At 43.1% G+C, this 144,179-nt stretch overlaps 5 protein-coding genes and 1 pseudogene across 16 annotated transcripts; 3 read left to right on the top strand and 3 right to left on the bottom strand.

The window, feature by feature from the left end:
- Nucleotides 1-9,885: 9,885 nt before the first annotated feature.
- LOC117549890 (synapse differentiation-inducing gene protein 1-like) lies at nucleotides 9,886-18,446 on the bottom strand. 2 transcript variants are annotated; one of them, XM_034222006.1, is made up of 4 exons: nucleotides 17,824-18,446; nucleotides 15,483-15,974; nucleotides 11,335-11,472; nucleotides 9,886-10,675 (listed from the first exon to the last, which is right to left on the bottom strand). In XM_034222006.1, the coding sequence occupies exons 2-4, from the start codon at nucleotides 15,906-15,908 to the stop codon at nucleotides 10,517-10,519; spliced, it is 723 nt and encodes a 240-aa protein (XP_034077897.1). In that variant the 5' UTR covers nucleotides 15,909-15,974; nucleotides 17,824-18,446; the 3' UTR covers nucleotides 9,886-10,516. The 2 variants fall into 2 exon arrangements, with proteins under 2 accessions (XP_034077897.1, XP_034077898.1); XM_034222007.1 differs by having other exon boundaries at nucleotides 9,886-10,671.
- A 34,044-nt stretch (nucleotides 18,447-52,490) lies between these two features.
- Nucleotides 52,491-68,836, bottom strand: LOC117550131 (RAS guanyl-releasing protein 1-like). Of its 2 annotated transcripts, none has more exons than XM_034222464.1 (17): nucleotides 68,516-68,836; nucleotides 67,776-67,951; nucleotides 63,748-63,853; nucleotides 61,830-61,892; nucleotides 61,610-61,741; nucleotides 60,793-60,943; nucleotides 60,458-60,631; nucleotides 59,537-59,653; nucleotides 59,173-59,448; nucleotides 58,730-58,810; nucleotides 58,003-58,107; nucleotides 57,710-57,819; nucleotides 57,127-57,271; nucleotides 56,945-56,981; nucleotides 56,410-56,541; nucleotides 53,824-54,149; nucleotides 52,491-53,744 (listed from the first exon to the last, which is right to left on the bottom strand). In XM_034222464.1, exons 1-17 carry the CDS (start codon nucleotides 68,650-68,652, stop codon nucleotides 53,610-53,612), a joined length of 2,403 nt encoding a protein of 800 aa, XP_034078355.1. In that variant the 5' UTR covers nucleotides 68,653-68,836; the 3' UTR covers nucleotides 52,491-53,609. The 2 variants fall into 2 exon arrangements, with proteins under 2 accessions (XP_034078355.1, XP_034078354.1); XM_034222463.1 differs by having other exon boundaries at nucleotides 60,793-60,946; nucleotides 68,516-68,652.
- Nucleotides 68,837-71,870: 3,034 nt separating this feature from the next.
- On the top strand, nucleotides 71,871-80,915 carry exd1 (exonuclease 3'-5' domain containing 1). Of its 2 annotated transcripts, XM_034221985.1 has the most exons (12): nucleotides 71,871-72,307; nucleotides 72,455-72,520; nucleotides 73,191-73,224; nucleotides 75,851-75,927; nucleotides 76,026-76,096; nucleotides 76,247-76,333; nucleotides 76,461-76,565; nucleotides 76,650-76,730; nucleotides 76,821-76,964; nucleotides 78,825-79,016; nucleotides 79,851-80,030; nucleotides 80,196-80,915. In XM_034221985.1, exons 1-12 carry the CDS (start codon nucleotides 72,178-72,180, stop codon nucleotides 80,544-80,546), a joined length of 1,518 nt encoding a protein of 505 aa, XP_034077876.1. In that variant the 5' UTR covers nucleotides 71,871-72,177; the 3' UTR covers nucleotides 80,547-80,915. The 2 variants fall into 2 exon arrangements, with proteins under 2 accessions (XP_034077876.1, XP_034077875.1); XM_034221984.1 differs by having other exon boundaries at nucleotides 71,872-72,307; nucleotides 79,851-80,915.
- A 1,021-nt stretch (nucleotides 80,916-81,936) lies between these two features.
- On the top strand, nucleotides 81,937-117,558 carry LOC117550191 (delta-like protein 4). Of its 9 annotated transcripts, XM_034222550.1 has the most exons (15): nucleotides 81,937-82,110; nucleotides 82,355-82,437; nucleotides 83,519-83,587; nucleotides 105,220-105,365; nucleotides 105,500-105,577; nucleotides 110,737-110,988; nucleotides 111,500-111,557; nucleotides 112,036-112,299; nucleotides 113,093-113,153; nucleotides 113,569-113,699; nucleotides 113,801-113,970; nucleotides 114,234-114,453; nucleotides 115,097-115,841; nucleotides 115,960-116,063; nucleotides 116,191-117,558. In XM_034222550.1, the coding sequence occupies exons 2-14, from the start codon at nucleotides 82,383-82,385 to the stop codon at nucleotides 116,060-116,062; spliced, it is 2,352 nt and encodes a 783-aa protein (XP_034078441.1). In that variant the 5' UTR covers nucleotides 81,937-82,110; nucleotides 82,355-82,382; the 3' UTR covers nucleotide 116,063; nucleotides 116,191-117,558. The 9 variants fall into 9 exon arrangements, with proteins under 9 accessions (XP_034078441.1, XP_034078442.1, XP_034078440.1 ...); XM_034222551.1 differs by lacking the exon at nucleotides 83,519-83,587 and having other exon boundaries at nucleotides 81,958-82,110; XM_034222549.1 differs by lacking the exon at nucleotides 82,355-82,437 and having other exon boundaries at nucleotides 81,962-82,110.
- A 1,128-nt stretch (nucleotides 117,559-118,686) lies between these two features.
- Nucleotides 118,687-121,821, top strand: LOC117550125 (annotated as a pseudogene).
- A 12,584-nt stretch (nucleotides 121,822-134,405) lies between these two features.
- LOC117549856 lies at nucleotides 134,406-137,688 on the bottom strand. Its single transcript, XM_034221954.1, has 3 exons — nucleotides 137,359-137,688; nucleotides 134,524-135,589; nucleotides 134,406-134,414 (listed from the first exon to the last, which is right to left on the bottom strand). The coding sequence occupies exons 2-3, from the start codon at nucleotides 135,571-135,573 to the stop codon at nucleotides 134,406-134,408; spliced, it is 1,059 nt and encodes a 352-aa protein (XP_034077845.1). The 5' UTR covers nucleotides 135,574-135,589; nucleotides 137,359-137,688.
- Between the last annotated feature and the right edge of the window lie 6,491 nt (nucleotides 137,689-144,179).

Here is a 144,179-nt window from a genome sequence, read left to right as displayed (position 1 = left end):
CAAGCCAGAGACACACTGCGTGGAGCTGGAAGACGGTACCCGGTGCAACGGCGTCGCTCAACGCAAGGGAGAAGCAGAGGTTTGCCTGGTCGACAGCGGAGGACGGCGACATACCACTACGCTGAGAAAGGCGTTGTTTATACCGTCATATCCCCAGGACATCTTCTCAGTGAAGGCAGCGACCGCCAGCGGAGCCACGGTCGTCTTCAAGCAGGGAAAAGACGCTTTGATACACAAAGACGGTACCAGGTTTGACATTCATGTGTACAACAGGTTGTATTATTTGCACACTGAAGGTGAGAATAGTGACAAATGCAATGCTTGCCATGATGTACAGACGTGGCATGAAATACTAGGCCACTGTAATTATGACGATGTGCTACAAATGCAAAATGTGGTTGAAGGTATGCAGATCAAGGGCAAAACAGATAGACCCGACCAAGAATGTGAGGTGTGTATTCAGGGGAAATTTGCACAAACCAGAAATAGAAACCCTGATAGTAGAGCTAAGGCTCCATTACAAATGGTACACACGGACCTAGCCGGTCCAGTAGCTACAGAGTCAAGAGATGGTTACAAATATGTACAGTCATTCACTGATGACTACTCGGGTGCAATATTTGTATATTTTCTAAAAACTAAAAGTGACACGGTACAGGCAACGGAACAATTCCTAGCAGATACAACCCCATACGGGAAAGTGAAGTGTATAAGGTCAGACAACGGCACAGAGTTCACATGCAGGGATTTCCAAACGTTGTTAAGGAAAAATAGGATAAGACATGAGACGTCAGCCCCGTACTCACCCCACCAGAACGGTACAGCTGAGAGAAGCTGGCGTACTCTTTTTGAGATGGGTAGGTGTATGCTGACTGAAAGTCAGCTACCAAAACAGTTATGGAACTACGCAGTCCAAACAGCAGCCATAGTACGTAACAGATGTTTTAACAGGCGTACAGGACAAACCCCTTACCAGATGCTGACAGATAAAAAGCCTAACGTCTCTACAATGCAGAAGTTTGGGTCTGTATGTTACACATACAAACAGGACAAAGGAAAACTTGATTCCAGGTGTGATCAGGGGCGTTTTGTGGGTTATGACAAGAACAGTCCCGCGTATTTGGTCTATCACCCAGATACTGAGAAAGTACAAAAGCACAGACTAGTCAAGTTTGTAAACAAGGTAACTGTGGAGAAACAGACACAGACATTTGGGTCAGACCCAAATGATGACAAATACAGTGTGAGGCAGCCTAGGGCTAGCAGGGTCACACAGGAGATACATGAGAGCGCAGAGAATGCTAAAGAGACTAGTGCACAAAGTGACAGTCCAGTAACTATGTCTGACGACAGTAGCCAAACACAACCAAGTGGGACAGATGATGAATCTGAGGGTGGGAGATACCCGACTAGAGACAGAAGGAAACCAAGTCACTTAAAGGACTTTGTAACTGGTGATAGTGATGGGATTCATACTACCGTAGACTACTGCTACAGAGCAGTATGTGGCATTCCACAGACATTTAAGCAGGCTATGACGTCAACTGACTCAAGAGAGTGGGTCAAAGCCATGGATGACGAAATCCAATCATTAAACGACAACAACACATTTACCCTGACAAATCTGCCAAAAGGCAAAAAGACAGTGGGGGGCAAATGGGTTTACTCTATCAAAAGTGATATTGAGGGAATGGACAAGTACAAAGCAAGGTTTGTGGCCAAAGGCTATAGCCAGAGGATGGGGATTGATTATGGAGAGACTTTTTCCCCAACGGCCAGCTTGACGAGTGTAAGAGTGTTGTTACAGAAAGCAGCACAGGAGGACTTGCTACTGCATCAGATGGATGTAAAAACAGCGTACTTACACGCTCCTATAGATTATGAAATCTATATCGAACAACCAGAGGGTTATAAAGAAAGAGGGGAAGGTCTAGTGTGTAAGCTAGAAAAATCTCTCTATGGTCTAAAACAATCCGGTAGAAATTGGAACAGGATTTTGCACGATTGTTTAACTGAAGACGATTTTGCACAGAACCCAGCAGACCACTGTGTCTATGCCAAAGAGACCGAAGGTGGAAAGGTGATAATAATCATCTGGGTCGATGATCTGATCATTGCAGCTAGCAATGACAAAATAATGAAGGAAGTGAAAGAGATGCTCTCTGCCAAATTTAAGATGAAAGATTTAGGCAGCCTAAAACATTTTCTGGGTATCGATTTCAAACAGTCGGACGGATGTGTAAAGATGTCACAGGAAAAATATGTTAACAAGATACTGGAGAGGTTTAAGATGCAAAACTGTAAACCCAGAGAAACACCCTGTGATCAAAAACGTAACTATACAGAAAATGCAGTGAAAATGGATGATGTCAGGATGTACAGAGAGGCGGTAGGCAGCCTTATATACCTGACCACATGTACAAGGCCAGATTTAAGTTTTGTTGTGAGCAAACTATCACAATATGTTGCTGAGCCTACAGAGGAACAGTGGGTAACTGTGAAACATGTGTTAAGATACCTTAGAGGCACTATAGAGCAAGAGTTGTGTTTCAGAAGAAACGATAGTGAGAAGCTAGGCTTACTAGCCTACAGTGATGCCGACTGGGCAGCTGATGTCACCGACAGGCGCAGTACCACAGGATACTGTGTAAGCCTCAGTAAGAACAGCTCTTTAGTCTCATGGAAGAGTAAGAAGCAGCCTACAGTGGCACTTTCCACCTGTGAGGCGGAATACATGGCTCTAGCCTCAACTATACAAGAGTGTATATATCTAGACCAGTTACTGGAGGGTATCGATGATTACAAATATACACAAACAGTAGTGTATGAGGACAACCAGGGAACAATTGCCCTAGCCAAAAATCCTGTAAGCAGACAGAGGTGTAAGCACGTGGACATAAAGTACCACTTCATAAGATCAACTGTAAAGGATGGGAAACTAACTTTGGTGTACTGCCCTACTGAAGAGATGGTGGCAGACATAATGACAACCTGTAACTAAGCTGAAACTGAAGTTTGCAGGAATCGTTTTTGGAGTTTAAAATGTGTGAGGAGGTCCACATTTTCATTTTGTTTACATTTTTGGAGTACAGCAACCTGAGAACAAGTGGGGGTGTTGAGGGAAATCTTTACATATGTCCTCAGTTATTGTATGTAATACTGTTATTGTACCACTGTGAGGCACTGTAGTATTACGTGCTACGTAATGACCAGTCTTGCGTCATGTAAATGAGGGTGTGTTCACCTGATGCACGTGTACACTGTCTATGTTTGTTCTCTTCTAAGTTAGCTCGGCTGAGCGAAGGAATCACCTGTGAAGCAGAGGAATAAATCATGCTCAAGGGCTAAACAGTTCATCGTCTCCGTCTCCAATATTTCTCTCCGAGTGCAGCGTAAGAAGAAGCTGCCATCCTAAACCTCAACATAAACTTTTTGTGCATAGAATAACATATAGTTGGAATGCTGTATCAGCATTCCCACTATATTACTCCTGCTGCCTTATCTGTGTCTGCCATGGGTGAAAGAGAATAGTAGTAGCCTATCTGCAATTGTGTAGTTTTCCTGCTTCATGCACTCTAAACTGTAACCTATATTTACATACCCTCAATACATTATGCACACATACATTTGCACTTTTTTTATAGCATTTATCTTAATTGTTTTCAGAAAAATGTGAGCAAACAATGTTTCATCCGCCTGCGTGTATTGCACCATTCTTTCCACATGGGGGCACTCTTCCTCTTCATTCAAACCTCTGTGGATGGTTGGACAGACGAATTAAATTACAACTTTGAGAATATGAGAATCCTGGAGCTGAGAAATCATGTCCATCTTGACATTAATTCATATCTGTCAAGCTGGGGGTAAATGGGGTTATATCATGAGCGTTAAGCAGACATGATCTGATATCTTCATCAATAAACTCATCTCATGGCAGTCCACTGGTACTCTATGTTGGGACTGTCTGCTGAGGGTTAAATGAAAAGGGATTGATACTGTAGCTGAAGGATGTCTCCAGGCTGGGGGCTGATTTCATCTCCAAGGGTTTGACCACACAGAACCAACCTGCTGTCCTTTACCCTTTATGTAGGAATCATTATCTTCTCTTAAACTGGCTGAAAACATTGTAGAGTTTGAGTAGCGTACTGGTGTTTTATTTGTAAAATGACGATGCTAATTTAGCCCCAGAAGCCTTTTGATTAGGCAGCTGATTGAAGTCTGCTTTTGATTTTTGTGGTTTATCGAGTGCTTTCATTATGAAGGATTAAAGACAACAGCGGGAGAAAAAACAAAGGAATTAGGCTACATAATGGCATTTTATTTCACCTTCTGCCATTTCCTTTTGTTATGACAGCTGACAGTGAAAAATAACCATCACTGTTCTTGGTATTGGATATCAAACTGTTCAAGTTAAAAATAAAACAAACGTTATTGATTTTTTTGCCATTTCCCAGAGTGAAAGCTGATTGTGCATCATGATCCAAGGGTTAGAGGCAGCGATTACAATTTGATGGTGGGAGTTCTGTGTCCCTGGATAACCTCCTCCGTCTCATCTCAGCTTTATAGACTAAGCCTCCACTGTGTTGCTGCTGCCTCGTCTAGTAATGTATATTGGTTATCTCTCGAAGTTGGACTTGACTGCTTGTCCCAAAAGATTTATGATGTGTGGAACAACCCCAGCGGCCGTCCACTGCAGCTGCCGCCCAGAATCCACTACACAGTGGTTGTTGCTGCAGATCATCTGCCAACTCCATTTACTTGTGGACGTAAACTATATTAGTGTGTTTACTTTTATGTAATCTCACCTAGCTGTTCTTTCTCCCTGCTTCATGTCTCAGGAACTGACATCAGCTCTCCTTGGAAGTGTCAGCGACTCGCGTTGCAATTAAAAACACAGCACATCTCACAGTCTTATCTGAGAGCAGCATTTTATGCTTATGCTGGCACAAGACAGCAGCTTCGAGGAACTCTCAGACAGAAAAGAAGCCCAGTCTATACTTATCAAGAGAAGAGAAACATGAACAGCCAGACAGTGCTCCCTTGTTGCTCAAGAGTGATAAGCGAAGCCAGAATATGAGGCTGTGTGTGAGGGCCTTATCAGTCTAGAGTCCTGGCAAATGCTGGCGCCACATGAGGCATGTGGCTGTGCGACAAAGGTGTGAGGGCAGATAAGAGTATATGTTTGAAATGCTTTGAAGATTAAATGCTTAACTCTTAGATTAAAGTGAGGTGGAAAAGAGAAGGAGAGGAAGATGGGTTTACAGAAATGGATGCTGACATCAGAGATGCATTAAGGACATCTTCGTACCTTTTATGCACATTCAAAGTGCGATTGAAAAACCTGTTGAGATCATGATTTGTCCAGCTAAAGCCACGCATTGATTAAAAAAGACTTAAGCAGAATGTTTTTGCTTAAATGTGTCACTATCAAGTAAATGTTGATTTGAGTTATTTGGGAATCTTATGGTTGTTTCTTGCTTTGACAGTGATGTTAGCTAGCGGTAGCCATGTTGCTTCACTATAATGATGCTGGGAGCAGCCTAGTTTTGCGTTATATTTTGATGCAGGTTTGCATTGTAATATGTGACTCAGTGATGTTGAGAAACATGACATATATCCCTTCCAGTTTCACATCAGTCACAAATGTGGTTCTCCTGGGGAATCAAGGGTATCAAGACGCTGACATCCACTGCCAGACGTTGGTGTTTGACTCTCTGAGAATGAGACTAAACTGGCCTAAATATATATTTAGGTAATCGATCTCAGGTCTGGAAATGTCAAATAAATGGAGTAAAAAGTACATTATTCACCTCTGAAAGTGAATTAGTAGTTACAATTAGCATTCAATGGAAGTATCAGTATACATAAACATATATATCACTTAAGCTAAAAAGACATAGGCCTACTAACAACTTGTAAAGTCCATCCTTTTTCTGTACATGCGAGAGGAGGGTCACCAGGTCATTAATTTAAGCTTGTCTAAGGTAAAAATCCACCCACTGGCTGCAGTAAAAAAGCATCTCGGTTTGGCTCTGGATGTGAACCAGTGTCTGAAACTCCTGTGAAATGCTGAGCTAGTACTTTTATATGCTAATTGCTTTGCATATCTGCGTGTAAACTGTTGAAACCTCAGTGGGCGCCAGGCTTGATTTTAGTTTCTTCTATTGCCAGAGAAGTTATTGGTGCTGCTGTTGACCCAGAAAGTGTCGCTCAAATAATCAAAAATACATGAAATGTCTCTGCCGGCATGAAAAATGATATCCAAACTTCAAACAACATACAAGTGTCTCTAATCTACCAAATGAACTATGTTGTTCTGATTTAATGTATTATACAATACAGAGCCTTAGCAACATAAATACTATTTCCTCAACAGCTTGGAAATCCAGGACACAGTTTCCATTCTCCTCATTCATATCCTCCCATTGTGGTTTTGGTTGGTGAGTTGAAAATGTGTTTTCAAGTTTTCCAGAAGATTTTTTATATTATTTTACTGAGGTAATTCTTTGATGGCTTTTACAAATAGATTTTCTATCAAATATCAATCAAATGAAATAACACCATGTCTTAATTCAAAGCTTTTTTGTTTAATAAATCCTCTTTTGGAGAGGCATGGCACAAACTGAAGATATTGTTTGCACGTCCGTCGGTTGTCCACAGGCAGAGAGTAGTGTTGACAGGTATTTCATCAAAGCAACGATAAGAAACTGAAAATGGCTTTCAGTCGCATGAACAGTCAGAGCATCATGCTCCTTATTAATGTAGCACTCGGCTCTAATGTCTTTTTGTCTTTCCACTTTCAGCTTCTTTCCATTTTGTTTATCCCATTCATCATTGTTTTTCCTCTGAAATGCTTCTCACTTCTGTTGTCTGTGAAGGACCACCCATTTGTATTCTTTGTCATTTGCTGTGACAGTTTTAGGGTATAACCTCAACACAAATAGACTTTAGTTAATTGTAGTCACAAGGGTTATGTTTAGAATCGACTTGAGTTGCCCATAAACAAACATACTCAAATGTTTGCGGAAGTTTCTATACAACCTGATGCTGCCTTTTGGAAAGTTTGTATTCATGTGTGGGTGGATGACTAATACAATCAGGTTGCTTCTGTTGGTCTGAGCTAGCCATGGATGCTGTGAGTGAGTGAGCGAGCAGCGTGGGTGAAGCTCCCTATCTATTGAGGGAGAGAAAACACATGCAGCGCTGCACTCGCTCACAGAATGAGCCCACTTCAACAGCCCATACAGCTGCCATTGATGAGAGCGGCACTTTCGCCCCTGTCTCCCCCATCGAGCCACATTTCATGCATTAGTGACTTGCTTGAAGAGAAGCTGCAAAAGTGGAAGCAGACAAATATAACAGAGGTCAGGCTGTGCAAGCTTTCCTGTAAAACGTGCTTATCTTGCCATCTGCTCCATGTATCCTGGTGCAGTAAATGATTTGGGGTGTGTATGTGTGTATATAGGTGTAGTAAATATTTTCTCATCTGCAGCTCGAGTCTGCACGTTAAACCTGAAGGGCATGGAGTGGTTTAGGAAGCTATAGCTCTGCAGGAATGTGTTTACATTTCAACCATTTATTCCCGAACTGGCTATTTAAACTATGTATGCATTTTCCTTGAGCTCATTCTGTTCATCCTGATGGTGGAGGATAAGCTGAACATTTATGTGCCACCCTTGCACAAAGTGTTGTCTCACTAGTGATGCCTCACAGAAAAGAAAATAGCACACACATTTGACATTTCAAGTAAAAAACTCGAGTTTTAGCTCTGATTTCAGTGATTTAAAATTATTTTGGGTGTAGACGAAAGGCTAAAAATACTTAGAAAAATGTGTCTTTTCTGGAAGGAGAATAGTATGGAGATTCCCCATGGTGGCTGGTTGTTGCTGGCTGGCACATGGATGATCTCACACTGTTGTGTCCCATATAACTCAAACATGTCTTTCCTAGAAAAAGTGTTCCACTTCCCCACAGCGGTTCAGCATGCGGAAGTCAGCAATGGTTTTCAAGACCTCCCCAACATCCCGTTGTTTAGAACAGTTTGGGAGACAATGATGGATGCCATGTCAGCAGTAAGGCTCCCCATGGTCCACGTGCACAAGATTACCTAAACAGGGAACTCATTCACTCTGTTGAGCTTCAGGCAATCTGTGACAGCACTGGCACATTTCTCCACATATTTGAGGGTTACCCCGCTTCAGTCCACAACCCCAGGGTGCTCAGAAATAGTCCATTTTTTGTCAGGCGTCGTAACCCACCAGCTGGTTCGTTTATCTCTGCAGATGGAGGATACCCATCTCTGAGCGCACCAATTAACCTCATTACCCCATACTGGGAACCCGAGAGGAGAAGATAAAGAAGCGCTTCAACGCTCATCAGAGGCGGCCTTTGGCAGGATGAAGGCATGTTGGCGAGGGACCTTCTTCAAAGCCCTGGAAGTGGATCACACCTTTGCCCCTGGGATCACTGCAGTGTGTGCAATGCTCCGTAATATTTGCATCACTGCGGGGGACATCTTGGTGTCAGCTAAGGAAGAAGATCCAGTGCTACCACCACCACCTGTGCAAAGGTATGCAGGTGGAGGTCAGCATCACAAGGACTGACTGGCGGTCCTGAAGTGTCCACCAGGATTATTTTATTTGAGTCAACGTGACTTGTTCTCTGCATTATTGTTTGCACATGCAGTAAATAAATCAAGACATTTAATTTGTTGGGCTGTTTAAGAAACAGTATATGAATCTGAAAGACAAAGGGGCTTCAAACTAGTCAAACTATTACTAATAATAAAATGTCCTAATTAAATTATTTAGTGAGAATAACCTGATGGCTATGTATTTTATTTATGGCCTGCATTATTCCTTTCTATGTAAAAATATGTGTGCTCATTATATTTGGCTGGTATATTTCATTTTCAGATGCACTTGGTGTTCAGTTGCGATCACTTACACTCAACATGTACTGTATGTCATTGTGTTGAGAAAATGTAAATCTGCATTACAGTGGAAAAACAATTTGTTGCAAGTACGAAACAAATCTCCTGTGTGGACATCTTGTGGGAAGATGGGGTTTGTGCAGTGGAGTGAGTGTAAAGACACTTTGTGTGGACAAAAGTATTGTTGAAGAAATGCGCTAATACTATTTGTTTCACTCTGCCACTGAAGGGCTCTGTATTGGACTTTGTTTAATGAACACAAAAGTTGTATTTCATCTTAAGCTTGTCAAAATGCAGAGGTATCGTTTAATTTTGCTCATAAAGCAGCATCATATTCCTTAGTCAACATGCCCCCTTCCCCTCTTTTGGCCTTTTTAATGCGTAGCTGAGAGCCGGAGAAGGACATGGACTCTTCTCCTCATGGGCTGTGCCTCAGAGGGACATTTAAGAGGGGCCAAGATATGAGGCTACAGCAGTAGTCTGTCCATCGTGTGTCAGCACAGCTTTAAGCAGCAGGGGTAGGAGGTTCAATTAGGCCCCTATTGCCTTTTGCATGACTTTAAATGCCAAGTAGCTGCTGTTTCCATACTACAGTCCCTGCCTGTGCATTTGGGGAATGTTTTACTTCATTTTACAACAATATTTAGTGTAAAAAAAGGCAAACAAAACCATTTAGCAAATTATGGTATAACTTGGTGTTTTGAAAATTCGAAACCATGATCTCAATGTTTTACAACTCAAAAGCTGGTCCGTGGGCAGTGCACGAGTAGAGATTAGCATCACACCAATTTGTAAACATATTTTGCATTTTTAATTTTTAGTTGAGTAATCTTTCCACATACCCCCTGGCATCGCATACCCCCTGAAGTGAAATCTCCCCTGATTGGTAATCGCTGCTCTAACACTCTCTTCTCGTAGAGACAATAAATAAGTGCCTGAGAGACAAGGCAGAGTATTTTTCATTATTCATGCCAAATTTATTTATTGAATTTTACAGCACACAATAAACACAAAACATCCTCTCGACAACTGCTCAGAAACTTTGTGTACATTTGTATTCTTTCTATTAGCAGTCTGCGTCTTTGTTTACCGCCTGGATCCATTGACTGTGTAATCCTTGAACAAACAACCACATTAAAGCCCACTGGCTGACTGTTTTCCCAATAAATTAATTTACGGTAGACAATACACAACCTGCAATAGTACTGGCAGAGAAGACATCTACTATAAAGGCAAAAATAAAACTGCTGTAAATGACTAATGTGGTAAAAGGTAAGTAGCTCTTTACTGATATGAGCTCAGATTTTTTCTGACGTATTAGTACAGCTCAGTCTTTATGGAAGTAGTCATCCTGCTCCGCTTTTCTTCTTGTGGTGGTACATCCCAGGAGTAAAGATTTTTGTTTTAATGAATATGCTGTCCAAATCTTATTCCATCCACACATCTTGTTATCTTATTTTCCGTCTTTTTTGTTAAAGTCTCTTCTCTCAGGCACGCGCCATCAGGAGGTGTCCAACCTCGCCATTTCCCTTCCTCCCATCTTGCCTCCTTTTCCTCTCTTTCTCCCTGTAAGCAAACCCAGTGCTATACGTGTCCAGGCTTTGACAGGTAGGCTATGAGGGCCACAACCACCCCCACATACATCCCTGTTCCAATGGTGATGGAAAGAGCAGCCAGGAATAGGGCTCTCCTGGAGCCCATCCCGGCTCTGGAGAAGTCTCCCTTAGCGATAGCCTTGCCTGTCTGACAAAACAAAGCAGAGAGTGAAATGAGCCGGTGTGTTACTCATCAGCACAGAATGTATGAGTAGGTGTTATAACCACACTTAAAAGAGAGAAAACAAGAAATTATCTCGGGAATCCATTAGTAACCATGGCAATTAGGGTTATTATCCCTCTGACGGTGACAAATGTGTTATTTGGGTGTTTTGGTTAATGATGACGTTTTTTTTTCCCTTTTTATTTATTCTTCTGACACATTCTTTTTTTCTACAGTATAATTGCCTCTGAAAATAATTGTTTCGGATGTTGCAAAACCATTAAGATAATGCTGTGCTTTGCTTGAGGTCAGAAGATGCGATTGTAATCTTTTCGGAGCAGAAAGATGCTGACGATAGACTATAGGCTATGGCTGCAACAATTTAAAATAATGTAATGGCAGTGCACTGCTCACACAGAACATACACCTCAATGTTAATGGTTTAAATGTGAATACAGAGGTATGACAAGTGGTCTGAACCTGCTGAATTTACATATTCAATCATTTGAAACAACTGCAGGGAGGGTCACAGGATGGAAAATGGGCTGCCGTATGCACTTGTCTGAGTGCTTGTGCTCGCTGACCTTAAACAGGATGCAGTGTAATGGGAGTTAATGACAGGCTTGAGGTCTCTGGGCCTTTACCTTGTGAGAGTAGTAAAAGGCAACGATGCCCAAGGGCCAGAAGCAGCAGAGCATGGAGAAGATGGCGAGGCCCAGGTAATCGCGGGGGGGCAGCACCATGAAGTTGTCCTCGCTCTCACTGTCACTGGAGCTTTCACTCTGAAAGAGGTTGATGAAGAATCATTAGCTGTCAGAAAACGAGAGGATGTTGCACTTTTTAGACATGTCTGCTTGAATTACGAAGGACAATCTTTGAGACAGACATTGAAAAACCAGAAGGTGAGTGCAGTGATCTTGAGGCTGACACCTGGATAATAGAGGGGCACGGTTGACATGTGTAGATATCAGGTGTATTTTCGACATCTTCAAAGTGGTTTAGCTTGACAACTTGTGCCCCCCCCCCCCCTCCCTCTAGGAAACCCTTGTTTTACCACCATCCAGGACAGGATGTGCTCAGCCGTCCAGAAAGGATTTGGTGCCTCTGTCAACACTCATGAGCGGCCTGACAGATGGCACAGGATTAATGGATTGTTCCATCATTGCGAGGTGACGGGGGAAACAGCAAGAAGACAGTGTCATGTATGTACTAAATTGCTTCTACAGGATGAGAGACCTCCACCATCTCTCCTCAATACACCTGGCATCTTACAATACAGCAGATGTTCAAATGACTCCCAATACTGGGCCTCCATAATCTGGCCCCGAAAGAGTGGGTTAATGCATGATAGATCTGAACGCCACTCAGACTGCATTGGTACAACGCCTGCAGCAAGGATGGCAATGTGACTGCATGGGTGACCTTTTAAGAGGACGCTGCCATACTTCTCTTGGCTGTCCCGGCGACATAGTGGATGTTTGTCTAAATAAATAGCCCCCATAAGGAGCAGGTTTCATTTGTTAGTCTTGCTGCCTGCAGGGATTAATCCAAATGGGGAAAAGGAAGGCACAAAACAAAAATCAATATGTAAGGCAGGAACTGAACCAGCCATTTTAGAGGTAATTAAAGAAGAGGTGTGCAAAGCAGAAAAGAACCATACTGAGGACCGCTCTTTATTGTTTAACAAGTTGAGCACAATTTATTTTCTTAGCTTTTAATCTGATCTAGATGCACCAAACCACTTAATGTAATGTAATTATTGTGTGCTATTTTTGGAGTTATCTGTCTAGAAACCTTATTTAGATGTTAGAGTGGAGGATAGCAGTGCTGTGCTATCCAAATAGCTACCTTTGCCAAGAGAAGATTATGAAGCTCTCTGTTATCTGCTTTATGAACGCTCTCCACCTGGACAGCCGGGTGTGATCCATCAAAACAGCAGCTGGTCATAACCATATAATCTGACATCACATGATTAAACCCGTGGGTACAAAAAGCAGTAATCTCCTTTTATCTTTGTAGCAAGACCCGATAAGAGTTGTGAGTGACTGGTGCATTCAGGACCACTGACAGTCTGCCTGACACTGAGTCCAACTGGCTGGGGATACACTCCTGCTCTCCTGCCAGTAAGTGATGGGGCTCCGCGGAGACCCAGTGCCTTAACAACCCTGTCACAGCACTCTGAGGCCTCGTTTGAGTCTGCAGGGGACATTCGGCTCCACAGCAGGGCACACAGGCCTCCTACACCCTGTTAGTTATGGAAATCACACACACGCGCTCTTGTTACTTTGTTACCTGCAATTTATTTTTGCTGTGTCACACAGATGTCAAACATCTGCTGACAAGCTAGCTATTGTAATGTTATACAGGGTGTTTTTTCTGTGTGTTTCTGAGTCCTAACAAGGGATGAGGCACCATGGGAATGTACACGAACATTAAGAGTTACAGTAAGAGACAGCCCGCAAAAAAAAACAGTATTATGATGGAACAGCCGTAGACCATATCCTCGAATATTAGCAATTTAGAATGAAGCAGGGGTGGGGCCAAGTGGTTGTTTTGCAAGTCAAGTAAGTCTCAAGTTGTTGCACACTAGTCCTTCTTCTTCCCCATGCACATTTGAACATCAGAGTAATAATATATTACGTTTAATCGGATGAGTGGATCTGGGAAATAAAGTTTGAATAGATGGGAATAAAGTAGTTACATTGGTTGTTCAGAAAATGTAGGGAAAGACTTTTCAACCATTGGGCTTGGGGGAAGGTATAAAGCATTTTCAACTCAAAAAGCTGAAGCCAAAGTAAACACAAGTCATTGGCCCAAACAGAGGGGTAAAGAACCTCAACTGTCTTCATAATGAAAATATTGAAATATATATCAATATATTTTTGTCATAAAAAATACAATATATGTAGCCCATATGACGACATTTGACTGGCCTATGTAGACTATTGGTAGGCGCTGCTTTTTACTGAGATTTCCTAAAAGTCTCATATGCAGGCTACTGCTACAAACAATTGTTATGTTAAGCATTGTAGCCCGTCACAACATTACCAGGCTACTGTTTTAAAATTGAAGAATACAATCATGAATTGGAGGACTGGCATGAGAACATTGCATTAACAGGACGCTACATTTCAAAATCAGGTTATGGGGGATGCATGTGGGAACAGTTGTTACAGCAAGTTGAGATTCAACTGGCAGGAAGCTGTGTATTCCTGTTTCCACAATAACATGGAACGGACTATATTCAGCTGTAGCCACTGCTAGCCATTTTTGCTAACAGCTACAGCGTTTGTCATAAACGTCTTTGTTCTAAATGAACTGAAGTTTATGTTGTTGTTGTTGGCTAAACATTAAGTACCTGCATTTCAATTGTGTAGCATATTAGTCTGTTAGTATTGAATCAAATGTGTATGTTAAAGTAGTCGTTTTATCGTTTATTCTTTAACACATGATGCAAACATGTGTATGATTCTCATGTGGTTGTTAAACATATTTTAGTTTTTTTTATCAATTATGAAAATGTGTATGTAAGTGCCCTCCAAAGAAATACAGTCTGCCCAGTGTTATCTATCAATTTAATCCATTTCTGGCCATTGAAGTTAATGTCAAGTTGATTATTTATTTTATTTGTTCAAGTCAGTGCTAGTGCTTGAATGTATTACTGGAGTTTAAGTCGTGACTTGACCGGCTATGCTCTGTTCCTTTCTATAAAAAAGTTTCCATTTCTATAAAAGTCCTCTGAATATTTTGTTTGATGCATCAACACAAATCTGGCACTGTTTGTGTGATTTCCATGAGTCACGAAACTCACGAAGATTAGACAGATGAACACACACATACAGTCGTGCAGAAAAGGAAAATAAAGAAACGCAGCTGCTGAGCAAGAAGTCTCATAGAAAGTCTTGAGAAATTCTATTTTTATCTGAGCACTGTTCATCAGATTAATTTGCCCTTTGAATTGACTTGGAATAACTTTAGCTCCAGGCTCACCTGTTCCAAAAGCCATGCATCAGTCGTAATAGCCTCACAGCATGGCCTTACTTATAGCAATAATGGCAGTCTCTGCCATGTCTCTATCTATCTGCCAGGCTTCCGAGTGACAAGCGCTGGCGCGATCATCACCCCAGTTAGGGTGCTATACGTCTTCCTCTGCCAGCTCGGAGCCTTGGGTACTTTACAAGCGTCCCAGCGTCCCTGGATGAAATTCGATTTTTACCACCTCTGAAAATACTTTGCTCTTTTGCAGTCTCACTTTTCTTTGGAGAGAGTAGTTATAGTCCTAAAAGAACAAACACTTAGATAATCTCAGATGTGTCATTTTTTTAAAGAATGTAATTATAACAAAAAGAGCGAACAATTACCCTGCATTAGATTCTAAAGACTCCAGTAAATTGACAATTTAGAGATGAGAAATGAGCGTGAAACACACTGGCAGTCCATTAGAATGGAAAATGAAATAATAGGAATCACTACACACGCCATGACTCACTTTCTACTGAAAGATGTCCCTGACAGTTAGGAATATGTGTTGAAACAGACACATTGTAATAGTTCGAGCTGCTAAATGGCCCTTACTTGCATCAATTTGCTCTTTGAGCAGCGTAGTCATAGTCATTATTCCCATAGAGTTTGTAGCAGGAGTAAGAACACTTTTATAATCATGTATCAGGCTACAAATGAATTGTATACTGCTTGTACAGACTCAGTATATCAGACACCAACATCCATCATTACATATATTACCACTGAAGCTGCAAAGCAACATGCATTTTTCTTTAGTGTGACCTCTGACCTCATACTCAGGACCCTGCTCCTCCTCCACATCGTACGACACCGTCTGTATCTTAGCATCCTTCTCTCCTTGTGTGCTATCCAGGGGGTTCTCTATGGCAACCCCATCCAACCCAGTGTCCTTACTCTCTGTGAACGTGGTCTCAAAGCTCTCACTCTTGGAGTCCTTGCTGTGGAGACTCACGTCGTCCTTGTACAGGATGAAGTTGGGCCTGTAAAAGGCCTCCACAGCCAGATGCAGAGATGTGGCATCCAGGAACTGTTGAGTCTTATGCTTGCCATTAGTCCCAGTGTAGTAGTAGCCAATGAGGCTGTCCTGGTAGGGCTGGCCCGGGTAGTCACACTGGTAGCCCTGGTAATCGTTGTGCACTGCTTGTCTGCTCGTTTTGTCTAGCAGGGGGTTCTGGAGCTCGCTGAGGCTCTCCATGTTGGCAGGTTCAAACGTCTAATAGATCACAGAGTGAAGTCCAAAAAAGATGTGCCAGTCTGGTAGCTGAAAACAAGAACAGTTACAATTAAATGTGATTGATATTAACTTTAAAATCAAAAACGATTATGGCATATTCTTGGGGAAATGCAGTTTCATCCTACAGCTTTCTGGTCAGACTTAATTTGATGGTTTCCAGTAATGTAATAATCTAGGACATGAATTCAGGACACAAAGTATTTTATATGGCTTGGCAATCAGCATTCTTCTCACAAACTCTTCACCAGTCTGGGCCATAAAATCACCATCTGCTGTACGTTCAACTGTTGCATATCACACCCTCGGATCCAGACAAACATGTAGAGGGAATATATCTTCCACATGTCACGGCTGCTTATATTATAAAATCTGAAAAAAAGCGATGCAGTTCCTGCTGTATTTTGCACTGCATACTGATCACTTTGACTGTCTGCTAACTGGCCTCTCAGAGTCCTGCTGTATGTTTTCAAATGATTTGGAGAAGATTAAAAAAATTAGTGCTTTATGTTACAAAAAGCGCCCAGTAACAATGTCAGGAGAGGCCATCACTAAGGCAACACGTCTGCCAGTGAAGGGCTGTGAAATCTGAGCATGTCCAGATTTAGAAAAGCCAAATAACACTACTTTGGTTTTAAATTCCAGCACCAATGGCCAGTCCCTTTTGGCGAACAAAGAACTCATCCATCAAATTCATGTGTGACGATGAAACAAGATAAAAGCCACAGAGGCAACTGCATCATGTTTTGGTATTTGTAGAAAGTAGCAAATCAGGTCAGAGTCATTAAAAGCTTTTTGTTGTTGAAAGTGCTGTCGTGAAAAATCAGCTACAGAGTGGGTTACAAGAAGACATTGAGAGTTTTTTGGACATTTACAAAAAAAGGAGATATGATTGAGGGCTTGATTTATGAGCTTCGGGAGGCGATTGAGTCACACAGACCTGGACACAAACAAACTAGGCTGGGCAAAATAACACACAAAAATGAAATGCCATCTGTAATGCAAAAACCTTAAAAATAGCCTCAAGAATTACATCAGTGCCTCTGACACTCTCACAAGAAACCTACAAAATAGGAATAAGCTGATGTTTATTGCAGAGGAGACATGCAAATCTGCAGCAGACCTTTAGCCTTGTGGCCCCTGAGAACAGAAACTCATGCAGTCACAGTCAGAGCTGTTGGGTGCGCAGAAGCGTCAATAATGTGGGCTAGTGGCTGAATCTGAGCCCACACAGTGCACACACACCAAAGACTCGGCTCAGTATCTCCACCACTGTGTCCTGCGGTCTCCATTCGCCCATGCTGCCGAGCCACTCTCCAGATAACAGTGAATTCCATTACACACTACATTAGACAACAAAAACCACATCCAACAAATAATTAATCTCACACCATGAAGATTTGCACTTAGCACATGTGAGTGTGTGCTTAGAATCAATTATTAACAGCACATACATCTTCTCCTATCATTGTCTTTTTTTTAAACTATAATTTATTCACATATGTCACTGCCTCTCACATACATACAACACACACACACACACACACACGCACACACACACACACACACACACACACACACACACACACACACACACACACACACACACACACACACACACACACACACACACACACACACACACACACACAATTTTCTTATATTGATGACATTGCATCTTGTTGTTTTTTTACCTCTCATTTAAAAGGCAAATACTTCATATACAATTGTTGTATCTGATCATGAAGGAAATCTTCATATCTTTACTGGGTTGCTCTCTTTTCTTATATAAAGATCTCATAACTACCCTGGAATTATGGGCAAAGAATATATATTTTGGACAGTAGTGGCTATAAATACCCCCGAAAAATCATCTTACCTGTAGTGGAAAATCGTCCCGCAGCTTTGCTCAGCATCGTTCCTCGGCGCAACTGATTCGATGGAGACGGACGGACGCACCTTTCCACTTCACATCATCAGTTTTGGAAAAACTGCCATCGCAGCGCAACATCCGTTTACAGGCAACTTATTCCGTGTGTGTAAAACCGGACTTTGCTCGCTTAGCTCTGCCTGCCATGGCACCGCGGCTGCGTCTGACAGGTAGATTTTACGCACAGCAGGCGATCACACTGAGCTCATGCTCTCCAGTACAACTCTGGCTGAGGCTGAGCCGACTCCAGCCAGCTGATTGGCTGCACGAAGCGCGAGATAAACTCTTAACACCGACCACGGATTTGACATATCCAAACACTTCGTGCCTTGCCTGGGCGTCTTCATCCAGCTCAGTGTCTAATGTGCTGGCTGCGGTTTATCGCCCACCCAGAGGAGCTATTTTGGCTGATTGCATTGAAGCAGTGTTGATAGCCCCTGAAATATATTTGAGATCACACGAGACGTTGCATTCTCACAAGATTAGTTTCCTGGTGGAATAGCATTGTTTTGTATTACTTTCACAACTTAATGAGCTGTTTAAGTGTTAGCAGTACAGTAGTGATCCTACTGTGAAACGTAATAATTACAAAACCCAATGACTGTCTGCACACATTTATTTTCCCACCATGTGACTCAAGGGGGGCTCCATATTGCTCCCTACTGAGAACGCCCACTAAATGCTGAAAACACACAACAGGAAATCTTCACAGGACAGTTTTTTTAAAGCTCTTCTAATGCGACATGCATTTTAGGATTCCCCTTCAAATAATATCAACAAATATGACGACAGACAAATTAGAAAATGAATCTCCTTGACCATGGTCCCTGTCGTGTGCTTGGCTTTAAATGGGTTCCAAATATAGAAGCCACTAATAAATTCATTGCACATTTATATTTGATTAATATTTTAGACGAATCCCATGCATTTATCATGAGCCTGCCAATTTGGTGGTGCCTTAGCTCCTCTCTTCTAAGCTGCTTAATGATTCCATGTCTCCATTTATCATTGTAAACACTGTTTACATAACATTAATATGGATGTATTTCACATGTGAGCAAATGGCTGACATGATGGATTTAACACTGCAAAACTAAGCCTAATTTGTTTTGATCCCACTGGAATAATAATGTCATAACAGTATTTATGGGCTCTGTGGTTTAGACTCATATAAAAACACACTAAAACTTATCAGAGGCTGTAAGTCTTTGGCCAAAACTAAAAGATTGATATATGGCCACTGAACACTGGACACATATCTTATTCAGAAGGAGCACTCTGTTCCACAGGCTCATAAAAATGTCTGGAGTTAATAATGTGCAAGCCCAGGCTCTGTCACTTTCACTGGGAGATGCATTAAGGCGCTGATGAACACGTTATGGAGGAAACATGGAGCCGCATTTATAAGGGCACACATGAGATGGTCCCTCCAAGAGTCACCTTGTGTTCACATGCACGAGGCGACATGGCATAACATTCCGTCCGTCCTGTTGATGGATACCTCTCCCTCAGGAGACAAGTATATTAGAAGAGGGGCTGAGGAGGGGGCCAGAATCTGTCAACGTTTATCCATTACTCTTTGGTCTTACAGAGTGTAAGACCAAAGAGTAATGGATAAACGTCTCTGTGAGCCTTCCAACGGTATTCAGAGCAACGTCTTTGAATGAGGATATTTGTCAAAATAGCAAAGGAACATCTGCAATACATTCAAACTTAAAATGTCGGACCGTGAAGGTAAACCCAGTCAAGCTCAGTGGTGCCACATTAAGCATCATTTGTGAAAAGTAAAGATTTCTTCTTGGTCCAGACTTGTGTAGATTCACAGTGAATATTTATGGTCCACACTGTGTCTCTTTCTTCTGCTCCATTTTCCACTCTATATTTAGGCACGGTGTCACTACATAGCAGATGCACAATTTGTCAAGCCTTTTCCCCACGGAGCCTTGTAATTTTTTTAAACAAAAAAGATCATCAAAGCTGATTGTGATGGACAAAGAACAAAACAAAAGTGGAATATGTTTTTACAGTTATTACCACTGATTGACTCTCCTCTGTTTGGTATTGAAGCCAACTCTTGACACCATGAACTTTCCTCAGGCCCATTAACCGGCTTTAATCATTTGAACACTTTTGGGAATTAATCACCCTAATCCGATTGGCAGAGAAGGTATCAAACCTCTTAATTTGATCTGGCCTTGGCGGCTTTTGCAAAGAAAGGGGAGATTTAAGCAGCTTTTCCCACATGTCCGTGCTGTGCATTATTTCCTCTTTGATTAAACACTTTAACGAGGCGTATGCCAACAGAGGACCTCTGACCACTGGAACAGCCCATGGGACTGATGAAACAGGAGCAAAAATACACTTTTTAATCACTGTGGATGCTTGGAAGTACACATTTGCAGCATCATTTTTGATACATGTGTGGGTTTACAGCAAAGGAGTCAATCAAGTCTTGTTTTTTCTGCTGCTGGTGTTCATTGCCGGCAGCAGGTGTTGCATCTATTTGGCCAAAGAGGTCAGTTTGCAGAAAACAGTGGGACTTTAATCCCTGCGGCGCCAGGTTCAGGTGCAAGAGCAGGAGGAGGCTCAGCATAATGGGATAGGTTTTTGGCAGTAATAGAAACCAAAGCTCCTTCAGACCTGAAGGCATGCTGCCTGCCTCCAACTGAAAACTCACAGTAGGAAAGAAGGCCACAGCTACATTTGCCTCATATTCACTGATGAGCTGGCTAGCAAGCGGATGACTCAGTCATGTCCTGTGCAGAGTATGTCAATTACAGTTGGTGATCAAGTAGATGTAGGTGGGAAAATAAATGACAGATCAAGCTGAATGGATTCAGGCAGTGGATTTCTTTTGGGAAAGGAGTGAATGGGCTTAAGACCCGACCAAAACAACTAAAGCTCTTTCATAAAGCTCCTTTGTGAGCTTGACTTTAGTTATTTGCTAAGGTTTGATAGTGAGTCGGTATGCACAGCATTAAAGGAAATTGATTTATTGCCCTTTTTCATCCAGGGAAAATGAGTTTGACTCCTACAGTAGGCTGTCATAATGAAAAACATAATAGTCGGTGAATGCCAACATTATGAGAAGCAATTCCATTAGTGTTAGAAAGTTGCACAGTGCACTCTTCAAGGTTCTTCCACAATTGTCCAATCAGAATATTAACAGCACAAGTCTGGAAGTGGGCCCATGCACGTCTGTGTGCCGGGTTGCTGGGGGATGGATGTGCGGGGGAGTCCCGAGGGAGCAGCAGAGGCTTTTTGACTTTGCAATTATCTAACACACAAATGCAATATGTATCGAATTAGCTGGAAGCGCTCCATCAGGAGGGGAGAGGTCGGAGTTTGTCATCTACAGTTCTAGACACCACTTTGAAGCTCTACCCTAAACACATATCTGTTTAGCAGTGCAAAGCAAATGTAATGTGTGCATCTTGGGACACCATCCAGGCTGGAGCCTCAGTAGTTAACGTCAGTCATAATTAGGCTTCCTCCCACAGAAGGAAAGGGAATGAGGACAGTGGGGAGCTTCTCATCTGCATAGATCGTTCCACTCTGGAGAAACACTGTGTGCAGATTAATGGCATCCTCCACGGCGAGATTTGAAAACTTCCATTAATGGAACAGCAATGATAATTTATTTGGACAGCCGAGCGGCTTCTGTGTGAATAATGAAGTGGACCCGGGATCATTAACATGATGGATTCCCTCTAATGTAGGGATGCTGAGCGAGAAGTCCTAGCTGTAAAAACATAATATTAAACATAAAATACTAGCTGTGGACGTTGTTTTTGTTATTTATTTGATACTGTGTCCCTCCTTAAGGGGATTGAGGATTTTTTTAAAGAAATAATACAGAGTACTACCATTTGAAACGATAATAGTGCTAATGAGTTAATCCTGTGGACAATGTATGCAGGTATACCAGGTGATGAGTCAGCCATGACTGCTGCTGAGCTACTTTCAGGGATAGGGTTTTATTCAGTCTTTCCCATCAGTCAAAAAAATAAAGGAATTAACAATTAAGTGTGCCCGACCCTGCCAGAGCCACAGTCCCTGATGTGTCTGCCTGCATATGTTGGAGCTCTCTGCTTTAACAATATCTACTAAACCATCAGAGCATCTATTAACCAGCAGGATTTTGCGTTGTGCCTTCAATATGCTCGTGAGCAAAACAGACAAAGGCAGATTTCTCCTTCCCTCTGTAGATTTGGGAATGCTGTGGAAGGGTTATTAATAGGTAATCCTATATGAGCGGCAGCAGGTTAAGCAAAGGTGCTCGCTATGGGGCGGGGTGACTCATGGCCCCGTCTCTCTGCATCATGTCAGTTAACTGGAGAGTGCACCTGTCACCGGTACCCCCCACCACCGCCTCCAAAACACATTTAGTGACCCCACATGGATGCTTGTGTCGCTGTGTGTTTGCAGCATGTCTGAAATAGGGTTGGGTAGTAATGAATTATATGTAATTAGGATTATGTGATTGGAATAAGAGAAATAACTGTCAGCCACATTAACATTTAACTAAATGGAAAGGACGTGATTTCTACATTGTCAAGATTTACTTTATTACATTTTGATTTTTTGATTTATTTAACATGGAAGATGAAACTTTGGATTTAGTGCTCCTCTTGTAAGAGCCAAGTCCTCCTAGCAGCAAAAATAATCTTACACAAAAGAACAGCATCCCTCAATATTTAAAATGTGTTTTTTTAAGGGTCCAAAAGGTATCCAGATAAGATTAAATGTTTTTGTAATCAATGGATAACAAATGCTTAACTGCTTATCCAAATCTGACTTAACTCTGTGTGTAAAAAGGTAAATACGCATTTTAATAGTCTATGAGTCCAGAGCAGTTTATCTCAGTTTTGCTTGCTAAGCTCTCAAGCCCTATTGCAGTGCTGCCTCAGAGAATGTGGTTTATTTGTACAAAAAAAGTCCAATACCTTTGTGCATCTAGCTGCTGTGGCATTAAGTCCAGTACAAAAGTTCTTTATCAGTTTTTGTTGAGCACAACATAATTTCATGCGTTGATGATAAACAAAAATGCTGATGTGAAGATTGGAGTAGATAGATAATCCTCTGCAGAGTAATATATTTGCAAACCACATTCTGCCGAAACAAAAAACTGTAAAACTAATTATTTTATTTCATGAAGCTTGCATTATGTATGCGCTGTAAAACTCCTGTTCTGCTTCCCCATCTGATTTGAATCAATAGCCACACGTTCCCTAATGTTCCTCCTTTAATGTCCTTCTCTGAGCTGTAATTTCAGGTTGCTTTATTATCTGAGGTTTGGCATACTCCCGTGTTGGCCCTTATTTAAAAAGCTATTTTCAGTGCACACTGTCACAGTCAGGGTGATGCTGTGCCTAATAAACAATAAAGGACACCCTGGGATTCCTGCGGAGGACTACTTGTTTGTGTGCGTAATCCTTCGTCTCATTTTCTAAAGCCTCTAATAGACCCAGAGAGAGATGCAAAATGTTCCACAGTGAAGGGCCAATCCAGATATAATTACAACACGATCTATGATGCTCTGCCCCTCGATCGTTTTCTGTGTCAATGGCTGCTCACAACTGCTCCACGGGATATGTGTTGACTTGGACAGCCTTTTAAAGAGAATCAATAATCGCATGTTGTAACCCCTGGGAGACGAGTAATCTTAATCGGGATCTAAGATGAAGAAAGATTTCTGTAACTGCTCATCCGTTCGAGCACTCTGGTCCAAGGCTCTTAAAATGACCAGTCTGCTCTGCTTTATTAGTTTGGTCATCTATCCTGGGTGATCCTCCTGAAAGGCAGTTGCTCGTGTAGCTCATCCCAACTGGGTCATTAGGTTGTCTTATTTCATGACAGCAATATTCCCTGCTCTCTTACACAACATAATAATTCAGTTAATGTAAAGCAATCAATAAGATCAACAATACATTAAAACAGTTTCTGAACAATGAGAAGATGTGTCAATTGTGAGGATGGATAAGAAAGATTCTCTGTGGATCTGACTATGGATAATGCTTGGTAAAATTGACATTGCTTTCCCTTGTTAAGCTGAATAATAGATGTGTCGCTATGTATAATTCATCTGAAATGCAGTATTTGTGGATTTTTTCTTTTTTATGAGTTCAAGACTAGAGTCGTCCCAGCCACTGTGAATTTGTCAGTTGTTAATTTTCAACATCAAGAGAGAAATGGGATGCAGGATGTAATGAGAACATCACAACCACAATTAGAGCATGCATAACCACAGAGTAGGTGTTGCTTTTTTCACATTAGTATGTATTTTAAACAGAACATTCGTAGATTCACAAAAATATTGGCCTATGCACCCACAAACATGTTTTAAGAGATTGAAAACAATCTAAGTGTGACTCTAGAGATGCTGGACCCGGATATTGAATAATTTTAACACTGGGGAGAGCTGGAAGTATACATATTTTAGTGGCATATCCATATTTTATTGCAGTTCTCATTATGATGAGTGATGGTTCGGATGGAGATTTAATCAGGTCCTTTTTAATCTTCCATTCATTTCATAATGACCTATTTCTCACTTGACATTGAGTCAAAGGTGGACGAGCTATTTAACTATAGGGCATTGAAAACTGTCAGTTAGAAGGTTTTGCGTAGAACTCCAAGCTAGAAATGGAAACAATAAAGTGCAATTCTGATATTGTTTTATTGATATCTGGATTCCTCAAGGGTTTCCTTCATTCAAGGACTGAAATTGAGTAAAGATGAGACTGCTCAGGTTCAGAATGTCAAGTCGTCTTAGTCGGATAATGTTTTTCTTTGGTGCTAACCATAGACTATATCAAATCAAATCAAGTTTTATTTATATAGCACATTTATAAACGATTTTTGGTCAAGCCAAAGTGCTGTACATAAAATAAAAATAGCCTACAGTAGAGACACTTTACAGCAAATACAACAGCACAGATTGTTCAGAATATCAGTATGAGAAAAAAGACACCCTCTATCCTTAGACCCTCACACCGTACAAGGAAAAACTTCCAGAGAAAACCCACAGTTTAAGGGGAAAAAATGGGAGAAACCTCAGGGAGAGCAACAGAGGAGGGATCCTTCTCCCAGGACGGACAGACGTGCAATAGATGCCGTGTGTAAATCGAAGAGATAATACATTTTACAGCATATAGACCGAATGTTAGGAAATGCATGTGTCTGTAATAAGAAGATGAATCCACGAGGATGTCAGCTACAATCCTGTGGAAGCCATCAGGGAAGCAGCATGACGAGACACAAGGCAGGACCGCAGAGACAGGTTCAGCCACGACCCGAAGTCCACGACTTAATCCAGAACTCAGGATAGAGGATCCAAGACACAGGACTACAGCAAGAGGATCAGCCTCGACTCCGGATCCCGGCGTAGATATAGATACAAAACAAGAAAAAAGATTTGGCTGGGTTAATCGGAACAAGAGAATACACAGACACAGTCAGAGAGGGAAAAGGTCATTGGATAAAAGTTATTCTTGATAACCCTCTAGAAAGATCTCATGAACTTCCCCACTCAATCTATCAAGACCCGAGCAGTTCTATTAGATATAGGATAAGAAACAGAGATAGGGAGCACAACAACCTATCTCTTCGTCAGATGCACTCCTCCGCTTATCTAAGCGACTCTGTACCCCGTTACCCTCTACAAGGCCATAGACCAGCAGAGGGAAAATGGGGGGTGGGTAAGGGTTTTTAAGAATAAACCGCAAGGGTCTAAAGGAAAAAAAGATGAAATATAAATATAAATATATTTTAAGTAATCCTATCTACTATTCCTATATTTGAATAATGTATCAACTATTTAAAAAATACTTTATGAAATCCTATGTTATGTTATAAATATTAAATATTTTTAAGCGTTGATTTAAAAAAAAAAAAACAGGGTCTGGGCCGACCTCACATGGAGGGGCAAAGTATTCCAGAGCCTAACTTCCCCACTCAATCTATCAAGACCTGAGCAGTTCTATTAGATATAGGATATGAAACAGAGATAGGGAGCACAACAACCTATCTCTTCATCAGATGCACTCCCCCGTATATATAAAGGTGCAACCCAGTCTCACGGAATTTTGTGTTATAGTCACGACATTTAATCTATTGATTCGTGTTCACCAACACGATTTCCCCCTTTTTTTTTTTCGTGTCACACAGAACGATTTAAAAAGCAATATATTTCTATTGGTAGTATGTTTCGTGCCTGCACCACGTATTTTTGTCCGGTCGGGTCTTGGAAGACTGGAAGCTGTGTTAGGAACCTTGACTCAATAGCTTGGAGGACTCAAATGCACAACCCAGAGACAAAAAGGTTTGAAGAAAAAATAATCTTTACTTGCAGAAAACAAAATCACTCTTTTAGAGGAAAGAAGAAACTGACAAAAGTAAAGCGCTCTCATGGAGGGAAAAAAAGGCAAAACACTGACTCTCTTTAAGCAATGGCTTAGATCTGGCTTCTTGTAGCAATGAACAAGACGAGCCGACAACTAACAAGGGGAGACAGGACAATATATACATGAGGTAAGTGGGCACAGGTGGAAACAATCAGGGGCGGGGCAGACACTGACGATGGCGGGAAAAGGAACCAGAGCAGGAAGTAAAGGGACCTGGAATGAGACAAGGTGAGCACAAAACAAAACAGGAAGTGGAACATAAACTAAACTAACATGACAAAACGTAACATAATTGACGGGACACAACAGTACCCCCCCTTCTAGGGCCGACTCCTGACGGCCCAGGCTGCTCAGAGTGACGATCATAGAAGTCACTGATGAGTGTCTTGTCCACAATGAACGTTGAGGAGACCCAACAACGTTCCTCAGTGCCGTAACCCTCCCAATCGACCAAGAATTGTCGTCCTCGGCCCCGTTTGCGGACCGCCAGAAGTCTCCTGACTGTGTACACCGGGCCACCTTCAATGATCCGGGGTGGTGGAGGGGGGCTTGGAGGCGGGAACCAGAGTGCTCTCTCGAACTGGCTTGAGTTTGCTCACGTGAAACGTGGGATGGACCCTCAAAGATCTGGGGAGTTTGAGGCGCACAGAGACAGGGTTAATGACTCTTGAAATTGGGAAAGGACCCACAAACCTCGGTGCCAACTTCTTGGAGTGAACGTGTAGGGGTAGATCCTTGGTGGAGAGCCAGGCTTTCTGGCTCGCCCTGTAGAGGGGAGCCGCACGCCGGTGACGATCCGCCACTGACTTCATCCGGGTCGAGGTCCGGAGTAGCGCCTGCCGAGCACCGGCCCAAACCCGCCGGACCATGGCATGCGCGGATGGAACCTTGACTTCTTCCTCATTAGCAGGGAAGAGAGAAGGCTGGTACCCGTTAGCACACTGGAAAGGGGAAAGACCCGTGGCAGCCGAGGGGAGAGTGTTGTGGGCATACTCTATCCAGGTAAGGTGATCGCTCCAAGTGGTCTGCTTCTGGGACACGAGGCACCTTTCGAGGTCTTGGTTCAGGTGCTCTGTCTGACCGTTGGACTGCGGGTGATAACCGGAAGATAAGCTGATGGTGGCGCAGAGGAGCTGGCAAAACTCCTTCCAGAAGTTGGAAATGAACTGTGGTCCTCTGTCGGAAACTATGTCACTGGAGAAACCATGGATTCTGAACACGTGAGTTAACATGACCTCTGCCGTCTTCTTGGCAGAGGGAAGTTTGAGCAGAGGAATGAAATGTGCCATCTTTGAGAAACGGTCTACAACCGTCAGGACAGTAGTATTACCTTTGGAGGGCGGTAGTCCAGTCACAAAGTCCATGGAGATGTGCGACCATGGTCGCTGAGGCACTGGGAGGGGCTGGAGCAGACCCATCTGGGCCCGGGAAGAGGTCTTATTCCGGGCACACACTGGACAGGCCGCCACGTACTCGGAGACCTCTTTTTTCATGGCCGGCCAGCAGAACCGCTGCTTTATGGCAAACATTGTTCGTCGGACGCCCGGGTGGCATGTGAACTTGGACGTGTGAGCCCAGTGGATTACCTGAGAGCGTAAAGATACAGGGACAAACAAGCGGTTGCCTGGACACTCGCTGGGTGCCGGGCTCACAACATTCGCCTGCTTCACATCTGTTTCTATCTGCCATGTTACCGACCCACAGTTCAGTGGAAGGATTTATACTGGTTCCTTGGCATTATGTTCAGGCTCAAAGAGACGAGACAATGTGTCTGGCTTACGGTTTTGTGTACCGGGCCGAAAAGATAATATGAAGTTAAATTTGCTGAAGAACAGCGTCCACCGGGCCTGACGTGAATTTAGTCGCTTGGCTTTCCTAACATATTCTAAATTCTTGTGGTCAGTCCAAAAAAGAAATGGTTGCTCCGCCCCTTCTAGCCAGTGTCTCCACTCCTCCAATGCTGCTTTGACAGCTAGTAACTCCTTGTTCCCCACATCATAATTTATTTCAGCTGAGGTCAACTTACGCGATAGATAGGCACAGGGGTGCATCCTGTTATCCTCGGAGGATCTCTGGGACAACACAGCCCCGATGCCCTCGTTGGATGCGTCAACCTCAACCACAAACTGTCTCTGGGGATCCGGAACAGTGAGTACAGGTGCCGTGGTGAATCTTTTCTTGAGGCATTGGAAGGCGGACTCGGCCTGGGAGGTCCACTGAAAGGAGACTTTAGAGGAGGTGAGAGCATGCAAAGGTGCGGCTACAGAACTGAAGTTGCGTATAAACTTCCGATAAAAGTTGGCAAACCCCAGGAATTGCTGAACTCTTTTGCTGCTATCAGGAGTGGGCCAGTTGGCCACCGCACTGACCTTGGATGGATCCATCTGCACCTGATTGGCGGTGACAATATAGCCCAGAAAGGAGACAGTGGTTGCATGGAAGTCGCACTTTTCAGCTTTCACATACAACTGATTCTCAAGAAGCTTCTGGAGAACTTGGCGGACATGCATGACATGAGACTGACTATCTGGGGAGAAAATCAAAATATCGTCCAGATACACGAAAACAGAAACATTCAAATACTCTCTCAAAATGTCATTTACCATGGCCTGAAATACAGCAGGAGCATTACATAGTCCAAAAGGCATGACCCGATATTCATAATGTCCGCTTGGGGTGTTGAACCCCGTTTTCCACTCGTCTCCCTCTCTAATCCTGACGAGGTGGTAAGCATTCCTAAGATCGAGTTTGGTAAAAACTTTAGCTGTTTGAAGCAGTTCAAATGCTGAAGACATCAGCGGGAGTGGGTGGCGGTTCTTAACAGTTATTTCGTTCAATGGGCTGTAGTCAATGCATGGCCTGAGCGACCCATCCTTCTTACCCACAAAGAAGAATCCTGCACCAGCAGGTGACGAAGAAGGACGGATTATCCCCGCTTTCAACGAGGAGGAGATGTAATCGTCCATGGCCGCCCGCTCCGGTCCCGAGATGGAGTATAAGCACCCCTAGGGATGAGTGCGCCAGGCAGCAGGTCGATGGCACAGTCAAAAGGACGATGAGGGGACAGTGACAGAGCTTTGGTTTTATTAATAACCTCCTTAAGGTCATGGTAGCATGAGGGGACCTTGGAAAGGTCAGGAAAATCTGAGCTTCTAACCGAAACTGCAACAGTTTGTGGGACTCTACAGGACATGGTCTCTGAGCTGAGTTGGGTTACTGGGGCTTTGGTGACAGCATGGTGGAGAAAATAGCCGGACTTACAGGTCTGTTCACAATTCCCTCCCCATCCCTTAATTTGTCCTGAACCCCAATCAATATGTGGGTTATGTGTCTTTAACCAAGGAAACCCCAAAATCAGCGGATGTTGTGCTGAATTGAATAGATGAAACTGCATTATTTCTACATGATTATTATCAATTGTTACTTGAATGGGTTCCGTACAATCAGTTACTTTACACATTAGTCTGCCATCTAGGGCGCTGGCATTGACAGGATGCTTGAGAGGGACAGTCTTAATATAAAGGCGTTTTGTTACGGTGTGCAGGAAGCAGGACCCAAATGCAGATTAGAGTAAAAATAATTCCTTTATTTCAAGGCTAGATATACACAAAGACAGAACGGAACACTCACCGATGAACTGGTCATTACACAAGACAACCCGACAAAGAGAGACAGAAAACTATAGGTTACTTACGTAACCCCAGTTCTCAGAGTAACATGAAGTGAGATGTCTCACTATGGGATGCGCCTCATCGCGGAGCAAACAGAAGCATCAATCTCATTACGCCAATCCTGATTGGCTGGTGATCTTGACGTCAGCGTCAGGGAATTCACCCCCTATAAGTAGCTTGCGCCACGACGCATGCGTCATTCAAAATAAGCACCTCTTCTCGCTTCACCATAGCAAGAAGGGCCGTCTGGTGAGACATCTCACTTCATGTTACTCTGAGAACTGGGGTTACGTAAGTAACCGATAGTTCTCAATCATAACACTCCGTTCGATGTCTCACTATGGGAAATTGTAGCTCCCGTATTGTCAGACGAGCTTATCTCGAAAATCACCAAACCAACCAGAACTTAACAGGTAGAGCTCTGACTCAACCAGGTGCCCAGCACTGCTTGAGTCACACTGGGAGCAGAACGTCCAGCCTGTTAAGAGGCGGACAAAAGTGAGCGGCGAGGACCAGCTCGCCGCTGCACCAATGTCTTGGATGGGAGACATCCTGGACAGAGCCCAGGATGCAGTCAGACCCTGAGTCGAAAGAGCTCGCGGACCTGAGGGTGCCTGCGAACTCTGACTCGTATGAGCCCCAAAGCAATTGCTTCCACAAACCAGTGGGAGAGCCGTTGCTTAGTAACAGGCTTGCCCTTATAAGGGTTAGCCCAGGACACAAGGGGTTGGTCATTATGACGAAGCACCCTTGATCTGTCCCTGTACGTGCGTAAAGCACGGGCTGGACACGGCAAATCCGGCCGCTGTTCCCCGGAGGAATACAGTGGCGGGGAGGATGCCTCAATGTCAAATGTGGTACCTGAACCAACCGCCTTAAGATAAAGGCAGGGTTGGGCTTCAACCACACTCTGTTTGCCCTGGGGCGAACTGAGTGCATGAAGACTTTACATATAGTGCATGAGTGCCACTGGCTCGCTTGGTAGCTGCCAGGGTCAGCTTCATATCACACTGTATTCAGATTGTACCACTCACGGGCCAGGCCCATAGAGCCAAGCGCTCTGGGTCTGGGTGAAAGATCGCCCCCCCCGCTTGGGACAGTATGTCCCTGCGTAGTGGGAGCTGCCATGGCTGCCCGCACAGCAGCTGATATATCTCCGCTAGCCAGTACATAGCTGGCCAGTGCGGAGCTATCAGGATAAGTGTGTGGCGTTGCTCTCTCACTCTGGCCAGAGTTGGGGGTATCAGAGCCAGGGGTGGGAACGCGTACAGAAGGCCCGAGGGCCAATCGTGCGCGAGTGCATCCACGCCTAACGGTGCATTTAGATCGCGCATCGAAAAGAACAGCTGACACTGAGCGTTGTCTTTCGATGCGAACAGATCCACCGCGGCTCTGCCGTAACGCACCCACAGCTGGCTCACAATCCTTGGATGTAGAGTCCAGTCTGCATAAAGTGGTATACCTCTGGACAGTAGATCTGCCCCGAGGTTCATCACTCCCGGTACGTGCGTCGCTCTCAGAGAGAGGAGACGCCTACCGCTCCATAGGATCAGTTTGCGCGCCAGTGTGTGTAACTGGAGAGAACGCAAACCCCCTTGGCGGTTAATATACGATATTGTGGTCGTATTGTCTGTCCTCACGAGGACGTGATGTCCCCTGAGGAAAGGCAGAAAGCGTTTTAGGGTGAGAAACACCGCTAAAAGCTCCAGGTAATTTATGTGCGCCCGCTGGAGGTCTCTGCTCTAGAGACCCCTCCCCGGGCGACCTTCATAAATACCTCCCCAACCTGTCAGACATGCGTCCGTGGTGACCACTTTCCGTGAAAGGACAGCACCCATAGGCACACCTCGTACTAGAAAAGTCGGGTGCAGCCAGTGGCGCAGTGCCATTACGCATTTCACAGTAACCATAACTCTCCGCTGACGCCATGAGCCCCAGCAATCGCAGGCATGATCTGAAGAGAACATGTTTGCGCAGCTGGAAAAGAGCGAGACAAGCTCTGAAAGCTTTCACTCTTTCCGCTGACAAGCGAGCTGAAAAGGGCACCGAGTTCAGGCGTAAACCCAGGAAGAGTATAGTCTGCGCGGGGCACAACATGCTCTTCTCTGTGTTTATTATGAAACCCAGGTTGAGCAGGTGCTTTACGAGGACATTTGTCTGCGTAACAGCCTCCTGCTCCGACTGTGCGAGAAGCAGCCAGTCGTCCAGGTAGGTCGCCAGGCGAATACCCTGTTGTCTTAACGGGGCTATCGCGGCTTCCGTACATCGTACAAACACCCTTGGACTGAGAGACAGACCGAAGGGGAGTACTCTGTATTCATAACAGATCCCCTGAAATGCAAATCTCAGATATTTCCTGTGTGGGTAATATACTGGGATGTGAAAATACGCATCTTTCAGGTCGACTGATGTAAACCAGTCGTCTTGTCGCACGAGCCGCAGCAGAGATGTGTGAGTGAGCATTCTGAACTTATATCTTTTTAGATATTTGTTCAGAGCCCTCAAATCAAGTATTGGCCGAATTCCGTTCCCTCCCCGTTTGGGAACGAGGAAGTACTTGGAATAGAAGCCGCCCTGACTCTGCTCGGCGGGTACAATAGATATAGCCCTCTTTTCTAGGAGTGAGAGAATCTCTCTCTCCAGAATATGGGCTGACTCTCCTCGGGCCTGCGAATCAGGGGCGGATTTACCGGGGTGGCATGGGGTGGCAACTGCCACCCTAAACAATAGCCTTGCCACCCCAGCTGCCACCCCAGTTGGCAGCTTTGTTTTCAAAGAAAAGTTGTGGCTCATCGGACATTTATGAGAGAAAGTCTCTAATGTCCGAGTGCAAGTGAATGCAGCACAAGATGCACGTCATGTAACCCCTCCCCCGGTCCTGGCGCGAGAGTGGAAATATGATTGGTGGCGAATTCACTTGAAGGTGGGGACGGCGCAAAACGAGAAGCCTTTCGGACCCAAGTACTGAAGGAATGAGGTAGTTACGGTCTGACAGAGAAGAGACTGTCAGTTTGGCTGTACTCAGCATTGAATCAAAACGCACTACAGCTGTTGATCTTAATCAGTTTGTGAGGCGTTTTGCTGAACAAAATAGTAATCGCCGCATTCAGCTGTAATAGACATTAGGGCTGTGCGATTATGGCAAAAATCATAATCACGATTATTTGGTCAATAATTGATATCACGATTATTTTGACGATTATTCATTGACCATTTATTGAACTTTAAAACAAATAATATTTTACCAATAAACAAGATCAATAAATGTGTTGGAGGGCACTTCCAAAACCATACTAAACATATATTAATATGATAAATAAAAATAAATTAGACCAAAATCAATTAAATCAAACATGTTGCAGTGCACTGTCACAACCTACTGAAAACTCCTTAACATATAGCCAACATTTTGGTAAAACATATTCAACATATTCCACTCAGTTAAACGTTGAAGGCTGGCCAACCGTCATGGTCCAGAAGTAACAGGAAATACATATTGAACTACAATTTAAGACCAAATAAAAATGTTTAGGCCACCATGGCAAATGCTGGTAGGGCTGCTCATGTCATCTCTTAAAGATTTTTTGCAAGAAATACCAGCCTGTTTACATGGTCTGGTTTCAGAGATGAGTGCAGGCAGGTGACGATATTGCCACCTGTACTGAAGACCCTCTCTGAAGAGGAACTTGTGGCAGTGCTGCCACATATGACACAGGAAAAAAAGAAAAGACTCTGAAGAACCCTTTATTTGCCATTATATAAAAATAGTGTTGCTACAAAAGTATAAATTAGGCTTACTAATAAGACAACTCAGATCTGAAGCTACACAGTAATCTGCTGCAGCAACAGTGCAATAAAAAAGACAACATTAATAGAATCAAACCCATTTTTTGTTGCATTTTATTAGAGTATAAAAAGAAATGCCTTTAAAATAGGATGCAAGCAACACTAGTTTCTGAACTGATAGACTATAATCAATTTAAACAGAACAGATCTTAATGTTTGCATTCTTATACCATTTTGTACAATAATTATCATGAATAAATTCAAACAAACCAAAACTTACAGCAGATTAATAACGGTATCTAAATTGAGTTTTTATTATATCAAAAACCTGTTGAAATGCTGCTGTTATTTTTACTGTCCCACAAAAGCGCGTCGCAGCCTCCAGGAAAGCTTCTTTCATAACTTCGCCGTCTTCGAAAGACTTCATGTGTTTCGCAAGAACGTGACTGACGCGATAAGATGCTCTGGTAGCAGCCTAGCTCTTGTTGTTGGGCCTGGTGAAAATGGACTGCTGTGCATTTAGCTGTGCTCTCAGGCTCCTCCCCTTTTGGAGCGTAGGGCAGAATTAGGAGGGAATTCCGTCTCGTAGCGTTTGTGCAGTTTTGAAATGCCGCTCCTAAATTACCCTTCTTCGATAAAGCCACGCTCGCATTGCAGATGAGACAGATGGACTTTGAATTGGAATAGATACAAAAATAATGATCCTCCCACTCGGAATGAAAATTATATATTTTGGGCTTTTTTGCTTCTGCCATAATTGCGGTCTTCTGTGTGTGCGGACTGTCACTCCTGTTGACCATCCATGCTGTTGACACGGACAACGTCAGCGAACTAGTGCACTGCTCACCAGCCACGCCCGGACACATGGGGTGAGGCCGGCCAATCACAAAGCTTTGATGCGTTCAAGTGCATTATTCTGGCACGGGAACATTATGTTACAGGACATTAACGATAAAACAGAATATTGTTGTTCTATTTTTAGACACATCTCGCGATCGACTGGGAATCTCCCCGCGACCCTTCTTTTTAACTAGTTGCTGCTCTTGTTCTGACATCTTCGCTTGCGCTGAACACTCACAACACATGTCACTCCCACGTGGCCGAGCGGGCTTTTAGGGAGGGGCGAAAGCGCACCCAGCAAAATAATCGTATTTTGTCAATTATGCTGTTTTCCTAATCGTCGCAAGCCATAATCGTAATCGCGATTAAAATACGATTAATTGCACAGCCCTAATAGACATGCCAACTTGATGCTCTGCTCACGGATGACTCGATGAGAATAACAAACTGTTAAGATGATGACCTTGTATGCGTGTATATATTTTTTTATTTGAGGGGGTCTGCCCCCAAAAAACAGTTTTAAGTCCTGAGAAAGTAAAATAAGACGGTGTGTAAAACTACACTGCCCAGCCAACAGAAAGTAACCACTTTGATTGAACTAGGCCAGTAGGTAAGGACCTTCCATTGGATAATAACTGCAGCGATGTTTTAGCTGAATACACGTTTAACCCTAACTGATGCAGTTAGTCACTTCTTTAATGTTTGTTCTTTCTGATGTAAAGTCAAGGTTGTAACTGTATATCAATAATGATATAATTACTTGTTTTTCAACTTTGAAGGAGGGTGAGCAAGCATCTTGATGAACATTCATCATTAAATCCTCCAAAAAATATAGTTTATTCAATAATAAATGAATATGTGAATCATAACAGTTCTTCACTATATCTGTAAAGCGTCTTTGAGCACCTGTAAAAACGCTAACAAATGTAATCTATTATTATTATTATTATTATTTATTAACAGTGATTGACAGCTGATAGGAATAATATGATTGTTAATATTATCATATTCATTCAGACAAACATCGATGAGACAGTTAATTAATGTACTTATTGCAGCAGTCTGCATAGATTTGGTTCACCTGCTGGTCTAAGAGTGAGACAAACTCATTCAGTTATTGTTCAGATAAAATTCATTAAATTACGTCTGCCACCTTGTATGTAAGGCTTTACTGATGTGCCACAATAATATCACCTATGTGATTGAGTTAAAATATTAATATTGTGGCTTTCCAAGTTAACATTGATTGTAGGGGTGTAACGGTTCACAAACATTTCGGTTCGGTACGTACCTCGTTTTTAGGTCACGGTTCGGTTCGGTACCTTTTCGGTATAGCAGAAAAAATTATCACAAAACATTAAATATTTTGTTTTAATTATTATTAAACTGACTAATGTATTCAAATAAATACAAAATAAAATAAACATTAAGGTGCAGCATTTCGATGAACTGAAATAATCTGTATTTGAACTGTACTAGTACCTGAGCAGCCAGTTTGACATTAGGACTTGCTTGTCATTGTATTTTCATGTTGTTTTAAAGAAAGATGAACTTGTCCACATTGCTTGCTGAAAGGGCAGATCTGCTGGCACTAACAATGTCTCCTGCTGTGGAGAACACCCTCTCTAGGGACAGAGGTAGCAGACACAGCCAGGTAGCGCTTTGCTACCATGGCAACATAAGGATATTTGGCGTTTGTAATAGCTTTGACTCGGTCTGAACTCTCTGCGAGTGGTGGAGGCTTACATGCTAGCGGGAGTTGGGTTTGCACTTCAGGCTTTTTTCTTTTGGTACCGGCGATATTCACGTTTGGGTGATGCCTTTTCAAATGAGTGTGATGTATTGTCAGCCGCGCAACCAATGTTAGTTGAACAATGTCGACAAACAGCTTTGGTTCGGTCTACCTGTCTTTTTCCGTCATCCTTGTACGTAACTGCGAAACCAAAATGTTCCCAAACCGGAGACTTCAATGATGCTGGAGGATTTTCAGCTCAACTTTATCTGCGTTCGCCATTTTGACAGTTCCTCAAATTACTGACTACATTTGAACGCATCCCTGTGACCAGCTCTCATAGTATGCCTCTCGTCCAATGAAATGACTTGGTCGCTCTATGATATATACCTGAGATTACTTCCAGAAAGTTGTTCTCAATTTTTTACGTTTAACGCTATATTCGTTCGGTACACACGTGTACCGAACCGAAGGGTCCATACCGAATAATTTCAGTACGGGTACGTGTACCGTTACACCCCTAATTGATTGATATGATTGCGATTTCAATCAGCATATACTTCTGTCAGGGGATGCCACCCCTCAAAATCTCTTGCCACCCCATGAATATTTTTCTAGATCCGCCCCTGCTGCGAATGCAGAATGCCCGAGAAGCGAGGGGGGGTGACGGTGACTTGGAGTCTGTAGCTCCGTGTAACTGTCTTGAGAAACCCAAGCAGATGTCGTGAGCATCTCCCGCTGTATGCTCCTTAGAGCCAGCTGAGATGTCACGTCTCTTCCCCTCTGAGTCTCTATTTGTTGTGTTATGGGGCCCTCCAAATTAGGTCCGTTACTGTTCCTAATTTATGTAAATGACATGTCATCAGCATGTGACTGCAACTTGTTCCTGTTCGCGGACGACTCAGCCCTGCTGGTCTCTGACAGGAACAGGTTGCAGGTTGAAAAAACCCTCAGCTCCGAGCTCGGCAGAATCTGCACCTGGCTCGCCGATAATAAATTATCATTACACCTGGGTAAAACAGAGTCCATTCTCTTCGGTTCGAAACATAATCTCAGCAAATCCGACGACTTCTCAGTTGCAGTGGGCGACATTATTGTCACAAGTAAGAAGGAAATTACATACCTAGGATCTATTCTTGAGGCAAACCTCTCCTGTGACAAAATGGCATCCAATGTAATAAAAAAAGTCAATCAAAGAACTAGATTCCTATACCGGATCTCCTCTCTGGTAAACAAAAACACCCTGAAAACTCTGGCAGGAGCACTCATTCAAGGGTACTATGACTATGCTTGCACGTCATGGTACCATAGCACCTCCAAGGCGCTAAAAATAAAACTTCAAACATCGCAAAATAAACTGGTCAGACTACTGCTTGACCTTTCATCTAGAACCCACCTCACCTCTGCCCACTTTGACAACCTAGGATGGCTTAGAGTAGACGACAGAGTACAGCTACTTGCAATGGGCCTGGTCTACAAGATCCACTACACCTCTATGGTACCCATGTACATGTCAAAATTCTTCCCAAAGGTCAAGGAATACCATGATCATAACACCAGAGGGAGCTCCACAAATCATGTGAAACCCAGATTTGGCACAAAAAAGGGGGAATACACGTTTCGCAATTATGCCACATCAAGGTGGAACGCTCTTCCCACAACTGTAAAGGAAAGTAAAACTATACTTACCTTCAAAACCTCTCTTAAAGAGCACCTTCGGGGGAGAGCATTGCAAAACTGGCCCCGGTAATGGTACAAATCTCAACCTGTCGTTCAATGGACAGCTTCCCCCCCCCCCCTCTATGTATATACTCGCATTTTAGACTCTGTTACTAACTGTATATCTGTAGACTTGGTATGTCTTAAATGTCCGGTTAGGATGTATTAGAACGAAATCTAAAATGAAAATTGTAAACAAGCAATCTGTATGTAAAAAAACCACCTGTATGTAAATTGTAAATAAGCCATCTGTATGTCAAATATGTCTTATATGTCTTAAATGACATGATGAATTGGAAATGGGGGACCCTGATGTAAACAAGACAAAAGTCTTTCTCTGGTCTGCATCCCCTTAACAATTGTATGTTTTGAGCTGTACTGTACTGTACCCAATATACAAGCTGTTAATAAACTTTTCAATCAATCAATCAATCAATCCAGTGTCTGAGCACTGTGGTGCCCCATTTCGACAATCCCCACCGACACAGCGCATGCGCGTGGCGGTGGTGCCCTTACGGCTCCAGCGGGCACTGCGCATGCACGTGACGGTGGTGCCTTCACAACACCAGCCGGCACTGCGCATGCGCGTGACGGTGGTGCCTTCACAGCTCCAGCCGGCACTGCGCATGCACGTGACGGTGGTGCCTTTACAGCTCCAGCCGGCACTGCGCATGCGCGTGACGGTGGTGCCTTTACAGCTCCAGCCGGCACTGCGCATGTGCGTGACGGTGGTGCCTTCACGACCCCAGCCGGCACTGCGCATGCGCGTGACGGTGGTGCCTTTACAGCCCCAGCCGGCACTGCGCATGCGCGTGACGGTGGTGCCTTTACAGCCCCAGCCGGCACTTGCGCATGCGCGTGACGGTGTGGTGCCTTCACAGACCCGTCAATTGTCCGCCCTTTGAGAGAGGGCCGTAGCTGCTCTCAGAAGGGGAACAGTTGACGGACTGTTTATTGTTTTTCTTTTCATTTTTTCGAGCTGCGCCCTTGGCTCGAAGCCTGGATGCGTCAGCGGAAAATGTTTTATGACAGAAAAATCAATAAGTGTGTGACATGTGTTTACGCGGACTTGAGGATGGTGTTGAGGCATCTCTCGAGGCGGCGGGAACACATTTAGAGCTGGGGAACCGTAGACTTCCAGCTCTGTCACAGAGGGGAGAAGGAAGGGCTGTCACGCCGCTCGCTTCTTCTTCCTCGACTGCTGGCCGAAATTCTGAGTTGGCTGCAGCCGGAACCGGAGATTTTCTAGGCCAGCTCGCCCTCGTCCCCTGCCTGGGCTGGGGACGAGGGGCGGACTGCGACCTCTGCGTTTTCGGTATTTTGAACCGAGCAGGGTTCGGAGCAACTTGGACGAAGGGCTGCCGCTCGCAGCGGCTGGGCCCTTCGAGGGAGGCAGAGGTGGAGGGCCTCGTCCTCCTTCTTTTTCGACTCGCATCTCCTCTGCATGGAGGCAAGAGCGGAGCCGAAAATCCCCTCGGGAACGATGGGCATGTCAAGCACATCCTCCTTTTCCCGGTCTGGGAGGTTGGTGAGGTTGAGCCATCTAGCTCTTTCCTGCACCACCATGATCCCCATTGTTTTGCCCGTGGCCTGGACGGCGCAGCGTTGGACACGGAAACAAATGTCTGTGACCGTGGCCAACTCATCCAGAATGGCCGGTCCAGGATTACTCAACATATCCTCACAGAGCTCCGCTTGGTATGCGGTTAGCAGTGAGGAAACGTTCAGAGCCCTGGCGGACAACGCTGCGGCTCTGTAGGACCGTTCAGTCAAGGTCGACTGGAAACGGTCCACCTTCGCTGGCAGCGTGGGGTTCCTGCTTGGTGACGGGCCCATCCTCGGTAGGAGGTGGGCTGCCACCAGCAGTTCCATCGGCGGTATGCGGAGCAGGCCGAGCCTCTGCGGGCGAGACCATGGTGAGGTCTCGCCGGGAGCTCCCGCCTGGTGAGGCGTGGGGCTCCGTTCCCGCGTCTCTTGCCGCCACCGGGTCCCGGCCTTACACGGCGTGGGATCCCGGTTCCGCAGCTGCCGCTGTTAGTGAGCCCCAGACTGACACAGTGAGGGGCTCAGTCTCTGCGGCGGACGCCCCCGTGTCTTGATTGCCAAACGGCGAATCAGTGGACATGAGAGAGTCCTGTTCCAACAAGCTAGCTTGGTGTGCTAGCCGTCGGTGGAGGCTCTTTCGGATGAAACGGACACAATGCCCGCACGAGCCAGGGTTGTCGATAGCCTCCTGGGCGTGTTCCAGCCCGAGGCAGGACGAGCAGACCTGGTGTGAGTCTGTGCCTGCTATCTTCAACCCGCAGCCGCATGACCGAGCCTCCGAGTCCCTGACTCCTCTGGTGTGAGGGGGAGAGGCGTCCATCTTGTTCGCCTCGTGGCGTGGAGAGGACCCGCTCGTAACAGGTACGTCGTTGAGAGAAAAAGTGTTACCAACCCGTCCTAATCTGGAGAAAAAGGGACGGTGTGGGTCCTTTGTTCTCAAAGAATATTGACTGGTGTGTCAATATACTTCTAATCTTTTTCTCCTCCGTGAGAGAGAAAAGAAAAGCATCCTCGCTACCGTGGTGTCGGTAGTAAGGGGAAGCTAGCTAGAAACAGGTGCGTAGCTAGCTTGAGAAAAAATCAAAACCTTACCTTACTTTCCGGGGAAAGAAACGGCGAGGTCGATTTTAATACTAACTGGCGTTAGTATTACCGTCTTCTTGCGAAGCAGAAGGAGTAGCCGGCGAGCGCCCGTCGACCGAAATGGTTGTATTTGGGTTCAGTCTGTGGACCGTTAAGCTTGTCCGGCTACTATAGAGATGTGCTCTGAAGCGAGAAGAGGTGTTTGAATGACGCATGCGTCGTGGCGCAAGCTACTTATAGGGGGTGAATTCCCTGACGCTGACGTCAAGATCACCAGCCAATCAGGATTGGCGTAATGAGATTGATGCTTCTGTTTGCTCCGCGATGAGGCGCATCCCATAGTGAGACATCGAACGGAGTGTTATGAATGAGAACCCAGAACTTAAATACACCCAGGACTAATCAAACAAACACGAGACAGGTGAGGAGGGAGGAGAAAACACAGAGGCACCAGGTGAACACAATCGGGTAATCAGGGAGGGAAACAGACAAAAAGCAACAGGCAGGAAACCGGGGTGAACACTTTACAAAATAACACAGGAAACCAAAGATAGAAAAAGACAAGAAAAACACCAACACAGACAGATCCTAACAGTACCCCCCCCCTCAAGGGACGAATCCCAGACGGCCCAAAACAAAAAAAAGTCCAAAACCTCAAGCAGGGTGGATGGAGGGGGTCCGGAGGAGGGACGCATCACTAAGCCACCAGGGTGGGTGGAGGGGGTCAGGAGGACGGGACTGAACTGACCGCCCAGGGGCACGGCAGAGGACCAGGAAGGGGTCTCGGGCGGACGGCCCGGGGGCATAGGCAGAGGACCAGGAAGGGGTCTCGGGCGGACTGCCCGGGGGCAAGGCAGAGTCCAAAAAGGGAATTCGGGCGGACGGCCCGGGGGCAAGGCAGAGGACCAGGAAGGGGTCTCGGGCGGACGGCCCGGGGGCAAGGAAGAGTCCAAAAAGGGGAATTCGGGCGGACGGCCCGGGGGCAAGGCAGAGGACCAGGAAGGGGTCTCGGGCGGACGGCCCGGGGGCAAGACAGAGTCCAAGGTGGGGACCATGGAGGGTCGAAGGCAGCGGCAGGAAGAGTCAGGGGGCCGGGCCCGAGGGCAAAGGCAACGGCAGGAAGAGTCAGTGGACCGGGCCCGAGGGCGAGGACCGCGGCACTCAGGGGGCCGGGCTCGAGGGCGAAGACCGCGGCTCTCAGGGGGCCGGGCTCGAGGGTGAAGACCGCGGCTCTCAGGGGGCCGGGCTTGAGGGCGAAGACCGTGGCTCTCAGGGGGCCGGGCTCGAGGGCGAAGACCGGACAGCTCCGGAGTCCTTTATTAGTATAAAAGTGCTTCGTTAATAGTTCTATCGCTCGAAGTGGAGTCGAAAGAGATGAGTTTTCAGTTTGCGCCGGAAGATGTGCAAGCTATCTACCGTCCTGATGTCAATGGGGAGCTCATTCCACCATCCTGGAGCCAGGACAGCAAACCCACGTGTTTTCGCCGATGGGAACTTGGGTCCCCCTCGCAGCGAGGGCGCAGCGAGTCGTTTGGCTGATGCAGAGCGTAGTGCACGCGCTGGGGTGTACGGTTTAACCATGTCCTGGATGTACGAAGGGCCAGATCCATTCGCAGCATGGTAAGCAAGTACCAGTGTCTTGAAGTGGATTCTAGCAGTTACCGGAAGCCAGTGAAGGGAGCGGAGGAGCGGAGTAGTGTGGGAACATTTAGGAAGGTTGAAGACCAGACGAGCCGCTGCATTCTGGATGAGCTGCAGAGGTCGGATGGCACATGCAGGTAGACCAGCCAGGAGGGAGTTGCAGTAGTCTAGGCGTGAGATGACGAGAGCCTGGACCAGAACCTGAGTCGCTTTCTGTGTCAGCTGGGGACGTATCTTCCTGATGTTGTAAAGCGTGTATCTGCAGCAACGGGTTGTAGCAGCGATGTTTGCAGTGAAGGACAGGTTGTTATCTAGGGTCACACCCAGATTCCTTGCAGTCTGAGTCGGGGAAACAACTGAGGTGCCGATGTTGATTGTTAGGTCAAGAGTGGGACAATCTTTTCCCGGAAGGAAGAGCAGCTCAGTCTTGTCAAGGTTGAGCTTGAGGTGATGAGCAGACATCTACTGAGAGATGTCAGCTAGACAAGCAGAGATGCGTGCGACGACCTGGGTCTCTGAGCGGGGAAAGGACAGAATTAATTGGGTGTCGTCAGCGTAGCAGTGGTAAGAAAAACCATGCGGGCTAATAGCTTACCATTAAATGACGGGTATACCATTCTGTCTATGAAAAGGGGAGTTAGTCGGTTCCAGCATGCGGGACCGGCTTTACAAGGTTTCGGTGAGTAACACGAGTGTAATGTGTAACGTTAATGTCAGCTAGCTAAATTCACCTACGCGACTCTGGGATTTGTAGTCTTTCTAGTTGCGTATTTTTCACGCTACCGGAAGTAGATGGGCGTGACTTCGCCACTAACTGAACGAGAGATTAATGTCAAATGACAGTACAATTGACCAATCGTATCTTCCCTCTAAATGGGTGGGTTTCATTATCACGGACTTTATGACAAGTTCCGCCCGCTGTGAAGGTTTTCTTGTTTCCATAGCAACAACAACTTCTTGTCAACGGCGTAAACTCACCTTCAAAATAAAAGCATGCCAAATTACACTTAAGACATACAACTGCAACGAAAGTAACAAACACAATGCAATATCCTTTTCAATTTCATAGAACACAAATTGGGTTATTTAAAGGTGTTGTTTTGTGTGGTAGAGGGTCACTTTCATTGATGCGTTTTGCACCCCGGGCCGTTGTTTTGATATTCCGCTGAAGTATGCGCTGTGACATAATAACTTTTTTTTCTTCTTTTTTTTCTTTCGAGGGAAGGGGTGGGGGTCAGAGGGCCTAGGTATAAAAGTTACGGCTCACCACTGGTTTCCGGTGACTTTATTTTGAAATTCAGTTCCTGAGGAACGGCTAAAAAGCCCAAGATTATAGAATTAAACGAATAAATAAAAACAAGGATAATTTTGTGTTATTGTTGAGTTAATAACAGTGTGTTATTTAGAAAATAATAACAAATTAGAAGGAAAAAAGTATTTAAAAAATACAGATTTCAGTATTCGGAGGCTCTGAGCCCCATTTCTTTGCCTCACGGACGGCAAAAAAAGTCAGACATTATACGATTTAAAATAAAAACAATAATCATGGCTTGATATTGAGTAAGAACATGTTTTTATGAACCCCACAGATTCCGGTCTTCCAAGACCCGACCGGACAAAAAGACGTGGTGGTTTAGGCACAAAACATACTACCAATAGAAATACATTGCTTTTAAAATCGTTCTGTGTGACACGAAAAAAAGGGGAAAATCGTGTTGGTGAACAGGAATCAATAGATTAAATGTCGTGACAATATCACGAAATGCCGTGAGACTGGGTTGAAAGGTGCTCACTGAAATTGTTGGTGAACATTTGGTCTCCGTTTGCTATTTGATTTGATCCTGTTTTTAAGTCTTCCAACATCTGTTTTGGCATTCAAGATTAATCAAGACTCTACAGATATATGCTAGCAGCTCTGAGGCTCTTCTGAAGCTGTAGGCTACTCTGCTAATTTGAGCAAAATGCTAAAAACAGTAATAATGCTGTCATGTTTAGCTGGTATGTTTACTATCTCAGTTCAATGTGTGAGCAAGCTAACATTTATTGGCATTAAATGTCATTCATTTGGCACGACTGTATTTAGTTGGAACTCAAGCAGTATTAGGCTTCTTCGCATGTTTACATGACAAGTTAAGGGATCGCCAATGTTCGAACATTTTATCTGGAAAGACATGCATGTGCATATCAACTTTCATGGTAATCTATTTAAACGTTTTCAAGACATTTGAAAGTTTCAGCCTTAGTGGCACTAGACTACAGGAACCGCGAAGTAACTGCGCGTCATCCTCTGGGGGAAACCGAAATGTATGCAAATCCATCCAGTAGATGTTGATTTGCCTTGCCATGATAGTAGCACTAGAGGAACAGTCAGGGGATCAAATTAGACATTATGTTTCATCCTAAGGGAAACATATCTGTACCAGAATTCAGGGCAATCCATCGTTGATATATTTCAGTCCGTGGAGGAGCGACAGACTGACCCACTGTGAACGACAAAACTGCCATATTTAATCTGCATGTGATTTAAAAGAGCTTATCACAAGTTAAACATTTAATAACTGAAATTATCTACATGACAGCTAGAGTTGCTTCCTCCTAAAAGGTGTGTGTTGTGTGTGTGTGTGTGTGTGTGTGTGTGTGTGTGTGTGTGTGTGTGTGTGTGTGTGTGTGTGTGTGTGTGTGTGTGTGTGTGTGTGTGTGTGTGTGTGTGTGTGTGTGTGTGTGTGTGTGTGTGTGTGTGTGTGTGGTGCTCTATACAAGAGATGATAAGGGATGACAGTTTCTTGAAATAGTTTGACACTTAAGGCAACCATGGTTACAAGTATGAGGCAGAGGAAAGAGGGAGGGAGACATGGGCTATAGGATGAGTACAGTTAACTCATTAGGGTTGGGCATTTTTATATATGTTCTATACTAGACACAATGTGTGTGTGTATGTTTGTATACCTGTGCAGATTGTAATGGAAGCGTGCTAATAATAATTAAATTAAAGCTACTAAATGCCTTAGCTCCATTTAAAGGTTCCTGTAACGGTTTGTTCGCCAAGTTTTGTTGGCAAGCAAATGAGTGAGAAACAGGAAATCACAGAGACAGACGTGAAGGGAGGAGACACAAGTTCAGCAAAAGTGCTTCATTTTTTTGAGAAACAATTTGTTGCTTTTCTAAAACAGTATTCTTGTGCGAAATAATATACGGAATTTGCAAGAGGATAACTCTTACAGAGTATGACTGTATATTCACAAATATTAATGACCGTTTGTTTGTTTGCACCAGGAACCAAACAGCTGATCTCAGACCAACTATAAGGGATACAACATAAGAGCAAAACCTTTTAATAGATTCTTACCCTTGAATATATTTGTTATCTGTTATCTCAAATGATAACATGAAGCAAGTTTAAAAACATACCCTGTTATTCTTTAAGTGTATTAGATACATTATGTTTATAAATTATTAAATTATCTTTATGTGAAACATATCTAATCGTATGTAGTTTAAAAGTGAATATACAGTACAGTGCTGAATAAAAAATAATAATGTGAACTGTGGCGGCTGCGTTGTGACCTTGTTTTTGCTCATTATTTCTGGTTTCATCTCTCCCTGTCCACTTCCCACTCCACTTTTAAGTGTGAGGAACTTTTGCAAGTAATTGCAACACAGCTTGCAGTGCTTAAGTCCAAAGTCACACATATAAATAGTTTTGGACAGCAGGCTTTTGTACCATGCAACAATAAGAAAAGTGCTGCGGATATAGGAAATGTACTAGTGGGGAGAAGTTTGCTCTCACCCACATATCTATTCTCACCATAATAGCCAAAACTTAAGGAGACAATATTATCTGTCCCTCAATTTGTGCAGCACATTGCCCCGCTCGCTGATTCCACAGGGGCGTGAGAGTTTGAGGCTTTATGACATGCCAGGAGAGAGGTTCCCAGGCAATGTGATAAATGAAGAGCAGTGGCTGCAGAGGTCTGAGCTGTCGACTCATATTATCTGCAGGCTTCCTCCTCTCATGCACTTGGCACCAGGAAGGTCAGGAGTCAGTCTTATTTCTGGACCTTGTGGGTCGATTGAAAGATTAGACCTTGCAAGCAGCTGGTACGGTCATTACCTCACTGCAGCAATTTCACATAAATGACTGATGAGCAGTACAGGTATGTCTCTGTTTAGTCTGTTGATGAAGCATTCTTTCATTTAAAGTTTGTAAAAACAAAGCAGGAGGACCATATATCAGTTCCCGTTATCTTCTGAAGCAAGTGGTCTTTCTCCAGGGATGCCTGCATAGAGAAAAACATCAAATCACATTCATCTGAGCATTTGGCCGCTCCCTGTGGGGGGGCTGCAGACAGATGGCGGAGAGTTGTTTGCGATGTTTTGAACTTCTCTCAAGTTGACCCAAATTAACTTGTGCCAATCACATTAACTGACTCCAGGGATCAGCAAGGTGATTCACGATGATAACATTAAAACAATATTGGTTGGAGTTTAACAAAGAAATGCAACATGACATTTTGTTAAGGTAATCATGATACTAATGGAGAATGTTCGGTGTCTATTAGACTTGTTTTTCACGACAACTTAAACCTACAAGATCCCATGGATAATGATGCAACTGAATGTATTTATTCTTTACTCCTACTAGGGCTTAATGTGACTTACCTTCCCCCCAGACTTGATTGGAGAACAATGAGCAACTATGATCTGCAATGTTTAGTATGAATATCATATTGTGGCAAAATAGATATGCTATAAAATGTGAAGTCTGACTGCTTGTTTCCCTGTGAATAACAGCCTTTGTGTTTTTGGGGAAGTAGAATGAACAGAAAGCTTGGAATTGTCTAGTTTTGAGTGATACCAAACACAATGGCTTATATTTTTTATTATAAGTATGTTTTGCACATACACTTACACAGTATACTGTACAAAGTATGCCCTGTTTTGTCATAACATTGCACCTTGAACTTGATTATCTTGCTCATATATCTGCTTACAAAGGGTTGTCAGATTGCAGTAGGACATCCTGGCATTTTGACATCATGCATTGGACATACTTTGTATTGGGACAATAGATGTTGACTCAACGATGCACCCATAGTTTTCTCAAGAGCCCTTATGAAGTTCAGGTTTCAGCCGCTGCTATTTTGGCAGTAACTCCCCTGTCCATACTCCTGCTAATCCAAAAATCTGCATTGTCCGTGAACCTGAACATAGACTGTATACATGGACAGTATTTACCATACAAATGAGAGTGGTATAGATCTTCCTATCTAACAAAAAATGTGGAACCATTGCTTTAACTGGTTTATACAAGATATAACTCCCCTTCGCTCTCCTAAACAGCGAGCAGTTGTAAGTAGTATTGCTCATGTACCTCATTGAGAATGGAATACACTGTCAGTACAAATCTGCAATAACATCAATGCACAAACAGTGCCGCATTATGATCTTATTTTTATGCAGTGACCATAAAGCTTCTCTTTTCCACTTTTTCGCCTTGAGATCTGACCTTCAAAGAGAATATTGAATTGACTTGGGGAAGGAAAGATAAAACTATCACTGCTTCTGACCTTTCAGTGATGTATCACCTCTGAGCAGTAAGTGATATCAATGGGTTTGTGTCGTTATGATGTGCCAAGTACATAATGTCAGTGTACCCGCCTCCAGGCATTTTAGGTAGTCTGTGCTGGACACGTGGACTTCACCTTATCTCCTGGGTCATTTGAGAAAGCAACAGAGGGTGGTAGACCTGACCAACTAGCAACTAGCAGACTCTGGAACAGCCCGCTGGCCTTCATTAAAGCCCTGTGGCTATTTCATCCATCCGTGATGGAGAGGTGTGTGACTGACGCTGTGAGTAAATGGACAGTCTCACACTCCCTCTGTGTCATTGGTGCAAAGAACAACGTATCATTTTACATGCACTGCTGAGGCAAACTCAAGCTCCATTTAACAAATTACCACAACTCAGCAGAGTGATTGTGTTAGAAAGCCCTGAAATGTGAGCTTGATTTGATTGTATCATTATTAACACACCATGTGCTGCAGTACATATCAGTAAGGTTCCTCGGACACAATGTAAATCAAAAGCCTGGAAATATTGCCCCACTCCAAACTAAGGCCTGATTAAAAAATGAATCCATCAGGGAGACGTAACAGGATACGATACACAGATCCCTGTCATTGTGTATCCTTTCACTAATAGCATAGTATAATAATAATAATATGGAATTTATATTTTCACATTTTATAGGGGCCCATTTTAGTGGACATGCAGCAGTTATTGCAGATGATCCATTTGATGTGCTATCACGAGAAGAACAATGTATTAATGTAAAAACATTGGCTCTGGTTATTGCATTTGATCCCAGTTTTTATTTACCGTCTACTTCTATCAAATGCGCAATGAATCTGCTCCTGCTGGAACTCACATATTGAAGCAAACTATGACTGTTTGGATATACACTGCGCAAACATACTGTGTACAGGCTGGTCTATAAACATGTGGCAGTAGCTGAGGAGGGCTTACCTTAAAAACAATCAAGTAGCCTACTGCCAGAGCAAGAAGTATGAGAGCAGAAATGAATTCAAAGGCTTTATTCTACCTTTGATAACTTTGCTTGAGTGAAAGAGAAACTCTACAAGCTTATGTAATTTATTGGAAATGCAAAATCCCAGAACAAACATGAACCAGCTTTTAACTTAATGGAAATATCTCAACAACCATTGGATGGATTTTGATTTAATTCAGAGCATACATTCTTACTCCCTATAGTTTTGATCCTACTGACTTTTTATCTGCGTCATCTCAGGTCTGTAAAACTAATGGTATTACCAGCTGTACTTTGTGTTATGTGCTTATTACGTAACAGGCATGTCATTGTGAGTATGATAGCAATTTAGTGTTCAGCTCAAATCCCTGCTGCTGGTGAGGCTTTATCTGTCCTGGGTCCATCACTTGACTGGGAAAAGCTCTTAAAACCTAATAACAGCCTGCTTAGCACATCATTGGCAGAAAGACACAGGAAGTAAGCTATATTCCTATCAGGAGTTGGTTTAGCACAAAATACGGTGCTAAAAAGAGTGTAAATATTTGATTTTCATTTATTTTTGTTAAAGTAGCATTCAATGTGTTACACATGCACTAGCCTGGCTTCCTGCAGGTGTAATAATAGTCATTTTATCTTTTCTACATTTCTTATTAGAATAACACTTAAATCGTTTTGTAGCATCTTAATATGTCCGAGTCAATTAAAGACCTTTACTGAGGATCCTGCAAACAGTAACACACACAGTTGTAAACACACAAGCATAGCATCAAAGACAATTTCTCCTTTCACAGAGTGCTGTTTCTGTGTTTGTGTAAGCAGCAGACTGTGGTTCCCATAAGACAGGTAGAGGAGTCCAACTGTGACGCACTGCTCAGCTGAAACAGAAAGAGATGTTGAGTTAAGAGGGTTCAGATAGAGATCGGCTTTGTCAAGTGCTTGATTTTCTCAGTGTTACTCAGCTTTATCAGGAATTCTCACTGTGGGTTAACTAACTCCTACTTCTTCCTCCCCTCCTCGCTCTATAAATGCTCTTTTAGTGCACTGCTTTGCTTCACTTTCCTTCATCTAGGCAATGTGTTGTTTCAGAAGGTTCTGCAGATGGTTAAAATGCTTTGGTTTCTCCAGAATTGCAACCTCTGCTCTTCTTTCAGCCTTTTTTTCTCAGCCTGCTTTCTCTTTTTCATCAATAAATATTCCTCTTCTGCAGTCTGTCTTTGCAGTATTTGATTTGTTAGCCTTGAATTCTTGGCGTTTTACATCAAATGCCATAATATAACTTGGCAGCTTCATGATGTACAACTTCTTGGCTTAAAACGGCATTACACATGAAACCAGATCTTGTGATGTCTTCTTCAATACAACTCAGATGTCCAAAAGTGCATTTGCAACATTTAGGGCTGATTCTTTGTTTATTCCGCCACCGCTTTCCACTCAAGTACATCTTGAGGAACAATTACAGAATGTGAAAATCATGATGTCTAGTATACTGTGTCTAACAAGTCGCAGGAACAAACAGTTCCTATTCTGACAATATACAAAAAACAACCTAAATAAGGGGTGTGTTATTGTTACAAGCTTCTTTGTATCCTGCCAAATACATATTCCTGTGGCATACCCAAGTTGGGAGCTATTACGACAAGGAGAGAAGTTGCCTTGTTTGGTGTGCCAGCCAGAGAAATAGCCACTTCATTGGATATTTACAGGATATAACAATTCTGGACGCATAGTTTGCTTTAAGGCTCGACTGTGCTGCCTGATTCTGATAAATTGAGTGCCAGAAATGTCAGCTGATGTTTCTTTGTGCGTACTGTACTTCCAGAGGCAGCAATGTAGCCCCCAAATTCATTATCCCTGTATGAGCTTCAGGCGTTGCCTCTTCTCTCTCTCTATTTTGCGTTTACCAGGAGCTGATAAATGGATTTAGTCTGTATTACAAAGCAAACCTATGTGGTTGATAAAGGCCAAAACGTGGCACTGCAGTGCGTAGCAATTATATTTCTCTTGGAAAACTCCTGTACATCCCATCTCTTGTTACACTCCTCCACTCATCAAGGTTAATTAAAAATGTCACCATGGCTTCACACAGTTTTTAAGCCACCTCAGGAAAACGTTCACACATTGTGTATCTCCCTCTGTTTTCCCTCAAACTCCACTACAGTTTCTCTCTTTTCCTCTGCTCTCCCACGAAGGGTCCTTTGGCCATCGTTAGAACTTAATGAACTCAGTTTAATAATCCAGGGAATTAGTGTAGATCAGCATTGATGTATCCTACAGGCATTGTGTTGCTGGCTCTTCCTAGTGTTTAAATGAGTGTGTGTTAAATGTGTTGTGTTCTTATTGCGTCCCACATTCCGCTATCAAGGGGACATAATGGGATGTTCCACATCTTTCCCTAATTAGTTTCGGAGAGTGTGTTCATTAGACTTAGCAGATTTAGTTAACTTATCGGTATCTCACAATGGCCCAATTCCCCCAAGTACACTGATGTCTGGGTGATTAATCATCTCAGTCTGCACAGTGTAATGAGGACTTTTGAAGAGTCATAAGTTGCTCTTAATGTATGGAAACATTAGGTATATGCACTGTAGCCCACATGTACTGCAATATCCTTGAGGCACCACAATTAATTGTGTTTACATTTGTTGGGTTTATAAATGAATTTCAGACTGATGTTTTTATGGCTGCTTTAACATGTCAGAGTACATACATATCTCATTTCAAGCTTACAGTGTTGATGGAAAAAAGCAGCCTTTTTCTAGGGCATCATCCCTGGAGGTTAACACATGGTCCCTCTGTCACTTTCCCCCGGCCAGCTATGAGATTGGACATTATTCAGCATTAGTGTGCACAGAGCCCGGTAGACTTGGGGTGTTACTCCCTTGCAGCGGGGTGTCACATTCAAATAGAAGTAAATTAGCTGTCACCGAGGCTCGGCTTGGGATCTGCTGCTATGCCTCAGAGAATATCCCTTTTTTCACAGGGTCTCTCCTCGCTGCCAAGTCGATGCAAGGCAACAAGTCATTATAGCTGCAAGAAATAAAGAAGCACATTATAATTTGAGTCAAATGGCTGTCTTTATCTGAAGATGAATTGCCACCATAGAAAGGCACATACTGGATCACAGCACCAGGGTAACATCACCTGCAGTGTGCAGTAGTGCTAGAAAGCAGTAGCATTAGGTGTGATTTAAGTCTCTGCTTCTCCAACAGCAGACAGTTTCTCTCTCATTATGGGTGTGTATAGCAGGACTCATTACCAGCAGCAAAGCCCAAGGGGCAGGGCAGATTGGCTCAGTCTCAAGACAACAGGGTGACACAGCTGGCTTTAAGGGTCTCCAAATTCATCATTCCACCATTTTCTAGATAATCTAAATCTAAAGGAAGCTACACAAAGTATTTAAGTAACTATGGCAGGTTTAATAAGCAAAAAGGCTTTCGCTTACATCCTTTTGGTCAGTGCAAATCTTTAGTTTGGTTTGACAATACATCAGAATGAATGACTTATTTTTATTTTTTTATTTGAGTTGTAAAATTGAAAATTACAAGAATAAATAAACTACCTTTGTTTTTTGAAAATTCTGCTTTCCTCATTTTTAAACTTACACAATGATTTTTTTTAAGTAGAGAAAACGATCAGATAAGGGTTATTTTTGGGGGTGTTTTATTTAACAAACAGGTCTGAGGTGAAACAAATAAAGCTAATTATAGTGCAACATTTATAGTACAAATCCCAGTATTAAAACTCGAGTCAATAATCATGACTGAGAGGATGAACAAATATTATGATGCTTTAGTGACCCCCAGTGCTCGGATTGAGTAACGCAAGGCAAGCAATGCTTTTATATAGAATACAGTATTTATTATTACAATAAAAGAACAATACTGAGAAAAATGATCAATCTTGTCTAATTAAGATAGCACTGTGTATACTTTGTATTTAAAGTAAATTACACACATTGCAAACACATGTATCTTGACTTACAGTACAACACTGCTACAAGGGACCACGTAAAGTAACATAACATAGCTACACAATACACAATTAAAGTATCAATATGATGCCAACACACAAAAGCATAACCCGTACGCTGTACAAAATGTTCATTTCTGTTCATTTCTTTCTATGTGAATTGTGTAGTGTTTGAGAAAATAAATATTAAAAGGAGCACTGACAACATCTTGTGTTCATATGAACAATGATACAGAGCAATATCTGAAGCCTAACCTTTCTTCTGCTGTTTTATCAGTAGGCCATCTTATTTAATAGTAATAATAATAATAATAATGATGCACCTGTGATATACACAATAAACTTCTTGTTTTCCTCTGTTTTTCATTTTATGTTTAACATAAATATTTAGTCTCATTATTGATCAAGAAATGATCAAACAAATTCTGCATTATTTCACTAAAATATATGGCACTCAGTTTCAGTATTTTGTGAACGGTCCGTTACAGTAAAAGGGCTCCTTCTGCTTACTTAAAAACTCTTATAAATATAACAATGCTATTTTTTACATTTTTTGTGTATTTTAGCTGGTTTCAAAATATCCATACACACTTCACAAATGTCCTCATATTTGGTGACATACTGACAGGCTTTCTTTGACTGACTGTCTAATATTAGCATTAAAACACCTTGACTGGCATTATACTAGTAAAATACTCACTATTTATAACCAATAACTGAAACATTGAAGCTAGATTTATACATGCTGCCATAGGGGGGCAGCACCATACTCCCTATGGAGGTCCAGTGTGTGGCTCTAGGAGGAGGAGTCCTCCTCCACAGGGTGGAGAGCGTTCCTCCTGAGCAGTGTCTTTAGTGTCTCCACCTCCCGCTCGGTTTTCCTCAGCTTCTTACGTAGTGTCTCGTTGGCTTTCTGGAGCCTCTGGTTGTCCTGGGAAAGACACAGAACATGTTAAAGAAGCTCAGTAACTGTGGTGCATTTTGCATTTGTTAGGAGAACTGACACTTACTATTTCCAGAGATTCATAGGTGGGTTTGTTTTCCTCTTCTGGCTCTACAGGCTTTAGTGCAACGGACGATCTGTTTTCCCATTTGGCACAGTGTCGCACTTTCCTCTGGGGCACAGGGCTGGGACATGAGTTGAGCGTGGGCGCCGCTGGGACCAGCAGACAAGGCTGAAGGCCGCCTGCCTCAGGGTCTGCAGTGGAGAGTTGGGGTCCATCTGTCTGGGTGCCACTATGGACCCTCTGAGGCCTCAAATGGGAAGCAACTGGAGAGTCTGGGCTCCAGTCTTTACTTTCATCTGGCGGGTAGGGGAAAGGACATTCATCTGAACCTGGAGAGCAAACCATTATTAGTAATCATTTCATACGGAAAATATACTTGACTGTCTCAACTTCTCAGCCTTTCATTAAAAAGGAGAATAAGCTCACTAGACAACAACCACAAAACACAAATACTGAACTCTGTCTCATATGAAACAAAGGCCAGATAAACCATATGAGGAATAGCACATCACACAGACTCATTTATAGAGGGGCTGTGCTAATATAGCCCCCTTGTTTTTCAGTTATGTTTTGGTGTATACATTCAAAAGTAAAATTGAAAGTCCTTCTGTTCTGAATATAGCAGCTTTCTCATGGCAGGTGGGTAGCTTCAGTTTTACTGTAAGTGAAACGGTTCCTACTGACAGCTGAAGGGAAATCACCCTGACAATAGACCCTGTGTCCTCGGCTGCAGAAAACTGAAGTGAAATCCGGTAAATTATGAGTTGTATTGTTTTCATTACAAAGTGGCAGGCAGTGATTACTAGAAATAACACTGCCAGGTGGCACCTGTTATAAGGACTTAATGATTGGTGATATGCAAGGTGTTATTGTGGTGAGTGTGTAACTCAGTTACTTTACTAGCTACGTACACAAAAAGTAATGCGTTACTTTGAAAAGTAACGTTTTCGTTACTTAACAAATGTCTCCCATTAATGCCCTTATAGCCTTCATTTCAGTACTGTTATTGCATTGGAGAATAATACAGTCTGTTGATCAACTTGACATGCATTATATGCAATCTGGATTGCATCGATATTAGCTGGCTTTCCATTTTTGTATATTCTTTCTCCAGGTAGTTGGAAAAAGTGTTCCGTCCCATATGCCGTGTGCCGCCCGGACATGCTATCATGCTAACTAGCTCCCTGAAAGCGGGTGACTCCACTGTAGCAATAGCCTGCATGTGTTCTACAACATACCGTGCAATGGCTTTATCGACTTTTCCCTGGCTAGCAGTCCCTTGGTTAAAATCCAGCCGCTGTTGCTTAGGTGGAGGTGGAGTGGCGTCGGCTGAGTCTCTGTGGTCTTAGCTACTAGCTTCGTCCCAGCATGTTGTTTTTGCAGATGTTTTAAGAGATTTGAATTACTGGTTTGGGCAGTAGATAGGATCTTTGACCCGCCAAGACACAACTTACATTTAACTAAAACGTTCTTTTCTTTGTGCTCGACAAAAGTGAAATAGTGAGAATATCTCCAGGTGGAGAAACTAGACTTGAGCTCCGCCGCCGCCATGATAGTCTTGTTAGTAAACAACACAAACACGCCCACAGCGCGTCTCCGCATGTGACACAGGATTTCCACTGCAGCGGGTAGCCCCGTTTAAGCGTCCTTAACCGTCCTCAAGCGGCCAGGCCAGTTTTTGGTGGCCTTTCCATATAGCCTAGTACCGGCTAGCGGGTACTTTTTCCCTCTTTTTCCGGCCCCATAAAATCGTGGTTCTATCAGACCAGGGCCAGGGCTGAACTAGTGACGTCAACACTCTCGACTGCTGATTGGTCAGAGAGAATCGTCACAAGATCGCGCGCGAGTTCATCCCTAGCGTCGCATATATATTTAGAAGCAAGCTTGCAGCATTTTTATAAACAGCATTTTGTAAACGGATGAGCTATAAAAATGGCTACGTCTAATAAGAAAAGCACACCGTGGTCGACCGAGGAGGTGACGACGTTCCTACATCTCATTGGGGATGATCAAATCCAGCGGGAGCTCGACGGAACAACTCGAAATGTGAACAAAAACAAAGCCGATCGCCCCGCCTACACTGCGTTGCTACCCCAGGTCCTAAACTGTAATGGAAATGCGCCACGGCCTGGGCCGGCCAGCGAGGCAGCCCGAGGCCTGAGCGAGGACGCTTAGGGACGCTTAAACGGGGCTACCCCGTTGCAGTGGAAATGCGCCATAAGTACATTTACTACTCATCTCTGTTCGCCTGGCTGTTGACTATATAACATAAAAAAAACGGAGTAACGCACCATGTAGTAACTGTAACTGCGTTACTGAATGAAAAAAGTAATGCGGTAGATTACTAGTTACTGCTAAAAATAACGGTACAGTAACGCGTTACTTTGTAACGCGTTAGTTCCATCACTGGTGTGTGTGTGTGTGTGTGTGTGTGTGTGTGTGTGTGTGTGTGTGTGTGTGTGTGTGTGTGTGTGTGTGTGTGTGTGTGTGTGTGTGTGTGTGTGTGTGTGTGTGTGTGTGTGTGTGTGTGTGTGTGTGTGTGTGTGTGTATCAATAGGACTGATAATGGACCCCATCACTCAAACCCACCCTCAGAGGGGCCCATGCTGACAGGCGTGGTGCTTGGCGTCGGACTGTCGATGGCGTTGGTCATTTTGGCGTTTTTCTTGCACTCAAACGCCACCTGGTCCTTGCACAGCTTATGGCAGTTCATCCCGCAGTCTGAGAAAGCCAAAAGAATGCACACAACATGTCAGAGCAGGAACTAGCGTTAGTCGAACATCTACAAACTGACATTTCTTTGAACACTATCACTTCTATAAAATGCAAATCTCAGACCTCTGCATGATAACTGTCAGGCAAACAAATAGCTTTCAGATCTTTTGAGGGATAGGGGGGAGGGGGAGAAACTGTGGTTCAGGCTGCAGCCTCTCTTTTTCATGTTCTGCAAGTTCAGCTATCTGTGTGCAACACAGAAAACCACACTACACCGTCTTAAGATAGCTTCACATTACCTGCTCACCACGAGACACTGTGTGTACCTCTACTCATTTTTAGACATTACACTGACATGTGGCCAAAGATCAACATGCTTAAGTTGCACAGTGTAAAGTGAAAGAATCACCTTTGCATCTGTAGCCTTGCTTGATAACACCCCACAACTGTGAAGAAAAACACAACTGTATTTGCATCATTGAAGCCTAAACAAAACTAAAAACAATGTCACATTTGGTAAGAGCTTTTAAATTGTGATATAGCTTGCCGTTTCTATATATTATCATACACCAAATGTGTGTGCTGACTTACAAATCCTGAGCAGTTGTCACAGAAAGTGGGTTTCATGTAAGTGGCCTCCTGGAAGTTGTGGACAAAGCCAAGACCCAGTTTGGAGCAGATGACACTGGCACGCATGAAATATGCCGTGATCTCCTTTCTGCTGATAAGGCCTTCCCTGCACAACCACAACACATACACAGTATAACTTAACAGAATAAATTGAGCTGTAAATTAGATGAATGGGAAATAAACATTTTGATATCTTAACTTCACACTTTAATGTTTGGTCATGTCTGACCTGATTTATGTGTGTGCACTCTCATGCCACATGGGTAAACACCATACCTCTCTGTCATTGTGTAATGTAAAACAGAATCACCAACTATAGTGGTTTTCATATTAAGGTATAAATGACGGATCACATGTTCTTCTGTGGCTTGTAAGAATCATGTACCATTGGATGTGCATGAGAAAAAGACGGAGAATATTTAGAGGTGAGGGTTATGGTTATGTTTCCTGTTGCTACACTCATCACTAAAAATACCACTTTTTCTTCCTCTCCTCTGAAGTAATAAATGAGCGTGTGTGCTCGACCTGTCAGACGAAAACGTACTTCTCTTTGTCCATGACACAGAAGGAAAACGGAAAGCTAGCAGCAATTTTCTCAAATTCCACATGAGACATGAAGCCGTTCTCGTCGTGATCGTAGTTCTTAAACACGGACTGTGAAAGACAAGAGGCAAACACCATTGTTACATGACTGTTAAATGTACAACAGGTGCAAGAGCAAGCTGACAAAATGGCAGCATCCAGAAGGATGGTTAAAATAAACGATTGATAATGGTGATAAAACAGCTTTGCTCACAAGCAACGTCAAGGCTACCCTAGAAAATAGGAAACACTTACGTCCACCATTCTCTGCACATGTTTGCTGATGGTTCGGGGGTCGGGTTTAGGAGCCACTCCTGATGCCCAGTCCACAACCATTGGAGGTCTTGAGGGGGTGGCTGGCTGATAGAAAAATGATTTGTCATTAAAAAACAAGCCTGAACAACATGAACAATATCATGTGAGCAGCTCTCTTACTCCAAATCCAATAACGGCTTTCAGACACAATACTGGCGATCTAAAACCATTTTTTAAAAGCTGACTGCTCATGACATAAAAGTTTTTTTTAAATGTTGGCAGTGAGCAAAATGAGAAAATCGGCACACGTGATTTGTAAATATGTAGATGGGACCAGAAGCTGAAAGAATAAAAAACGCTAACTTTGCTTTGATCCCCATTTCCTGTCTAACTGGCTGTTGGCTTCATATTGAGCATACAGACATGAGAGTGGTATAAAACTTATTATCTAAATTCTTAACAAACTGACAAGAAAGAGAACAATTGTTTCACAAAATGTCAAACTATTCAGTTGAGCATTAAAAGCTTTTTTTGGCAATTTAATTTGACTTCTAGCTAGTTGACAGGCTAGCTGCTTCCCCGAGTTTCCAGTCTTACTATAAACTAACCGGCTAATATATTTGGCTACACCAAAAATATTTAGCATACCAACATGAAAGTGGTACAAATCTTTCCATCTAACTCTCAGTTGGTTGTTAACTTTAATGTCTCTGCTTCTATAACTCACAGGTGCTTTACAGTTCTTGGGTTCCCTGGTGTAAGACAGTTCATAGATCTCATCCTCAGTGTAGTAAAGGTCCAAGGACAGCTGCAGGAAAGGAGAGGACACATGTAAACACTTGGATTATCCTTGAAACATGTTTTGATGAGTGCAATATTAGGTCACAGTTTAGCTGTTGTTTTTTCATGGGCATTCTGTTGTTCAAGTACGACTAAAGCACCGACACAGCTAGCACAACAATATAACAATCTGAACTCGCTCTCATTCACACTCAGTTCATCACCCACACACTCATAGATCATAGACTCTCATCACACCCACATGAGCACGGACAATCCACATGCTGTAATGCACTCATTTGCATCTGTGCTTGCATTCAATACAATCTAGTGAATTACATGAAGCTAAATAGCTATTTTTAATGGAATCTTAAAGAAATGTTGGGCTACCGTCAACAGATGGACCAGGTCCTTGTTAGCATCCAGCCTGGGAGGGATCTGCTGGAGCTGGATCAGCTCATTAATGTGGCTGTAGAGTGCCTGGAGCTTCTGGACATTCACCTTGTTGTCCTCCACATAGTCTGACATGGCTTCATTGACTGAAATCAGATCTTTGAGGTGGACACCCAGTATAGGGATTTTAAAACCTGTACACCTGTTGTAAGCTTGTCGGTAGTTGTCATAGTTTCTGCAAGAGGATAGCATGTCTGTCATCTCGTTCAATTCCTGGGGAGTGAAAAAAATAATATTTTATTTATTCAAATGGATTGGCTCTATTATCAGCTGTATTTTATGTAAGTTGGTTTCACTTTACCTTGGTAACCTCACTGGATACATGTGAGGTGGTGTCCTTCAGTCTGGAGATCGAGCTGTGACAAAGCCCTCCCACTACTGCCATTAGTGTGTTATAATTGTGCATAAGATGTAGACTCTAGTGGATGCACACAAAAAAAAGAGCACACACATCAGTCTATCCACGCACTCACATAAACACGCACAATTAAACTTGTTCCAGGTAGGCCTGGTTATATAATCCACCTCACTGCAGTTACATAAGCCACTGACATTGTTGGCTTTTTCTTATTGCGCTCTTATATCTCACTCTTTTTTGGAAGTGCTTTCCCCTCTCTTTTCAGTTCTCTAATTCGTGCTGTCACTGGAGCATTATGGTGTGAAATAATTGTTCCACACCCGTGGGTTTTATGGTTGACAGCAGTGAGCAGCAGCAGACTGGTGCATTAGTGTAACAGTGCAAGAGGTCCTCCAGAGTACAAGCCTGCTTAACGGCTCCCTGAAGCCAGGGCACCTCTTCCCAGCAAGCTGCATGCAGCTTTACAATGAAATTATTTTAACAAGCAGGGTCTGCACCTATGGCCTGCACTCACGAGTCATGTCCCTTTTTCCCACTTCCTCAAACTCTTCGCCATCTAAGTGTGTTCCACTTGATGACTCCATTAGCCTTCATTCAGTTAATATTTTTCTATTGGAAAAATCTTTGGGTTTGCTAAAAGCCTGCATCAGAGCTCTTGAGAATCATCACCACCTCTGTGAATATTCATGATGCAACTGGCAATTATGTAGCATCTATAGAGCTGTTCAGGATGTGACAAATAGACTGTCATTAGTTAGATAAGGTGTTTGAACAATAGCACGAAGATGTAAGCAAAGAGGAAATGTGTCAAACGGAGTTCCATTTTTCAACCAGGAACAGAAAGTGTAAGAGTAAAACCACTACCTGTGCCACGTGGATGAACTTGGTGAAAACCTCAGCTCTGAGCTGAGCGGTGGGCCTGCTCAGCACCATCAGCTGAACCCACTGTGAGACACCGTTACACAGGGCGATGGAACGCTCCATAGGGGGGATGTCCTTCATGCAGCAGCTTCGAATGTAATTCTGATAGTCTATAAACTGAGAGGGCACAGAGAGGAGCATTAACTGCTGCACGGAAACTGCAAGGCATTTCCCATGGGGAGGAAATAACTAACGGTATTCAGATCAAAGAGATGCATGACAAATAAACAAATCACCAATGTGCAAAAGACAACCTATATACACTGGAATATACTCACTGATATCCTGCAGAAGGACTTGAATTCCAGGAAGGTGAGATGCTCAGCCAGCTCGATGGGCTCCAGGTGATCAAAAAGAAGAGAGACCTTCCTCTTTTTGCTGCTGTTAGCTTTGATCTTCTGGCTGGCCTTCCACGACCAGTCCCGCTCACTTCTAGCACACACCATTGAACATTAGAATCACCAAAGGATAGCATGACTTCTTAAACTGGCTAATTATAGTTTTAAATACAACGATATGGTTGTGTTTATCAGAACGGAAATGGTTATGTGGCCCAACTTCTTTCATTGTTTTTAAGCTTTTAGTCACGAAGCAAACACTTCCAAAGATACCAATACACTGAATTATGTGCATTTTTGCCAATTATAACTTTTATCTTGGAAAGTCATATTTTCAGTTCTATTTAAAATGCTTTTTCAACAACAAATATTTCACCAGTTCAGTGGTTCCAACATCTCAAATGTGAATATTTGCTGATTATTTAAGTTTTCTTTTATAGTTTATTATAGAAAATAATAGACAGATGAACTGATAACTCATCTACAGTCAATGGGTAAAGCACAAGTAGCAAAGCGGTTAGGTGTTGTTTAATAGAAGACACATCACGTATTTCTGTCTTCTAAAACCATGTAAAACAAATATGTTTGATCTATCTTGACAGCTACATTAGCAGCCTTGAAGTTTTACAGTGCACAGTTCAAAGTCTGTAAGTCTTGATTGTGACTGATTTCAGTATTTTCCGTGACTGAACAAAAAAACGTAGTGTCGTGTCGGCGTTATTTCGCAGTTGCCAGCTGGTCAGAGACTAACACTTACATCCATTTGGTCTCTAGGAGAGCGCAAAGATGCTCCTGGCCCTGCTCTCGGATCATCTCCCGGAACTCATCCAGGCTGTCGGACAAGCTGTGGTTCAACCGGAACATCATCCAGAATTCCTGGATCCAATGCCTGGAAGTCAGAGAGGATACCATGTGAGTGACGCTGAACACACAACTGCAGTTAGAGTCTTACAATGATATCAGTGTGTTAAACTGACCTGATTAGGTAGCATATCCTTTGGCACTCCATCGGCTGCTCATTATCCATCGCTGTTTTAAATGTGAGGGATTTTGGTTAAGAAGCCGATGACTGATTATTATCTGAGAAAAGTGTGTTTTTATATTGTCTATAAGTTGAAGCTGGGATTTACGTCAGGAGTCAGCTTCAAGTTTTAGGAGAACATTGTATCTGCTGATCCTTGACATTGCTAAGGGCAGAACCTAATCAACATATGTGTTATTCGTCTGCAAGGCATCTTTTGTACAAACAGCTCATTAATAAAAAAAAAAATACAGCAACTAAACTAAAAGGCGAACAGAAGTGGCATTTGGTGATGTGGGAGGAGGCGACTGCATGGAGAAAAAAACTCTGATGAGCATCACAGAATGAATCATTCTGGCATACAGGAGAAAGTGAAAAACAAAATGTACAAAGAGAAGACACAATCAATGCCTCATATACAGTGGAACAACTGTTGATTAATGTGCATTGTTTAGAGGTGGGAGATGTTTTATCAATATCGTCAGCGCACTGCCATACATATTCCTACAAAAACACTGCCCTACCAATCTATATACAGTACACACAAAAGCATGTCCTTATGTTACGAAACAGACTGACACTTTAGCTCGCAATTGGCAGAAATCAGCTTGAAGTGATGCACATAAAAAGGCTAATTGCGTCATGGGAGCAGAAGAACTGCCCACGCAATCCCAAAGCCAGACTGTGAAGAAGGCTGTTAATGGCCCCCGTGTCTCTTCCCTCATCCTAACCCACTCACTGAATTTATTGGATGTCCTTTTGGGTCTTCTGCTCAGAACGAGAGGGTTAAAAATAGCAAGGGGCATTAGGCGTTGCATGCTATGAAGTGGGTTCGTGTGAGCAGGGGCCTCTTTAAGCAATAGAGGGTCAGTGTTTATTTATAGCTGAAGTGGACCTGTATGTGATGAGGCAGAGGTAATTAACACCTGAAACGCCAAGGCTGATCACCGGGGCCAGTAGGCTCCTCTGAGAGGTTTTGTAACACCAATGCTGTTTCCTGAATGGAAGACTAGATTACAGGCACTTCACTCAAGTCACAAGGCCAACAAAAGGAAAAAAAACTCTGGGTGTGAATACGATAAGATGAAAGAGACAGAATCGAACATTTTGAATGAGTCTTGGTACACAAAGGACTTTCCTGGAAGCCATCCACTATTGGTCTGACGTCATTTCAACCTTAAGGTTGTGGAATAGCCAGCAGATAACTGGACCAAGGCTTCCTATTCCTATGCTGCTAATTATTAATACAATTTTTTTTATGCTGATAAAAAGGTTAATCATTGTCAAAATATAGTCAATAGGTCTCGAAATGTTGGTCAATGAGTTCTGCCTCTTTAGCTTACAAGCAATCAACCACAGCCTGCTCAAAAGTTATACATTTCCGATACAAAAATCTTGTCCCGTTGCCTACAGGTTCTGCAAATGAATCCAGGATATGTAAATGTAGATTGACATTACGATAACAGACTATTACTAAGTGCATGATGGAGAGGGGAGGGAATTTATAAAGACAGAGATGTAAATGGTGCACAGCGACTGAGAGCAGGAATAAACACGAGCTGCCACTTGCCTATCACATTTACTGACAGCTAAAGGCTGCATTGTGAGCCAAGTACAAGCTTGATTGCCCGTTGCTGTTGACAACCAAAGAAAAGCAGCACAAGAAAGATCCAATGTTGGATTTGGTGCTCAAAAGATTAGCATTATAAGCAATGTGCTGATGGAGGCATGTGTTTTTTTTTTCTCGAGGACCACTTCTTCAACAGCCTTTCTCATTTTGAGGGGAGTTTTGTATATTATGTCGTAAATGTTGTATCTTAAGATTCATTTAAATAAAAGTAAATAGCAGTTATAGCCTTATGTTGAAAGGATATAGAGTAGTGAGCTTGTCCAGCAGGTCACTGGAGGAGATGTGGATACGGTGCATGGTCAGGGTGATGTTCAACAGGTGGCTGCTCCCACACACACACCCGTCCGAGTCTGCAAGACAAAATGCACACAACTAAATGTACCCTCATTGCTCCAATTAAGAAACAGCGCCTAACACAACAGCAACACAAGTCACAGAAGGCATCCACTAAAATATACATGTTGCATTAAAGGTAATTCAGTTGAGTTGTTTATGAAACCAGAATCAGTGGAATCTAACTTAATTTAAGAAAAAGGCTAAATAATAATCTCAAAAAACTAGCCGCTGTAGCTTTCAGTACTACTAGCAGTAGTAGTAGTTGTTGTCCCCAAAAAGGAAAAAATGAGCTTTTTCTTCAGATTTATTTTTATTATGAATGACTATTTGGGATAAATTCATGGGTAAGCCACTCTTTGCAAATAAACCTGTGGATGCAGTTGTTCATAGATTATTCTAGATGTTTCTTTTGATTACATATAGGATTATGTTATATTAAAATGTGGACTGGGTAGAGGACACTTAATGAAAGTAATAACCGTTCTTCTATATGACGTTTCAACACTGAATAAAACGTATTATGTGTCACGATTATAACCTGTGAAAATCATAACGTAAACATTTCCATCAATGGATAAGACATGGTTATGAATGCATGATGAATACACTTAACACATTTCATCATACTATCCACAGACCCCTTTTCCTCTGATTGTGTGAACCTCTGCAGCTTGCTCGTCTCACCACCTTTCTCACTTCCTTTTTCCTTGCGTATATATCTCACTTCCTCCCTTTGTAACCAGACCACCTTTTCTTATCTTGATAGTCTTATTTTACTCTACAACTGACATCTTGAGACTCACAGAGTAATAAACTTCCCTGTGTTGACCATTAAAAGAAATGAGCCTACGTGTGTCTGAAATATTACATGACATCACAATGCCAGGTCTGACCTTTAATAGCAGAGAAACGCATTGTAATGCCTGCATAAGCAAAGCAACAAAGCCACTTCTCTTCCAGTAAACTCAAAACCACAGCTACGTGCAGTGAATTAGTTGCTGACATAAAAAGGAAGAGCATTTGATTTAATCTTTGGAAACATTATGTATACATCATGGGGCTGTTAACATTATTCCTACAATATCTAGAGAACACACTGTACTGACAAATTGAAAGCCCAAGAAACATTTGTGAGTTTTTCTCCAGCTGAGAATTGTTTTCCTCCAAGCTTTAGCAGTATATTGACACCATCAAGGACATCAGGCATCTGTGGACCCACTTTTAAACCATATCACCTTGGAAATATCTCGGACGCCATGGCAACATGTTTTCTAATCTTTGTTATCTGTAAGCAACTCACCACTCCTGCCGCAGCTGACTAATCCAGCCCTCATAGCCTGCATGGGGTGTGTATTTGTTTGTAACACACAGCCACACACCAGCCAAACCCAGTGAATATCATTACCTCACCAGTCAAGTCATTAAGAGAGTAAAGGAGAAGGGAAGTTAAACGATTTCTAGCAGTGAAAATAACATTTGTGGTGAACTGGGCTATAAGCCTGTTTTACCTAAATTACCAATGTATACTCTTAAGTTCAAAGTCAATCCTATGGCAAATGCACAACAGGAAGTCATGACTCTCCATCAGGTAAACAATTGCTCCATCCTTTTTTTTCACAACTTTCCGACCACTAACCCTCTCTGCGCAGGGTTAATTGCAGGAGGAAATCCCCTCCGGACTGTCTGTTCCTGACTAGAAAATTAGGAAAGCTGCCACCGCTTCACTGGATCTGTGTGATACTGTCTGGTGATAAACACAGCCAGGGCACGCAGCACCCGGCCCACTTTTAAGGTTATCTCAGACATTTATCACTCTCTCCAAGCTCCGTGTCGCTTTTCCTTGTTTTGACAGAGCAGACTGGATGGTCTCTTTGTTTTAGAGGGAATCCAAGTCAGACACAGAATGATGGTTATCTCTGTGTTCTCTGTAAAAACGTCTCTATAATAATCAGGACTCACTTTACAGACTTTTGATTGAATTTATACTTTAGAGCAGTGATTGACGGTACTGCAGAGAGTACCATTGCAGGGCGTACATCCAGAGATTGTGGAGAATTCTGACTTATTTTATAAAACAGGAATTCAGGATTTGATTTAAGAAATATATCCACTATTTAAGTGAGCTATACAACACCTGGACACGACATAAAGAGAAGTGTGCAAACTAGTTAGAAAGCAAGCTACAAGTTAGCTAGTAGCATAAAGTATAGATAGAAAGCAGGGTTCCTGCAGCTTGAGGCAAATTCAATTTAAGATGTTATGACTTTTTTTGGTAATGAAATTCAAGATTACTCTACATTAACCAAAACTAAAGAAATACAATTCATAAAGTATCATTGCTAGTTTGTTAGCAGTTTCTCTATCCTCATCTGAATGACGATAATCTGAAAAGCTTTCGGTTATAACATAGATGTGACAGATTTTAAATTGAAATGTCAGACGAACAGTACTTCTATATAGCTTCTTCTATTTTGTTGGCATTTTCAAGACTTTCAAAAGATTGATTTATGACCTGAATCTGATTTTAGATTAATTTATTCCAATGTCAATATTACTCAATGGAAAAACACTTCAAATTAACACATTTGAAACATGATGGGTTTCATGTAAGAAATATTATATCTAATAAAAATGAAAACCTGTATAAATACAAAATAATTGAATACACGTACATTGGGCCAACACTGCCTGTTCGGTGCAGAGCGGTTTAGGAGGTGCGATGATGATGATGTCAACAGCTATTGATCCACACCTCATAGTGCTGTGCATTTCAAAGGCTGGTCAGCATCTGAGGACCACTGTTAGGGGAGCTGACCTTTTGGTTTAGCGAGGCTTGAAGCTGCCATCAGGTAATCCTTCAAATAGCTCTTACGTGCACTCTCACATTTGAAAAGGTGGCATCAGGACTCGCAGACCTTAGGGGTTCGCCTGTGATGTGGGCCAAGAGAAGCGAGGCTATGTTCTATTTTATCAGGAGAAGCTGTTCAAGGACATCCCCAGTCAACACACACTGTACACAGTCAGATACCATCATGTGACACTGAAATTACTTATTGAAGCATCAATATGCTATGACACTGATCCTGGATTTTAACTCTTCTTCCTCGGATTAATTATCTTCCCTTCGTGAATCTGAAATTAACAGCAGGCTGTCCTTGCTACTGGGTTTACCGCTCCACAGATATGGGATGTCGTTTATGCGCAGCCCATTGTAACGCCTCTCCATTGTAACGCCTCTCCATTGCTCCTGTTCCATTTGTGTAACCAGGCAACGGCAATTTGAAAGCTTGTCTCTTCAGAGACGCAATCACCATAACTCTGAGAGCACTCCAGTCAACTTGATGAAGCCAATGATCATTGCTTGATTGATCCAGCTACAGCCTACTCAATCACTGCTGTTTTTCTCATTTAAAGAAACCTCCATATATCTTGCTTACAATGAATCATCAATACTTTAATCGTAAATACAGTGACTGTTGAACAATAGGAAATTATATAATAATCAATCAAATACTTGATATTTTACAGGTAAAATAAAACTAAATCTGACTTAGAAGCATGAGTAAGATCTTCAAAACATAAAATCCTACATTAAACACAAATTAATTCAGCAGTGTTAAGGAATCCCATTTCACTTTCAAATGCAAAGCTTCCCACTCCTTTTCGTTAGAGGCCTGCCCAAACTTGTTGAGTGTTTGCAAGAAAAAAGTAGTGGGAAAAACAGAGTCTTCTGGGAAACCACAACAAAATGTGATTTCACGTAAACTAAGGCTTATTATCTTATTGTTTCTCATAACAGAGTCAAGTAGTGCAGGAAAGCATGAGTCAAACAGAACATTCCAAAGAAAAGGGAGATATTGTTGTTGCATAAACATGGAGCCCACACCTGTGTGCCCAAACTCAACACAAGTGCCAAGGCAGGTCAGCTGGACTTACCAAAAGACTGCAGACAGGCCTGAATGAGCTCCTCCCAGCTCCCCCCTTTGGTGAGGGGACCCAGGGACATCATGGATTTAGTGGGGACAGGCTGGGCCGGGCTGGGTTTGTGAAACCTGTGAGGACGGCCTGGAGGAGAAACTCTAGACCTGGAGCTGCATCCTGGAGTCGCCCTCCTTAAAAAAAACACCAACACAACAGAGGGCTTGTTGTAATGCAAGTGGGCCTTTCTCTTTTTGCCCATGAGGACGTATTGTACGTGCAGCAGTTTCAAACTATAATCTTCTGAGACCACAGGCTATGACACATAACTATCTGCGTAATTGTCACAAGAAATTGGAGCCATTGTTTGAATTTAACCCCCCCCCCCCACCTGGAATTTAGCTTTTCATTGTTCTCATTTCCTTCCTTTAACTTGGGGAAATACCGGTTGATTGCGGACATCCAGTTTAAACTGTTGTGCGACCAGTAAACAAAAATGTGTTCGAACATGGCTGTTTTAAATGCAGCATGTCAGAAAGTAACAGCAATTGCGATTAAAGAACCTGTGCGTAAAATCATCCGGCAGCATCAATTTAGTTTTACGCACAAACATAAAGAGGCGCCTGTTCATGTACAACCAAGAACAGTCACTAACACAACTCCGATAACCACACATAATAAAGAAACTGTTGAACCTATGCGCAACCTACACGCCAGAAAGTCCTGTATAAAAACCACGACAAGATTATGAGACTTACGCATCGTCCTTTCCCTTTTCATCCGACGTTATACTTTCGTTTTGGCTGTTTTCTTTTGATTGACATCCCATGGCGAGGTACTGGGCGACGAGTGGCTGAACTAGGCTGTCCATCTGTGTTCTCCTCGATGGGAGCATCTCATCGCTCCGCTGGGCCCCGCGGTCTCGGCAGCATTGTGCTGACTCGTCAATGAACGTTACACAATTAAGAGTCACGCAGTCTGTGTGAGAGTGGGCGGCCGTGGCGTGGAGCCGGGCTGTCACTCACTCACTGCAGCCTCTGAGCTCCACCAGGCGGGACCACTTGCGTCAAAAGTCGTGATCCTACAGGGTTTTCACTTTACAACTTTGAATAAAGAATGACTTTGGATGGTATCTCTTTCACGGGAAAATTCAACTAAATGAGAGGCAGTTAATACATGTTTTGTGATTTCACTCATTTGAAACTTTAAAAAGCATTGAAAAAAAATATTGCTCTTATGTTGATCATATTTGAGTCTCCAAAACTAGTCTTTTTGGCGTCCTTGACATGAATGCATTTTGTAAAATCGGTGAAATGTGATGCCTTCTAGTTTACTGAAACCTTTTTGTTTATTCAGGCTGCTGAACAGGAACAGGGTGGACCTTCCTCTAAAGATAACAGTGGTTGTAGCTTCCATTAGGCTTATAAGGGGTGATAAAGTTATTGAACATTTATGTAGGTCCAAGAGACTGTTTCCAGATGTCTTTCAACGTTAGGAAGAATCTAATCACACTTCATATTATGTGAATAACAAGTGCTGACATTTGATAGCTGTTACATCCAAGGGGCATTAAACATTTGATTTAAGTGATGACATATCATTATTCAGAACATTTGAATATCACAATTGTTTAAAAACTAAATCTTGTGTGTTTGGATGACTTTCCGCAAGTGGAAATGGCAAGCAAACACACCAGAGTATGAACAGATATCATGTGAAAACCCTAAGAGATAATTGGAAAAGCAATTAATCACAGATCTTCTTTGTCTATAAAACATCCAGTTTAAGCAAATGGGAAGCTGTTTAATTAGCTCTAAAGCTTTGCGTTTGGCTCTTATGCACTTCACTCTAACTGAGCGCAGGAGGAGCCACACATCGCACAAATCCTTTTAAGGTGCATGTTTTGTGATTAAATCTGAGACAGTGCTGTGCCTCCCTCACCCCTGAGCGTCCTCCCTTTGACGAGTTGCCTCCCTTTGTGCTGTCCACAGACGAGCAGTATGAGTTCACATGTTTTCACAGACAGAGTGAAATTGTGAGAACCCGTGTATCAGCAGTTGGCTGCTTCTGATAAGATAGATTGTCTGCACCCATTGTGTCAATGTTGTTATCAGTGATACCTGAAGCCTGCCCTTATGTGGCTCCAGGCGCACATCAATCTGATTTTAATGTTTTTGTCATTAAATTCTGCTGGCAGAAATTACATGATGTAACAATTATAACAGTGTTAAAATAACAATTGGCATATTTGTAATGATTTTTATTATAGGAACAAGTAAAGCCGCATACACAACTGTTGCCTCGTGTGTCTCCACCATAAGTCCATGGTCCTCACCCAACCTTAGACCAACAACAAAAATAAATAAACTCAAAGGTGACTTTAAGACATGCACCTCCAATACAGTGGGGACTTGATTCAAGTAAAACTCATTTTTGACATAATATGATAGTTTTGGGTAGACCGTATTGCTACATCTTCTTTTAGATCTGGACTCTGAATGACCCCATGCAAAAATAACAAATCACAGGAAGTTGTAATCTCTTTAAAAAAGTGACAAATAGTAACCATGAGTCAGTTAAATTTGGGTGGATGTTTTTACATGTCTTATTCTTATTCTAGTAATTGTACATGTGTTTAAAACTAATATGCATGCATCAGCTTCAAATTAGTATGTTAATTTGCATTTTCTATTATGAAGGTATGATATCAGATTATGCACACATGGATGCAGATCATATGAAGATGAGCAGTAGTTCAGACATCAATCCTGTGGTCAGACATTGCTGCAAAATATGAATATTCATTCAGTAACAGCTGAAGCTGACAGCATAGTCATTTATGTCTTTAGCGTGTAAATAAAAATGGCTGGGCTGCTTTTATGTAAAGTGTTTTATCAGTTTGAAAATGATCAGATTTCTAAGAAACAAACTGTCGGACTGTGTCCACCCCCTGGTGGATATTTTGAGTATACTGACCTGTGCTTATTGAGAATAAACTGCTGCAGTGTATTTAATATAAATAAATATTTCACAAAGATATGATCATTTTTAAAGTGTAGATATTACATAATGTATAAGCTCTACCTGTTCCTGTTGTTGTTGTTCCTGTTGTTGTTGTTGTTGTTGTTGTTGTTGTTGTTGCTGTTCCACAACCACATAGACACTAAGCAAAATGCATTGGACGTCTGCAACATTCTCTTTTTGTTTCACTGGGGGGCAATACAGCCACAAATGTTTACAATATTTACTTCACAAAACAAATAAGCAGATATGCAGTTTCTATAGCGGATAATAATACGTATTATTACAAGCTCAGAAACATGTGACAAAATACAATCTTGTTAATTTCAGGCACGTCAGAGGCTCAACTTTAAAGGTTGAACTTTGAAAATCTCATTAGGTATTCAGATATCACATGGTCTATAAAATAATACTCAATGTAGCTCCCCTCCTTTGAAAAAAGTTGTCCAGCTCTGCTCTGAAACCACATGCAGAACTACAAGGTCCACCCCTAGGGGGGGTGTAAAAAGGTATGGGCTCGAGAGCAGTGTTTCTCAAACTTTTTCATACCAAGGACCACTTAACCAATAAAAAAACACTCGCGGACCTGCTAACTCCAAACATATCCAAAAACACATCGTTTTTCTAGAACAGATTAGAAATTGCCTGAAAATGGTACAAACAAGTAGCAACATGTGTGATGAAGGTGTTGCGCTGGGCTATATCATGCAATTGAAAGTGAAACTTAAGCTCGCTCCATTGGGGAGATATTCCCACGAGAGTGCGGAAAACTTGTATTTATTTATTTATTTAAAATGTGAAATGTTACCAATATACTCACGGACCACCAGTGGTCCGCGGACCACACTTTGAGAAGCACTGCGTCTCGAGCCTCTGTAGTGTTTAAGGACTTGTTAGTGGAAAACAAACTATGAACAGACTTGGCCAGTCACAGTAAACTTCTGTCAGAGCTGCCTTCATTTCAAATTAAGTTGTTGTTGTCTCAGTTCCTGCTGCTGGTGCGCCGTGTAAACGGAGTTGTATTTTCTTAGCGGAAGCAATAAGAACCTTTTCAATTCAATAATTTCCATTAATGTTGGATTCAAGTCGTTTGTTTGGTATGTTGCCGTGTAATAACTCCAGCAAGGCGGTCATTATTGAAGAAAATAATAATAATGAAGAGTCAGGAAGTCGATGTTGAAATTACCGTGAAGCTTTTGAACGCAGCATTGACCTCTGAGGTCAGAGGTCGCTCACCGCCTCGTGAATGTAACGTTAGCTCTGCAGGCTAGCTAGCTTAGTAAAGTAAAATCACAAGCTGTTGCTAGCTGGCCGATGTAACATCGTCGACAGCTGTATTTCTTAAATAGCAGCTTTCTTTTTTGTAACTGCTTAAAACAATTCATAACCTAACTTCAAAATGGTTATTGACGACACCAAGCTGCTTAATATCCTGAAGGGAAAACGGATCAAACTGACCCTCAGGAACTCATCGTACCTCGGCATCGTGCAACGCATAAACGCCAACAAAACGTTGATTTTGGCCGACGGTCAGTAAACAATTGTATTTATTTTATAAAGTTAGCACAAGATTGTTGAGGAGTGAACTCTATAATGATTTCAGTTTAAAATGTATTCGCTCTATGTAGGCTAACATATCAACTTAACTCTAAGTTAACTTGTGTTTGTTGTTTCAGTTTGTGGCAGTAATGGCTGTAAACTCCCTGGCTCTAAAATGTTCTTCGGCCATGAGATCCTGAATGGTGAGTTCACTCATATCTGCAAAGGGAAGGCTGGACTTGACATATTACCAGTGGTGTAAAGTAACTAAGTACATTCACTCAAGTACTGTACTTAAGTACCATTTTGAGATCCTTCTACTTTACAACGGTATCTCCATTTTCTGCTAGTTTGTACTTCTAGCCCACTACAATTTAGAGGTAAATGGTGTTCTTTCACTCAACTCCATTTATTGAATACCTTTTAGTTACTTTACAGATATAGATTAATGATATAAACATAATCAATACTTAAAGAAAACTTCAGTTACACCTGGACTAAATTCACAAACTACCCAGCAGTAAATTAGTTCCACCTTTACCAGCTTTGATAAACATATCAATACATTTGTTTGTAGATATATATATATATATATATATATTATATATTATATATATATCATTCTGAAAAGGGCCAATCTGCATAATGAGTACTTTGAGTACATTTTGATGCTAATATTTTTGTACTTTAACTTGAGTAAGATTTTGAATGCAGGACTTTTACTTGTAACAGAGTAATCCTACTCTGGTATTTCTTCTTTTACTTAAGTATAATATCTGAGTACTTCTTCCACCTCTGCATATTACTATTGAGAAATATCTTAGGTAAAGTTTTGACATCTAACATGGCGTGTTTGTATATTTGAATCAACAGTGGAATTTACCAATGGAGCCAACACTGGCAGCAGGTATGTAATCGTGTCATCTTTGAGAACAACCTTGAATGCACAGTCTATGGTGACAACACACTGTGCTGGCTTTGACTTGCTTTTTAACTCTTACCCCTAATTTCCACCGGGTCCGTCTGCGTCGCGTAACCCCCAGTTTCCAACGGATCGCGGCCACTCTAGTCAATGGGTGCTATTCCACCACACGCGCTGCGTTACGGCTTAGACGCGTCCCAGAAGCGGCTCGGCGCAGCGGCTCGGCGTAGCGGCTCGGCGCAGCGCTTCTCTAAAATTAGGATGAATCCTATTTTTGCCGCAGCGCAGCCGTAAGGTCGGGCAGGAAGGCCCCCCTCGCAGGAAGTGGAAAGTTGAGCATCCGGGCCAGGCCCATCTCCCACATATACTAATTTAGCAGACCCCCCTCCTTCATCACAACACCTCCACTACGATACGCACAATGGACGACGAGGTTTTCATCATGGAAGTGGAAAAACACACTATTTTATATGATGTAACCGATGCTTACTACAAGGACAACATCAGAAAGGACAAGGCCTGGTTTTTAGTCGCTGCAGTTTGTGGAGTGGAAGGTAACAACTACATATTAATGTTTTAAAGTTAATTAATACTTGTAGGTACAGTACAGAGCCATTCAATAAACACAATTTAAACAGACACAAAAATAAAACATTTAACTACGTAGCCTACTTACTTTCTTGTAGAAGTACAAATGTCCAGGATGCCCGAATCAATAACAAAACTGCGAGCCTGCACGCACGACGCTACGCTTCTGAAACGCTTCTGGGACGCGTCCGGTGGGTTATGGGCGCTAGAGGAGGGTCGGACCAAAACCGCGGCGCAGACGGACCCAGTGGAAACTGGGGGTAACGGCGGCGCAGACTGACCCAGTGGAAACTGGGGGTAACGGCGGCGCAGACGGACCCAGTGGAAACTGGGGGTAACGGCGGCGCAGACGGACCCAGTGGAAACTGGGGGTAACGGCGGCGCAGACGGACCCAGTGGAAACTGGGGGTAAACGGCGGCGCAGACGGACCCAGTGGAAGACTGGGTGTAAACGGCGGGCGCAAACGCGGCGCAGACGGACCCAGTGGAAACTGGGGGTAACGGCGGCGCAGCGCGGCACAGACGGACCCAGTGGAAACTGGGGGTAACGGCAGCGCAGCGCGGCGCAGACGGACCCAGTGGAAACTGGGGGTAACGGCTGCGCCACGGTTTTGGTCCGGCCTCCTCCCGCGTCATACCCTACCGGGCGCGTTTCAGAAGCATTTCAGAAGCGGAATGTCTTGCCTGCCGGCTCGCAGTTTCAGTTGATTTGAGCATATTTCCTGGACAGACTACTTTGTACTGACAAAGTTAATAATAATTGTAATATCCCAGTTATAAACGACATGAATCAAAGATGTGTTGCTGTATTTTAGTGGTAAAATCATCATCATTATTCTATAATTTACACAGTGCCTGAAAACCGGAGGAGAACGCTGGCATTTCTCCTCCTACTTGAACGACTACGGAGGGATAGGGTCTGCAAAATGAGTTTGTGTGTATGTATATATATATATATATATATATATATATGCTCTGAACGTTCCACTTCCTGCCTGCCCGACATTACCTTACGGCTGCGTCGTGTCGAAAAATAGACTTCAATCCTATTTCGAGCGGAGCCCAGCGGCGAGATGCTTCTGGGACGCTTCTGAGCCGTAACGCGGCGCGTCTGGTGGAATAGCACCCATTGACTAGAGTGGCCGCGATCCTTGCGGACGCCGCCCTCCTCCGGCGTCATACCCTACCGGGCGTGTTTCACGAGCGTTTCAGAAGCATTACGGAAGCGGAGCGTCGTGCATGCCGGCTCGCAGTTCTTGTTGATTTGGGCATATTTCCTGGACATTTGTACTTCTACAAGAAAGTAAGTAGGCTACGTAGTTAAATGGTTTATTTTTGTGTCTGTTTAAATCGTGTTTATTGTTGTTATTTCCTATTTTGTTGTGTTGTAGACTACAGACATAATTAATAATAATTGTAATAGTCCAGTTAAAAACAACATGAATCAAAGATGGGTTGCTGTATTTTAGTGGTAAAAAAAATGCATTCATCATCATAATTATTCTATATAATTTACACATACAGTGCCTGTAAACCAAAGGAGAACGCTGGTGTTGTCCTTGTAAAAAAGATGCGTTGTGTCATATAAAATCAAGTGTTTTTCCACTTCCAATATAAAAACGTTGTCGTCCATTGTGCGTGTCGTTGTGGAGACGATGTAGTGATGTGAAAGGGGGTCTGCAAATTAGTTTACTTGGGGGGTGGGCCGGATGCTGTCACCGTTCCACTTCCTGCCCGACATTACCTTACGGCTGCGTCGCGTTGAAAAATAGACTTCAATCCTATTTCGAGCAGAGCCCAGCGGCGAAACGCTTCTGGGACGCTTCTGAGCCGTAACGCGGCGCGTCTGGTGGAATAGCACCCATTGACTAGAGTGGCCGCGATCCTTGCGGGCGCCGCAGCCGCAACGCGCCCGTAACACGCCCGTAACACACACGTAACGCGCCCGTAACGCGCCCGTAACACGCCGCAGACGGACCCGGTGGAAACTAGGGGTCACATGCAATGTGTTGTTGTTGCACAGCAATGTCTGTGAGTCCAGCCTTGAAGACCATTTGAATGTGGAAAAGTTTCAACCATACAGGAAGACAATCACATTGGGTGAGTATACAAATAATTTGTCTATGGTGTTTTTGCTAAATCTATATCCAAGCTATGTAAGCATTTTTACTATTGAGTGGATCCTTTACTTTTTACAGATGATGAAGATGAAGGGGAGTTTATAAACTTTGTCATCATAGATGAGTTTCAAGAAAAGTTTGTGTCTGCTGTAAGTTGATTTTAGGTTCCTTTTCTGTTACAAAGATCATTTAAATTGCAAATGTTTCAAGTCCACGTGAGCAAATAACAGTGATGGCATATTTACTGAGACCTGTTGTCTCAAAATCTCTCGATAATGTCTTAAGTTTCTCTCTGTCAGGTGATGGACATCAAGAAGCAGCGTGTGATAGGTGTGGGAGCTGATGGAGTCGAGGTATTTGACCACGGGAGACTGTGTTGGCTGCAGGTGAGAAGCTCTGCATTCCTGCTTTTTTGTTGTTGTAATCCTTCCCTCCGTCTCTAGCTGCCTTGTTTTCCTTCATGAAAATAATATAGATTCATATTTTAAACTGAATGTGTCTTTATTCATTTAGATTGCCACTAAAAACAAGGTGTACCTATTCGATATCTTGCTACTTGGACCTCGGGCCTTTAAGAACGGTCTTTCCATGATCCTGGAAAATAAGCACATGCTGAAGGTAAGCGTTATAAACACACTATAAATACTATTCAGTCAAAGTTCTGATTATTAACGTAACATCTATGCTGTGCATTTTGTACAGGTCATTCATGATTGCAGAGCCCTTGCTGGATGTCTGATTGCTCAGTTTGGGGTAAAGCTGACCAACGTATTTGATACGCAGGTACATGTTCAGTGTACAATGGCCTACTTTCTCTTCTGTATGTTTAATAGACCTTACTTTTTTACCTGCTCTTTTTCTGTTTGTGTTTAGGTAGCAGATGTCATGTGCTTCTACTCCAACACTGGAGGTTTTCTCCCGGACAGAGTCAGCACTCTGCAGCAGGTGGTTAGTCTCCACCTGAAGGTGCCGTCCTCCCAGCTCCTGTCCCTTCAGATGAAGTCACAGCTCACAAAGGTACAGTCACATCTTATTCGAGAACATTTATTTGGTGTATACTAGTGTTTTTCAATACAAAATTGAAATGGCAATATGGATTAGTGTAATTTTTCGCTGGAGGCACTGTTTTTGTTAAAGGCAAAATATGTTCCAAAATATCATCCTGACTTAAAGGGATAGTGGAAATGGAACCTCAAATAGTTTCGTTTTAACTTATATACAAGCATAATTACGTACCAAAACAATCACACCTGATTAAAAAAATATAATAATTGCCTTACGCATGTTAGAAGCACTTTATTGCAGCTTCCCCGAAGTTTTTTAGAAACGAAATGTTCGACTCAGCCAAACCGGAAGTGACGAAAACTTAGGAAGACGATACGATAACAAACCATGGCGTCTATGCAGAATGAACGTGGAAGGGCAAATATACCAGACAAAGAAGAAGGATTGTACGAGGTATCCAGTGATGATAGCGAGTCAGAAACATCCTCTCGGCTTTCCTACGAAAATGTCGTTTTAGGAACTGAATCTGAATCCGGTTCAGTAAGCGACGATGGTGACAATATTGAGCCAGACGATGGACCATTACGTCCTTATTTGTTCGAGCCCGAGGTGATGGTTCACGGCATGGGCAATGGCGAGGATGACCAGGACCAGGCGCCAGATGATGCACCCCTACGCACAAATAATCTTGACTGGTAGGTCCCTAAGCATAGCTCACGCATCTTAAGATCACCTGTAGCCTTTACAAATATTAATCATTGTTAACCAGTTAAGCCCGAAGGTCCCCCCAGTGGACCCCTCCCACAGTTTTTTTTCTCTCACATGTCTCAGGGCTTCTTAACATTTATGAAACTATTAATGTTTCATACCCTTTTAAAAGGTAAGAAACTCCGCTAACTGACAATAAGAACAATTGTTAGCTAGAAAAAACACGAGTAATACCAAGCCTTTGAATTAGCATTGAGCGAAACAATGCTAACTAATGCTAACGCTTTTTTACACACAACACACGGTAGAAATGCCCTTATTACTATCTTAACTGCACAAACAAGATATACGATTTAAAGCTGAGACTCCACAGATTCCACACATGTAATCATCACTGTAAGACCTCGAATTCCTGGAGCTATCAGCCAGAAAAGAGAAAGTAAACAACATCCGGTTCCAAAAATATTACAATAATTACGTCTTACCTTTTTTGATTTGTGATCAAAAGTTGTGTTCAACGGAATAAAAAACGCATCTCAAGGTTAATCCAATGTCGTTGTGTCACGTAGAATTTTTCTGTCGCACTACAGCCATACAAAACACATCTATTCACCATAATAAAGGTCGGCTATTCACATGCAAATGCTATTGAATGTCCGCCATTGTTTGTGCCCGTCTTCCTATGCTCTCGTCATCACCCGAAGATTCCCGACGATTCCCGAAGTATTTCGTTTCATTGAGAGGGCGCAGTAAAATTGAAAATAAAATGAAACTAGGCGCATGAAATAAAAAAAAATAGTTTATTATGCTTATTTTTAATAAAAATACATAAGTTAAACCCAAAATTCGCGGTTTCCACTATCCCTTTAAGTATTGTAATTCTTCAGAGAGGTCCATGGTCAAATCGTGTTCTACAGACTTGTGAAAAGAATATTTATTTGATACAGATCCTTGCAAATAATTACACAATGATCATTTTTGATATATGTTTCTATCAAAATGTGAACAATGATGCAAACAAGATCATTCCCTCTGTCATTGCTAATCATATCCCAGTTTTTATATCAGTCAATAACAAAATATTAAATATGTTTTTCAAATATTTGAGCCAAACTGTATAGTTGCATCTGTATGAACTGTAATCGCTGGTGTGTGTGTTTACAGGAAGAAAGGGAGATGTGGTACAAGCGGCCCTGTCCTGTTCCCCTGCTGAAGGTCATGGCTCTGTCAGTGATCCACCTCCAGCCTCTCAGACTGGTGCTGCTGGATACTTTCATGACGGACTACATTACCCTGGTGGATTCATACCTGTGCAGCAGCCAATACGAACCTGGTGAATTGGAGCATGTCAGCATGGTGGGTAGTTCACAAATGAGCACATGTCCAGGGCATAAATAATTATTCATATAAGGCCCTGCTGCCGGCCGAACAGCTGACTACTCATTTAAGACCAGCCATCGACTTTGTTATATTCAATTTTGATTCTGTTTCAAAACAATGAGAGCATGCTGCAAAACAGCTGGAGAAATATTCCTATGTAGGGCCGTGCCTGATATCAACCAATACAGGCACGATATCAGACACGAGTAGTGAGGGGAAAGTTGTCTTCAGTTTTTGACAAATATTATCTAAATTATTGTCAACAAAGCTAGGGTCGGTTATGTATTTAGGAAAAATGTTGTTACACTTGCTAAAGTACTCTTCACATCCAGACAGCAATCAATAAAGGAAATTCCCTGACAAAAGAAAGACACAAATCTGCTAAGTGTGGCTGTTGCAAGATGGTAATAAATGATGCCAATTGCTTTCATAAAAAAGCTAATTTAAAAGACAAAAGATATGATGCTGAGTTTTCAAGTTTATCAATACAAATGCTCACATGCCACCAATTACATTGTGTCACTGTAATAGTTGCTGCCATAAGAACACTTCCTGATAGGATTTAACTGCTTGAGTCTCACATGTTTTGTTTTTATTTATTCAGTGAATGAGGACTCTTGATTTTGCCCCACATCCCTTGAAATGTTGTTAAGCAGAAATCTCTTTACATGTAGAGTAGACAGAAGAAACAAAAACATCAGTCAGGATTCTTTTTCCTGGCTGTATTGTTTCAAGACAAACTTGGAAGAAAATGTGAATCCATCCTTATAAAAAAACACTAGTCTTCAGTGTTCCCTTTTGCATCCTCAGGAGAGTGTGTTGGAGCTGCCTAGAGAGCTCAGACAGCTAGAGCAAATGCATATCGAGCGACAGAAGTGGGCTGCCGACCGTTTCCCCACCACAGAGCAAGGACTGCTGGCTCGCTTCAACCCTCGGACTCAGTCTCCATCCCAGACCTCCCCTGCAGCGGAGGAGCACGGGCACAAACAGGCAGAGTCCTTTGAACCTGCAGCTGATGAGTCACCTCCACAAGCTGATCCTCCCCTTCTCGAGCCACCAAAGAGCCCTCAGAGAGTCGCCAGTGTTTCTCCTGACACAGCACCTCAGGCTCCATCCCAGACCTCCCCTGCAGCGGAGGAGCACGGGCACAGACAGGCAGAGTCCTTTGAACCTGCAGCTGATGAGTCACCTCCACAAGCTGATCCTCCCCTTCTCGAGCCACCAAAGAGCCCTCCCAGAGTCGCCAGTGTTTCCCCTGACACAGCACCTCAGGCTCCAGTCCCAGACCTCAGGAAACAAATGTCTGTTAACAGTCCCCTGTCTCTCGGTGTAAGCAGAGGGTGCACAGAGGGGCCCATGGACACAATGGGTAGAGGAATGACCTTTGGGAAGGAGCAGTCATCCATCCCAGCCTTACCTGCCATGGGAAGAGGCTTCCTCCTCCAAATCTCACAAGATCAAGTTCCATGTGTGTCGTTTCCTAAAGGGACCAGTAGATGGCAGTAAATATTTGTTTCCGAGATGTGTTTGATGCCAGGTGATTTGTTTGATTGCCAAGCGCTCTAATAAACAAATGTGATGCATTGTGAAAAGTCTTTCGAAAAAAAGGCACTAATATTTAGTTGTTTGGAAGTTCATTCAAACATGTTTGTATTGTTTGTGACTGAACGTTAGCCTGTCTGTTCCTTTTATTTGTGTTGTGTTTCCTTTAGCCCCTAAATCCTTCTCAGTTTATTTTTGAATGAATGATAATTGATTGCATTCTTGACTTTAACATCTAAAAAATGTGTACAAGTCAAGTGTTATTGTTTATTTTTTGCAGAAAATGACAACAAATTGTAGCCTTGGCTTTTATAATTAAACCATACGAGTGTACGCTTAGTGTGATTTATTGATGGTACAGCTTGTCTTCTGTATTGAAGTTATATGATTGTGAAAAAGCAGCGACAGATGGTGATGGATCTGCCTTTAATTGAGCAAAAACATTGTTAGCTGACATTTCTTTAGCTTACAGATGACCAAAGAAAACCATTAGTCTTGGCACAGGCTTAACAGTGAGACTCTGCAGCCTCCGTCAGTGCTGCAGTTCAGATGTACATGATCACAGTTGGTGGCCAGCACCTGTCATGTTCTACAGAAGCAGATCTTATCCATTTAATTTGCTGCTGGAGGTGCCATGCAGACTTTGCAGAGGCACCGCTCAGCCATTTGTTGCCTGGATCATCAGAGGTTGGTGGCTAGGATCAAAACGAGGCATGGCCACAACAGCAGGGCCTTGCCGCTGCACGAATGGGCCCCCATATTAATCACATCTTATTGCTATGGTTATCTTCATGCAGAGACTTGGACGCTTTCCAGAGCTTTCTAATTGAAAGCGTGAAACAGATAAGGTAGGATTTTAATTAACTAGGAAGCAGCCCGGCACAAAGCCTTGCATCTCTCTTAGCAACCAGCTCCTCAGCTTCTGCTAAACACAAACAGGATGGATCCTACCCATATGCCACCTTTAACCCTTTGAAATGCTGCTGTTGCTCAATCTGTATGTGGCTGGGTTCAGCATGGAACAAATGACATGATCCTAAAGCTGATTCACTTGATTAGATCTTTAAGCTGCTGCACTGACATTTTCAGAAGTTATTAATACCTTCTCTTGACTTTTACATGTATATGGAGTATGCATTTCATTTGGAAGTCTTGTAAAGCTACAGAATGGGAGCTTGCTTTATACATGTGCGTCACTCAACAGTGAAGTTGTGAAGGGGGTTAGTGTGTGTAGGGGGGTCTCTGTGGGGCTGTGGAGGACAGGCTCCTGTCATTGACAACCAGATTGGGGCTTTTATTTTAGAGGACATTGCATTTCCTCTCCGTCACAATAATGCCTTATGTGCAGCACTTCCTGTTTCTCAAGCCTGGGAGGAAGGAACAGGGCGCTTGTCACACGGTAGTCACCGCTTCCTCCCCCTGCTCCCAAACTTCAGACAGTGTTGTGTCCTTCAGAGGGGAAAGATGACTGCACCTCCAGCATCACAGCAGGATGCTCCCGAGCTATTTTTGGACTCAAGTCGGAAAGGTAGCGCACAGACATAAACACAAACTTTAGGATGTCCAGCTGTGTTGATTTAGCATCCGAAAATGGTTGCTCAACTGTGTAAGGCCCATTATTGTTTTGACTGAGCAGTGGGAACCTGCGGGCCTGCTGTTTGCTCAAGGTATAATGGAAATAGATCACCCATAAACAATATTTATGACTTTAAAAGAAGACACAGGTTACCCTAAACTTTATTTTATATTTCTGTACTTTCTTTCAACCATAGTATCAAGAGTCATCCAGGCCTCTGGGACATGTACCAGACTGCATTATGGATCCTCTGCCTTATTGACGGCTCCCAACACAAAGGTATTGTGTGTGTTCCCCATTCACCACCACCTTATTTACTTTCCACTATATTACTGTCATACTATAGGCTCCAGTTACAACAAACCCAAAGCGACAAGATATTCAAAACAAAGTTCCTAGGCAACCATCCCATCTCTTTGAGTGTTAGGCTACAGATTTGTTCATAATGAATAGGCTTTTGTTAATTATTAAGAACAAAAGGAGAATTTACCACAAGTTGTAGTCCCTCAAACTGCACCATATTTGGATGGTCATGTTGTTTTCTGATTAGCACTCCGAACCACTTCATTAAAATGCATCGCTGCTGACTAAGTGCACTTTCGGATTACGGTGCATTTCTCTTGCTGAACGCACAGTTTGGACCACTGGACTGTGATTAATCGTATTGTTTGTGAGCATTTTAAATGTTTACTCATGATTAAGACCTGCCACATGGACATTTATCAGCTAATGACTAGCTTCGTTTAACCTGGTAGTTGTCTAGGTGGCAGACTTGGCCAGAAGCAACCTTTTTGATTGGCTTGTTGGAAAAACTCGATCTGTGAGGTCTTACGTGAGTAATGCAGCACAAATTTATGGCCGTATTCAGCAGATCCCAACTGCTGTGGCACAACAAATTAGACGCGTGTCAACAAAAATAATCTCAATTTCATTATTCATGTAACCACATGTAATCCCTTTGTGTGTGTGAGCCTCGAGGAATATAATCAGATATCAGGTTCCACTATGACACTGAACTATATCCCTGTAGCCAATCTTCCATCTGTTAGGAAAAACCTATTGTTGAATCCTGACCCACCCCCTAACCACCACCTCTCCCTCTTTCTTTCTCTCACGTTACAACATGACCCTCTTTTACTCTCCCCTGGTCGTAATCAATGGGAGAATTTAATATTTAACGTGAGAAAGGCTGACAAAACACAACATCAATATGTCAGACAGCTTTACTAACAGTGTGTATGTATTCCCGCAGTCAGGAAACCAAACTCAGGAAGACCCCTCAACATGAACACATTCATAAACAGATGGAGGCACACAATATGCATCTTTATAAACTGCTGCGCTTTGTTTACTCTGGCAGCATGGAGCATCGGAACCTTAGGGCCTCTCCATACTCAGCTGGGACAGAAGAGCTCAGATAGAGGGACAGGTGAGGGTGCAGATGAGAATGTGTATGATGCTGAGAGAGCGGGCCGAATGCATGTCAGACTGCAGCTGGTCTCGCTGTGCGTGCATAACTACATACGAAAACTTTATTGGGGATGCTAGGAGCATCGCTCTATGGATGTTAATGTTGGTTGCCTGGTTGTCCCATCACTTTGTTACAGACCGAATTATTTTAACTGCTCAATGGATTGCCATGAAATTGTTTATGGACATTCATGGTCCCCAGAGGATAAATAATGACCCCCTAAAAGTTCATCTAGAACATTAATCAGGCCAACATTTCGAATTGCCTATTATTTTCCTGCAGATACCCTCAAAACGATGTGATATTCTCATCAGACATAGCTTTTGTAATGTTATCATACTAAACTAAGATGGTGAACAAGGTAAATATTATCTGCTGAATGTCTGTTTTTTGTCAGTATGAGCACGCTGTTAGCAGTAAGCTCATAGCACCACTTTCTCTAAAAAGTTAGTCATTTCAACCATAAGCCTAGCTTTGGGGGGAGAGGCTCGGCAAACAGCAGGATTGAACAAAAAACATCAGAAGAGCAGCTGAACGCTCCTGAGCATTTTGGCCGACACTTAACCAACCGCAGAGTAGCTGGCCTGTTTGCAGTCCCCGGGGCTCAGCACTGCACTGAGAGTATGACAAAACGAGCGGCATGTTAATTATTTGTGCCATGAACATGATGCCAATGACAAGCATGCAAATTAATGATGCAAGCCCCCCTATGAAGCTTTTAATGTTCAGAAATAATGTATTCTTAATTTTGATAAAATAAGGGTATTAAAATGTTGTAAACCTGCTAACTTGGACAAATCTAAGAATGTCCATGTAGCTATGACTTTAGCAAGCAATATCAGATTTTATTTCATCTGTGGCTTTCAGAGATTTTCAGGCTTTGCTTGATTGAGAAAGGCCGTTGTTGGTCAAAGGGAAAGGTGTTTATTTACCAGACATTTTAGAAATGAGTTATTAGAAAACTGGCAACCCCCTCAGCTACAAATGTCTTTGATTAAAACGGATGGGAGATTAGCTTTTGGCAAGTTTGTCATAATTAAAGCCAGCATTGTGTAAGGTGTGTGGGTGTGCACGCACAGATGAGGGGGTGGTTGTAGCCACAGGGAGGGCCTGGAAGAAGAAGGCATGGCGGGGGCTCCCTGTGGCTGGCTGAATTAGTGCCTGCTGGTTTGGCCTGGCAGCTGCTCTCTGTGCCTGGCACACTGTCAGCCTGGCACCGTGGCAAAGGGTTGTCAGGGCCAACCAGCAGACTGTTAGGGAGGCGGTAACACCAGGCCCGCCGAACACTACCCCTCTCACCATAGAAGGCTTTGTCTTCCAGCCATTCTTGCGTTACTTGTTATGGCAATATCATTGGATTAGTATGAGATTAAATTGAGTAATTAAAAAGGGTAAATTACAATCATATCACAAGGGAAAATGTAAATGTCAACCTAAGCCGGTTATGACATTTAACCATAATGAAAAATGTGACCATTAAGCTGTTTTAAGCAGCGTGCCAAAACAGTCAGGTGTCACATTCACTGCGCTGTGCCCCATGATTGGCTGACGTAAAGTCTGTGTGATTCACTTAAGTGAAATTCAATTAAATGTAAACTGCTTTGTCAAGAGTGCTCAACAAAAGCCCTAATTGGTTAATTAAATTAAATACACAGAGCAATGCCATCTGTTTTCACACATACTTGTTACTGAGGTTATAAAATCCAGTACATAGTATGCATTTTATCGATTCCCAGAAATTAAGCCTGATACAATGATGTAATGAAGGACATTTTTAATACCTTGAACCAAACCCAACCTCCAATCTGTATCAATGTTGAATCTAAGGTGGCATGCTTGACATATTTGAATTAATAGCCATTTATCGTGCTATATCAGTATTCTAGTGACATACTGAAAGTGTCATGTGTGCTGCAGGCTGCTAAAGGTGTTTATTGAGTCATAGACAACCCTTGTGTGGGTCTCACCGATGGGATTTGGGGTTGTTCAGGGCCGGCTGGGCCTGTCTTGGCCCAGATGCAGCGGCTTCTGTCCAGGCATGGCACGGGGGTATCTGAGGGGCCCAAACACACCAGCTGCTATCTCTGTGTCACAGACAGCTGTATCTGAATATTCATACAAAGCACAGATTAAAGTGTGCTTGTTTGGCCCCACATGGCGTGCTGGCCAACACGCCCAAGGTGTGGAAGTGGCCAAAGAAGTCATATAGGTGTGTCCACTGCAGGCGAAACTGAAAAGTCCAACGATCCCTGAATCTAGCCTCTGCCCTGGCGAGTGGGGCAGGATAGAGGGGTTAAATATTTGTGGTGTGCTTCCCATAGAAGCATGAATCAGGGCTGATCTGACCGATACGGCTACAAAGCAATGATTTTATCCAATTCAAAAACTGATTTTAGCCGCTGTGGCATGTTGGCTCATTATCATGTTTATATTTTGACCATTTTATGTTTGCTGATGGAGGACCGCACAGCAGCTGCCCGTCTTTTTACCAGTGGCTACTCCTTTGGCTGTAATGCTTCAGTCCTACATCTCCTTTGGATGATGCCATTCATCTCACGCCAGTAGGAGACGAACACTCACATTGAAATCAACGGCCCCCTTCCACAGCCTTGGCTTGGTCAACCTTGGCCTTCTTTAAGATGTGATTTGGAGCGAGTTTAGGTGGTTGGTTCTGGTCAAATAATCTGCTGGCTGACAGCAAAAGATTCTCTGAATGTGTATTAGTGAGTGTTTTGAGACTGGAGTTGTATAAAATGAGCAGATGGTGTTTACTTCCCTGCCTGAATAGGTGGAGTGAACCAGTGGGCACACAGAGGGAGATTTGTGGGTAAACTGTTTTACCTCCCCTCTCTTTGTGTTATAATGGGGAAGGCAAAATGGTTGCTAACTGCTGTCGGACAATGGCTCAGTCCTAATGAGAGCAAAGTGTTTTAGTGCTGCTGGTATAATGAGGATGAAGTGGGGCAGCTAATTATTGGAACCATCTGAAGGTATCAGAGCCAGACCAGCTTTATTTTATTTCCACTACAATACGTTATTCTTCAGCATTTTCTAAATCACCATAATTGTGAAGCCAAAGTGTTTTCTCTGAATCAGTTCACAAATGTGTGATACATTAGCAAACTGAAACCGAAAGGATTTCCTATCACTACAGTGAGCGGCCTACTGTATGTTAATCCATGACAGGATAGTAAACCATCAGGGGCTGTATAGTGTGTGTGCTCAGGCAGGTATGTGTGATACAGCCTTTTCTGCCGCCTGGCCTCCTGCCGACCCTGAGAACCAGCAGCAGGCTGACACAACAGCAGCAGGCTGTAAAATCCACAGGTCGCGAAAGCTGTCATTCTCACCGGTGGGCATCTTTACGGCGGCCATATTTGTCTGGTGGATGTCTTGGTAATTTATGGAGGAAGTAGTTTGTGGGTGTTCCTCTCTCATTATACCCAGTGTCCTCTGCTCACCCACAGCTGGATCTGTCAAGTGTCTTTAAAGCACATCAGAAATAGTTACTGCCCTAAATTAACTTCCATGCTTCTGAGCAGTGGTTAAATAAGTCATAAGATATTTGACTAGAAAGGTAAAAATACTAATATGACTATTTAAAAAGCACTTTGTTTTAAGTAGTAAGTATTGCATTGAAAAGCTTACTAAAGAATGCACGTATAATCAATAAAATGTTAAAAAAGTATAAAAGGAAAAGTACTCACTGTGGTAATATTCAAGTATTTTATTATTATTATGATTGATGCTGTAACATTTCAAACTGATTTTAATATTCTAGCTTGCTGCAATAAATAATTTGTATTCACGTTTATAATTTCTAACTACAGCTATCAAATAAGCTGTAGTGGAGTAGTAGAGTCAAACATTGCATTACATTAAAACAATCAAGTAAAAGCACCTCAAAATGGTAGTTCAGTCAATCTAAGTTACTTTCCAGCACTTCTTTGAGTGAACCACTATTTTACTGCTGCTAGTCGTCGATCATATGAATGTGTTATCTAGAAAACTTCATCTAGTTTACAATCTGTGATGCATTACATCATTCCTCTGTAATCGCTCTGTAATGATCCCTGATAACGAGCTGCGTTTTCCAGGACATGATTGACTATTGGCTGATTATAGAGTGTTTCTATCCTCTAGTAGGCAGTACACACTCTCCTCATCAGCAACAAGCTGCAGTGATTGCTGTTCTGATGACCGGGCAGAATCAAGATGGCGGTGATTGCCCTTGCAGAGAGCAACCTGTAAGCAGCTCATTTATAAACAAAGGGAGCGTCTTAATGATCTGGTCTGAAATTTTAATTGCAGAGACACTGCAAAGAAGACAAATTAAAAAATGTTTTTAGATGGCATTATCTTTTAAAAGATTATATATTACAATCATGTATTTAACTAACTTTAACACATCTTAAAATGCATGTAGTGTGTCTTCACATGATAAACCTACAAAAAACCAGGCACTTCTCCACTGAAATGTGCTATTTTACAGTGAAAACCAGTGGTGGAATTGAACCAAGTACATTCACTTAAGTTATATATAAGATTTAAGTACAATTCTTATATATTTTTTAGGGCTGTCAGTCGATTAAAATATTTAATCGCGATTAATCGCATGATTGTCCATAGTTAATCGCAATTAATCGCAAATTAATCGCACATTTTTTATCTGTTCTAAATGTACCTTAGAGGGATATTTTTCAAGTTTTTAATACTCTTATCAACATATGAGTGGACAAATATGCTTTATGCTAATGTTTATTATCATTTGAACAATGACAAATATCCTCATGAATATTAAACACAACAACCTCTGAACATTAAAAATATTTGCCTCAATTCAATCACAATAATACAATACAAAGTGTGTGTGTGTGTGTGTGTGTGTGTGTGTGTGTGTGTGTGTGTGTGTGTGTGTGTGTGTGTGTGTGTGTGTGTGTGTGTGTGTGTGTGTGTGTGTGTGTGTGTGTGTGTGTGTGTGTGTGTGTGTGTGTGTGTGTGTGTGTGTGTGTGTGTGTTGTGTGTGTGTGTGTGTGTGTGTGTGTGTGTGTGTGTGGTGTGTGTGTGTGTGTGTGTGTGTGTGTGTGGTGTGTGTGTGTGTGTGTGTGTGTGTGTGTGTGTGTGTGTGTGTGTGTGTGTGTGTGTGTGTGTGTGTGTGTGTGTGTGTGTGTGTGTGTGTGTGTGTGTGTGTGTGTGTGTGCTGGCTCGTTGGAGCTATGTGCAACTCCAGGCACATGCTCGAACGGGAGCTGCCTGGACGCTGCAATCATGTTGCGCACTATCCGTGCTGAGTGTGCTGACTTCTCGTACAATGTCCCACTGTCTGGCTTCCTGCATAAAGTCAAGTGCTCGGCGCAGTTGTGGCGAAATGTCGCTCCTCTGTTTTCATTTAAACAGCTCCATATCCGTTAGCGCAGCTAGCTAGCACCAGATGCTAACAACAACAATGCACGTAAGGTCTCTCTCTCGCTCGCTCGGGCCACACACACCCTCCCGGTCCTCCCAACAGCCAGTCGGTGCCTGCCGGTGAGCGTGGAAGTGTGGTCTGCCACAAGCGAGCGGCAGGAGCGGGGCTGTCAGCATCAGCTTGTAGATGGTATTTTAAACTCAATGCGCTCTGAAACTACGGGGCGGCCGAGGACAAAAAATACACATGCGTTAATCGCGTTAAAATAATTAGTGGCGTTAATTTTTTTTTGCGTTAACACGTTATTAACGCGTTAACTTGACAGCCCTAATATTTTTACTTTACCTGAGTATTGCCATTTTTCCAACTTCTGTTTCTAACCCACGATTTGTGGAGACAACATAACTTTTTACTCTTCAATTTGTATTTGACAGCTTTAGCTACTTTTTACAAAAGAAATTGCATGAGGAGATTATTTCATATAATGCAGGACTGTAATTGGCTCCACATTGAGGAACTGCAATAATAAAGTGCTCTTACAAGTATGTTGATAATAGAACACATGTGAGAGGAGCAATTCTGCATAATGAGTCCATTTAGATGTGTATGCATTCAAGCTTTTGCATAAGTAACATTTTGAATTCATGACTTGTGTTTCTAGAATGTTCAGACTATGGCATTTCTACTTTTACTCATTTCAAACCTTTGACCATTACTAAAGTAATGGATATGAGTACTTCTTCCACCCCTGGTGAAACCCTCTTTTTTAATCATGTAATCACAGAACTGAATTAAGCTATCTTCCTCAATGATAAGTTAGGGCTTTCTAGACTGCATAGGTCATTTATATCATTCTCTCTTACGTAGAATAAAATAACTTTATATCGTGTAAATAAAGATAAGAGCCACATGCTATTTCATCTTTAAAATATATGGTTGCAGAGTGTTGGTGTAACAGAGCCCTAAAAGGAGACATTTTTGCACAGTTTCCCATCAACCCTGCACTCTGTGGCAGCAGGGCCAGAGCACTTTTCTGTCATTACCAGGGCTCCAGAGGAAAATCAAAGGAAAATGGTTTCCAGGTTTTACTTAAATCTGAAGAGAGAGAGGTGAAGGGAGGTGGGGGTCTCGGCCACAGGTAGTTCCGTCAACTGCAAAGAGACACTTGGGAAACCAGGACAAAGCGGGTCACAATGACACTGAACATATTTAAGGATCAAGATTTTCAGTTTATCACCAGTCTTTCATGCTTTCTCTGCTTTATTAGTCTACAAGAAGTTAGAATTAGAACAATAAGCATTGTGATGTCGGACAGTGACAAAGCCCTGCAATTCTATGAGTTACGAGGGGGGATGACACCCGTTTAGGGGGGAAATGGGTGTAGATTAGGAAGGGAAATTACACAATGTCTAAATTTCATTGTGTAACAGTGAGTTTCATATCAGCCGGTTTTAATGGGGGCATTAAAGGGGCATTACACCATACATTTGTACTTCTCTTATATTAGGTATTTGTATTTGTTGGTGTCTTCATGCTAAACAATATACAGTAGAACAATACATGTTGAAATAGCTTTACCATCTCTGGAAGGAGTACATTTCAGTAAACTTCAATTCAGCATACTCAGCAGGCAAGGTGGGGTCCTCCAGCAGGATTCCCACGTTGTCCCCCGCCTTATTGTCCGAGGAGGAGCCACTTTGTCTACAGAGGGTCCCATTTTCCTTTGTGCCCTGATAGGTTTACCAGCAGCAGCTTAGAATAAAGAGTCACTCTCTCACATAGGACAAACAGGAACCAGCCTGAATGTAGCCCCGATGCTTATCTGTTTCTCACACGTCTGCTTTGGAAATGAATGCCACAATGCTATTTTGTCAGTCCTTCGAATTAAACTGTATAAAGCCTATTTAGAAACTAAAATTGGTAGGGAACATGCTCTTTTCATGCTTTCTTGCAGACTTAGATTTGATGATTTGTTTGCCCTTATGGTACATATGAAGCTATACAGCCAGGTTAGCTTAGCATTGAGACTGGGATAAGGGGAAACAACTATCTCTTTCCAAAGCTAAAAACATATGCCTTTCAGCACCTTTTAAGCTCACTTAAACACACGTTATACTCTCTTTACACTGCAGACAAAAGCTTTATATGCTCAACATGGGCACAAAAGTTGTATCGATATAATTTAACTATGTACTCCCTCAAGCTCCTTCCCAAATTATCTTTTAACTCGTGAAAATGTAGAAAACATTTGTTGAACTCGAATTTTGCACAACAACATTTTTTATAATTTATCAACATCCTTGTGTAGATGCTTGGGATATCCAAAGACCTCTCAGCCAAACACAATTGCAGCAAAGTGTCCCAACACACGTTATTTTGAGGCTTCCAGTGTTCCAGCTTCTATAGGAGTTGGGTTTGTCTGGACTTTTTCCATCTAATGTAGAGAAGAAACATGGGGATTTCTAGAACGGGGGGTTACGTATTGTAACCCTAGTTATTTAAGCACAGGCGGGGCCCTCTACTGGACTCTATGGGTACTACTCTCTACCATGCTATGCAAGCATTCACCTACTGAGTTGCATAAACGTAGCCGGCCAATCGGGGCGAGCCTACCTGAATGCGCGTGCAGGCCCACAATATATAAGGCGGCTACCTGTGTCATCCTACACCCTCTTCAGCGAGCGGCATAGGAAAGACAGGGCCCCCAGGTAGAGGGCTCCGCCTGCTGATATAACTAGGGTTACAATACGTAACCCCCCGTTATATATCACACAGGCTCTGCCCTCTACTGGACTCTATGGGTACAGTGGGTGGAGCCCCGATGTGGAAAATAGTGAGGAAAGCTCTCCCCGTCCCTGGGTGGGCGGGGAGAGCCTTCCTCACTTATTTTCCTATATTTCCTCACGGCTTTATTCTTCCACCCCATATTGGGGACAGGGAGGCTAAATTGCACCTCCTCTGCCCGGTGCGTGCACTGGCATATTATGTAGGGCGCACGGCTTCCATTAGGCGCACTGAACAGCTGTTTGTGTGCTTTTGGGATGGTGTGGCCAGTAAAGCTCTGTCCAAGAAACGCCTGACAGGATGGCTCTGCGTGTGCATTTCACATGCCTATGGACAGGCGGGGAGAGCCTTCCCCGCTGAGGTCCATGCACACTCTACACGTGGTATGGCTGTATCAACAGCTTTGTTCAACGGCGTGAGTGTGGAGGGCATATGCACGGCGGCGTCTTGGTCTACACCTGCTGGTGAGGTATGGGACTGCTCTTCTTCAAATTGACCGCAATCCACTTGGATCAATTGGGCTGTGTTTGCCTCTTCCCTGGATTTGGCCATGACTATGAGGTATTAAAAAAAACTCATGCCATGGTCGCGAAGCGGCTGAAGCGCTGTGGCCACGCATTTGCTGAACGTGCGTGGGGATAGGGAGTAGCCAAACTGTAGTCTGTTGTTCTCATTACATTACATTACATTGCATTTAGCTGACGCTTTTATCCAAAGCGACTTACAATAAGTACATTCGACCAGGAAGACAAAACCTTGAAGAAAACAGAATCATATAAGTAAATCAGGTTTCATAGAGCCAAACATTTCAAGTGCTACTCAACTGGCTATAGATAAGCCAGTCCTTTATTAGTATATAAGTGCTCTGTTAGCAGTTCTTTGTTAGTAATTCTATCGCTCGAAGTGGAGTCGAAAGAGATGAGTTTTCAGTCTGCGCCGGAAGATGTGCAGGCTTTCTGTTGTCCTGATGTCAATGGGGAGCTCATTCCACCATTTTGGAGCCAGGATAGCAAACCCACGTGTTTTTGCTGATGGGAACTTGGGTCCCCCTCGCAGCGAGGGTGCAGCGAGTCGTTTGGCTGATGCAGAGCGTAGTGCACGCGCTGGGGTGTACGGTTTAACCATGTCCTGGATGTAGGAAGGGCCAGATCCATTCGCAGCATGGTATGCAAGTACCAGTGTCTTGAAGTGGATTTTAGCAGTTACCGGAAGCCAGTGAAGGGAGCGGAGGAGCGGAGTGGTGTGGGAGAATTTAGGAAGGTTGAAGACCAGACGAGCCGCTGCATTCTGGATGAGCTGCAGAGGTCGGATGGCACATGCAGGTAGACCAGCCAGGAGGGAGTTGCAGTAGTCTAGGCGTGACGTGACGAGAGCCTGGACCAGAACCTGCGTGGCTTTCTGGGTCAGCTGGGGACCTATCTTCCTGATGTTGTAAAGCGTGTATCTGCAGCAACGGGTTGTAGCAGCGATGTTTGCAGTGAAGGACAGGTTGTTATCTAGGGTCACACCCAGATTCCTTGCAGTCTGAGTCGGGGAAACAACTGAGGTGCCGATGTTGATTGTCAGGTCAAGAGTGGGACAATCTTTTCCCGGAAGAAAAAGCAGTTCAGTCTTGTCAAGGTTGAGCTTGAGGTGATGAGCAGACATCCACTGAGAGATGTCAACTAGACAAGCAGAGATGCGTGCGACGACCTGGGTCTCTGAGCGAGGAAGGACAGAATTAATTGGGTGTCGTCAGCGTAGCAGTGGTATGAAAAATCATGCGGGCTAATGACTGATCCGAGCGAGTTTGTGTACAGGGAGAAGAGGAGGGGACCAAGAACAGAGTCCTGAGGGACCCCTGTAGTTAATTGACAAGGGTCGGACTCGGACCCTCTCCAAGTTACCCTGTAGGTACGGTCTTTGAGGTATGAGGTGAGGAGGGAAAGTGCAGAGCCTGAAACTCCAAGTTCTTGGAGAGTGTGAAGGAGGATCTGATGGTTCACCGTGTCGAATGCAGCAGACAGGTCCAACAGGATGATGACAGAGGAGAGGGATGTTGCTTTGGCAGTGTGCAGTTCCTCCGTGACAGCAATGAGAGCAGTTTCTGTGGAGTGACCTGCCTTGAAACCAGACTGGTGCGGATCCAGATGGTTATTCTGATGGAGATAACAGGAGAGTTGTTTAAAGACAGCGCGTTCAAGTGTTTTAGATAGGAACGGGAGCAGAGAGACAGGCCTGTAGTTTATAACATCAGACGGGTTGAGAGTGGGTTTCTTTAGGAAAGGGTTTACTCTTGCCTCCTTGAGACTGTTTGGAAAGTGACCAGAAGTTAGAGAAGTGTTGATGAAATTGGAGAGAAACGGTAGAATATCAGGAGCGATAGTCTGAAGGAGGTTTGAAGGAGGTTTGAAGGGATAGGGTCCAGAGGACAGGTGGTAGGGCGGGCAGAGGTAATGAGGGTAAGAACCTCACTTGGAGAGAGAGGGGAAAAGGAGGTTAGTGTGTGGGTGGAAGGAGGGTCTGGTGAGTAAAGGTGAGTCAGAAAAAGAAGAGCGAATATCATCAACCTTTTTTTCAAAGTGGGTAACAAAGTCGCATGACAGAAGTGAGGAGGGGGGAGGGGCTTTGGGAGGGTCCAAGAGGGTGGAGAAGATGGAAAATAGTTTTTTGGGATTGGAATAGGAAAATTGGATCTTATCTTGAAAGAAAGTGCATTTTGCCTGAGACATCGAAGCAGAGAAAGAGGAGAGGAGAGCCTGATAGGTTAGGAAGTCGTCATGGTGTTTGGATTTCCACCGTTTCCGCTCTGCTGCCCTAAGGACGGTTCTATTAGCACGCAGTGCGTCATTTAGCCAGGGAGCAGGATGGGACTGACGAGCCTGCCGAGATGTGAGAGGACAGAGAGAGTCCAGAGAGGATGAGAGAGTAGAGAGGAGAGTTTCTGCAGCAGAGTTTGGAGGCAGGAGTTGGAACGAGTCAGAGGAAGGGAGGGCTGAGAGCACCGATGAGGCAAAGGTAGATGGGGAGAGGGAACGAAGGTTACGGCGGACAGGTGCAGGATGAGAAGAGATTAGTTTGTTATGTTTGGAAAGGGGTAGAGAGAATGAAATGAAGAAGTGATCGGATGTGTGGAGCGGGTTTACACAGAGGTTAGAAGTAGTGCAGTTCCTTGAGAATATGAGATCAAGGACATTGCCAGCTTTATGAGTTGGTGGGGATGGAGACAGTGAGAAAGCAAAGGCGGTTAACAGAGATGTTAGTTCGTCTATCTTCCCTGTCTGGAGGTTGAAGTCTCCGAGAAGTACAGCGGGAGGGCCAGTTTCAGGGATGTGTGAGAGGAGATTATCTAATTCCTCCAAGAAGTCCCCCAAGGCGCCTGGTGGACGATAGAGAACAACAATGGTTAATTGTATAGGATGGGTTACTGTGACGGCATGGAATTCAAAGGTGGAAGGAGTGAAGTTAGGTAGCTTGAAGAGGGAAAAGCTCCATTTGGGAGAGAGCAGGAGACCAGTGCCACCTCCTCTGCCAGTGGGTCTGGGTGTATCGGAGAAGGAATATGCTGTGGAGAGAGCTGCTGGGGTGGATGTGTTGAATGGAGTAATCCAGGTCTCAGTGAGAGCAAGGAAATCCAGGGTCTGCAGGGAGGCATAGCCAGAGATGAAGTCAGCCTTAGGAACAGCTGACTGGCAGTTCCACAGACCACCTGAAACTAGATGTTGGATCTCAGTGGAGCATGTGGGATAGACGAGAGCAGGCCGGTTATAGCGATTAGGAGATACACGGGGCCAGTGATAATTGCGAGAAGACACATGAACAGGAATGGAGAAAATACACATGATTATAGTATGAGGGGCTAGACAACTAAAGAAAAGAAAATAAGACACCAGCGGTAATTAGCTCAATCAGAGTAGGAGTTGCCTCCTCTTTGCCACCCTCGTGACTCCCGCAGGACTCCAATGTCTTTGTCAGTCTTACTCCCGCAGGACTCCAATGTCTTTGTCAGTCTTCGGCTGTCTGACGCCGAAGCTGACGCTCCAGGAAAGAGCTACCTAAAATGGACGCCTGATTGCTGAGTTCTCACAGCTGTGGGGCCACGCCCCTCTAATTAGTTACCTCTCTACAGCTGATGGGCGACAGCAGAGTGGCCCTGCCTATATTGTAATGCAGGGTTGAGTGCCCCAACTGAGACCTGTGTAACGGGTTCACTTGAGCAGATCTGAGATTTAAAATCTCTCAAAAGCGCCGTTTTAGCTACAATAACTACAGAACAATTATACAGAGTAGAATAAATGAAACAGAGAAGTCTAATTAAACAAGAATATAACTTATAGTGGTTGCTGCGTCAATAGATAGTGTCGTCACCCGGTCTAGATGCACACTATACTCGTATAGGATACGCTCTGGAAGGCAAAACACAAATATTTTCTGTGCTTTGGAGCAATTTTCGACATGAAAGTAAGCGTCTTTCAGGTCGATGGTTGTGAAACAATCGCCCGGCTGCCCTAGTTCCAGTAATTGGTTTACATATGGAACTTTTTGCAGGCAATGTGCTGATTCAGGCTGCGAAGATCCAGAATGGGTCTGAATTCTCCTGTCTTCTTGGGAACCAGGAAGTACATGGAGTAACGGCCCGTCCACACGGCGGCGTGCGTTGAAGCTTCAACGCTTCTTCCCATTCACTTTGAATGGGGTGACGTCACGCTTTGCCGAACTGCATTGTGGGAGCGTTGCTTCGCTTTGCTCGCATTGCTCGCTTCAAAAGTTGAGCAATATTCAACTCTTGAAGCTTCGGCGGAAGCGTCAGCCAATCAAAACATATGCCAGTACAAGCTCTAGCCAATCAAACCGCGTGCTTGTGTGTCTGGGGCGGGAGATTCATGTGATTGGTTGTTGGTCGAGTTTCAGACACGCCCGCCAGCAAACTTCAACGCACGCCGCCGTGTGGACGCTGCGTAAAGCCCCTTTTCTCTCTCCTGAGAGTGCACAACAGACACTGCCTGTTTTTGCAACAGGGCCTGAACTGAATCTCTGTTGAAAGGAAACCTATCTCCTCCTGGGATGATAGACTTGCCTCTCTTATGCCCCTGAATGGAGGAGGGACGCTGCAAAACTGGAGTGAGTACCCCAGTTTCAGTGTCCTGTCCAACCATTCTGTCAGTACACAGCTGAGCTTCCATTCCCCATACAACTGTGTTAGGGGACCTGCAAGCAGCTGTGGAGTCGCAGCTAAGAAGCTGTAGCACTCTCTGGTGGCCCACTCCGCCGCCAAACCTTCCATAAAAGGAAGATTGGCTCATGAGATTGTCTTATCATCTCCTCAATTTGCAAAAGTAACTAAATATACACATAGATCAGATCGCGTTCTTTTTAGATGCGACTTTAGAGTAGAGGGGAATTATTGAAACGGGATGTACAGTGTTCAGCGGCAGCCATCCGCCACTGCGAAAATGTGGGGCAGGGCTGTATAGTGGGGGAGCCTATTGCCCCTTGGCCCCCCTGCATCCGGCGCCCCTGGTGGGACAGTGTTCTGTCCTCTGAGGATGAGCAAGAAGCAGCATACACCAAGCTGCGACTACTCCTCATCCACGGGACCAAGGAATTCGATCCAAAGAGCCCTTCCGTAGACACAGGGGCTCCCAGGAGATCATCACGGTCATTTTTTTTTTGGGAAAGTGCCATGCGCCGTGATCCCCCAGGGACATCACACGGCAAGCAGCGGCGGCCACATCGTAGACCAAGCTATTAATTTGGCCGATGCTGCGGCCAAATAATCGCTCTGATCCGGTGAGGTGAGGGCATCTTGCGGAAGAGCAATTAGCGAGATGCCCAACACACCCGTGTTTATTTGCAGCCGCCCTGTCACGCGGCAGCAGGGCGGGGGTTCTCTGCCCAGCCTGCTGCCTGCTGGGAGCCGATGGGCTGCTACGCTACGCCACCATGGTCATCACCAGGGAGAAGTACAGACCTGGGCGGTGGACTCCCATGGACGCCGGACCCGGAAGTGCCCGACAACGAGAAGTCCGCGTCATCCTCCTCCCCGGCAAAGCCCCGCTGGATTGTCGAACGTGAATGGCACCGCCTCAGCCATATCCTGGTCCTCCAAACACTCGAAGCACAGGTGGTGGGGATCGGCGCCCGCTATTAAGCCAGGGCACGAAAGACAGGCCCAGGTCTCTAGAAGTGGCGACTCCATGAAGGTATGATAACTCTTTCTTCTTCTTTCAAACGTTTTACTTTCTCTGTCAGGTGTTGCTCGCTCGCTGAAGAGAAAAAGGATGACAGTCGGGAGGCGTAGCCGCCTTTATATACGGTGGGCCTGCGCGCACATTCAGGTAGGCTCGCCCCGAGTGGCCGGCTACGTTTATGCAACTCAGTAGGTGAATGCTCGCATAGCATGGTAGAGAGTAGTACCCATATAGTCCAGTAGAGGGCGGAGCCTGTGTGATATATAACAAGGTCACCAAATTGTAGGTTATTTTTACTGAATTTTCTGCATTCAGTTGACAGTAGGAGGGTGACATGCATCATGAGAGTGAAAGTCAGACTGAGCATTGAGGCTAAATTGTAGACCAAAATAAAGAAGGTTAAAGCAACAGTATCAGGGAAGAGCCAACAATGTATTGATCAAAAGTCAATTGATCTCAGTATTCTCACTGTTGATCAGCTTTAATTAGATATTTATTTAGTCCCCAAAGGTTCATTATAGCTGATAAGGAAATCTAGAGATGCAGAAATAAACAAATGCACACGTATTCCAAATGAGGCATCACATATTTTTTCCTGTACAAAACTGGAAGCAGATACATTGTGACATAATTGAAAGCAAACATGCTTAGCTTAGCATAAACAATCAAAACCGGAGAACAATCCTCTCTCTTAAAAGGGAGGAACTTCCTTCTGATTTCCCCTACACTTGCAGCAATACTGTTATTTTACAGCGGGGGAAGTTGTTTTTGTACGGAATTACAGTCATTTTTCACGCTCCCGATGACTGCCAGGATCCCTTTTTCCCTCGCCTTGCAACATTTCCTTATCAAAGCAATTTTGCTAAACGGTTACTTATTTGGCTTTATATCAAAAGCCGTGTGAGGTTCTGTGTGTATCGGGGACTGATCTCAAGGTTGTGAGCTTAACATACTTGGTTCCCAGCATAGATCAGCCTGGCATGAGGTAGCAGGGCGCGCCCCAGCTGTGAACATGTGTGACCTGCCCCCACTGTCCGGGGGGGAATGACTACACGCATAGTTTGAGGTGGGGGGGTTCCCATGTCACAGCTGAGATCATGCTGATGTTGTGGACCTACTCTACAGCATGATTTTATTTTGTAGTCCTCTGACAAACCTCTGGACTCTTAAGAGACCTTTAATTCCTGGTTCCACTCTGCTCACTGTCAGTCTGTGCATCCCCGGGGGTCATTCCCATCCATGGGAACATTGGTTGTGACAGCAGGATCCCTGGAGGGGATGGTACAGGGAAATTCTTGACAGATAATCACAGCAAAATCAGAAGGCATAGTTTTGTAGTTCAAAAATGCCCTGCTGCAGCCAAACTTAGGCGTTGTGAGGTTACATTTCTTAAAAACTCGACTCTCGAGCCAGCCTGGGGCTCACTGTACAGACAGGCCACGTGCTCCTTCCGGGAGACGTAGGGAGGAGAAGGATGTGTCGGGATAGGTCAGTCTTGATGATATAGGTGAGAGCGAGAAGGCTGATTAAGGGCCAGGATGTGCGTGAGACATCCTCTGATGTTCAGGAATTCCCTCATTAACGTGGGTCATTTTGATGGTCAGTAGGAATCAGCCTGCGGAATAAACAGGGGTGGTTCCTCTTGCAACTTCAAATAAACATACTTATAATTTAGTCAACATGGAAGTGTTTGTCACACATGCACATCTATTAACATTTCCTTTGTAGAAGCCCCCATTTTTGCATAGTTTCCTTCACATTAAAGGGCAATTTATGCCCATTTGCTTTGGGTGTATGTTTATTTAATCCATATACTGTAGTGCGTACATGTATGTAACAAACCTCTAACTGAACATGTTGTAACAAAGTGATAAATATGGAAATGTCATGGATTTGACAAAACATCAAGCATTATGAGCAAAGCGTAAAATTAGAAAATGTCTTCCAGTTAGCCGGCAGTTAAGCGCTCCGGATAATATTGTTTTAAATAGTCTGAATTGCAGCAATTACAGAGACCATTAACGTATCTGTTTAGTGTACAGTTCAGTGCTGGGGCCACATCAGTGCCCTGATTTTGTTGTTGTTTTTTTCCCTGGCTCCCTCCCCCCCTTCTCATGTCTGACAAATCGTTTCCAGCTAATTTACGATGGTAAAACTGAGGCAGAACAATACCCCCGTGGACGAAACACGCCGCGAGCTGTAGCACATGTTCCAGAGAAGAGCGAGGTGCACTCAGGAAACACTCGCTGAGATAACAAGATAGTAAGGAAAGCAGGGCCACCGAAAGGGCTTGTGGAGAGAAGGAAGAGGGTATCACTTTAATGCTAAAACTGAGCATCACATGAAAATGTTCTTCTCATGTCGTCAATTTGAAAATATAAAAAATGTTAAACCCAATAGCCTTTGATACTAAAATACAGTTTTAGTGAGTCATATCTGACCTGGTTATTAAATTATAGAAATTGTTGCACAAAACAAGCTTCTCTTCAGCCGAGTCACTTGCCTGACATCAGAGTCTCTGACGTCCAACTAGCTAAAACCTTACCAGGACAAACACATGTCCATTAACATGATGGGGCAGCTAGGCTACGACCCCTGCAGCCAATCAGAGAGCTGTACGAGTGCACATGTACACACTGTGTCTCTGATGCACACACACAATGCTCAACCGGGCCTCCTGGTGAAAATAAACATTTGATCAAACAGTTTAGATGCGCATCTGCTGAGGTTGATTACATGTATTTAGCCTAGACAATCATTTCTGGATCTCATGTGCTCTGTAATTACAGACAGCACCTGTGCATGGCCCACCTGCAGTCATTACCACAGAGCAGCAATCTCACCGTAATTATAACAACAGGGGGAAAAGGAAACATTGGGCAGCAGTACAACTCAATAACTTTACTATTAAAAATGCTTCTGCGTATAGAGGAAGAACACAACAGGATTCCTGGAATAATGAACTATCAGAAACTGGCGCATGAAAACATTTAAAGACCCTGACCCCCCAGGCAGATCTGTGTAGAAATCTTGCCAGCTAGGTTAGGGTTGAGCAATACAGGTGACATGGAGGACAGCAGGATCAAGGTTATCAGTCAGGAGAATTGATGAGCCTCCTTGTTTTCACTGAGCCCAAGTAAAGGCATGAGGAGGAAAAGGAAGGCTGCCATGTTTGTGTTGTGAGGACAGAGGTGAAAGGTCATCAGAGCTTTGAGTTTTATACTTATTAATGGGATCCTTCAGTGAGCTCCTGGTAGGTTTCTTCCCTAAACACTCATTCTGATGGGAAAGAAGAAAAGGTGAAGTGGCGAATCCTCTTCAGATCAATACATGTGGTGGGAAAAGGAGTGGCCCAGGGCAGCCAATAGTGGCGAGGGCCACAGGAGCTGCAGGGAGATAACGTAAACAAGGAAACCACCTGATGTGAGCGGGGTCAGATAAATGCTCGGCACTCCGCACAGGCAGGTGCTTCCTGAGTCCTGCTCGCTCAATCAGTAAAGCCTCGCTCAGTCTTTCTCTGTTTTCTCAATGTGCTCTTCCTAAAAGTATCATTCATGATAGGTTTAACACACAATCACTGCCTGTTGTCTTCACACTGTAGCCCAAAGCAAACATGTAAAGACAATAAAAAGCAGAGTGCTTTGAGAACCACTGAAGTGATGACGATCATACAGGCAGTAAAGATAAGAGCAGCTTGCTGTCACTAGGGGAGCATACAGTGCACGAGGGTGAGCAGGTTTTTGCAGGGGTCTGTGTCTGCAGATAAAGGACCTTTACCTTTTTGAAAGGGGGTTAGGTGAAAAGCTAGAGATTGCACACAATCTGTGTTTCCAGCTGCAGATACACAACCTGCACCGACTGAGAATATCCTTTCAAATCCAAGCTCGCCTCTCCTACTGCTCTTTTCCCTTCTCTTTCTTTCTCTTCGCATTGCTGGTTGGTCTGGGATTGTTTTGTGCTGTCCAATGAGGAAGGAAGTCGGTGTGAGAAAGTGCCTGTTTTTTTGGGACCAACAGGAATTGGCCTCATCACAAGCGGTTCCTTTTTTTGCCGCTGGAACAATGCACTGGCGTCACACCCCTCGACTGGACCTCGGCAATTCACATGGAAAAATGTTCCCAGAATTCCGCTCCCAGGCTCGGGGTAAGGCCGAGGATGGGGCGAGGGTGAGAGGGCGGGAGGTGGAGGGCGGAGGGCGGAGGGTGGAGGGTAACGGCTGTTAGCAGAGCGGGTGACACAGAGCGACCAGTGGACACTTGTCACTATCATAACCAGGGAAATTAAAGTAACAAACAACAAAATAAACACAATCATTTTATTTCAAACCTTGCAGAGCCTTTACAAATAGCCTAAAACTTAAGAAGAGCGTAACATGTAGAACAAAGGCAGGGTGACCACACACATGAACGGCTCAGTGAACACTGAAGGTACCTGAGTACTTTGAGACTGAGTGTTTTGCCCCTTAGCCTGTTACTTTATGAATTATATTCCTGTTGCAGTTTTTTTATACTTTGACAACTCTTAGTTTTCTTTTTTTGCATATTCTTTAAAAGGACTTTATTTTTCATTTGTTGCTCCTGTCATAATACAACATGCATAAGAGTTGGTAGATTTCTGTTAATTTACTGCGAAAAGAATACAAGCGTAGAATCAAGACAATTATCACATTAAGTAAAGTAAACAAATGAACTTGCCTTGTTTTATGCAGTTTACAGATTAATATTTGGTGAGAAGCATGACTCAACTTGAAAGCTGCTGCAGAGACTGATTCATATAATTTTTTTTCTTAAACAAGCAGTTAAATTGTCCAATGTTTAAATATAGCACAATTATTAACTATTCCTGCAGAGAAAAAGTGAATCAATGTTTTTTTCCTTTATTGCAAAACATTACTTTTAATGTTCTGCTTTGGGAGCTCCCATGTAGACTTGAAGAGTCACTGACTTTTTTCTACGGTGTAGGGCTGCAAGATAAACAAATTACCCCTGTTAAAATGTGCTGGGTCTGTACCCTTACTATCGGCGTCATTCATCATCCTGGCTAATAAATCATCATGGGGTGTATGAGAACACAAACCCTGAACAGAAAGATTAATCTGCATGAGGCAGTTAACTATTCATCTAATCCATTAGAAACACTTCAGCTTTAAAAGAAAACATAACAAATCCATATGTGAGCCTCTAGGAGCGGCATAACGGGCATGATTATGTCACTACGCATTGAGGAATCACTCCTTTTACAAATTAGTTTTCCACACTTTTTTCCTCATATGGAAAAATCGGTTGTTTGAAATGTGAGCTCTGTGCAGTGTGATGCATTTCTAAAATGAGGGAATATTAAAACTATGACATCCAGTCTATGAGCATGATTTGGAGATCACAGAGTTCTTGAGAGATGTCAAATATTAGACAGAGACATGAAAATTGCCCATGAGAGCCAAGTCAGAGGGGTACGAATTTGGTCAACTTGGGACTTGCTAGGTCAAGTTGGAACAACACTCCACGGCCATGAGGCCTGGCAGCGAGGGAACTCCTTCTGGGCTTCAGGGCCCACTTCAGAAATCAGGCTGAATGCACGCTGCCGTTTGCTGGTGAGACTCTGAGAACACGGAGTGACACAATCACATCGATGAAGATCCATCCTCAATGAGCCTTTACTAGACAAACAGGCTGCATCCACTACCAGACTCCCAACTGTGAGAATGAATCACACCACGTGCAGTCTCAGTCTCCTTGTTGTCTCAGTGCGATGCTGGGCATGCATGGACAGCGGCCTAAGTGATGTCAAACATGGCATGAAGCCGACATTGGCCGCAGGATCCCGAACTGGCGGTGGAAACGTATACATCTTCCATCTGTGCGGTACACTGCTGTTAATACCATGATCGGGCCATAAGTTGACTTGGATAACAATCACTCCACACAAAAGGATTTGCATCTGTTGTTTGTCCTGCAGAGTGGAGATGGGTTTGTGTGTATGTACACAGCGAGCAGTTATGAGGTCGACTGCAGTTCAGATAGCTAAATGGAATCCAAACAAAAGGTCACATTTCACTCTAATGACTCTTAGTGCAGGGCAAAGAAAAGCCCTCGCACTGACACAGAGAACGACAGAAAAGTGTTCCGTGAGAGCACTAATACTCTTTGAGCCTCACGCCTTCAAACACACGTCCTCACGCTTTGCCCTACAACATAACACTCCCACACACAACGGCAGCTTAGCAAATCCCAAGGAGCAAAGGTAGGAAACTACTTGTGCATAGGCCGAATGGGAAAAGGACAAATAACAATTTCAAATCGTCAAAGGAAATAACAACAGACCCTCCAAAAATACCTCAAGATCCGTCTTTATAAATAAACAATAATATAGTGCTGTGTACTGTAGAGGTCATGTGTCCCGGTTCAGGAAGTTGAGGAGGGAAATGCAGATAAGAGATCATTAGGTCTCTGGATGATTAAACCAGAATCACAGGCTCTTATCACACCAAATAACAGCATCTAACAGCGTGGCTTGCAATTACTAGATGCTTTTCATGCTGATGCTGTTCAGTGATTATGTTGAATTCCCCCTATGGTGACTAGGAGGCATAAATCTTTGCAACTTTGAAGATTAATATTGGCCTATACTTTGATGAAAATGTCCCCTGATTCACAGGCCACTTCAAAAAAAGACAATTAGAGCCAATTTTAAACTCTGCCTGTGGCGCATCTGGACAGCCAATCCCCCTGGAGGACATAGAGACCCCATTTTGCAGTACATAAAGGGAATGCACCTGTTCACACCTCATGCCAACAGGTTGATTAGTGTGTGAATTGCTGGTTAGCGAAGCCTGAGGGTCAATATTCTCAGGCCGGTCTTCCTGATAGGCGAACTGGTGCGGTTTAACAGCCCTCTTCACACCAGCACGCTCTTCCCTCTCCTCCATTTATCTCTTTCCTTTTCCTGCTGGGAGGTTTTGTCTTGCATGAAGCAATGATGCTTTGACTATGAGGGAGGATTTCCTCAAGGCTACAGTAGCTTCTTCCACACACACAATTAGCCTGGTAATCACTCAAGAGCTTGCTTGGACACAAAAACATGTTTGGCTTTCATGCCTGGGAGTGTCCTTCACTTGTTTATTTTCTAAGTGCAACACGAATAGCAACAACAAAAAGACAATGACAGAAAAATCCTTCTTTAAATGGAAATTCATCTGATTAAATCCACAATATGTAATTTTCTGCCACTAGGGGGTCTCTCAATCAAAACAGCAACCAAAGACAGAGTTTGGTGGCGTCGTGAAGTCGCGTGGGATCATGGGATTGTTGTCTTCATCTTCTTTCCGTGGAGCCAATTATTCACAGATGTCGTCTCCTTTTCAAAACAAATACATCAGGTGATTAAAACTGGTAAGAATTATACATTTTCACATCAGTGTTTCTACTGTCCTGCTTGGCATAGCATGGACATCCCAGTTGTGCTCCGAGTTGCCACTAATGCTTGCTCAGGTTGTTTCTCTGTTTACTTCAGATCCATACGTTCAAGAGGTTTGTACTGGGAGCTGAATTATCTACAAAGGCCACGTCTTGGCCAAAACAAATGGACACAGTGAGTAAAACCGTTAAAATTGAAGTGGCTTCAAGCTAAAAATCTGTGTTTCTCCAATGCTGCTCGGTATTCTGCTCAGCTTCTTTCTCTGATACGTTCATATCCACATGTCTTGTGACTGAAATCTGGTTCAAATCTATAGTTAAGAAGATCAAGATCAAGTGTTTTGTAAAAATGTGCCTTAAACTGTAAACAATGACATAAAATGAGCAAAAGGAAGCCATTACAGGCAAACAAACAAATCATTAATTCAAATTACTTACTAAGATGTTGGAAACAGTTGGGATAATGTAAGAACCCAACTCAACTAAATATATATCACACTGTCTAGTCACTTGCAAACATTTATATGGAAATGTTGCTCATGATACTTTTTGTATGTAGCAGGATATGACATCATTCGGCTACAGTGACAGATGCTTACGACCTCTGCCGACTCTCCATGTGTCAAAGGAGGAGCTGGTCTGTTGGGATCAATATGAACCATTGAAGGGGATGGTCTGGGTTTTAACGCACCCTGCCTGGTGGGAGGGAGGTATGTGCGGCTGTCTCTTGGCACACGGGCACACAGACAGCCGTTACACACACAGCCTCAGGTCACCTCAACTTGATTTACGCACCTGAGCAGGAGCCTTTTAAAAACCTGTCTTGTTGAGCCATAAATGACATGCATGCTTAAATGACGTCATGATAACACTGTCCACCTCATGTCTTTTCAGTCCCTTTTACTTAAGTGCAGTGTCACCTGCAAGCAGCACGACATGGTGTCAGTGACCAAAGGGTGTTGTTGGTTGAGTTGTAAGGGTAGAAGAGTGCTGACATGGCTGTGTTTTGTCAACAGTATAGCAAGAGGGCGCCTGGAAAGTTCCACAACTCAATCAGAAAAGCAACCATAATATCAGGGTGTCTGGATTTATCTTAATGTCAGCTGAAGGTTTGTAGGTTTAAAGTCTTTAAAACCAGACCTCCATATCAGATTTTACTCCCGTAGGTAATTTAGAACATATGTTTAAAGGTTGCAGAGGCTCTGAGACATTTTAATAATATTAATTTACTTCTCCATATTGTCAAAACATGGCGTCATATGTCAAAGCCATTTACTGCAGACATACATCATATGTTCTCCTCAACACTAATCCAACATTTGATCCTTTGCACAAGCATATTAATAATAATAATAATAGATTTAATTTGTTAGCGCTTTTACAGGTGCTCAAAGACGCTTTACATATATAGAGAAGATAAAATAAAAATAAAATAAAGGAACAACAAATAAATATTGAGTGTTTACTGGAAATGTGGGTGACACACATATTTTATTAAGTTTTGCCTGAAACTATTTAAGTGAGTAGAGGTATATTTTGTGTATCTGAAGGGAGTATTAGGGTGACACAGGGCAGCTTGGATATGTGAGAGAAGGAAACTACCCCTCGCCTTTCTAATTGCTGCAGCAGCAGGGGATTTTTCCTCCGAGGGCGACATGCTCAGATGCCTCCGATCCATTGGCAGCGCACATCAAAAGCCCCATTGATTGGCTGGACAGATTGGGGCGTAGAGATCAAATGCGCTGTAAAGAAGTGCTAAACTGCTCTGCACTAAACAGAGCAGATTTCTAGACTAAAAGGGGGCCATCTGTTAGCACTGTAGCTAATTTCCTAAAGCATTCACCCAGATTGTTGATACTATTGGAACAGTGGCCAGAGATGGTCCAAATCAGAACCAAGCACATGGAGGGTCAATGAGAAGGTGGTCTGCCCAGCCTGAGTGCATCTAAGGAAAAACACAATATATATTTCTTTTTTTTTAAAATACCATCAGTATCGTGACTAGTGTTCAGAATGCCGTGTGACTTTTTATTTGCGTCATCAGGTTTTCTGTTTTACTGTCCATTGCAAATGAACAGTAAACATGTATTGGCATTTATCAGAGGACAATTTAATTAAAAAAGTACTTTGATGTCTTTTTTTTATGGGGGAATGTTCTTCATGTGTTTTGGCAATAAATAAGTATAATCTGTTGGTATGACTGATGTGTTTTGTGTCAGTTGCTTTACACATGTGAAAAATAGCAGGAATGAAGTGAGCCAAAACAGAACACTGCTGACTGGATTACATTACATTACATTACATTGCATTTAGCTGACGCTTTTATCCAAAGCGACTTACAATAAGTACATTCGACCAGGAAGACACAACCTTGAAGAAAACAGAATCGTATAAGTACATCAGGTTTCATAGAGCCAAACGTTTCAAGTGCTACTCAACTGGCTTTAGATAAGCCAGTCCTTTATTTATATATATGGATGAAATTATTAGGTTTTTAAGTAATGATATTTTAAACATCTTGTTTAATTTATGAGCGCTATTCAGAGGGCAAGCCTTCCTGGGAACAAACATTTGTGTGCCAAAGAACCAAACAATTGCATCAGGCGCTTTCTCATAAATAACAACTTGCCTTATTAGTCCAAAGGAACTTTCCTACCTCTTCGTTTTCCAATCAAAATGTTATTTTTAGGTTTTGGATGCCAGCTGAATAGCCATACAACAATCAGAAGTCAGCTTTACATAACACTGTCACGAAGAAAAATGATGTTCCATACAAGGCCGAGATGGATCTGTGGTGGGCCGGTGTCTGTTTCCAAAGCTGTGTTTATTCTAGAGCAACACAGCAGAAAAGAGCCTGTTGGAGTATTGTTTGCATTGGCCACGAGGAAAAAACCCATACAGCTAAAATGTGCTATTATTATATGCCATAATTGATGTCTATTTATATACACAAAAATGAAAAAGATAAAATCAGGAGATTAATATGTAAATATTAGGAAAGCCTGATGAGTGCATCACCCGATAAGGCATTTCTCTATTTGTTACCTAGAAGATCCGATCCGAGCATCGCTGCTTGTTTAGTTCAGTCCAAAGCTGTACAAGGAGTTGTAACCTGAGCTACAGTTAGGAAACCTTAACCGTGGCCCATCAAATATTAAAGTGTATGGATGTTTTGACATGTATCAAGGGAGGGCAGAGGCACCCTTGCACTATACACTTGTCTCTACAAAAGAGATTGATGGGGCTCTAGAGTCCATGGCAGCCATATAAACTATAGTGAGATCCCTCATAGATAAATGCATTAAAGTCATATTATACACATAGCAGGAATATGGGATTCAAATCCTGTACAGGGCTGCATTGGTCCTCCACAGGATCTGTGTCAATGGTGGGAACGGCAAATGCTTCAATACAGCAGAATGCGAGATGTCCGGGCCTCTTACTCACACTGCTCCACACTCAATAGTCCATTGTCTCTGCCCTAAAGTGGAACCTCAAACCTATAAGTCAAAGGTGGGGGGGATATAGAAATGAAGTCATCTCTGCAGGAGAGCTGTTCAGCCAGACACCTTCATGGCCAGGGAACAGTCCCTAAATCCTGTTCCCTCACTGTAAATCCTCCCAGACAAGCTGGCCTGATGCAGGGGTGATAAAGGTAACAATGCCTGTGCCCAGCAGGAGTTTACATGTGATAGAAAAATGTACATGACATTTCAATTTATTTTCTCAACAACGTTTATATACTGTTCAGTTCATTTTTCTCTTTGAACAATTATATGTACACATGAAGGCAGAGGGGAGGTTTTTTCAACCGCTTCAAGTGGATGTTAGTTCAACAAACATTGTTGCTACATGTAGGATACAATCTTCACTTTAATTTATACAAATGTGCTTTCAATTGAGGGCATTATTGCTGGTGGTGCTAAATGAAGTGCCTGCACAGCTGGGTGCTTGCACTTGTTATGGTATTTTTATTAAGCATAATAAACGAGGTAAAACATACGGGCTGCTCTCTCTTCCTCTCCTTCTATATGCAGCACAGATGTGCCTGTATACAGTATGCCTGTGTTTGTTTCTAACCTCTAATACACGTTACAAATGATAACTCTCCAAATATTTGTTTTAATCCAAATATTTAAAACATTAAATCAAATGTAATTATGGTATGTAAGACTGTTCTGTAAATATTTCCAAAGAAACATTGCACATGCACATGTAGGCTAAATGTGAAGCCTTATTGGACCTCCAATTTTTCATCATATACGCACAGATTTTTTGCAGAACGCGGGTTTCTCCGCTGATTTATGAGTGTATTTGCAACAAGAATTTATGATCACACAGCTGAGGAGTTATCTCCCGCTCCTTCCTCTCTATCTAAAATAAACACAAGAAACAACAGAGGAAGCTGCGGCCACACTCCTAAAAGACAGTGCAATCATTAATCCCGAAAATAAAATCCTCTTTGAAGTTAACAGAGTAAACTAAACGTGAATTTCACAAACGTGTTGACCAGAGGTTTTATAATATATTAAAACATAATTATAAACAATTATTTTATAGTTTTGTTTTGCAATTCACTGCATTTATTTATATATTTACTGGATAAACAATCTTCATGCAAAGCGAATAAAAAAGCTTTTTTTTTTCTAGAAACGGTGAGAAAATATCTGCGAAATTACTATGAATGATGATAATCCAAGCAAGGGGAGATGAGAGGGGGCGGTGTTTAGTGACTGACAGTGTGAGTAGTGGCACCACTCTGCGGTATATAAACTGGGTTGGATGTCAAACATCCCTCACTGGGAGTCACTATGCGCTGATGCTCCGCCACATGCACGCATCACTGTTGGCAATACAAGCCTCGCATCAGCACAGCAGACTCAAACCACATCTGACCGGCACGATGGATGGTCCACAGAAAGACCGCAGACAGTCTCATTTGTGGATATTGACGTTACTGACAATTGTCTAACATCTAGCACTGGATAACGCGGTCTCTTCCAACTTCTTCTTCTTCTGGTTACGGATTGCTGAGCTGGATCTTGTTCTACGGGCTTTTGAAGAAGGATTTTATTTATTCTAATCTGTATTTGTCATCACGCCATCACCACTTGGAATAGGACCGTTTTTGTTGGAGGACAAACAGATTTTTTAAGGATACGCACATCAAACTCTAAAGAATGGCCGTTTGGTTCACCGCTGTCCTTACAATAGTTGTAACATTATTCACTCAGGTAGACTGTTGTTTTTATTTATCTTTGCAAATTGGGAAACAAATATTTAAGAATGAAAGGTTGCATTGTGTGGTTGTGCTCACTTCTTGTATCCTTTTAGGTTCTGGGATCAGGTGTGTTCGAGTTAGATCTCCATCACTTTCAGAATACTAAAGGTTTGCTGGCAAATGGACTTAGTTGCAGCATGACTGGCTGCACGACTTATTTCAGGGTTTGTTTGAAGAACTTCCAGACGGTGGTGTCTCCTGGAGACTGTATATTTGGCAAAGCCACCACACCTGTTCTGGGCACCGACTCCTTCAGCATCCAGCAAGACGCCAGGTTGCGTCTGCCGCTCAACTTCACCTGGCCGGTAAGAGCCCATGTCCTGCCTTGTGGACTACTAACTTTCAATAAAGGGAACATCTTTAAACACCAAATATAACGTGATTTTCGTTATGAATTGCATCCATTTAAAAATCCTTCATAATGACATCTAAATATATAGTTTGGGGAAATGTATTAAAATGATATGTTATCAGGCTGTGTTATTATCTACAACAAATAAACGCCAAACTACTTTCTGCACCATTGATTATGTCTTCCATGTATATTTTAAATGTCATAGAAAGTAATTTTAATTGTCAAACGCATGCAGTTGAAGCCAATTGTTTAAGATTCAATGTTAAATTGGTTACTGCATATGTGCACTGCGCGTAAAGAATAGAGGACTACCACTAAATCATTCATTCTCATATAATTTCATAATGTTGGAACCCAATTACATCAGTATTTAACTGAAACATTCAATAGCTATGAAAATATGTCTTATTGTTTATAATCGATTATTTTGGTGACATCTATTTCCTCATGTGTCCCCACAGGGTGCTTTCTCGTTAGTTATTGAAGCCCGGTATTCTCCTGCAGCGGACCTTCCTGGAGGTGAGCAGACCCGCCTGTCCACCACTAGAGGGAGACATGCCCTGTTTAGCCTCAATTCCTTTTACCTACTGTATACCACATTTCATCAATAACCCTCAGTTAACATGCTGCCAAATACATCTGGCATTTCCAGCGTCATGTATTCGTGTGTGTTAGGATGCCTTATGAGTCACACGACAATTCTTCACAATCAAATCTCTCCAAACACAATTGCACTTCCCTTGTTTTATTTTTGGCGTGCATGGGAAAGTGTACAGGCTTGAGTGAGAATACGAAGCCCTGCCAAAAATCCCATGACAGCCTTTTCCTGGATTTTACACTTTTTTGTTTGTTAGGTCCTTCTTATAATGGTCACATGTGAGAGGAAAGGGACATTTCAGTGTGCAGATTGTATATTGTTTAATCTCTAAATGAAAAATAGTTTTTTCCACTACACAATAAACTGATGTTTATATGTCTGATGTTCTGTTCCTTGCAGATACCACCAAGCCTGAATTCTTGATTAGTTATTTTTCCATGAAAGGACATTTGGGAATAGGGCCTGAGTGGTCCCCGGATGTGAAGAAGGTGGCGCAGACGGAGCTAAGGTACTCATACCGGTTCATCTGCAATGAACATTACTACGGGGACACTTGTTCCAAAATATGCGCGCCGAGAGACGACCTTTTTGGCCACTACACCTGCAAGCCTGACGGGCAAATAGCCTGTCTACCGGGATGGAAGGGAGAATACTGCCAAGAACGTAAGCAAGAGTAAAGACACCATATGGACACTTTGTTTGTTTGTGATAAAAGGTCAGAAAGCACATTTTAGACGAGGATAACCTAAGCATTGCTACATGAGGGAGTCAAAATAAGTCTACTGGAGGAGACTTGTGTGAAAGCCACTTTAATAAAGATTTTTTTTCAGTTAATTAACCTTTTTTATTTTAATATTCCGCAAAATTCGACATCATTAATATAAAATGCAAAGTAACATGTTTCAGAATAATGGAGGTTTAATGTCTAAAAAATTACCCGTTACGTGATCACAGGTGTGTATTTTTGGTTGTGAGGCAGGCAGCCAAACATAGTCTGAGAGCAGCTTTAAGGTGACATTTGACGACAGAGAGCACTTTCTCTGTGGGCGCGTGCGGTTTAATCCAGGGCGGTGGTCGCCAAGCAGCGCGCGCCGGGGTTAATCGCGGCATTATCGCCCGCCACGCGCCACTAAATTGCGGGCTCTATTGTTGAAGCGGTGTAGGGCAGCAGCTGCAAACGGGGCTCGAACTGCCCACCGAAAACAATGGGGCAGCTGTCCTGCTTTTTTGTTATTGTTGAGAACAAGCATCTGCTGCTGCACTAACCAGCCTTTTAACACCGTAAAATCACAATAAGTTATTGACACATCACTAGTGTGTTGCATTGAACAGGGCAGGTAACAGGTTTTATTGCGAAAAGATCAAAACAATTCAAAAGTGGTGCAAGTCTAATTAAAACCTTGTCATGAAAGCCAATGAGAAACCTAAATATCTGCCTTTGTATTGTTTTTCTCAGCAATCTGTCTGGAAGGGTGCAACGAAAATAATGGAAACTGCACATTACCTGGAGAGTGCAAGTGAGTATTTGCTGATTTAGTTATTTATAACATTCTAATACAATGTTCATTTATGTTCATTGGAAGCAGAGGATTCACAAACTGCTCTATCACATTTTTAAACATTTGCAATAACTAAATAAGAGAATAAGTGAGCCATGAAATAATTTATGGTGCCTTTATTATGCAACAAAACTGTAACATGTATTTGATTTCTAGTATGTATCTCTTTGTCTTTCTGATTTAATTCGTCTTTAACATTATCTCTAGGATTATGATACAGTGGATAAAAAGATTAGTGTAAATATTGTATTTTTTCACTAGGCCTTCTCTCTGTCATGTCTTTGCTAGAAAGACAGTGAGACTATGAGGGCAGATTATGACTGATCATTTGTGTGCGAGCCAACAGTCACGTCTGTGTTTTATTTGTGAACAGATGCAGAGAGGGCTGGCAGGGACTCTTCTGTGATGTGTGTAAACTCCATCCATCCTGTAAACATGGTACCTGTAAAGAGCCGTGGCAGTGCACCTGCAAGGAGGGCTGGGGAGGAATCTTTTGTGACCAAGGTGTGTAACTGCCTCTTTGTTTTGTACATAAAAGAAGGCTGCCTCCAATGTGGTGCATCTATTTGGTTCCATTAGTAATTGTTCCACCTGTTTGTTTGTAGATCTGAACTACTGCACCCATCACAAACCCTGTGCCAACGGGGCCACATGCATGAACACGGGTCAGGGCAGCTTCACCTGCACCTGCATGCCCGGCTTCAACGGGGTTAACTGTGACTTGCAGGTCAGGGAGTGTGACAGCCAGCCCTGTCGCAACGGAGGCCACTGCCTGGTGAGTCCGGAAGTCTCTCTCTCTCCTTTCCCACAACACAGGCTTTCCTGTTTTTGTTTTTGCCTCACTCTATCTACTAGTCCAGGAGGATGCTATCGATTGTCAAGTCAGTAGATGACCCAGTTCACAGAGCTTGTACTGTAAATAGAACTCCAACTAAGGATAATGGGGTTCGTCAGGGCATTCGTGAACAGGATATGATAAAGAAAACATCTGACAGGGAGCTTTTTGATAAACTGTATATCTTTTTTTTTTTCCTGCAGGACTCTGAGAATGGCTATAGGTGTGAGTGTCCACAAGGGTTTGAAGGGACACACTGTGAGAACAGGAAACTGACCTGCGCAGATACACCCTGCTTTCACGAGGGCAAATGCAAAGAAAGGGACAATGGAAACACTTACATATGCGACTGTCCAGCAAGCTACACTGGGCTCAACTGTGAGAAGAAAGTGGATAAATGTACCTCCCTGCAATGCACCAATGGTAATACATCCTTCTCTTTACATGAAAAATAATTATTTCTGTATCTTTCTGCAAAGAGACAGGCTCATACTCACCTTCTCCGTCCGATCCTTTCGTATAGCACGTTTGCATGTGTTCATTAGTTTGAATAAGACGTCCACATATATCACCAAAGGAAACCATACCTAAATATTTCAACATAACGTTAATTAACTCAACCTTTAGCAGAAGATAAAGATAAATTGCTCGTAAGTTTGCTAATGTCAGCTAGCTATGCTAATATGGTAAGCAACGAACATTAGTGTTAGCTGAAATAATCAGTTTAGGTGTTTTGTATTATTTCCTCATTATGCTCACAATACGCCCAGATGCAGTTGCAGTTATCACGAAACATTAGGTTTTATTGTCAACATTGGACAATGTATTAAATATATGATACAATAGGCTTTCTTAATTATTAAATGTAAGCGTGATTGTAATGTTTACCTTATGTATTGATGAGAAAGAACGGCGTTATAAACACATGTGATTTTACCCCATGGGTTCCAATGGTGAGGTGGGCCTGAGCCTAGGGCTCTGCAGCAGAGTGCTATTGGTATATTTTTCTTAGAAATAATCTGAATATGAAGAATGCTTCTATAATACTTGTATATCTTTTCCATAGGTGGACACTGTGTGAACCACGGTAACCTCCAATTGTGCAGCTGCCGCTCAGGCTTCACAGGACTCCGCTGCGAGATCAACATCAATGAGTGTGCCCGGAGCCCGTGTGCAAACGGCTCCACCTGCATTGACGGCATCAACGGCTACACCTGCACCTGCGCCCCCGGGTACATAGGCCGCCACTGTGACAAGCTGACGGACAGCTGTGCCCTTCAACCCTGCCTGAACGGTGGCACCTGCACCACTGGAGCCAAAGGCCAGCCGACCTGTATCTGCCCCGCCCATCACAGCGGTCCCCAGTGCCAGTCCGACGAGGGGCCTTCCCCCAACACCCCCAGCCCCAACAAAGGCTGGGATTCTGGCAACAAGTTGACTTTGGCAGCCATCTGCTTGGGAGTGGTTCTGGTGGCTGTTCTGGTGCTTTTCTGCATGGTAGCAGTAGTCGTTCGTCATGTCAAGAGACATAAAAGCAGGAAGAAGCAGGACTCTGAGACCATGAACAATCTCTTCAAGGCTGACTTTCAGAAAGAGAACCTCGTCTCTATACCGGAGCTCAAGAACAACAACAAAAAGGTTGATGTGGAGTTGGACAGTACCAAGGAAAAGTTAAATCACAAACACATCAACCACTATCACCAGGACTATAAAACCTCCATGGGGTACAAGGATGAACTGTCCCTTCTGGACAAAGATGAAAACTGTGAAAAGAGAATAGAAGAAAAAAAAAATTTGAGTAGAATGTACAGGTGAGTCCACAGTAAGAGCTTTGTGATGTTGAATATATTGATACGAGGATCAGTTCAAGTCAAAATAAGACACTTTGTTTTTGTGCTCAGTAACTAACAAGATCTCTTTGCTCCGCAGGGAAAGACCAGAGTGTAAAATATCAACAATATGTTCTCCCAGAAATTCAATGTACCAGTCTGTCTTTTTGGAAGAGAAAAAACGAATGCATCATTGCAACTGAGGTATATTGTTTTTCCTTATATATCTGTATATCTTCAAAGCATAACCCTTATTATTTGCAAGTAATTGCATCTTCATGTGTGTTATTTCAGATGTTTATACTAAGCTGTATATCTTCTTATTTTTCAGGTATAATTCACGAAGGATATTTTTCACTTTCAACATTGGATTTCTTGTGGACTGTTTACAAATGTGGAGAGACTGGGATTTATTTAACTGCGAGTTGCTGCTCTTGAAAACTTGATAACTGGATGGAGCCGATGTGCTCTTCGAACTCGATAGAACTGAAGCTACTAATCTTCGTGGGAATGTAAAGACTGAAAAGACTATAAATAATGAGCAAACCCGACTTGCGGATGCGCCTTCGATGTTTTCGACACAAACCCTCGTCTGCTCCGTCCAAGTTCATCCAAGGGCAACAGGCCAACGTGTCTATGCCTGCGTGTTGATTAGAGGACTATCTTGATGTACTGCGGTAATTAGCAATCAACAAATCAACTTACTGCCAACAGGCCTGTGGAGGGAGCAAGCCTTTTCCAATTATTATGTGGCCTGCAATGCATTATGCAAACAACAATCAGCATTGTTTTTAATCAGAAAGGGACAACAACTACTGAAAACGGTTCATATCAAGGATATTTAAGGTTTAATTGTTTTTTTAATAAAGAATGTATGCAGCCTAGATCACAAAGCCTTATAAATGTGTTTAAAAGCATTGTGCCCCGCCTTATCTTGAGTCCTTTGCACATCAAAATGAACATAAAGGATCAAAAGATGCAATATGCTGTTATAGCGCCATGCAGGAAAACTCATAAGGCATTGTTTCACCTTATGCAAGATCACCCTTACATGAAGACAAAGAAATACATGAAGTGACTATCGTACCAAGGACGCCTTCAAAGAAAATGACTGAACCAATAATGTTATTTTGTAAGATTAGTATTTCATTAGTTAATTTAAGAATATGAAGCACTAATATTTCTCTTTCTGTGTTTTATAAAATTATTTTGTATATACTGTATATTTATATGTTGAGATTAGAAGTATGAATTGTCTTTAAGTTGATGCCCAGAAAAAAGTTGAATTTATTTTTTAAGTGTTGTTGGTGTTTAATTTGTATTATTTTTGTTATAAAAAGACACAATGAACACATATCTGGTACACTGTTTGTTTGTTGGTCCTCATTGGTCGGGTGTACATTTGGTCAAATAGATCTCCTAATTTAAATGTTGGAATCATCTAGAAATTGTATTTGCTTCAGCCGGTGTGGAAGTGGCTATATTGTCTATAGATGCAGTGCTATTTGGCCTTGTAGCATTTCTATTGGTTCCATGTCTATGTCTATGATGTCTGTGTCAGTGTAATGTGGAATCAATGTGCTAGCAATCAATCAGTGGACAGTCATGTCATAGGAAATACTCAAACAAAAATATATATTTAAATAAATGTACAAAAATGTATGTGATAATAAAGAATCTTGTCGTCTTCAAACAGTAACTGCTTCTCTGACCTGCTGCTCTATTTGACTGAGCTTAAAAGGGAGAGGGATGTGAGGAACTCAACAATATGCTTGTGCGGGTGTCTGCATATGCCCTTTTATTCAGAACACAGCAAACGCGGGCCCCACAGGCAAATTGTGCCAAGCCCCCATGAGGCAGAGCTCCAGAACACGCCCTCTATTGACGCTGTTACCTTAAACATCTTCCTTTTTTGTTTTCACATGGATCACAAACAATTAAGTGCAAATTGTAATACCTGAAAAAAAAGGGCTTCACCTGGGCTCCTGCAGCTGATAATGAAGAAATGTATTGTAGCCTACTACCACTTGGTGGCAGTAAGCTGTGTGTAAAGTTCCCATCTTAGCCCAATAAATATAGTGGTGACAGGCAGAGGACAGTATCTCAAACAGTTCATACACGTGTGTGTGTGTGTGTGTGTGTGTGTGTGTGTGTGTGTGTGTGTGTGTGTGTGTGTGTGTGTGTGTGTGTGTGTGTGTGTGTGTGTGTGTGTGTGTGTGTGTGTGTGTGTGTGTGTGTGTGTGTGTGTGTGTGTGTGTGTGTGTGTGTGTGTGTGTGTGTGTGTGTGTGTGTGTGTGTGTGTGTGTGTGTGTGTGTGTGTGTGTGTGTGTGTGTGTGTGTGTGTGTGTGTGTGTGTGTGTGTGTGTGTGTGTGTGTGTGTGTGTGGAGCACCAACACTTAATAAGCTAAAGCAAACACATAACAGTCACAGCTATTTAAAGGTTATGTGATTTCCTTCTGCACTTTCCATTGCTGTTTGACACCCAACTACAACTTATTTTAAAGGAATAAAATAGTCACAATACAGGCTTGTAGGCCTTTGAGCATGGTGTAAAAAGGTTTTATCTAAATCTGTCATATTACACGTGTATGTAAAAAGAGAGTCAAAAGATAATAATCTCTACAAAAGTGTTACCAGACCTTAATCGTCAGTTCAAACAGAAACGTGGGAGTTTTCCTAATATTACTGTAACTACTGGATGAGATTTCATCACGCTGGGTTGTTTTGTTCGAATTAAAATCACACTGATTGGCTTATCCGTTCTCTAAGCCCGCCTCTCCGAAGATTTATGATTTGTTATGACGTTCACGGTAACACGTGCACGTATTTTTACAATACACTGGACAAATTATTTCTACAGAGAGAAACATACAATTGTTACGCAATTGTTGACGTGTTTTGATAGTAATCCACTCAAGAGAGGAAACATCGCAGAGCAGCAACTTGACATACTAGCTCGCACTTTTTATAGACAGCCGAACGATAACAATGACACCTCAAGACATTACTAAAGGAAAGAGCAACCTGTGGATATTTGGATATGGCTCCTTAGTGTGGAAAACCTGATTTTTGTGTACAAGAGTCGTGAAGTTGGCTTCATTCAAGGTTACAAGAGACGCTTCTGGCAAGGAGATGCTTTTTATCGAGGGGACAAGGAAAAGGTGAGATTTGTACACATGCATTTGATATTGGAAGCTTTTGCTTTCATATTGCTTTAATGTGTTCTGATTTTAGTTGTTTATTCATGGTTTGGGGTATGGAATGCCATTTAAGCCAAAATTAAATAATTAAATACATATATATATATATATATATATATATATATATATATATATATATATATATATATAAATATGCCTATGAAATAAATTCTGAAATAAATAAATGAGGCAATAAATATGTATACATGTACATTTAAATACACATTTATTTATTTCATGGGACTTTTATTTCATAATGACACATTTATTTATTTGACCGCAGTTACGCAACAGCAACCAAAGCTAAACTGACTATCTTGACTACTTGTTGCTATCCTATTGTGGCATAAGCCGTTTTCTACAGGCACATTTTAGCTTTTCATTATGATTCTACTTGTTTGTGATAGTCGGACATGACAATCTGTGCAGCCCATGTATTGATTCCATCTGATAGCTGCTATAATACAAAACAACACTTCTGCCTGCTCTCCATAATGATCAATAACAGCCAAAGGATGGTCAAAGTAAGGTACAAATAAACAGAATCACATGAAGCCTGGTTAGTGTTGCCTGACTTTATAAAGTGTGTTATTTTTTTTATAAGTGTGTGGTTGCGTTCTAGTCACTTTGCTCAGCGCTACTGCTTGTTACAACTTTCATTTTCTGTACTCGCCATAAACTGTTATTATGGCTCAGGTTAATCTAGCCCCCTTCCGACGTGAGCGTGGTTCTTGGTTCTTGCCGGGCAGCCAAGTGGAGTCAGCTAAGAACCGGTTTTCGGTGTTTAGAGCTGGCTCCGCTGGGGCTGAAACAGAAAGAACCAGAGCTAAATCAGGCTGTAGCCCGTTACCGGTTTGGTTTATTGGCAGATTGCAAACCACTTAAAAGTACTGGACTGTGAAACAAGAGTTTATGAGTCAGTGTTGTGGTGCTGTTGCTTTGGTCAGGATCTGTGAGCTAACCACGCCCCGTTCATTTTCATATAATAAATGGAAATGTGTCATTATGAAATAAAAGTCCCCTGAAATAAATACATTTGTCATTATGAAATAAAAGTCTCTGTTATGAACTCAGACACTCAGGATATAGGACCCAATTGCACGACCCGGGAGGTCACTATCTAATCTCAGGATGAGACAAAAAATGAGAACAAAAGGAAAATCGCTCACGTAGTGAGGAACAAAACTTTTCTTGAGCACAAAGAGAGCATAGACCTGACTATGGCATGAGACAAGACGAACTGACAATGAACACTGGGGAATTTAGACACACAACAACAAGACACAGTTGAAAACAATCAGGGGCGGGGCTGGTGCTGATGAGCACAGGAGACACACAAGGGAAACTTAGACAGGGAGGAAAACACAGGGAGAAGGACCAGACAAGAAACAGGGAGAACAGAACAGCAACATAAACCCAAACCTAGACATACAAAACTAAAAACGTGACATAACATAAAAATCGTGACAGTCTCTTGAAATAAATAAATGTGTCATTATGAAATAAAAGTCTCTTGAAATAAATAAATGTGTTATTATGAAATACAATTTGAAATGTGTATTTAAATGTACATGTATACATATTTATTGCCTCATTTATTTATTTCAGAATTTATTTCATAGGCATATATATATATATATATGTATTTATTTAATTATTTATGTATTTATTTAATTTTGGCTTAATTCCATATTTGGGGGGTTCTTTTTGCATTACTTTAAGGTATTACATTGTTTTTATGCTGAGCAATCACTGTTGTTTTCCACAGCCAGGCAGAGTGGCCACATTAGTGAAGGACCATGAGGTAAGTGTCTATGCCTTTATAAAACTGGGTAACAATTTCTCTAACCTTTCCTTAAGATATTGTATCCTTATATCATTCACATCAGTTTATACAAAGTACATACTTCTACTACAGTGATTTATTCAATAAAGTTATGTAATGAAACATTGATATAAAGCTGAAATTACTTTCCGTACATAAATGTTCTCTAATTCAACATCAAACTCTTTATGGTTTCCTTTTATGTGTATGTGCCATTCATATTTTCCTCCTCCACTTGTTTTCCCTGCAGGCTTGCACATGGGGAGTGGCCTATGAGGTGGCTGACTCCCAAATGGAAGATTCCCTTCAGTATCTGGAAAAGAGAGAGGTTGTGATGGGGGGTTACAAAACAGAGATGGTGGAGTTCATCCCTAAGGAGACGGGTCACGGTGCTCTGTTGGCCCTCGTCTACATTGCTACTCCTGACAACCCCATGTACCTCGGCCTGGCCTCAGAAGAGGTGATCGCCGCCCGGATTGCCATCTGCAGAGGAAACACGGGCCACAATATTGAATACCTGTTCCGTCTGGCAGAGTTTATGAGGCTCTACTGTCCCGAGGTAGAAGACGAGCACCTCTTCTCTATTGAGGCTGCTCTTCTGAACATTTTCCATAACTGCGAAGGGATCAGACCTCCAGACCAAAAGTATTTTCTTCGCCGAGCTCCATAAAAGACACTCCTCATCACATGTTTTCATATGGAATTAAAGTCCTGCAACCTCTGTTTTAAGATTTTGGATGCTCTAAGAGGAATACTTGCATTTTTTTTTAAAAGACGTATACAAAATCCAGAAGAATGTGATGCTTTTAAAACTTAGGGACGACTTCTCACACGATATATATCACCTTTCTGGTAAAAGGTTCTCAGCAGCAATTCTATACTGTGTACATTTAAAGAAGATATATATTTATTTGTAATTAAAAACACAAAAGTCTGTATGAATGTTGTTTTTTCCACGTGACTAAGTTGCCTAGGGTTGTACTCCCCTGCGTCATGCTCCCACATCACATGGCAGAGGAATGTTCATGTACATGTGTGGCCCCCCTCACAGGAAATGCTGACTTTTCCTCAGAGACTTGTTAACTGCACAGATTTAGCTGCTTTCCGATATCTTTTGTGCAATTTAAACGTATGGTATACATTCAGTTTATGGGAATCAGGACTGATGGTTTATCGGAATCAGGGCTGTTGTATTTCAACCAGCCAGATAGAAAATGTTTTTCATCAAGACAACATTAGGGCCTTGAACCTCTTGAATTCTGTCAGGCACAACGGTTGGGAAGCCAAGAATCCTTAAGCACATTTAACTTGACTTTTTAAAATGTCTCAGAGGCAGCAAATATGCATGCACACATCTAGAATATTTGCATTTGAAAATATGGTAATACCTAAAACCAGGCATTATTACGCACAGCAAATAGTGCACTCAATTAGCCAGGAGAAAGCACAGAGTGTGGATGACTGCCTGCATGCTCTTACAGTATAGACGCTATAGGGGCTCAGCTGGGAGGTGCAGATAGGGTTTCTCTCTCTGTCCGGACTTTGAACACGCTGCAATAATATGTACACATGCCACATGTCAGACTTCTTTATAAAAACTAAAAAGAATGTAGACAAGCTAGCATTTATGCCTATAAACTGCAAAGTTACAGCATGGCACGCTGTTCTGCTTTCCTAGAAATCCTCCCAAAACTAGGTCAAAGTTTGAGAGAGGGCACAAGATACTTCAGCAACAGCTCAGATGTACCGAACATACTGGACTGGAGAAAGACATAGACAGAATGCCTCGAGATATTTATATCACTGAAGTGTGTCATTGCATAACCAAAGCTCTGTGTCCAGTGGTCCATTTTAAACAATGATAAAATTGATATGTTGAAAAACAATTTATCGCTCATGCTGTTGCTGAAACACCCCTGAAAAATTGTTTACTACTCTTAGCAAAAGCACACCATGCTATTTGTGCTGTCTGAGACACAGTATATTGTTTTTCTTTAAATGAATGAGATCCTCTAGACAAAGTGGCGGACATCAATGACTCAACAGCACAAATGTATGTCACTGGTTTCTTCCAATATGACTAACTTAAAGTAAATATTGTGCAAAACTAAAATATTTGATGACTCAGTGAGTAATCTGCCTCCCGGTCCAAACCCTACCTTGTTTGTGCTTTAATCCATTCCTTCGTATTTGCTTTGGCTTATGAATCACCATTCAATTCACAAATTAGAAACACAAACAACATCACCTTGGATTTTAACAGTAGGCCTACATGATGATGCTAGTGGATCGCCGGAGCTGTATTAGATTAACATTAACAAGCTTATTGTAGTTGTAAGTGCACTGCCTTGCGGCCTGTAGCACCATCATTGATGGAGCATATGTGTGGGCTGGACCTGTATTTTACAGGAAAGGAGTGAGCAGAGGGTCGAGTTGTCGATTATTGTTCTGTTCAGTTGCGCACGCTACTAAAGAGACGCGCTATCATAGAAACCAAACAATGGTGTAGCTGTATTAAAGTCAGAGTGGAAACTGTTAGGGTCTGTGTTGGTGTTTTTCTTGTCTTTTTCTATCTTGGGTTTCCTGTTTTATTTTGTAAAGTGTTCACCCCCGTTTCCTGCCTGTTTGCTTTCTGTCTGTTTCCCTCCCTGATTACCCGATTGTGTTCACCTGGTGCCTCTGTGTTTTCTCCTCCCTCCTCACCTGTCTCGTGTTTATGTGATTAGTCCTGGGTGTATTTAAGTTCTGGGTTTTCTGTCTCTCTTTGTCGGGTTGTCTTGTGTAATGACCAGTTCATCGGTGAGTGTTCCGTTCAGTCTCTGTTTGTTGTAGATTTGTAGCCTTGAACTAAAGGAGTTATTTTTCGTTATATCTGCATTTGGGTCCTGATTCCTGCACACCGTAACATTACAACCCGACCAAAATATGGGCCCAGCAGATCCTTTTGAGCAGGAGCTATTGGAGTTTTCCTTGGCTTTGGATGACTGCTCGTATCTATGGTTGGGAGCGTCCAGGGTTCAGCAGCGAGAGGCTGTTCTGACAGAGGCACGCCGGATTACTATGGAGAAGCCAGCAGTGCTGGAATTGGGCCGGTACTCACCGGTACGCAGTACCGGCACTTCTGGTTCTGACCCATGGAGTACCGGCACTTCTTGCTCAGTACCGGCATGCTGGCGGTACTCCGGTACTCATGCACCGTGCCAGTACTCAACACTCTCCCGCCGTTCTTATTATACATCCATATATATATATATATATACAGCCGCCCGGTACTCAGTAGATGCGTCATGAGGTGCCGAACGGACATTCTCATCGCTCTAACCGCTGGAGTTTCACAGCGGCTGTCAGCTGTTTACTCCTGTCATTCAAACAGAAAGTGCTGGAGAGGGGGCGGGGCTTATCTTCTCCATGTAAATACTGTGGTGGAAACCACTGTCAAAATTAACCTATTTGACCGTGATTTAATAGTAATACACGTTTCAAAATAATAATAATAATAATAATAATGCCGAAGTAACAACATACTGAAAACTGTTAGTAAAACCATGTTTTAATGCTTTACAATTTACATACCTAGATGCACGTGTGTTGTGTTTATGCAGTGCAACTCCCACCCAGTGGGTGGCTATGTAGAGTGATAGAACAGAGCAGGCACGCCCCCGAGAGAAGGAAAGCAAGTCACGTCACAAATTAGCATTTCTAAAATGTTAGCGTGGATTAATAAAAGTGCAAAAATACAGCGGTTGTCGCCGGAAGAAACTTCAAATACAGAGAATGCTGTGCCTGTGTTGGAAATTGTGTCTGATGGGGAGCTTTCTTTGGTTGATCCTCCTGCTCCAAGTTCTAGTGCATTAGCATTAGCACTAGCTCCGCCGCCTCCTCCAGAGCCTCTAACGTTAGCTGCTGCTGGCTCAACTGCCACCACCAACACCGGGCAAAGCGATGCACCTGACTGCTGGACAACGGACCAGGTGCAATATTTTTGCAAGACCAATGCATGGCTCCTTCTTAAAGATAAGAAGCTAGGATGTCGGATATGCAGAGATGTCAAATCTTTGGGAATACACACTGGACAAGGACTGAAACTGTCAACTGAATGGGGTGAGTGTGCAGTGTCTCATTTCGGTGTTGACAAGGGCAAACAACAAGCTAGCCTGAGAAAAAAAAATCAAAGAACATAAAGAATCACAAGCCCATGTAAAGCTGCTGACATCCTTACATCTGCTTCACGTGAAACTATTCAACATCAAGTGCAGTCTATGCATAAATCTGAATTAGACACCACTATCAGAGTTTTTCGAACGGCATATAACATTGGCAAACATAGCCGGCCATTCACAGACATGCCTATTGATTTGAATGGGCTGAACGTGGGCAGGGTTTTGCACTCCAATAAAACCTGTGGCGAAATCATCGACCACATAGCTCATGAGCTGAAGAAAAAAATGGCAAAAGACATTACAGAAAACCAAAGAAAACTCTGTGTTTTGGTCGATGAATCTACCACTATTAGTGGTAAAACGGTGCTTGTTGTGTGTCTACGCTCAGCATTAGCTGATGCTGAGCCCGAAACGTTTTTTTGGGAGCTGATCGAGTTGGATGGAACAACGGCTGATGACATCACAAAGGCGTTAATGGAGTGTCTTGGAAGAGATTTTAACGAGGACTTTTTAGGTCAGTGTTTCGTTTCTTTTGCATGTGATGGGGCTTCAGTCAGGCTAGGGAAGAGAACAGGCGTTGCTACCCAGTTGTGTAGTAAATTCCCAAGCCTGTTTGTGTGGCACTGCTCCAATCATCGTCTAGAGCTGGCAGTTGGGGATGTGGTCAAGGAGGTCTCAGGGCTCAATCATTTCCAGATCTTTTTTGACAAACTCTATTCCTTGTTCCATGCCTCCCCCAAAAATCAGAGGCAGTTAGCGCAGTGTGCGCAAGCAGTCGGACATCGTCTCCTGGTGATAGGGCGTGTTTTGTCCATCCGCTGGGTGGCTTCAAGTGAAAGGAGCGTCAGAGCAGTCTGGGAAAACTACCGAGTGCTTCATGATCACTTCACAAATGCTGCAAACGACACGAGCAGGGATTCCAGAGACAGAGCAAAGTACAAGGGCCTGGATGATGTGCTCACATCTGCAACGTTTGTCAGCAATCTGGGACTGATGTACGATGCGCTCACAGAGCTCAGCGACCTCTCTCGGCAACTCCAAAAAAGAGAGATGACACTGCCTACAGCAGATAGGCTCTTAACTCGAGAAATACGAGTTTTTGAATCCATGGTCACCATGCCTGGCCCTCACATGACTACAGTTCATACAGCATGGCTCAGACTTTGTTACTTGCAGTTACAGTTTCTCATTTTAGATTGTGCAAATTTTGCATTTGTTTTTACATGTTCTTTGTTCATGCTCTTTATCATTTTTCTGAGTTGGAAAGTTAGATTGCATCATAGTTTACTTTATACATATTTGTATTCTTCAGTGGTGAAGTATATTGCAAAGCAGCTCAGCCATGTGAGAAGACTTTTGGCACTTTTTCGTTTTCTGAGTTGGAAAGTTAGATTACATTCAAAATGTACAGAAATACTTAATTTTGTTAAAGCTTTTTATAAAAAATGCTTCTGACCAGAGCTTTGTTTCCTTGTCATTAATGTTGAACACCACCAGAGGGGCTCTCACCTGAAAGGTCTCTGCTTCATGTGTCTTCAGCAGAAGATCTAGACTTTGATTGCTATATTTTCAGTTAATATTGACCTTACTGAGCTTTAGCCATATCCGCTGCCTATCATAAAAAATGTTAAGTACAGTGAACCTTTCTAAAATATACAGTAGTAAAGAGACAAACCCACCAGCATTATAGTAGCCAAATTCTTGTTTGTGGGCTGTATATATAAAATTGACTTGAAAAAGTTGCTGATTTTAGAGTACTGGCACCTTTTTCATTCCAATTCAAGCACTGGAAGCCAGGCTTATCACTCCGTATTGAACGTCATGGCAATACTCGCTCCCTGAACTAAATGACAGGGAGCGCCACTCCTCAGCTAACCTATCACTCCTCTCCATTTACAAGCCTAATCATCGCACCTGTTAATCCCTCTATATATGCTCTCCCCTTTCCTATCAGCTGTCTTCCAGGTGTCAACGCGCAACCCTCCTCCACCCCTTCGCCTCCTGCTTTCAACTCAGGGCCAGGCTTAACCTTCTCCCTTCCAACCGGACCTAACCACTTATCACCACCACCAGTGTCTAGACCCAGGGGGGTTCATCGGAAACGGTTCTTCCCTTCCCGATTGATATCCTACAAAACCTGGGCCTAATCGCCAAAACACCATTTCATTCACTTGTTATAAACTGTCATCATTATGTTTCATTTATATAATGTGACCGGTAATAAATATGTATTCCATACATCACGTCTCTCCTGATTGAACTATAAAGAACCTCTCACATCGGACTTTAAGAATCCCAAGCAATTTTGAACTAAAATTAAATCTATTTTAAATAAATCAGGTAAACATTCTATTAATAAAAAAAGAACTGCTGATACAATAATTCATGACCCATTATCCATTGCCCAAATATTTAATCAGCATTTCGCTAATGTATGTTCCACACTACTATCTGACTCCTATTTGACGACTGGTATTTCTAATAGTAACTCGTACTGCAAGTTCTTTTTCTTTTAAGAAAATTCTACCACACAAAGTTCATAATGCTATCCCAGAATTAAAAGTGGATGGCAGTGCAGGACTCGATGGTATAGAAAACAGGTTCATAAAACTGGCGTCCCATATTCTCATGTACCCACTTGCTGAGATTTGTTCAACCTGTCTTTGTCCACCTGTGAGTTGCCGACTATTTGGAAATGTGCACGCATCATTCCACTGCATAAAGGTGGTGATTTACTTGATGCAAATAATTATAGACCAATCTCTATAATCTGCTCTATTTCCAAAGTTTTGGAGAAAATAATTTATAATCAACTGTCACATTATCTCAATACTTATAATATTTTATCTCCGGTTCAATCTGGTTTCAGGCCTAATCACTCCACAACAACTGCACTACTTAAATTTACGAATGACTTGTACTCTGCTGCAGATGATGGTGAACTCACAGGTGCCATTTTTATTGACTTGACAAAAGCCTTTGATTTCATTGATTGATATCTGCTCTTGGATAAACTTCACGGCATTGGCCTTTCTAATAATAGTGTTATGGTTTAACTCGTACCTTCACAGTAGAAAGCAATGTGTGGTTGTTAATGGAAAACAGTCTGACCTGTTGATCCAACAAAAGGGTGTACCCCAAGGATCAACTCTGGGCCCACTTCTGTTCTCTATTTACATAAATTATTTATCTTGTCTCATTAATTGTTGTACTCACCTTTATGCTGATGACACTGTTATATATACATCCAAATCAGATTTTTCACAAATTCAGATCTCTCCTCAATCAGATTTTAATATCTTACAGGACTGGCTATCACACAATAAACTACTGCTTAACAAATCAAAATCTTATACCATGGTCTTTGGTACCAGGCAGAAGCTCAAATCCAAACCTAATAACATGTAAGGATGGCACTTCTCTGCATAAAGTTGATAGCTTTAAATATCTTGGTGTATGGCTAGACTCTGAACTTTCATTTAAACTACATATAAAGCATGTAATACAAAAAGTCAATTACGGAATCGGTGTTTTACACCGCTCTCGCAATTGTTTTACGCTCAGTGTCCGAAAGAGAATTGCTTCTCAACTTATTCTTCCGATTATGGACTATTGTGATGTTGTCTACCAAAATGCACATAAATCAGATCTTGCTCCACTCAACATAGCCTACAATAGACTATGCAGATTTGTTCTTGGTTGTCCTTTTCGTACACATCACTGCACAATGTATAACCAACTTAAATGGCCTTCTTTAAATGTAAGAAGACACATGCATTGGCTTCAGCTGATATTTAAATGCATTTATCTTAACTATCCCCCTTATTTAAAGCAGTATTTTGTAGCTTACTCACCAAATCATCAAGTTAGACATTCTGTTCAGATTTATTTCTCTGTCCCCTCTGCAAAAAAATTGATTGGCAGAAGAGCATTCATGTTCAAAGCCCCAACTGACTGGAATACTTTACCTGCTGCCATTAGATCTCTTGCATCATTGGGTTTATTTAAACATGCATTATTAATATAATAATGCATATAATAATAATAATATTAATATAATAAGGCGGTTTTGGCGCAGTGGTTAGAGCGTTGGTCATCAGATCAAGGGGCATTGATGAACTCCAGTTTGAATCCCGCCTCGGCCGCCACTGTGTCAGGCCGTTGTGTCCTTGGGCAAGACACTGTAAGGGCCGTAAGAGTCATTACTGCGGACATTACCCACAGGAGCAAATGTGGGTAATGTCCGCAGTAATGACTCTTACGGCCCGTCCACACTACAGCGTCGACAGCTTCAATCTGCCCATTCACTTTGAATGGGGTGACGTCACGTTTTTTCGCCGAACTGAATTGTGGGTAGCATAGCGGTCCGTCCGGAGACGCCGGAGTAGCCAGCGCCAGCCAATCAAATCCCGTTTCGGAAAATCTGACGAGATATCCCGCCGTTCATTTCTATATTTCAAAAAAAGATGGAGGAGAAACTAAATATCGCCGTAGCAAATCACCTGGTTTTGTATGACCAGACCCTCTTCACCTACCCGGATACAAACCGGAGGAACCAGGCATGGAGGGAGGTGGCAGAGACAGTGGGTGAAACTGGTAGGTTTTCGCCTGTTTGGGGAGTTTATATATATATTGCTCCCATAAAATCCCCGGGGGTTTTTGCTTTGTATGTCGGGGGCGGGAGATTCATGTGATTGGTTGTTGGTCACGTTGCTTGAATAACATCCCCAAGCTTCAGACACGCCCAGCTCCAAGCTTTTTTTTAAGCTGTAGTGTGGACGCTCCGTTACATTACGGCCCGTCTACACTACAGGCGTCAAAAAATGCTTTCAACGCTTCGCCCATTCATTTGAATGGGGTGACGTAGGATATTTTCAAACTTCGCCGAACTGCATTGTGGGTAGCATGGCAAGGCGTTGCAAGCATCGCGAGCGTCTATCGGCGTCAAAAGTTGAACAATGTTCAACTTTTGAGGCTCGATGCTTGCTCGAAGCTGGCGTCAGCCAATCAAATCCCGTTTATGCAAATTCCGCCAGTACAAGCGCTAGCCAATCAAACCGCGTGCAAGCTGGGAGAGCCAGACCGCAGTTCATTTCCTCATATTCCAAACGAGAAATTACGGTAGCAAATCACCCGGTTCTTTACGACCAGAACTATTTACCGGGATACAAACCGGAGGAGCCAGGCATGGAGGGAGGTGGCAGAGACAGTGGGTGAAACTGGTAGGTTTTCGCCTGTTTGGGGAGTTTATATCCAGTTTACTTCGTTTTAACATTGCTATTGCTTTGTATGTCGGGGGCGGGAGATTCATGTGATTGGTTGTTGGTCGCGTTGCTCGCAAAAAATCGCCAAGCTTCAGACACGCCCAGCTTCAAGCTTTTTTGACGCCTGTAGTGTAGACGGGCCGTAATATGTGTAATGTGTACTTGTAAAGCGCTTTGAGCACCTGTAAAAGCGCTCTAATAAAAAAATGTAATGCATTATTATTATTATCATCTCACTTTCAATTGGTCTGTACTTGTTATTAATGAAACTGATATTGATGAAACTGATTTGCTTGACTGTCTCAAATTGTAATGATTGTATGCATTGCTTGAATTTTACTTAACAGACTGTATGTGGTTTGTCTTGTGTGTCATGTTTTGCATTTTGTCTTTTTGTTTATGTATGTCTGTAAGTTGTTGCTATTGTCGGGACCCCCTTGAAAACGAGATGGTGCATCTCAAGGGGTTTATCCCAATCAATAAATGTTTTGATTTAATAGACAGCAGATTATTTGAGTGTTGATTAGTGGAACACTTTATCAAATTCTGATGTGTTTTTGGCTGTCCTGTCGTCTACTAATTGTTAATATAATGAATGCAGTCATCCTCAGGGGAAAAGACCAAACCACAGGCCTGTTCATACACACACTCAAACCACTCGGGTTACACCCCCCAAACATTATGACATCATTATGCGATAACTATAGTTATTAATCAATACTTATTAAACTCTTATGACAGAGGGCAATATTTCATTTTAACAGTATTTTTAAGAATAATACAGCCAATTAATTTAATTGGCATTCATTTAAAACCACATCACATAGGAATGAACAACCATTGATGTTTTTTTTTACCTTTATTAAAGGAGCAATCAATTGTTTGCCTCAGAAACACAACACGCATGCTCAGCCTTTAGATTTGCATGTCCAGTAACTGTATGACTTTACATCTTATCAAGACCATATGCAGCAATAAAATGTCTGCTGCTTAACATTTTGAGTCAAGCTTACGCCCTTGCGCTCGATTGCATTCACAAGCTAGTCGCCACAGCTCCAAACTGGGTCGATAAGACCAGTGAGACAAAACCCCCCAAAAAGTAGTTGCAGGTCGTAAACCAAAAAAAAGTGCGGAAACATGAGTGCTCCGAAAGTCTGATGGAAACGGGAGTGTCAGGTGTTAACTCTCTTTAGGTTTGTCACTATGTGCAACACCTTTCACATGAGCCTCATTTGTGATGTCATTGAGTCACATAGTGTAAAAGCCATATTGTCTATTTTTCTTCCCGGAATGATATACATTTTGCCCGGGGTGAAAATAAAGTTTAATCCCAATACTTTGTCAATCTGGTTTTCATTTTAACTGGAATATACCGTACAGGCTTATTCAGTTTTCCTGCAAACATTTTATCAGTACAGGCAGAAAATAAACTTCTATGAGATTCAAGCCGTCATCAACAAGCTGCTAGCTACTAACAATAGTCATGTTTGCTTTTTACCTTAATTATGATATGTTTACAGTTATTGTGATCATTTGGGGGAGTGGCTTTGGACAGAGACTCTAAGGAACAGGGTGCCATTGTTGCTAATTTGGCAACTTTCTCACTAGATTAAGCAGTTTTTGGAGACTTGGTTGCTAGCTTGGGTTTTTTTCTTTTCAGTTTCATTATTTGAAAAAAATCAGAGTACCAAAGGAACCAGAATGACCAAATCAGAGTAACATACAGAATGCTGAAGTCACTAAGGGGGCAAATCACACAGATATTGAGCACTGCAGTTTCTTGATATCACTGATATATTCTATAGTTCAGCTGAAATGACTGCTGAAAATAGAACAACATACAAGGTAACATGTTGTCCTCAGTGAACGGGCTGATCAGTAAAGCACATGTTGTTGTTTTTACTAAGGAATGGAATAACCGATAAGGAGCCATCGTACTTCTATTGAAGTGTTTTTCTCTTTTGTCTCGTGATATTATTGAGACTGCAGATGGAGAACAATCCATATTTCCCTCATCTAGTTGGGGGGCAGGTCCACTCCACATGTGGTGAGCATTGGGTTTGAATAAGATTTAGTAGTGACTGAAATCAATCTCACTAACAGCCACTGTGAGATAATCTGTGAACCTCAGACATGACGTGTTGGAGTCAACCTGGCCACTGTTTATTAATGAGCTCCTCAGACTCACCACAGTTATGTTGCTGGATGCTTTCAAAGACATGATGTAATCAACCTTCTCAAAGCCGTCAGATTGCAGCTTTACTCTTTGCTGCGCAGCCTGCAGATCACTTTGTAATTAATCTAAGATGCTATTGTCACAGTCATAAAAGCTAGAGTGTTTGAGAGTGAGTCAGCGGTCACATTCACAGAGTTCTTCTGGCCTGCCGAGGAAGTTGTGTTGGAAATATTAACTCCCTCGTGAGGCCAAGCGCAAGTCAGAATCATTAGCGGGCTCATGCCCAGCATTTGTGGTATGGATATCTCTTTCTCTGAGTCTCGAGAGCGAAGTTCAAACAAAGGCAGCAAAGCTATCGGAGCAATGAGTGGTTTAGCAGAAGGAAGTTGGTTGTCTAATGTCTACAGAGAGGTTTGTGAAGAGGTATGCTTGCAAGTTTTCCATGATTGCATGTTCAAATCACAATAAATACCCCCCTCTGTTAAGCTCCTGAGCCCCGAGGTAAAAATGTTCTGTTGCGCTTCCAGATGCGATTGACATTTAGCGATCCTGGCTAGGTGCTCGCAGTGTAAAATAGGCCGTTGTGGTGGCTCTCACCGAGTCCTCCCGCTGCAGAGCTGAGTGATTCAAACTGTATCATACCTGAAGTCAGGGGCGGACTGGGGGGAAAAAGTGGCCCGGGGATTAATTGACAGACAGGCCCACTTAATGCGCGGATGTATCGGCCGGCCGGCGACGAAAGTATGTTACTTAACAAAAAACCCTATGTATTTTATGTTATTTTGGACCATTATTCATATAGTCATCACATTACCTGAGCTCTTGAGTTGCCTAAGCAAAATAGTTACAGCATATATTTAGTGATTTTAATGTTAACAGATCATTGATGCAATAACATTTGGACCCAATTTGCCTGACTTGACGCATGGAATAAAACATGGGCGTAGGAAGCATCCTCAATGTGGGTGAGACAATTTGACAGGGGGTGTGGGCAGGTGGTGGACCTCACCTCCTCTAGGGGGGTCCGGGGGCATGCTCCCCCGGGAAGATTTGTTTTAAAATGTTGAAGTTAAATGCATCAATCTGGTGCATTTTGAGAGCAAAATTAGGGACTAAATCTATGGATACATCTCTCAACACCAATATGAAACAGAACTGTAAACAGATTTACTTTTTCTTTCAACATTTATTTGAACAGCAAGTGGAGGCAAAAGTGACTGCACCCAGAACAATAAACCTGCTCGCTAACTAGCCTAAACTCAGTAACAGAATGTGGGTTCTGAATGAACGTTCTTCTCCACAGCCGTGCGACCTCTGAGTCAGACGTCACTTCCCCCTTTTCTATCCTACGGGTGCAGCCACTCCCCCTGAACCCCGTTTCCCCCCCCCTCCCCTATGCAAGCCCCTCCCTCTGAACCCAGGGCTCGCTACAATACTGTATACACATACACAACAACAAAAAACACTAGAGGGCAGGGCAACATACTTATAAACAATAAGCCCTGTCAATACTTCCCTCTCTACCCTTTTGGGTCTATAAGTGAGCTCATCCATGTGTTGCTTTTAAAAGGAGGAGGCTGGGTTGAAGTGGTTGATTTTGACATTGGGAGCAAGGTTGTAGAAGTCAGTCCCCTCTGGAAAAAATAGGGTGGCCTATGGGTGAGAGACAAAACATATATGCATGTTATGTACACATTATCGAAGAGATACTGACATCCACCTGAAGCCTTCATTAGAACAAATGTCATGTTTTTAATGTTGTTTAATAGTCTGCAATAATCACTAATTTATTAGTGTCAAGATTGGGAAGTCACATAGTAATAAATGTAAATGTATTATTACCTCACTGAATTAGTAGTTTCTGCAGCAGCTCACTTTTCTCTGCAACACCATCTATAATTTGGTCATTATCCAGCATCTTCAAAACATCTGGTTGAGTAGCCATGAGCATAAAGGACTCCAGGTTCTGTTGAGAGAGCGAGCTCCTGAGCCTGTTTTTGATGAATTTTAGTGTTGAAAAGCTTCGCTCGCATGCTACCTGTATGACAGACAGGGTAAGCAGGAACCTGTATGCAAGGCCAATGATGTGGTATGCATCTGTCAGGAGGTTGTACTGCTTAAGGATACGGTAGCAACACAATGGGCAGTCCTTGCAAGATGAGCACTTTTTATATACCATCTCCGCTTCATCTTCAGCATCCTCTGGCCCAGCCTCTGTTGTCTTGGTTGTGTATTCCTCAAATACAGATGTCTTCAACCTATTCCACTGTCCTGCCAGACTGATGAGCTCACTCTGTAATTTGGCCACCGTTGCTCTGTCATCAAATGGCAGCAAGCACTTGCTTAATTCTTGGAGTGCTGCCTCTGGGAAACCACCGGCATAAGATGTTACCTGGCTGAATCTTTTTGGGTCCAGAAGTGCCAAATCAGCATACAAAGTGCCATTTTTGAGGAAGCGCTGGTGCATGCTTCCTGTGACTGTGTCCATGATTTGATTATGGACATCAATCTTGTATGATGTTTCAGCATCAGTCACAGCCTCATCCTTGGACATCTCTCCAGGCATGGTTTTCTTCTTTCTACCCCGTTTCTGTGGCAGAGCGGCCTCAACCTCCAGCTCAGTCTCCTCACTCTGCTCCTCTGTTTGATTGTTGGCCCACTGGACGAATGTGGCGGCCGCCGTCTTGACTTTCTCGAAGTCTCTGGTCATATCTTTCAGCTGTGTTTCTGCAGCCACAATCATCCGATGAGCTGTCAGGATGTCCATTCCACTTTTCTGAAGGTATTTTGAGACTGGTGAGGTGACCTGGAAAATTCTCAGGAAGATCTGAGCTGTAAGTATTGTTTCATACCTCAGAAGCTGGGTGATGTATCCACGTGCATTGACCCGTGCAGTGGCGTTGATGGTCTGTCCATGTTGAATGGCGGAGAGGGTATGAAGGACATCAACATACAGGGCATTATCTGGCTTTCCAAAAGAGCCAAATACCTTAGTCACAGCAACGTCTTTGGACCACCAGCGTGTCTCTCCAATCGGGGCGAGACGTCTGTGTCTTGGGTCTTTGCTCTCCTTCTCCCAGATGTTCATCCTCTGGTAGGACACTCTGATGAAGACAGCGATGTTGTTCAACAGGGAAAAAAGAGACCCACTTGCCAATACACATTGTGTTGTGTCTGCCAGGACGAGGTTCAGGACGTGTGCGTAGCACCATACATGGACATGGGTGGGGGACATTTTGGCGAGCAGTGCAGAGAAGCCTTTATATTGGCCTTGCATATTGGAGGCCCTATCGGTGGAATTTCCAATACACTGCCTCACATCCAGTTTCATGGTCTCCAGTACTTCATTCACAACAAGTTGTGCAAAGTACTGCCCAGTGGATGCCTCACATTTAATCACAGCAACAAGTCGCTCATGAACAATGTCTGTCACATATCGTATGACAACAGAGCACTGATCTTGGGCTGTGATGTCCTGTGTGGTGTCAATCTGGACAGAATACATGCCAGATTCCCGGACTTCAGTGGCGATGGTGGCCTTCATTAGGCGTTGGATGGTGGTGATGATGTAGTTGATGGTTGTTTTGGATAGGAGAGTGACAAGGGAACCTCTACCTTGTCTTAAACCAGACTGGTGTATTTGCTTGCTCTTTTCTATACAGAGAGTGAGGTGTTCCTTGAGACACACATCATATTTTCCCAGCAAAACAATCATCTCTAAAAAGTTACCATGATCAATGGTGTCATCATCTAGTGTATATAATGCCTCCGCCTGCGTGCCCCTGTAGCTCAAACCCCTTTGACCAATGAGTTTCAACACATCTATGATGCGCTCCAACACTTGACGCTTCCTGCGGACTTCCTCTCTGTGACGTGACATCTGAGGTCCCATGAGAAGGTCCTGAATTGTGTTTTTTGAGAATCTGAGGAAATATGCCTCAGCGCAACCTCTGTGAGCATGGCTCTGCTCATGCTCCTCGACTCTCTGATGTATGTGTGTGAAGTTGGTCATGCCAGTGATGAAGGAGTTGCTATCTCTAGGATTAGCAAAAGCCATACAAAGGGAGCAGAAGAGTACTTCTCTGGCTTCACTGTATGATAGCCATTTCCTGTTTGTGCCGTCTTTGCAAAAAAAAGCCCTCTGCACTACAGCCTTGTCTGCCTTCTGCTGGGGGTGAAAACGGAAGAATAGGTCTAATGTGCCTGACATCGGCCTGGTGAAATAATCAACTGGGGTGGCACTGACATCCTGGCCTTGACTAACTCTGTCAGTGTCAGCAGCAGGATCATCTTCAGCCTACATAAATGATTAGTATTGATTAGTATGTTACGTTATTATGTTACCACCATGTTATTATTATGTATGTAAACCAAGTAAAGTCTTAAAGACAGTAACAGGCTAATTTCCACCAGACAGTAACTTTAGTTGCAGGTTGACAAATAATGGACCCTTTATTATTTTTAGTATTAATAAGGTAACCTCTAAGCTAATCAAACAAAAGACAGTATAAGCAATCATAGTAGTCTCATTGATTCACCAGCCCAAGTCAAGTGGCTATAATGTTCAAATAGATTACCGTTGTCAATGAGTGAAGCAAATCTACCAGCAGCTTGCATATTTCACCAGAATTTGGTCAGTGAATGGTGTTAATTTTACCCTGTCCCTGTGAACACACAATGTACTGTAGGCAATAGGCTAGCTAGCTAATGCATTAGCTGTCCCTGTGAACACACAATGTACTATAGGCAATAGCCTAGCTAGCTAGAAATAGGCTAGCTAGCTAATATTACCTCATCTGCTACATTAAAAAGCAAGCTAGCATTAGCCAAATGAGGATTTTCACTTTCAGCATCAATCATAACATTAACTTACCATCATATCACTGCTGGTACTGGGCTCTAGATGCCGCTGTGCTGTGTCAGTTTCATTGCTGGACTCACTGCCACTGGGAATGGCCGCTGTGTCGGCTAACGTTACATCAGCTTCTCCGGTGGTGGTTGTACTACAACTAGAACCAGCTGCAGGACCAAACGAAAAGTCTGTAATTTTTTTTGATTTTGCTGAACCTTCCTCAAGTGCTTTCATTTTTTTATCCCTAAGTTTTTGTGCACCTCCTTTACGCTTTGGAGCTTGTTTATCCATCAGTAACTCACTCCTGATCTTTCACTGCGCAGTGACAGCTCCTACGGGCCTGATGGGGAGTGGCCGGCCCGGAACACTTACAAATGTGGGCCGGTAGGATTTAGTTAAGCAAAAAAAAAAAGGGAGTGGCCGGTATACTTACAAATGTGGGCCGGTAGGATTTAGGCAAAAAATAAATAAATAAATAAATGTATTTATTGTTTTGGCCCTCCGGCCCACGCACAGCACCGGCCCACCGGGGAAACTCCCGGTATTCCCGATGGCCAGTCCGCCCCTGCCTGAAGTTGAAGTGAAGTCTGCTTGGTGTTTTGCCTTGATAAAACCACACTTTGGCACTTCCTTGACACATAAGCCCTCCACATGCGTGTTTAAATTATGTTTATATTCAATTTGCGGGAAAGTTCACAAACAGTGCGATGTTTCCTGGAATATAAAGGACACTTTTAGCCTTTTCAAGAAAACAGGTACATTCTTCTTGAGTTTACATTTGTATTTATTGCCCCTGCTGTCTCCATGCGCTCACTTTGGAAAACACTAGATAACTTTGTCATAAACTCAGTGGTACGGTAAATGAAATGGTGGGAATAAAGGCAGAAACAGCAAGTGTAAAACGCCTCATGGCAGTCCTATAATTATTTGAGCTGTAGATGGTTTGCAGTGTAGACAGACACCATATGGAATTGTATTTGTGGAAAACAGAAAATGTGTACATTCTTGCTGTGTCATGTTCTTACTTTGTGTCTGACACAAATGAATACTTTGCCTCAATGTAAAATTCATGCTTAGACGACCCACGAGGTCAACAAGACCGTAAGAGAGAACTGGACGCAGGAGGCTGCTTGTTAATCCCACAACTTTCCAGGAGTTTTTTTTTCTTTAGCTTGGTTGAGTAGACTTTTTGGCTGTTGGTCCTCTATTACTGTAGAAGGTATAGGCACAATCAGCTTTTCCATGTGGTGGACATTCCAGGCTACATCTGTTTCCAATATAACCACATGTCCAGCTGTTTCAGGCCTATAGGCTACCAGTCTTTTCCCAGACAATCCACGGCAGAAATAAACGTGAATGGCATTAACATTGAGAATACAAATGTAATGATATACTACATTTAATATTATTCTTGCAGCATATGCAGAAGCATATCTGGTCAAAACAATGAGGAAAGATGATATTCTGCTACAAGTGCAATATAGAATCTAAGCGTTTTTTAACATGCCACATCTGAACTCACTTGTTTACACCTTTTTATCACGGTAATCTCGCTTTTTTATTGAAGTAGAGTCCAGGAGGTTGTCATTTGCGTTTAGACGTTAAATTAATTATAGCTCTCTGAGGAAGGAAGTGAATATAGATCTTAGTGAGACATCTGCTTTGGATGTACACTTTAAATCAAAAGAAACATCCATGTATTTTTCTTGTCTAACCACAGCCTTATGATGAGCATCACATCCCCTCAATGTGTTATTTCCTTCATTCTACAACTACAGTTGTGAGATAAAAGCTGCATCAGATATCAGTAGCTAGCACTCGGCCTCTGTCGACAGTTACAATATATGGAGAGGAGACAAGGGTACACAGGGTACAGTGTCTTCTCTCATTGCTATAGTATTTCAAAGACCCCCAGCAGATTTACTCTGGAACGTTTGATGTTGGTTGTCGTATGTTTTTCATAGAAAAGCTCAGAAAAGGTTTTTATCAGTTGTGGAAGAACCACATGTTTACTTGCCAAACCAAGAAGTTAGTCACAGCATTATTTTCTCGTGTAAAACCAAAAAATACGGTCCCAATTAAGCATACATTTCACCTCTGTGTCACCTGACTGACTTACTGGTTGCTTATTGAGGAATGGTGGTTCTCACTAAGGTCGCGTTCACACCAGCCTTGTTTAGTATGGTTGAATGGAACCCTGGAGGCTCTAACCCCTTGGTGCGGTTCGTTTGGGTTGGTGTGAACGCAGTCCGAGACCTCTGATGTGAACTAAACAACTGGACTCTGGTCCGCTTAAACGAGGTGGTCTCGGACCGCTAGTGAACTCACGAGCGGTTCATTGCCTGTGTGAACGCAAACCGAACCTTCTGAAAAATGAAACAATGTAACAAACTTGCGACTAGTGCACACCAAGAAGGTGTGAATGTGACCTAATCGGAAACAGGTTTTTTACCAGGTAGGTATACACGTACGAGGAATTTGAATTGGTGTCGTGGTGCATAAAAACAAGAATTAAAAACACAGATAAAGAACTAGAAAAAATATTTAAAATAATTAAAAAAATATAGTAAAATGAGACTGTATTTACATTGCAATGGAATGAAATAGAGGAATAAAATATGGAATAAAAATCAGCTGTAATACAAAATAATGTTGTACATTATGTGCATTAATGTAATGCATAGAGTCTATGATGTGGCTGAGGTAAATGTCAGTGGGGGGGCCGGGCCTTGTTTATGAGGCCGGTAGCGGAGGGGAAGAAACTGTTCAGGTGACGAGAGGTTTTGTTCCTGATGTAGCGCAGCCTCCAATAACCAGTGTTTGTTTTGAACTCTCTGGCCTCAGGGGGCTGTAAAGAGCTTCTTGCACCAAAATAACACACTGCACTCGAACAAATTACTTGGATAGGCTACACAAAGTATTGATTAATACTTTCTACCATACAATAGATAAAAGGCTCATCTTAAATCTGAGACGTGCAGGTATGAGCACAACTTTATGACATCAGATATAGTTTGGAGGCCAATCCTGATCCAAAACAAGCTGTACACACAACTCTCACACCACTTCTTTGCATATTGTTTCATACTTTCCCTCCAGCAGATATGGAGCAACATTACCATTCATTGGGAGTCATGTTTCTAGCCACCTGATTAATGTCTTCCATTCATGTCCGAACAAGTTATTTAATCGTTTATTTGCTGTTTGCTTCCCAGCAGACCTGACTTTGATCGTTTTATAATTAAAACAGAATTCCAAGACTTGGTTTCTCAAGAGTCAGGTTTCTTCCAGATAGTTAATAGAAGGATTTGGTTTACAATATGTCCAAAGCATCAAATGTAAACACATACCTCAGAACAGTCTTGTGTCAGTCTCTTATCAGCAGTATGGCGCGACCCCAGCAGAACTTACTGATGATTCCTCACACACTGAGTTTGCCAGTTGTTGCTGAAAATAAACAACATTATCACCAACTCTATTTAAAGCACCCAATCCATAAAACAAGGGCACTCTGTTAGGATCTGTCTGTGTTGGTGTTTTTCTTGTCTTTTTCTATCTTTGGGTTTCCTGTTTTATTTTGTAAAGTGTTCACCCCCGTTTCCTGCCTGTTTGCTTTCTGTCTGTTTCCCTCCCTGATTACCCGATTGTGTTCACCTGGTACCTCTGTGTTTTCTCCTCCCTCCTCACCTGTCTCGTGTTGATGTGATTAGTCCTGGGTGTATTTAAGTTCTGGGTTTTCTGTCTCTCTTTGTTGGGTTGTCTTGTGTAATGACCAGTTTATCAGTGAGTGTTCCGTTCTGTCTCTATATATTATAGCCTTGAAATAAAGGAGTTATTTTCGTTATATCTGCATTTGGGTCCTGATTCCTGCACACCGTAACATTACAACCCGACCAAAATATGGGCCCAGCAGATCCTTTTGAGCAGGAGCTATTGGAGTTTTCCTTTGCTTTGGATGACTGCTCGTATCGATGGTTGGGAGCGTCCAGGGTTCAGCAGCGAGAGGCTGTTCTGGCAGAGGCACGCCGGATTACTATGGAGAAGCCAGGCTTGGTTAAATTGTTATCGGGCAGGATTTTGGATTTTCTCACGGGGTGTTATCCCCTGCCTAACAGTCCCAGGCCTCCCAACTCCCGTTTTGATACCACACGCATCGGTGTGGTCCGTCTGGCGTCAGCCCCTGCTTCTCACCCAGTGTTTGCTACAGTCCAGGAGCAATTCGCTGGTACTCGTCTGGCCTTTGGAGGTCCACGGAGCCTCCAAACGGCTCCTAAAGGAAGGAGTCGCAAGGCCAGGTTGGCAGCACGAGCCCAAAGGGCCATGGTTCCAGAACCAGTTCAGCCTCCAGCAGCCATGGTTACAGACCCAGTTCTGGCCCCAGCAGCCATGGTCCTTGCTCCAGAACCGGTCCCGGCAGCCATGGATTCCGCTCCAGAGCCGGCCCATACAGCCATGTTTCCGGCTCCAGAACCGGACCTTACAGCCATGTTTCCGGCTCCAGAACCGGACCTTACAGCCATGTTTCCGGCTCCAGAACCGGACCTTACAGCCATGTTTCCGGCTCCAGAACCGGACCTTGCAGCCATGTTTCCGGCTTCAGAACCGGACCTTACAGCCATGATTCTGGCTTCAATTCCGGCTCCAGAGCCGGCCCATTCAGCCATGTTTCCGGCTCCAGAACCGGACCTTACAGCCATGTTTCCGGCTCCAGAACCGGACCTTACAGCCATGTTTCCGGCTCCAGAACCGGACCTTACAGCCATGTTTCCGGCTCCAGAACCGGACCTTGCAGCCATGTTTCCGGCTTCAGAACCGGACCTTACAGCCATGATTCTGGCTTCAATTCCGGCTCCAGAGCCGGCCCATTCAGCCATGTTTCCGGCTCCAGAACCGGACCTTACAGCCATGTTTCCGGCTCCAGAACCGGACCTTACAGCCATGTTTCCGGCTCCAGAACCGGACCTTACAGCCATGATTCTGGCTTCAATTCCGGCCCCCGCAGCTATGGTTCCAGACCCAGCTCTGGCCCCAGCGCTGGCCCCAGCTGCCACAGTCCCATCTCAAGTTTCCTCTCGAGTCCCATCTCAAGTTTCCTCTCGAGTCCCATCTCAAGTTTCCTCTCGAGTCCCCTCTCCAGTTTCCTCTCAAGTTCCTTCTCGAGTCACCTCTCGAGTTCCATCTCTAGCCTCTTCTCGAGTCACCTCTCGAGTTTCCTTCTCTAGTTCCTCCTCTAGTCTCTCCTCTAGTCCCCTCTGTAGTCCCTTCTCTAGTCCCTTCCCTAGTCCCTCCTCAGGTCACTTTCCTAGTCCCTTCTCTAGTCCCTACTCAATTCCTTTCTCAAGTCCCTCCTCTAGTCACTTCCCTAGTCCCTTCTCTAGTCCCACCTCTAGTCCCACCTCTAGTCCCTTCTCTAGTCCCTACTCAAGTCCCTCCTAGTCAATTCCCTACTCCCATCTCTAGTCCCTCCTCTAGTCACTTCTCGAGTTCCCTCTCCAGTCCCCTCTCGAGTTTCCTCCTCTAGTCCCTGCTCTAGTCCCCTCCTCAAGTCCCCTCTCTAGTTCCCCTCTCTAGTTCCCCTCTCGAGTCCCCTCCGAGTTCCCTTCTCTAGTTCCTCCTCTAGTCCCTCCTCTAGTCTCTCCTCTAGTCCCCTCTGGAGTCCCCTCTCTAGTTCCCCTCTCGAGTCCCCTCTCAAGTTCCCCCTTGGTTCCCCTCTCGAGTCTCCTCTCGAGTCTCCTCTCGAGTCCCCTCTCGAGTCACGTCTCAAGTCCCTACCCAATGTCCTGGTCCGTTGGAGGTTCCGCTGGGGGTCCTGCCAACTCAATGTCCTGTCCCGTTGGAGGCCCCGTCGACTACTCCTCTGCCGGGGGTCCTACAAATCGTATGTCTGTCCCGTTGGAGGTCCCGCCGTCTACTCTCCTGCCGGGGGTCCTGCCAGCTCCTTGTCCTGTCTCGTTGGAGGTCCCGCCGACTACTCTCCTGCCGGGGGTCCTGCCAACCCTTCGTCCTGTCTCGTTGGAGGTCCCGCCGTCTACTCTCCTGCCAGGGGTCCTGCCAATCCTATGTCCTATGCCGTTGGAGGCCCCGCCGACTACTCTCCTGCCGGGGGTCCTACCAACCCTGTGTCCTGTCCCGTTGGAGGCCCCGCCGACTACTCTCCTGCCGGGGGTCCTGCCAACCCTTTGTCCTGTCTCGTTGGAGGCCCCACCGACTACTCTCCTGCCGGGGGACCTGCCAACCCTATGTCCTGTCCCGTTGGAGGTCCCGCCGTCTACTCTCCTGCCGGGGGTCCTGCCAACCCTTTGTCCTGTCTCGTTGGAGGTCCCGCCGTCTACTCTCCTGCCCGGGGGTCCTGCCAATCCTATGTCCTGTGCCGTCGGAGGCCCCGCCGACTACTCTCCTGCCGGGAGTCCTGCCAACCTTGTGTCCTGTGCCGTTGGAGGCCCCGCCGACTACTCTCCTGCTGGGGGTCCTGCCACCCCTGTGTCCTGTCCCGTTGGAGGCCCCGCCGACTACTCTCCTGCCGGGGGTCCTGCCAACCCTTTGTGCTGTCTCGTTGGAGGTCCCGCCGTCTACTCTCCTGCCGGGGGTCCTGCCAATCCTATGTCCTGTGCCGTTGGAGGCCCCCCCGACTACTCTCCTGCCGGGGGTCCTGCCAACCCTGTGTCCTGTGCCGTTGGAGACCCCGCCGACTACTCTCCTGCCGGGGGTCCTGCCAACCCTTTGTCCTGTCTTGTTGGAGGTCCCGCCGTCTACTCTCCTGCCGGGGGTCCTGCCAATCCTATGTCCTGTGCCGTTGGAGGCCCCGCCGACTACTCTCCTGCCGGGGGTCCTGCCAACCCTGT

The sequence above is a fragment of the Gymnodraco acuticeps genome, unplaced genomic scaffold (assembly GCF_902827175.1).
Source record: "Gymnodraco acuticeps unplaced genomic scaffold, fGymAcu1.1, whole genome shotgun sequence".
In the NCBI taxonomy this organism is placed as follows: Eukaryota; Metazoa; Chordata; class Actinopteri; order Perciformes; family Bathydraconidae; genus Gymnodraco; species Gymnodraco acuticeps.
Note: the sequence above shows the minus strand (reverse complement) of the source record. Positions and strands in the feature narration are given on the sequence as shown.

What these genes read in the sequence shown, in the direction of transcription:
- exd1 (XM_034221984.1), top strand. Translation starts at nt 72,178, where the DNA reads ATGGTTATTGACGACACCAAGCTGCTTAATATCCTGAAGGGAAAACGG. An exon ending in CGGCCATGAGATCCTGAATG is followed by an intron (nt 72,521 to 73,190) that starts GTGAGTTCACTC and finishes TTGAATCAACAG; the next exon opens with TGGAATTTACCAATGGAGCC. An exon ending in TGAAGTCACAGCTCACAAAG is followed by an intron (nt 76,965 to 78,824) that starts GTACAGTCACAT and finishes GTGTGTTTACAG; the next exon opens with GAAGAAAGGGAGATGTGGTA.
- LOC117550191 (XM_034222548.1), top strand. Translation starts at nt 82,047, where the DNA reads ATGACTGCACCTCCAGCATCACAGCAGGATGCTCCCGAGCTATTTTTG. An exon ending in CGCTCAACTTCACCTGGCCG is followed by an intron (nt 110,989 to 111,499) that starts GTAAGAGCCCAT and finishes GTGTCCCCACAG; the next exon opens with GGTGCTTTCTCGTTAGTTAT. An exon ending in AATTTGAGTAGAATGTACAG is followed by an intron (nt 115,842 to 115,959) that starts GTGAGTCCACAG and finishes TTTGCTCCGCAG; the next exon opens with GGAAAGACCAGAGTGTAAAA.
- LOC117549856 (XM_034221954.1), bottom strand. Translation starts at nt 135,573, where the DNA reads ATGAACATCTGGGAGAAGGAGAGCAAAGACCCAAGACACAGACGTCTC.
- LOC117549890 (XM_034222006.1), bottom strand. Translation starts at nt 15,908, where the DNA reads ATGGAGAGCCTCAGCGAGCTCCAGAACCCCCTGCTAGACAAAACGAGC. An exon ending in AGCAGGGTCCTGAGTATGAG is followed by an intron (nt 11,473 to 15,482) that starts GTCAGAGGTCAC and finishes AACCTCTTTCAG; the next exon opens with AGTGAAAGCTCCAGTGACAG. An exon ending in CCTTTTACTACTCTCACAAG is followed by an intron (nt 10,676 to 11,334) that starts GTAAAGGCCCAG and finishes TTGTTTTGTCAG; the next exon opens with ACAGGCAAGGCTATCGCTAA.
- LOC117550131 (XM_034222463.1), bottom strand. Translation starts at nt 68,652, where the DNA reads ATGCTCCCATCGAGGAGAACACAGATGGACAGCCTAGTTCAGCCACTC. An exon ending in CCAAGAACTGTAAAGCACCT is followed by an intron (nt 58,108 to 58,729) that starts GTGAGTTATAGA and finishes TTTTTCTATCAG; the next exon opens with CCAGCCACCCCCTCAAGACC. An exon ending in CCTATGAATCTCTGGAAATA is followed by an intron (nt 53,745 to 53,823) that starts GTAAGTGTCAGT and finishes TGTCTTTCCCAG; the next exon opens with GACAACCAGAGGCTCCAGAA.